Source organism: Synchiropus splendidus, chromosome 12 (assembly GCF_027744825.2).
Source record: "Synchiropus splendidus isolate RoL2022-P1 chromosome 12, RoL_Sspl_1.0, whole genome shotgun sequence".
Taxonomy (NCBI): domain Eukaryota; kingdom Metazoa; phylum Chordata; class Actinopteri; order Syngnathiformes; family Callionymidae; genus Synchiropus; species Synchiropus splendidus.
The window spans coordinates 4563573-4707751 of record NC_071345.1 but is presented as its reverse complement, the minus strand read 5'-3'; the positions used below and the strand labels follow the sequence as shown (position 1 = coordinate 4707751).

General features: G+C 41.5%; 1 protein-coding gene across 3 annotated transcripts; it reads right to left on the bottom strand.

Moving 5' to 3' along the window:
* Window positions 1-31686: 31686 nt before the first annotated feature.
* Window positions 31687-85098, bottom strand: flrt2 (fibronectin leucine rich transmembrane protein 2). 3 transcript variants are annotated; one of them, XM_053880934.1, is made up of 3 exons: window positions 43291-43414; window positions 42160-42251; window positions 31687-38615 (listed from the first exon to the last, which is right to left on the bottom strand). In XM_053880934.1, exon 3 carries the CDS (start codon window positions 38210-38212, stop codon window positions 36236-36238), a length of 1977 nt encoding a protein of 658 aa, XP_053736909.1. In that variant the 5' UTR covers window positions 38213-38615; window positions 42160-42251; window positions 43291-43414; the 3' UTR covers window positions 31687-36235. The 3 variants fall into 3 exon arrangements, with proteins under 3 accessions (XP_053736909.1, XP_053736910.1, XP_053736908.1); XM_053880935.1 differs by lacking the exons at window positions 42160-42251; window positions 43291-43414 and adding an exon at window positions 84932-85098; XM_053880933.1 differs by lacking the exons at window positions 42160-42251; window positions 43291-43414 and adding an exon at window positions 40334-40861.
* Window positions 85099-144179: the final 59081 nt, after the last annotated feature.

Sequence of the window (144179 nt, the reverse complement as noted above, 5' to 3'; positions counted from 1 at the left end):
TCGGACAAGGACCACAACTGCATGTAGCTCCTCTGGGTGAATTATCATGCGCGCTGTGACAAACACAGCCGTCACCCCTGCAGCTTGAGGTGTACTCCGTTATCTCTTCCACGAGGATAAAAAAAAAAAAAAAAAAAAAAAAAGTGTTAGTGAGTATACTAATCTCGGTGTACCAGCTCCGAGCGTCTCCCCCATTTCCGAGGTATAAATAGCATAATTAGCCACAGGAGAAAACACAAATGCCACTTATCTGGCTAACCGCTGCACAGCGCTCCACATTCCGAGCACACAACGCACTCCTTCATCCTCCTGTGCCTGCGACACACTCAATATCTGAGACTGAAGGGAAATGCTGAGATGGGAAGTCAGAGAGCTGAGAGAAGATGGGGAGAAATATCTATTTACATTGAGTTAATATTCTGTTTCATCTGCAGCGTTTGGAGGCGGGACTCCGAAGAAAGGGGCGGGGGAGAGAGGAGAAGTTATGTCAGGTGTCTGAATGTGAGTTTCCCTGCATGTGTGTCAAGAGGCATGTACCAGAGTGGTGTACTGGCTTCCTGTCAGTGCTCACGTTTACAAGCCTGAGCTAACTTTTACGCTTTGCTGACTCATCCGTTTTCCCATTAGGATGATAATAAGGCAACCATGTTGTGCACAAATAAATATATAAATAATTTTTTTTCTGGTGGCTCCCTCATGGGGCCACAGTATCTCTTGTGTAGTTGTGGAGAGACTGTGGTGTCGGTGGCTGACCTCCAGAGGACGGACCTTGCACAACTCCCAACTAAGTGCTTTAGCTGATTCAATGTGTTTTCAGAGAGGATTGGCCTCTAACAAAGTCATGACTTGTCTCTAATATTTTCAGATTTCATGAGTTCCTCTGATTTCTTTATTACCTACAGTCATGCCAGTTCTTCATTACACGTTCACCTTCACCTTCTTCTGCTGCTTATCCGGAATCGGGTCGCGGAGGCAGCATTCGTACAGGGAATCGCAAACTTCCCGATCCGCACAAACCTCCTCCAGCTGTTCCTGGGGGATCCCGAGATGTTCCCAGGCCAGACTGGAGACATCATCTCTCCAGCGGGTCCTGGGGTCTCCTCCCGGTAGGACATGCCCGGAACACCTCCCCAGGGAGGCGTCCAGGGAGGCGTCCAGGGAGGCGTCCAGGGGGCATCCGGATCAGATGCCCGAGCCACCTCAGCTGGTTCCTCTCGATGTGGAGGAACAGCGGCTCCACCCCGAGCTCCTCCCGGATGACCGAACTCCTCACCCTATCTCTAAGGGTGCGCCCAGCCACCCTGCGGAAGAAACTCATCTCAGCCGCTTGTATCTTTCGGTCATGACCCAAAGCTCGTGACCGTAGGTGAGGGTGGGAACGTAGATCGATCGGTAAATCCAGAGCTTCGTCTTGTGACTCAGCTTCCTCTTCACCACGACGGTCCGAGGGAACTGCTCTTTATTATTATCTTTAAAAGACATTTTTGGTTTTATTATTTGATTCCCCTTTGCGTCCACCACATATTAAATAGACAATAATGAATTTGCTTTAATCCTGCATAGAATCCTGCAGATCTGCGAAGAGAAGATTGACAGTTGTTCAAGTGACGTAATGTTGAAGACACGATAGTGGTGATGTGCTCGCCCTCAGTGCATTAACTTCGGGAATGTTTAAATATATTATTGATACATGTACATTCATTCATTATTGATCATCCACTGAGTGATTTTCACAGCAGGAAGGTGGAACAGGTTCAGCTGGAGAATAGGTTTAGAGCAAATCTGGATCCTTTCCGATGGATTTTCGGTTCCTCCTGGCACTGTTGTTCGGACAGTTGGCACCAAGCTCCGCCCTCAACCCCTCTAGTACTACAAATGCAATAAGAAAAATGAGTGAATGAACGGCATTAATAAGTACTGGGTAATGCAGAGGTGAATGGACTCATTGATGCATCTGTCACACACTGAAATAACAAGCCTGAATGTTGAGCATTTTGCTTGGTACACTCTTCTTTTAAAATAGCTTCATACCGATATTTCTTTTTTAGGGGAAACCCGTCTTACATTTTTTAGTGCAGTGAAGTGCGATGAAGAAAATTTCACCCGTGAACTCAGCAGTCACACGTCAGTACTGGGCTTGTGAATCGTGTCGGGAGGTGATTAAGCTTCAGTCCGCTGATGCCAGTTGATGTAACAGTCAGTGAGTCAGACGAGAGACGATGGGACCGTTCACCCACTCACCTTTGTGCTGGCAGTCTGGAGTGTTGCTTATTCAGGAGCTGCCTTTCTCCCTCACAATACAAAATCATGTGACGTAAAATCGAGAGATTTTAAGAATATAATCCATGGTTATAACTGTTTTGCATATACCAGATTATGATGTAGGAACCACACAGGGCAAAGACGTCTGAGCGAGCTTCAGAATGCTACTGCTGCTCATGATACATCGTAGTGTTGTAGTCAAAACTTGACTCGATCTGACCAAGTTATGATCGAGACTAGAGAGTGTCGAGACTTAGATAAGACCAAGACATTTGGAGGTGGAGACCAAGACATTTGGAAGTTGAGACCGAGACAAGACCAAGACAGTAGATTCGGAGTCTCAAACTGATCCACAATTGAGGCGCATTAGGTGCATGTTTTAGTTCCAATGAAACAGGTGCCTGAAACAAGCAGCAACTATCTTCAGACACCTGATAGATGTTTGGGTACAACTAAAACTGGCACCCAAAGTGGCCCTCTTTTGGATCGGTTCGAAACCCCTGATCAATTTCAAAGAAAAAAAAAACACAACAAAACTGGACAAAGAGTCAGAATCCGTCTTTCACCTATTAGTCTCCTCTGTCGGTCTGGAATGGAAATCCTGAGTCTGCCCAGCCCAAGACTGAGGACCCTGAAAAAGTGGTCTTGAGACCAAGACCAAGCTCAAGTACGACTGCTGTACTCGACTATTGATCACAGTCAAAAAAAGTATTGCAATATATTTAAAAAAGTGAATGTTTTTTGCTGTTCTAGCTTTATTTTGATCAATTAAAACCATCTTCGGTCACAAGCTGCTCACAAGTGAAAACCTTGGCGTCTTTCCCAAACTCTCTTAATAGCTTCTCCAACAGAAGGATGACGACTGCAGTTGGCCATGAATGATAAAGTTAGTTCTCTCCTGTGTAAATGTAAATGACTGTGGTAATAGTGCCCTATTTTATTCATGACATTACGATGACACTTTTTTTTTTTTAAGAATGAGTTGAATATTCAAATTGTGTCTGGTGGAAATGACTGGAGCTAATGTCGTCTTTGGGACCGGAGCATTTACTGTGTTGCATTATAGATCAGGACTGCTGCTTCCACCGGTCCCAAGGTTGCCTGGAGGATTCATGGGTTGCGATTAAAGTTTAGATCCAACATGATAGAGAACGCCTTAACCTTCACCATGAATTATCGTCAATTACCACCAGTTCCAAAGCCTCATATTTCATTCATGGTGACAGAACATTATTTGAATATGCATCAGCTGATAGAGCAAAAATGTTTGAACGTGTGAAAGGAAATAATCATCTTAAACGTCCGCCGGTGACGAATGGTGAGATGCGTGCGCGCTCTCCTTCGCTGCTTGGTGCTGAAAAAGGAGTCAGCGTAGAAATGTGCTTTCATGCCGGTAGGGAACTGAGGTAATTATGATGTGCTGGGGAGCGAAGTGGGAGCTGTCTTAAGAACTGGCCCTCTGGCCATCAGATTCTCAAGCATGCTTCATTGCATCACATGGCCAATTACATTGTGTGTCAGTGAGTGATTTATTGCGGCGAAGCTCGGTCTGTCCAGACAGGCGTCCAGAAAGCATTCTGTTGCGCGATCACGCACACACACAAACAACACGGCTTTGGGTGTGTTTTAATGTGCTAACAGCATGTAACCAGCTTACTGGCTTGTAAGTACAAACATGCTGACGTTACACCTGACAAGGAAACGCACTCGCGCCTTGGCTGCTGATGGTTTCTATGGGGTGCCGTGACCTTCTGTGTCATCGGGTTTGGAGGTGAAAACATTCGCTGGCAACACTGCTGGTGGGAGACTACAAACGCCGGCAGTGTAACACAGATATGAACCCAATTGTGCATCGGTTTTTGTTTTAACCGTTAATGATTTAACGCACTTAACGTAATTTTCAAAAGTTATTTCGAACGTTGAAAACATTCGAAGTTTTCAACATTTAAATTTTGCCTCTAATTTTGATTTTTCTCTTCAACTGCTTGACTCCACACCGTAGCTGATACAGAATCTTCATTGTGTGTCTTCCCATTTAAACATGATGTTCGGTGTCGTTGAAAAGTTGTTTAAAACCAATGATTATTTAGCAATGAGTGCCATCTAGTGGCCTTGAAAAATGGGGACATGGCTTCATGACGCATCGCCGGACCATCAGTGGTTTTGGGCGAATGACATTTACCACAATATCTTAGGAGAAAAAAAATGTTTCTGATTTTATATCATTTCCAGGTGTGGGCAAACGTAGACTGTAGTACTTTTTCCAAAGTGAATTTTATTGCCACAAAAACTACAATGGAGATTCAAAGTCAAATCAATCTACTAACCTTGTGTAAGCTAAGCCACAGAGTGATGGAGAACATTTATTTGTGTGACATCCAGTTGCTGCCCACAGAGTTCCTGGCACGAGATGATAATCTCAACAAGGAATAGAACAAAGAGAACCCTATAGGTGGTCAAGCACCTGCCTCTTTTCCCTGCATGATAAAAGTGCCCTTTTTGATGGAGCCCATTTTTTTCATCCTGATTCTTCAGAAAAAGTCTCTCTTTCCCATCATCTCCACCCAAATGGATTTTGGCATTTGAGGAAACTTCACCACAGTGGGGTCTTGTGAGCGCTACTCTTCCTTATGCTGTAATAAGCGACAAAAAAATGACTCCTCTGACCCACAGATGTAAACGTTTTTGTGTGATTATCATGTTTTTGTGTACAGCTATATGTACCGCATTGTGCAGAAAACAACGTTGCTACGGGTCTGTTGTGGGTATAATAAAAACATGCATAGACACAAAAGCTTATATGACTAAAGAACTGCGCAGACTCACTGTAAAATGCCACTCATTTTCAAAAGCTACTCACTGGATGCGAACAAGCAACCACTGCGCCACAGCACGTAAACCTTCTTCAGCAATGTTGAACGGTGGTAAACCACATATTCTGTCATTATAGGCACACATGACTCATTTTCATGTCATGCTACGCAAAGTCAAATTTACAAGTTTGTCCTTCTTTTCAAGCTGCACCTGGGCATGTGACCGAAAGTAATAGAAATGAATAGGCAAAAATAGCAGATACATCAACAACATTTTTAACAACAATATGATAATTCTTATATTAAGAAGAAAAGAAATTATAATAATTTTTTCGACCTTTTAGTTTGGCTTGAGTTCTGTCCCCTGAAAATGCCTCAAGGGCCAGCAATGAAAGTCCTGATGTGTTCTGCAACACACGGAATCTGACAGAAATCAAAGCTGGCAATATGCTATCCAGCAGACAGGTAGAAACATCCATCATAAGAGCCTTCATCTACAAACACGATATTGTCCCCACTTCTCCGTGAGAAAGGTGAAATTTAATCCGATTTAAAAGATTACACAGGCGTGGAGTTTTATCCCCATCATTCTTCCCAGAGCTGTCAGTCGCCGGGCCCTTCAACGTGCCGTCCTGGCCTTTTCATGACATCTTGCTGTTTGAAGCCAGGGGATAAGGTCACCTCAGCTGCGAGGTGTTGGCTGCCTTCATGCAGGAACCGTGCTCGTGGAAGTCTCTGAGGGCCGTGCTCGCACTGCTGCTTTACACGAAATGCTGAAGACACCAGAGGCCTCACAGCTGTCAGAAGTGTGCCACTGTAAAAACATCGCCGTCAATGTTTCTGTCAAAGAACATCTCTGGCCTTTCATGTCAGCGCAGCAAGCTGTCCTCTAATAATAACAAAAAAAAACCCTGCTCTTCAGACAAACTTCACCAGATCAGCCTTGCGATGATGACTCACGCTCCTTCCACATTCATGCGAAGCGTTTACGTTGAGTGCTGCTCTTTTTTTTTTTCTTACAGTAACGCCATTACAGAAGTTAATTAAAGGTCCAAACACAAATAATTAATATAGTGAAAGTCATTTCAAAAGTAATTTGCCGCGGGGTCCTCCTGCCGCCCTCGCGGCCCATCAGCGCGCACAAAGAGTTCATTTAGCATCATCTCAAGAGGTTGCATATATTTCATCTTTAGATAAGCCTAATAAATTATAAATGACCCAAAGATGCCGCTGGAAAATAATTAGTCGAGTAAATCTGAACACAGTGATGAATGCGCGCATACCTGAGGAGCGCAGCGCTGCTCGGCCTGCTGGGAGGGATGTTTACCTCCTGGAAGAAGAGGGCTGCTTCTTTCTTGTCATATAAACTCTAAAATCTATCTGTCTGTCTGTCTGTCTGTCTGTCTGTCTGTCTGTCTGTCTGTCTGTCTGTCTATCTATCTATCTATCTATCTATCTATCTATCAGTCTGTCTGTCTGTCTGTCTGTCTGTCTGTCTGTCTGTCTGTCTGTCTGTCTATCTATCTATCTATCTATCTATCTATCTATCTATCTATCTATCTATCTATCTATCAGTCTGTCTGTCTGTCTGTCTGTCTCTCTGTCTGTCTGTCTTTCTGTCTGTCCGTCTCTCTCTCTCTCTCTCTCTCTCTCTCTCTCTATCTATCTATCTATCTATCTATCTTTCTCTGTATCTATCTATCTATCTGTATCAGTCTGTCTGTCCGTCTATCTATCTATCTATCTATCTATCTATCTATCTGTCTGTCTGTCTGTCTCTCTGTCTGCCTGTCTTTCTGTCTGTCTGTCTGTCTGTCTCTCTCTCTCTCTCTCTCTCTCTCTCTCTCTCTCTCTCTCTATCTATCTGTATCAGTCTGTCTGTCTGTCCGTCTATCTATCTATCTATCTATCTATCTATCTATCTATCTATCTGTCTGTCTGTCTCTCTGTCTGCCTGTCTTTCTGTCTGTCTGTCTCTCTCTCTCTCTCTCTCTCTCTCTATCTATCTATCTGTCTGTCTATTTATCTATCATGGTGTTGAATGAATAAAGACTGTCCATCCATCCATCCATCCATATCTAATGTGTCAACGTTTGTATCTATAACTTTTGTCTTTATTTTACATCATTGTTCTAAAGATTGTAACAAACAAGAGCAAGTCGGCTGGGTCCAGATCATTCGATCAGGGGCAGAAATAATGTAAATTATACTTCAACATCCGCCACATGTTTGTCTGAGGTAAATAATTCAATACATAATAAAAGGAATAACAAAAGTCTTGCATGCTTATGAGCCTTTTTATTCATGATGGTTAATATGCAGAACTATTGTTAAAGCTATCCGTCAGACTTGGAGATTTTACATTTTTTTATAGGCTCAACTTTTTTTACTCTTTCTCCTAGTTAGTACACACTGTTTGGAATCATGTGACCTTCAAAAACGAAGGAAGTAGGATGAAATGGAAACAGTGCAAACCAAGACTCATGACATTAACTATTAATATCACCGTAGGAAACAGCTGTATAATTCAAACCCTCTGTTCGCTGGATGTGCTTTGTTTGAGAAGGACCTTTTGGTTTACTTGGATCAAATGTGCGCCGCATGTAATTTGCTCCGGGGCAAACCACTTTACTTCGATTTTCTTTTTTAGATGTTTACGTAACAGACATTAAGTCAGTAGATGTGAATAGAGCTCTTTCGAAAAAGTATATTCATTGAAGTTAGGGAAAGAAAAGTCACCAATTGTGTAACATTGTGTTGTGAATTTGGCATCCACTTTGCTGTCAGACCTTCGGCAAGATAGTTATGAAAGTAATAATGACAAAAAAAGTATATTTATTTCCTTTTTTATCTGTTTATAAATGAACGTCGTGGGCCAGACGTCGCACATAAATCTGAGCTCAGCTGTGAATCGCTATACACCTGGTGCTATTGTGGGGCTTTTAAACGGCGTCATAAATTGTGCAGCTGTATTCGTCATTTTAACTTGCGCTGAGACACAAATGGGATTTCTTCATTCTTCATCCTCACCTTAAACGGGATCTCTGTCACAGTGACAGGGAAAACAAACCGTGACATTTGTTTGCAATTAAAAAGCAATCCCCTCATTTGAAAAAGCTTTTAAAGGAGATTCACATTCAGTTCCAGCATCTAAGTTTCATCAGTGTGACGGTAAGATTTCTTCATGAGGTCCTTATTGATTGCAAGTGGCCATCACCCTTCGGTGCTCCACCTGAAAAACCGGACTCCCGGAGATTTATGTGCGTTTCACAGAGCTTTATCTTTTCCTTAATGCCTCTTTGTTCAGCACTGTATTGGTGTTTCTGTCACGTTGTTAAAATCTATGGCGCAATATCACTTGCTTGGAATGGGCTCATCGAAGTGTCAGGCCTGGCGGATCTATGAGCCAATATGGCAGCAAGTGGAGAAAGAGAAGGAAAGAATGAGCGGGAAAACTCGTGGACCTCTATCTTTATTTTGATTGATGGCGTCCGATGGCGCCGCTGAAAACAGGTAAAGGAGGCAACTTGAAACGGACATTGTGATTCATCGATTCCCGGCCACCACCTTCTGCAAGAAACACCATTTTTATATTTATTTCCCATTTGGTGATAGCCAGGACAATTTCCTCTGACATCGCATGTGAATGGCTGAAAGAATTGATATGTACCTGCGATATCTTTCATCCTTCCTTGACGAATCATTTTAGCCGCCACGGTTTTTCACCCTGCGCTCTTGACATTTCGGACAGAAAATCTGGAAGATTTATTGCACCGCCGTTTGGTCAGACCCTGGGAAGTTGCAGTCTTTATTTCACATTCTTCTCCCCTGACACTATTTGAGAAGGAAAATGAAGTCCACTGAATACCAGAAGAAGCATTACAGTACAAGGCAACTTTTGGATCCTGGATTGAAGCCAATGTGCTTTGTCGAAAAGTAATATTGATCACCAATACAAGAACAACAGTAAGTGCTTGTGACAGTTTTAAACATTGGACAAAGCACATATTAAAATGGAACACATCCCCCCAAAAAATAAAATAAAATAAAATAAGTATGCAAACTCATATTGTCCATGTGTGATGTTGTCCACAAACAAAAAAAAAAGACAATTAATGAAGTGCTTTAACACATTAAGACAATAACAAAATACTTTTGACATATAACAATTTTCTTTTATATTGTCTTTATTTTTATATGTGTTTTTCTGCCCTCAATTTATTAGTACTATTTTAATGTATGATTATATAAAGACTGCTCCGTTTTAATACTAATATTACTGTTATTTATTTGACATTTTATTTCTTTTTCTTCATTGAAAGGTGACCATTTTGTGGAGGTTATTTGTATTTTCCACGTATTTATTGATTTGATTCCTATCATTTTTGTAGTTGTTGTTGGTTGTAATACAACATATATTACATAATAATAATAATAATAATATAACAATAATATTAATATTAATATTAATATTAATATTAATATTAATAATAATAATAATAATAATAATAATAATAATAATAACAATAATAATAAAATGTGTTTTAGTTTATATATTTAATATTACTGAAAACAGGTTAATGAGTCAGTCATCCATTGGAGTCTGTTTTTTTACCCCCTTTGGAAATTGAAGCACACACTTGTGGGCTGAACCATCTCAAAAAGTAATTTCCAAGTATTTGCTTTGTCATTTAATCTGGCTGGCGAACTGTAAACCATGTTTTGTATTGTTGCGTAAAGTTAAAAAAAAAAAAAAAAAAAAAAAAAAAAACATGTTCCATGAACAGATGTTTGCTGACACAAACCACACCCATTCATCCAGCCAAAATCCAACTCCATTGAACATCGGAAAGTTCAACTCTCTACTCTAAACCTCGATCGTCCCTTTGCGTGCTTCATTGTTTTTTTTCCACAGTTTTTTTTGTTTTTTAAAGGAGAAAAAACTCTTAAACTCACAATTGAACCTGCCTCTTCAACCGACATGCTCTCCAGCTTTGGACCGAAATAAAATAGACCAATGGCTTTTATGAATCCGCTCGGCGTTCAATGAAATGTAACCGGCTGGATTATAAATGCACTCCAATGCCTTGGTGTGACGTGAGATGCCATGATCAATAAGAGTCGATGGCTCTGATCAATCGTCGGTGCTAATTCAGCACAAATGCCGGTGATTAGTCAAACTGACAGAGTCCGACCTCTGAACCTTTAATTCAACCAGCGCTGCCTCTGTTAAAGATATGGATCGCACTTGGAACACGAATAACACCAGCGCTTCCTGGCTGAAGAACACAGCCCTGTTTATTGAGGTGGTCATTTTGACAGTTTTGTCACGCTCAGCGCTTTAACAGGTTTTCGGTTACAGTTCCCGATCAACTTTGATTCGGAGCTTATTGGCTTTTATTTCCACCGGAACGCAGTGAAACTCTTTGTTGAGGCTTCGGTCAGCTTAAACTGATGGTGAGGATTAAAAGAAACATTCTGCTTAGACAAGTGGATACACAGACACACAGACACAGAGGAAGCGTTGGAGAGTGTCCGCCGTCATTAATCCTCTTCTGGATAACAAGAATGAATCATTGGAATATGTGCCCCCACTGATGCACCATTATCTGTATTAGAGGAGCATCAGATCAGTGAGGATCCCACTTGTTGAAAGACTTGACAGTGAAGATGCTGGAAGAGGATTTGGAGACATCAGCGACATCTGAATGAAAGTGTGTTTTGACCCCAGGGTCATATTGCTTCGCGAGCAGAGAAGATTGCAGTTGTTGCTTCCTGCAGTGTGTGGTTGTGGGCGTGGCCAGATGGAGGCTGTGGAGACATCGAAAGTACCTGTAGCTGCTGCCAGGTCTCCCTCTCTCTCTTCTCCAACCACTGCCAAGCCAGCAGCAGGTGTTGTTCTGTGCTCCTGTGATTGTTCTTTTGTGTTGCTCAGAGTTAGTATTCAGTTTCTGTTTTGTTCCTTTTTGTCATTGCATTTGATTAAATTAAATTAAATCCCTCAATATAAGTTTCACCAAGCATCCTGAGTTTAGTGTATGTAAAGAACTTTTTGTTTGCTATTTACAATGTAAGAGTCACTTCACATCCGTTAATGTTTTACTTTAAGAGTTTTGTTTCAGAACCACGCCGTTTGTGACTTGAGAGGGAAGGCGTTTGTTTCATTTGTGGACTGTGTCTTTTACTTTTGTTTCATGTTGTGTAGTGTTGTGCTTTGTGTTAGCATTGAATAAATGTCTGTTAAATGTCCCCTTCATGGCTGCTGGAATGCTTGGAGAATGGAGACAATCATGAAGTGTCCACCTTCCCCCTCGACTGGGGACATAACAAGTGGGGCTTCTGGATTTCAACTGTCCTTTTTAAACCACCAGTAGCCCTGATGAGGACATGCTTTCATACATGTTATGGGCTGTGGTCCAATGAAAGGCCCGTCACACCGACACCCTTCTGGTTCCGGAACAGGTGCTACTCTGGATTCTTAGATGCTTGATGTTTTCTGTGGAACCAGCAACAAAAAAAAAAGTAGGAACGCGAATAAAGGGTAGTGGTATTTTCCACATTTCCAAATATGTATTTTTTAATGTATGCATTTTTTGTTCTTTATTTATTTTTTCTTTTGAAAATTACACAGTTACACTAGACCAGACCTGGGCAAAGTGTGGCCCGGGGGCCAAATGTGGCCCTTTGACTGTATTTATGTGGCCCTCCCGGAGTCCATTTAAAACTAACATTGTCTCTGACATTTTTGTCTTGTGCATTGTTTTATTGTTCATTGTGATGCAACTGAAACATAACTTTGATTCCTTTTTTGTTCGTCTTTTCCGTTGGCTGTTTTAGGAGTATTTCTTGTCCCTTAAAATCCATCAGAATTGAAAGCCTTTTTTCAAAGGTATGAGACACATCGAGAATCTTTAAGACAAACTCAACAAACCAACTTTTTCTGTGCATTTTTAAAGTGTAATTTCATAATCGCACATGATGTCATCACTTTATTGTCAATCGCTTTCTTTGGGTTGGACGGCACCTCTCAACGGTCACAAATATAACCTGACCCCTTATGAAATATCATTGCCCACCTCTGTACTAGACTGTAATTTATCATAGCTGATTGTTGCACATACTAGTTCTTTATGCAGTAACATTTTTTTTTTCTCACACTCAGTTTTGATGCTGTTTTTTTATTTTTAATTATTTGATTTATTATATACTTTTGTTTGATATTATATTTTAGTCATAGTCAAGTCATGGTTGATGTGTGTGATTTTAGATGTGAAAATGAGATTCGAAGTCGACATTCACATAGCTGAGGTTGGGCCACAAAAAATGATCCCAAACTGAGCTCTAGCTTCAGAAAACATGACAAATCCAACGAATATCTGCAGATTTTGTTGCCATTAGGGAGAATTTAAAAAAAAAAAATATATATATATATATATATATATATATATATATCACTAGCTGCTGAATGTAGCTTGCAATGTATTTTAGTTACTTTTAAAAGAAGTAATATGAACTAAACGTGATATTTTCATCAGGAATTAACGTAAAAAAAATATTTATTTTCCTCAAATTTCACACCTTTTTCGCTCTGCATTAACTGTCCCAAACAGAATCTCTTAAACCCTGAAAGTTATTTCGTAATCATGTGCTGACAGAAGCAAAAATAACGCAGCCATTCTACCTTCTCCGGTTGTATAATAAAGCTTTATTGAGTGTGTGTCGAGGCTCCACACTGCGCTCCGCGCAAAACCTCAGAGGAACAAAGCAATGTCTTTCTCCGTTTCCCAGGATATTTCACCACTGAAACCTATCGATCCATCCGTTATAAATAATCTGCTGGCGTGGGCATAACTATGGGACGGCCTTAATTCACTTGTTGTTTGGCTGAAACAACTTCCAGGAGCCGACACATCCAAACGCCAACCCCCTCAGTCGGTCTTCACCACAGAAGGAGAAAAAAAAAAACGAGGACACATCCGATACTGATCCGATGAATTACTTTAAGTGGGTTCTTGCATCCTATTTATCAGCCGGCGCAGTGTGACGCTGCGCCGCGCACATGGAGCCGGCGGGACGGGAGCCGGCGTGGTGAGCGTCCATTTCACGCCTGCCCAGTTCAGGGGCCAATGAGTCCAGCTGGAAGCTCACAAGTGCACTCGCACTGCGATCGAACGTCATTAATTTCAGCGCGACTCATTTTGCAACCAAATCACTGATCAAAGTCCATTTGAGCTGCTTCTATTAGCTCTGATGGAAAGAAATTGATTCATTGATGATGAGATTCGGCGTCTCGGTGGCGGCTGATGGGAATTTCATGTGTCTGAATCTTTGATGAAACACAATCAGTGAGTGTGAGACGGAATCATTAAATTAAACATCTGCTGTTACTTCCCGATGGACGAAGAAATGGGCTGGAGATGCTCTCACCCAGCTCTGTCTGAACGCCTCCACTCTTGACTCAACATGGATCTTTACTTACCCCTAAAACTTGAGTTTCCGAAGCTTCATGTTATGTCCCTGTACGACTCTGCTGATAATTATTATTATTGCAAAGAAATAATAAACTACCTGTTACGTGTCAAGACATGGAGTCGGACCCAAGTGTAGTGGTGAAAGTCACAGGAGGCAGGAGCGAGTCAAAATCATTAACAACAAGAAAACCACAACAGAAAGCGCCACCGAACCGGGAGAAACAAAGCAAAGTCCGAATGTCCAAAATTAGGACGTCAAACCAGGAGAGTCCACAAGCACGAGTAAGAGTCCAAACAGAAAGCAGAAAAACAGAAAACAGAGAGACAAACACACAATGAACAGAAATAGTAAAATCGCAGAACAAACCAGGAAACACGCGGAAACAGAGGGAGGAACTAAACTCTAACTCAGGCACCAGGGTTTCAGAGAGAGTAGTAGTGATGGGTCCCGCAACATCGATGTCCCAGCACGCGTGCCGCGTGGGACCATTTTGATCGCCTATCGGAGAATAATGTATTTATTTCAACCTGTACCCAGTTTGTGTCAGATTGTCGACTTGTCTTGTTCCATTCTAATTCAAATTCATTTCAAGGCACAGTGTGTCATTGTGTCGAAACGCCTTATGATGCCTCATTTACCCATCACTAGAGAGTAGTCAAAAATGAACAAACTAGAGCACAGAGAGAGAACAAACAAGGAGAACCAATTTACCACAGGAACAAAGGAGACAATCTGGCACATGTTGCTGGAGTCCAGGTGTCTTTATACACAGGTGATCAGGGGTGGATTGGCTCCAGCTGTGTGCCACAGGAACAGGAAGAGCGGAGGGGGCAACAAAACAGAACTCACGGGACCAAAATAAAAGCAGAATCATGACACTACCCTTCAACATATTGACTTGTCGAAGGCAAAGCTCACTGACTAGCAGCGCTCAACTTTACAACTAAACAAGGTAGAAAATGCGTCGGGTTCTTCAGCTTATCTTCCGTTCGCAGTCAGAGTTAGCAGTCAGCCTTTCTCCTTCACGAATGCCTTTTGATGATGACAACCTTGAGGACAGACTGAGTCAAGACGGACGGGAAAAATGGATTTATCTGCGAGTTAATGACTCTTAATGATGAGCTGATGATATGTAGGTGAGTTCACAGTTGCCAGCTGACAGTGTGACATGCCAAGCTAGCCTCGAAAATAGACTGGAAGAATTATACGATCAGCACACTGTACACCGATTGTACTCCTGCAGACGAGAGCACAGAAAAACACATTCAACTTATGAAGCTATTAAGTTGCAGACTGGTTTTGTACTTTGCCGTACTCTGTGATAATATTCAGTCAAGGAACTTTTTTTTCCATTTATGAGAAATAGATCTGCTTCTTGGACAGGTGAGGGAAAACAAATTTCCCAAGAGACCAAATGATTTGAGCAGTGATGGGTAGATGAGGTTTCATGAAACAGGGTCCTGATTTTCAGAGGCCACCAGAGGGTACTGTCTGCTGTTAAATGTTTGGACTGGATCAACTAATTGAATAAAACTTCCCATCGTTTCTAAACCAAGAGCGCCATCTGGTGGCCTCTGAAGAATAGGACACTGTTTCATCAACACTGCAATACTGTTTCATGATGCCTCATTGACCCATCACTACTGTTGAGAGAAATAGAAAAGAGCTTTGGCTGATAGGAAAACAAATGGAGGGCCCAAAATGACAGACATATTTATAAGTGTCCAAATTATGTTGACACAGGTCAATATATTGTATGTTTTATTCCTGTTGTATTAAACATGTTTCCTAGTCTGAGTGACATTTTTTGTTCTGGAATACGATATTCTAAATTAGAGGACTGGAGAGAAGGTCAGAGGGAACCTTGTGTTTGTGGAGTTCCCGCAGAGGAACGGTTGCACATGTATGTTATGAGGGCAGTGAGAGTGGTGAAGTGTGGTGGAGGGGTGAGAATAGGATTACACCAGAGCTCACTTCTCACCCCCCTCTTGTTTGCTATTGTGGTAGATGAGATTAGGGTGGAGTCTCCATGGACAGTGAGGTTTGCAGACGATAGACCAAGAACTGAATACAGAATACTGAAGCATAAGTCTACAAGTCATGAAGATGCACATTTCTTTGTTACTGCAAAAGAAACAGCTGTCTTTTTTTCCAAACTGCTGTCACTGGAACAAACCACTAGTGTATTCTGAGTTGAGTTTGGTTTGAGTCTTGGGCTTCATCTCGCCCTCCTCATTGGTTTTGGTCACTATATGCTCTGGTCTGTCGTGACTACAACTAGTGATGGGTAGATGAGGTTTCATGACACAGTATTGTAAGATTGATGAGGTTTCATGAAACAGTGTCCTGATTTTCAGAGGCCACCAGAGGGCACTGTCTACTGTAAAGTGTTCAATGAAACCTCACATCATTTCTAAACCAAGAGCGCCGTGTAGTGGACTCTGAAAATTACGACACTGTTTCATCAACCCTGCAATACTGTTTCATGATACCTCACTAACCCATTACTAACTGCAACACTTGCTGATGATATAGTGATCTGTTGTAAGAGTAGAAATGAGTTGCATGAGAGGATGGAGAGAAAAGGTATGGAGCTCAGTAGAAGACAGACAAGTTCTTCTTATCTTAAACTCAGTTACCTTGTGAGGTAGAACTTTTTTAACCTAGTTTCTTTTCGCATTTTAATTCACGTCACATAAGCAAATTACTCCTTTTTCCGGGCCCCAATATAGTGATGAACATTCACCATGAACAAGACTCCATGTCATAATTTAACATTCCTCATGTTTGAGTACAATGGATGCTGTGTTCGTCCAAAAAAAGCACCCTTTGAAAAGCATGTTATGTACATAGGTCCGACCCAAGATGACAGAGATGGCAGGGCGCCCGAACGCCCTGCGCTGCATTCCAATGACCAGCCATTTGATGACCTGCCCGTGATCTGGCTCCTGACTGATGACATAGTTAAGGGCCACGCCGTTTGATGGAGATGCAAACTCCTGTCTGTTGACCTCCCTGGAGGTTCGGCCTCGCCTGCGGAGGATTGTTCCTTCATGTGTACGTGTTTATGTGTGGACAGAGTTCTCGCAACCTGCTCCCCCTAACAATGAGCTTCAAGCTCAGGGAAGCTTATTAAATTAAAGTGCCTCTTAGGCAATCATGCCAAGGTCAAAGAGACGCTGTGCAAACTGCATTTGGCACCAACTTTCCTCGGTGTGTGGAGACGCTGATCAGCAGATGCGTGCGGTTTATGTTTGGGACTGGCTGAGTATTGTGGAACATGGAAAATTGAATTGTCACTGTCGATTTGGTTTCCTGTACATCAGAGCCAAAATGAGCTTTCAACAGTGGCGCGGTATGAGGTCGGGGTCCGGGCTTGTACGAGAAAGACCCCGAAAATGTAGCAAAGGATTTGCTTGGTTGTCACGGCAGTCACCTGAACCAGCAATACTTTTTCAAAACACTTTTTGAGCTGACACTGCTATTATCATTACAGTCAGATGGACTGGCCAACCTGTCCACGGCGTCTCCACATTTTAATTTTTAGGATCGTTGTGAGAACCCGTGCAACTTGTGGTCACAACTTTTAGGGGTGTGAATTGTTTCCTTTATATATTGCGTTTAACCGTCAGTGTATCACAGGTTATTACAGGGCTGCCCACTCTCACGCGAATGATGCTTCTAATGCCACATGACGCTCGGTACAGTGGCAAACCTCCGCTCCAATTCAAATCCACAATGGTGCTATTGTTTTATGGATCTCCACACATCACCGCTTCCTGTTCAGACAGGAAATCATCATGCGAAATGGGACGTGGATCCGGAAGACATTTCATAATAAAACACAATGTGTAGCAGGATGTATGTCAGGCTGCGTCATGGTCGTCCACAGCTATGTTTGCGCAGTTCTACTTGCATGACATGACTGGGAGATCGCTGTCTCACGTGGTCTTGGATACGGTCACCAGCAATACCTTGTCAGCAGCGCAGTGAGGCCAGGTGGAACAGCTTCCTCACACTGACAGATTTGTGTCTAGGAGGTAGCTCATCCCTACGGCCTTTACTGAGGTTATAAACCAATAGTGAAGTCCATCAGAGGGCGGAGTCTGTACAAAACAGGTATAATAGTTACCTAGAGGTAACTCCAGTTCAGAGTACAGGCAACGGCCTCTGTTTGCCCAGTAAAACAGTTGTCCTTCCCCCAGTTGGACGGAGAGCACATAAAAGGGCAAAGGCGATGCCTTATCAGGGTAAATCTTATCCTCATTTTACTGTGAAAGAGCAACCGGAATATGCTGATATGGACTGCAGAGAGTCTAGTTTCAGGGGAACATTATGGTGCTGCTATTTTGCCGATTTCAACTATCAAGCAATAAATGAGGGAACACTGCAACGAAAAAGTGAACTCACAAAATGATACAATATACAATGCAAGAACCACAATACGAAATATTCATGAAATGAAACATAGTAACGATAATAATGATAATAGTACTTCATGTTCAGGGTGTCCACCGCTGAAATAGGCTCCGCCCCCACAACCTTCCACCATCCCCACTACCGTCCTCATGTCGAAGAAGCAATAGAAGATAAAACTTGATAATATCTGATATTTGGATAAACATTCATGGAAACATTGCAATATACGTGAAACCTTTCCACTTAATTTGAAAACTAATTCTAAAAAAAATCGTAAAAAAAAAACTGTGCGTGTGCATTGGAATATTTTATGTCACGGGTGACGAGTCGAGGGAACGAGGAGCGAAAGCCACGTGTGCAAGACGTGGAGTGGGACCCAATCGCAAATGGTGAAAGTTACAATGAAGCAGGAGCAAGTAACAAATAATATTTAACAAACATCAAAAACACGACAGAAAGTGTCACCGAACCGGGAGAAACAGAGCAAACGCAGAATGAAAAAACAGAGTAACCAAACTAACAGAAGTGCACAAACATGAGTAAAAAGTCCAAACCGAAAGCGTCACCGAACCGGGAGAAAACGAACTTAAATCACAAATGAAAGCGAGAATAGGGAGCACACGGAAGCACAAAGAAACAAACACTAAACTCAGCACCACAGTTCAACACAGAAAAATCCAAAATAAGCTAGCTGACAGAATGAGAGACTGAAACAAGGAGAACCAGGAGTTGGATGAGCTAGCTAGCACACAGAACGAGAAACCGAACAAAGGAGAGCCACGAGAATCGGGAGTTACCACCGGGAAAACGAGGAGTCCAAAAAACTCTGGAAACGGGAGACAAATAGGCAAACTCATGGGAACCAGCAAGAGACTCACAGCAACTAGAAGCACTGACAGGAAACAATGTGGTAAAGGTGACGATCTCGCAAACAAGAAGCAACGATCTGACACACGTTGCTGGAGCCCAGGTGTTTAAGTAATCAAGTTCATCAGGGGTTAATCGGCTCCAGCCGTGTGCCACAGGAACAGAGGGAAAAAAGCAAAACCAGGACTCATAGCCAGGAAGCGGAGCCATGACACCATCCTTTTTAAATGTTTGATCAGGGGCACCGAAGTTGTTGCATCGCTCTTTGGACCAAAGCAATGAAAGTGCTGGGCAGGTTGCTTTATATATTTAAAGGCCTGGGGCAACGAACGTGATGCAATCAGAGGAAAAAAAAAAAACTTTATTGGAATTTTATGAATCCACCAGGAGTTGCATTTATATTTAGCTCCATTCACCACAGTCTAGCACTCTGAGTTGTGCATCAGCATGAAGCCGATTAAATACAGCCTGTGGATGTTTTCCACATGCAGGGCACCGCGGTACTTTACCCCTTATGATCCGTCTCCGTAATACAGGCTCACTCTGTTATTTATAACACGCATGTAGAGGGAGCAGTCGAATAAGAAAAGACCAACCAAATAGACAGGTCACAAACAAAAAGGGAAATCATACAGTGAGGCGGTAAAGCGCGTGAGAGGAGGCCATCGCCACAAATGAAGTGTGTGTGACAGGCGCATTAATAAGACGCCTGCCGTTATGTATGTGTGATCCAGCGCTGTGCATGAATTCCTTATTAGGTGAAACACGTTGTGCATGATCAATCGCCAGTGCCGCTACAGGCAGAGCAGGAAGCTATGGATTATTTCAGCAATAATGTTTCGGTGTCTTTGGTCAGGTCCAACCTGTGTGATATATCATGTTGGAATTATGCAGCAAGTGTGCCCCAGTGAGGACCCTGCAGCGGAGAGCGATCGCAAGGAATGTCAAGAAAAAACTGGAGAAATGAGGAGCGGCCAGTGTTCTGTCTGAGCTTAGTGGGAACATGAGGCCAAATTCATACAGGGATGGCTTCCAGAGCTTAATATCATTCTGGGGGAAAAAAGAGAGAGAGGACCTTGGAAACTACCTGTCATGTCGTTCATGCAACTTGACAGACGCTTGAGGAGTTTGGCAGAGATAAATGGCTAAAGTATGCAAAGTAGAACAGCCAGGCACGTTACGTAAGAGCTGTTTAATACCGACTTGAATGTGATCAAGTCAATTATACACGGAGAGCAGATGAATATGACTCATTTTTTAGTTTGGTTTCGTCTTTAAACTTGCTTCCAAAAAAAATGAACTCAAATCGTTCTGAGCGTGAAAATCCAATGGACAATCTGTTTGTTTTGTTTTTCTGGAATTCCAAACTTTTTTGGGAGCCGTGCCATTCATGGTTCAAAAGGTCATTGGATACGAATTTAAAAGTTTTAAATCTTAAACATTGTAGTCGCACATGGTTCAGGCTCATCATCCAGTGAGTCAAATCCCAGTTAACTGGAGGTCCACAAAAAAAAAGAAACATCGGACAAACTGCCAGCGAGTGAGGGGCTGATGAGGTATCATGAAACAGTGGAGTTAATGAAACAGTTTCCTAATTTTCAGAAGCCACTAGATGGCGCTCTTGGTTTAGAAACGATGTGAGGTTTCATTGAACTAGTTGTACAAGTCTGAACATTTTATAGATGACAGTGCCCTCTGCTGGCCTCTGAAAATCAGGACGCTGTTTCATGAAACCTCATCCATCCACCACTACTGACAGTGAATATATTTTGGGATTGTCAGGCTTTTACCGACTCATTGAGCTACAGATGGTTATGGTATAGGAAGTGTGACCCACTCAGAGGAGAAGGCAGGATCTGGTTCTAGAACTGTAGAACCAGCCTGCATTCACGCAAATATAAGTGGAACTAAAATGCACAGTCACTAACAAGTGTCAGTCATCACACCAGCAAAACGAGGAGTCGCACAAACATTCTGTAAGTGCTTGTTACTTCACTGAGAGTATTTGTTTTCATCCAACTATCAAGCGTGCAGCTGCTTTTGGTGAGAAGGAGGCAAGACAAATATTGGCCGATGTGTTTTGTGGATGTGCAAATATGCATAATGAGGTCATGCTTCAGGGGATCGAACCAACTATTTAGTCTCCGAGGTGTGAACCAACTCGTCTTTTTTCCCATCTGACCAGTCTGTTTCATCAAAAGTACCGCCGGGAAACGGCACGTGCCGATGTGAAAGGCCTCGGAGACACTTCCATAGCGGCGGCCGGCATAACTTTTGGGCAATGACTGTGGGTGCAGGAGCCTCGGACCTCCCACTCAGGCCTCAGCGTGTTGAGTAATGATCGTAATGTTGCATCAAAATATGACGGATCAACATCTGACATGACAAGCTGTGACTAGATAATCTAAACTCATTTGGATTTAATCCATCCGTTTCTCAGAATGGCACCGGCACATTCCCATGGTGACTGTTTACTTCAAACAGGTGCGTTTGGAATGAATTGTATTTCCGAGTGAGTCAAAAAGTAGGGCATTCCAACTTCCTGAAAGTTTCCCATCACGCGCGGCGGCAAAATTGTCCGTTCTCCGCGGCTCGCCAGAACTGTGGCGCAGAAGTGCCATTTGTTTGCTTGTGCGCGGATAAACAACATCATCATCAAGTGTTGAGCCGAACAGAGTGAGAAGCAGAACGGCAGGCGTGATCAAATGACAAAAGTGCTGGCGGAGATAGACGCGCAATGAGTGCTTTCCAGCGGGCTGCTGCATGTATTCCGCGGTGGTTTTCGGGGACGTCTGAAGCTAATGACTCGCCATTGGAGTGCCTCCACGTCCCACGGTGAGATTCAGATCTGCAGGCCAAGCTCCAGCGCAGTCAGATGGTCGTGTCAGTACACCAGTGGCGTCTGCAGCATATGCCTAATTGGCACAGTGAACCTCTGCTTCCCTGCCTGTGTTCCAAGTCATTAACATGCAATGTGCACCCCGGACCCGGGACTCGTAAGAGCCATTTCTGGCCGCCATAACATTTAAACGGCGATGAGCCACTTTTCCGCGCTGAAAGAACAAAAAAAAGACCTTGTCTCTGGTGGACTCCAGCGTTCTTTTTTTAGCTGAACTGTCACCACCTTTCCGAAAGTGTCTTTGCCGTACTCACTAGGGGGTTCAGGCTAGTGCTGATGTGTAGAAGTGAGGGAAGGAGAACGGGGTCGTGTGACTTGTTAACAGCTTGTTCAACATGCCGGGTTGATTCAGCCACATTTTCACCTACTCATCTCAAACATGAATGTCTAAACTGACTGCACCCTGAAGTTTAAGTGTCCGAAGATTTTGTCCTGTTAACCCCTTTCCCTTCTTGGTGTCTATGACTGGTGCGAGGTCTCAGGTGTTCCAAGGCGGCCACTGTCATGCTGATGATGAAGGTGATGGACAGGCCAAGCACATCTCCAGACCTGAACCATATTGAGCATCTGTGGGTCACTGTCACATCGAAGGTCTCTAACATACACCTCCTTTGTCTTTAAGGAGTAAAAGAAGATGCCAGTGGTGACCTGCAAGCTCCAGTGAAGATCAATTTCAAGAGATTTAGGAATGAAACGTGGAAGAAAATATTGGGCGCAATTTGGATATTTTAAGGGGTTTGCTTTTTCATAGCACTTGCATATCATTTGTTCACCGTCCGTGATGTTGAGTTGTGTGCGGTTGCCTTATGATAGGTCCATGAGGTATCATGAAACAGTGTCCCAATTTTCAGGGCGCACTAGTTGGCGCTCTTGGTTTAGAAATGATGTGAGGTTTCATTAAATTAGTCCAAACATTTTACAGCAGACAGAGTGCCCTCTGGTGGCCTCTGGAAATCAGGACACTGCCCCACGAAACCTCATCAACCCTTCAATACTGTGTGGTGAAACCTCATCTACCCATCACTTCAGCTCTATCGTGTCCTGGATCTTCCCCTCAGTGACTAGATGTTTCCTCAGTAGGAAAACATATTAGACTGCCTCTGATTCTAACCCAAAAAAACCAAGCTCCTCGCCGCATTTTCAAATATAGAAAAGTCAAAACATAATGTTCTTTCCTCTCCCCTGTTTGGTCCCCCTTATAAAGCCATCTACAGTAATGTGTCTCTGAGTGGGTGGTGCTGTGGAATTTGGTGGTGGGTTCAGGCCTGTAGACCTTTTGGTCTTGCTTTGCACTGGTCTGCCTTTCTGCTCCTGATGTGTCGGGCCCCATGCTAGCGCTTCCTCACTTCCTGTTTACGACTATTTTTCTGAAGAGCAGTTTTAAATACCATACTGAGACATATAAACATTGGAATATTATTAGCTCTTCCACTCCAAGTTGCAACTTTAACTAAGCATCGCTCGCTAAAAAGTGCTGGCATTGGTCATGAATTCACAGCATGGTAGTTCTTCACTTAAAACACATAGCTGAACAAAAAGCACCGCACTCTCATCAATTAAAACGCCACCTGGCGCAGAAACTTTCAAGCATAAACCATAGGATTAAAGTTTAACTCCCTCTCCTGGACCTCGTGGTGCATGGTCATGCCTCCATATGTCGGGCCAGTAGGTCAGTGGAGTCACAACTCCAGGTGGGATGCGGCAGCTGCGACCTTGAGCAGGTCTGGTAGGTTCCAGTAATGAATGAAGACGATGATGAATAGTGAAGGCTAAAGGTTCACAGCTTTCTGGAGGTGACCAAGAGAAGACTGACACTATTTTTTGTTTTCTTTTGCTCAGGTTGTTGGCTTGTGGTTGACCATGAAATGAAAAGTGTTGTTTATATATATATATATATATATATATATATATATATATATATATATATATAGAGAGAGAGAGAGAGAGAGAGAGAGAGAGAGAGAGAGAAATATTTTAATCACATGTAATCGTTTTAATTTCATTTCATTTCACAGTTTGCTCTCCAGACAACAGGGAACCTTTGTAAGTGCAGGAGTTCCTGTTCCACTGATCCCACTGATGCACAAGACACGTGGCAGCTAGGATGAGAACAACAACAACAACCATGGAGGAATCCCTGAACAAAAGCAAACAGATGCTTTCCTTTGCTTTTGCTCAGGGATGTTTTTCACTACACAATGTTCAGGGTTTCCACTACTCTGAATGGACTTGAAATTCTTATAACATTGAAATTCTTATAGAAATACTTCCATGCATTTATTGTGTTGGTAATGTTGTTCACCAATATATCCACCAGGGGGAGCAGCCCACAGTCAAACGTTTACCACGACGACAAACTCCAAAAAAAAAAAAAAAAAAAAAAAAAAAAAAAAATATATATATATATATATATATATATATATATATATATATATATATATATATATATATAATTTTCACATCTTTTTTCACTGGATGGGCAATATAATAAAAAACAAAACATCAATTTTGATGTGAAAATTGACAGAGATTGTTCCAGATGATATCTATCTTTAATATTATGGCACATACTGATCACTCAAAACCTTCAATCTGGGATGCAGGTATGTCACATCTTTTCTTTCCAATGACATTCTCTGTAAAGATGCTTGCTGAGGAATTGTGTATTGTGTGATAGCAGCCTCACTACGCAGCTTGCTACACAAGCATGTCCTCGCTGGTGAAATCGCCAATTAGCATACAAATAAGCCCCAGTTTCATTCCACCTAGGTTTGTGTAGAAACAACTCAAAGGGAAATCTACACTACAGGAAACGTGTTAGGAGACAGTGAAGACGCGCGCAACGTTGGAGGAGTCGATTGTTTACTTCATCAGTCTTTAGTGAATGCGGGAGCTGGTTGTTAATGAATGCAGGTTCTGTGCGTCGTAACTACATAAACAATGATCGTCTTTGATCACATTGTTGCGTCCCTCGACCTTCCTGTGGGTCTAAATCTGTTCAGGTGTACTTCCGACTTGTCGTACTTATTCAGCAGATCATGCTGTTGCACTTTTTACTGACAAAGCCTGTTATATAGGGATCAAAGGTGTCACTGGATTACCACAAATTTGACAGCGTATACAATGTATTATGTAACTTATTGAGCAAAGCAACAATATTTTTAACACACGGCTGCATTCCATTGTGCTGTATGCATTGAAATTAATAGGAGTAAACAGAATAGGAATTGAAAACACTGCAGATGATGATTCTAAAATGTTTTTAAATGTTTGTGTTTTAAAGGTCCTCAGGTGTGTGTTTTTGGGCTGCGGAGAACGTCCTCAGAGAACAGGAGATATACATACCAGGGGTGTCAAACTCACCAGGACCTTGGTCCAAAACAGTTGGAAATAACTGGAAATATGAGTCTGAGACAGAGCGTACCGCAAGTGTCGACCACAAGGGCCGAAAGAGAAGCAGATGGTTACAGCAGCAAACAGAGCTACTTGTTTTGTGACTATAGTCGGTGCATAGAACTGTGTGGCTAAAGCTACTGCGCACAAATGACTTGGTATCAGGTGAACGGATTGATTCAAGGTTCATAGCTAGCGGATACTGACGTTTCCACAAAGCTTACAGATGCAGACCAAACGGAACTCTAGCGCCAGAAAACATGGGGATAGTATTGCTGTTACTACCCGATACGTAGCTCTAATGAGACTAAAAAGACATAACAATGGCGGAAATTCTCCGTCCACCAATTGCGATATACAGTATTTAACGTCCTCACCGACCTCCACCTGCTAGAACGCTGCCTCCGTTTCTTCTTTTGTGTAAGAGGTGTACATTATCCGTATCTCTTCCACAGTCATATTGGTTTTAGAGTTTGTCTTCGTGATAAACTTTAGACTGTGGGCTGCTCCCCCTGGTGGATATATTGGTGAACAGCATTGTCAACACAATAAATGCATGGAAGTATGTGATCAGTGATGGTAACAAGGTTTGAAATGGAGGGGTGCAACTTTGTACGTAAAGGGAGCATATACAGGCCTTGAAGCGGCAATGGACGTATGGCACTTGGTGACCAGATTGATGGAGGTCCATACTGTAGCTTGAGATGCTGACTATATCAGATCAGACTAGACTAGTAGTAGCATGCAGTGTGTTTGAGGATAGGTGGCGACAAAAAACATACAACATTTAACCGCATTCATGGGCTGCATGAAATGACTTGCCTGGGTTTGGCCCACCAACCTTGGGTTTGACACCAGGCTTTGAGGCCCAATTTACAGAACATTTATGGGAGTTCATGGGTGAATACGTTCTCATCTTTCGTTTCCAAAATATCCACGGTGGCTGAGCTCCAAACTTGGTCTCACAGCACAGCACATACGACGCATACTGCCTCTACCAGTACACAGCGTATTCCTTAAATCCGACATTGTGCAGGTGGGTGAGGAACGCTATCTTTTTAAAGGTGTATTACATCCGTACTCAAGTAAACGAAACAGACTGGTTCTTATCTCCCGGCTCAGTCTGTCGTTGCAGCCAGGGAGAGTGGAGAGCGTGACGGTAACGCAAAGAGCGCGGCATCACACACACACAATGATAGCTCTATGTTCGCACTCAGACTCATAAATCACCACGACAATGCCGTTTGTCAAGTCAAAGCAGTTAAAGCTCCGGAAATGTGCAACCTGATCCAATAGGTGGTCGCCTCAGGTGCATATTCCCTCACAATGCGTCGCATTAAAGCGGCTTTTTATTTATCATTAGATCAGCCATGAGAACAGCTGGGCGCTCAAATTAAATAGCATTCGTGATCTCAGGTTGTGTGTGGCTTATGGTTGTGTTTACATAGTGCTTTACATACCCTCCGACTTGTGTACAATGCCATATATATTTCTTCAAATTGAGCTACATTTGTGTGTGTGTGTTTATGTGAGAGAAAGACCAATTATTGACCAAATACTATCCTTGTGAGGACCGCATGACTTTGTGGGGAGTTTTGCTGGAGCCCACAAAGTTAAGTCTCAATTTCAGGGTAAAAGGATAAAAACTTCAAAATAACCAGGTCATTATAATTGGGGGTAACTTTGGTTCAGAGTCCTGGTTCAGGTTAGCCATGTGTTGTGGATGGTTAAGTTAAGAGTGAGAAGCTGGGGAAAAGCATAATGTCAATAAGAGATCCTCACAAAAATAGCAAAACAAATGCATGTGTTTCTGTGTCTATATATATTATATTTATTTAACTCTCTTTAACTTTTTACTCTATTATTATTATTGCTGTTATTGTTGTTGTTGTTATTAATAATAATAACAATGTTATTATTATTATCATTTTTAACCTTATGTCTTTTGCGAGCAAACATCATATGCTGTATTATCATCAAACCTCTTGCTGAGAGGCAGCAGCGCCAACCATTACGATGCCGTTTTGCACTATGATTTTTGCTGTTATTCTTGATCAGTATTTCATTACAGTAATGATAATAATTTCCAAACTTTTATTGTGAATCTGCTTGTCATGAGACATATATCATGAGTCTGTTTGAAGGGTTCTTTGTTGTTGTTAACGTCAGGCTACTCCATTGTTCTAAACAGTTCAAAAGTGTTTACAATATCCAAGACAGAACAGAGTAAAAGAAAACCATTTATCTCGGCTGCGGGCTGGGAACGTTTCGCAGGCAAGTATCGCTTTCCATTTTTCTCACAGAGGCCAATCTTTGACTCTATTTCAAAGACATTGGACACACAAATTGAATTTGCATCTCAAAAACAGATCTTCCTATTGATGAGCGCTTAAAATATCCCCGGGGAGTCACGTTGAGAGCGCTGCCAGATGAATTTGTATGGAGCGTAAAGGCTGGGTTGGTCGCTTTCAACTGACATCAAATTTTAATGTCTAGTATCAAACAGAGTCTTCACCTTCAGGATACATGTTTGCTTTTTAAGCACATATAAAAGCAACATCTGTTTACCATCAAGCACACAAGTCATGCTACAAAGTGTCTCCCCTTTTTCGAATCTTTAAAACATGGCGATTGCTGCGTTTTTGTTGTCATGAAGAGATCACAACCACATACGTACCAAGTGTGGAATTTTGAGTGAAGATTTTTAGGCAAACTTCACACTGCATAACCTTAGTTGATGATCAGATTTGAGTCTATCAGATGTGGCTTCAACACTCTTCTCACCGTGTGCATAACTATGAGGTTCTTTCCCTCAGGCGGAATGGGCCATCAAAATCCATTTGACTGACAGTGTGAAGTCAAAAAATATGTTTCTGATGCAGATACTGGGTCGACACTCAAAACCATCGAGCAAATCATTGGACAGTCAGTTTACAAAACCAGGCTTGAGTCCATTAGGAAGTTGTGGGGTGCCAGAAATACCAAGTGCTCACAGACATGGCCAACTATGGAAGGCTGACCCTCAGGCAACAAATACCAGAAGACTGATTTTTCAAAGGTTTTAGGGACTTTGTACTGCAAGCACCGCATCCATTCATTCGCTATCAATGTAGGTGTGAAGTTCTTCTGTGACATCCCAAGCTAGTTGGACCTATTTCCACTTGGTTTATAAAGATCTATTGATCCAGACCATGTGTTTAATGCAGGACAGTCACGCATCACATCACAAGCATCAAAGTACAACAAAGAGTTTGACACTCCTTCGCCCCGAACTTTGCCTAACTTAAACTTTAGCACTTCTTTGATGGGAGATTCTCCACGGCCAAACATGCTGAGAATTGCTAAGTGGTCTTTGTCTTGACGTTCAAAAGGAATTCCTGGGATGAGATTTCTCAGGGGTAACAATCTGTGCAGCAGTGATGGGTAGGTGAGGTTTCATGACACAGTATTGGAGGGACACTGTCCTGATTTTCAGAGGCCACCACAAGGCACAGTCTGCTGTAAACTATTTGGACATGAACAACTAATTCTAAACACATCATGTCTAAACCAAGAGCGCCATCTAGTGGCCTCCGAAAATTAGGACACTGTTTCATCAACCCTGCAATGCTGTATCACGATACCTCATTGACCAGTGACTACTGTTCAGTACAGAGTAGTATGCGACTTATGTGACTATTCCAAGTGACAAAGAGCATAACCATACGTAGCGCCATCCCATAGGCTTTGGACAGTGTCCATGGTCCATTAGAGGTTCAAATATGTTGCCCCTTAAAGGCTCATTTATGCTCAGCGTTACGTAGGGATTCCGACACGGACGGAGCCTCTTTTCTGTGCCCAGCGATCATTTTGTCTGTATTTCTGCACGTTTTCACAAAGCTTATAGAAATGGGTAGTACCACTGGAAACCATGGGGAGCAGTGTTGCTGTTACTACCCGATACGTAGCTCCAAAGAGACCTGAAGAAGACAAAACAGTGGCGGAAATTCCCCCTCCTCCTCTACATTTAACAGCCTCACCGATTACCGCCTCGTACAACGCTGCCTCCGTTTCATCTTTAGTACGAGATTTACATTATCAATATTCCAATGTTTGCTTTGGAGTTTGTCCTGATAAACCCCCCCCCTGGTGGATATATTGGTGAACAGCAACATGGAGGAAAAGTACGAATGTCAGAGATGGTATCATCATTTGAAATGGACAGGTACAATTTTGTACATTAAGAGAGCATAAATGGGTGTTAAGGACGGAGCGTGTGTTCCCATCACAGCCCACTGAAGAGTGTCCTTGACTCTGCGCTGTAGATCTGAAGGGTGGTTAGTCCTTTGACTGGGACGGTCCACGTCTGGGTGGTTCCTCTGGCATCTCAGCTTCCTGCCATCGGTGTGTGAGTGTTTATAAATATGTGCTTCACTGAAGATCCCTTTCCACTGAGAGATCATGGGGCAGTGCGATACAAATCAGAGCCACTTCAGGTCTTGTATTTAATAGAACAGTGGCCACTGTAATTTGAGTTATTTGAATATTTTCCATAGACATTTGTCACATCAAAGCTTTCTCTTTGATCACCTAAAATCCATTCTGACCCACAAGAACAAACTTAAGAAGATCCTTGTTTCCAATGTTTAACAACTTAAACAGCAGTTATTTTTATAGTCTGTCAGAGCTGAAACCTTAGAATAAATTGAATTAAATGAGACTCCATTTGCACGTACTTACACACTTTTCTGCATCATTTTTCTATTGAAGAAACACACGCAACATGCTCAATTAAATGAAATCCCGCCAGGGCAGATGAAAGACTTGACCAACAACCGCTCGGTGTTTTCGTCTACCTGATGTTTCTGAAATCCGATTACTTTCAAGCGTCTCCTTTAATGGGGCTTCCTCCATATTGTGGCTGATTACTAGACACTTCAACCAGGATCACAAAGCAAAGCTGTTAGGCAGAAGCAAAAAGAGGAATTTAATCTGAGGATTAGAAAAAAAAAAACACATCTGCTTTGAGAAAACACCTGCTTGCTAAGAATTCAAAAGCAAAATATGCGTATTAATTGCGCCTCGCCATATGGTCAGTTGCTTTTTAAAGGGAATGAATACAAGTGTGTGAATCTCACAAGCCGGCGGCTTTAAATATTGATGGAGGAATGCACATGGCAATATTGTTGCATGTGTGGATGAGAGCAGAAGCGGTCATCTTTAGTGCTGTGGCTGTTCTGTATTGATGCTGCAATTTAGCTTTTTATATTTAGAGATGGAGGAGTTGAACTGGACAGGAAAACGTGAATCTTGTCGTGTCCTTCCCAGCTGTGATAGTGAGCAATGATCATTAATAACTACCGATCAATACAACCTCGACTGGCGACATCCAATTGAGTCTCATCCAACAGCGGACCTTCACACACTTGCACACGCAGAAGACTAACTTTAATTCTAAGGTTTTACTTCTGTCTGAAGCTGGAACAATATGTGAAACCAAGAAAAGATGTGAAGTAGAATCTAAAACAAGAATCAAACTCTGAACTTGAATCACCTTTCTGAGCTCCGAAACTTTATGATTTCATATCACAGTTATATAAGATGCCAGGAAGAATACCTGAAGCAGATTAAAAATGGAGACAACAAATCTGTTTCGAGGTCACTGTTGCAATGGAAATATATATATATATATATATATATATATATATATATATATATATATATATATATATATTAGTTATGATTTTAATAATTACCTGTGTTAACATTTCAAACCATTACTATTCATTTTTTTTATATTTTGTAGAAATTACTCTATTTTTCCCATGTTATATTTGGGAAAATACAAAAATAAATAATAATACTTTATGAATTTTAAAATCGTTTCTTTTATTTAATTTTTCGGTTGTCTCAGTATCTTATAAAATAAGATATATAAATAATATAAAACTAACTCATTATGGAAGATTGAAGGCTGTTTGAAACCTGATAAATGAAAAAAAAACAAAAAATAAACAGTCTGTCTCTGTACGTCCTAAATCAGTGACGGGCTGGTGAGGTTTCATGAAACAGGCCACGGGATGGTGCTCTCTTCTGTAGAATATCTGGCTTAGAACAAGTACTTCAGATGACCTTAACATTATATTTTTGTAATTGCGAGTGCCACCTACTGAGCTGAGGCAATAACACCATTCAAAAATACATGAATTGAAGATACTTGTATGCATTGAAATAGTAGGTCAAAGTATAAACTATTCCATCTTTCAGACACCTAAACCACCTTAGCTTTGCTGTGTTTTGTTTACCCATCAATTGAGATGGGCTGATGAGGTTTCATGAAACAGTGTCTCAATTTTCACAGCTCAGTAGGTGGCGCTATTATTTCAAAAACTGTCTGGTTTAAGAAAATTGTTTTTCATCGCCAGGGATTGTAGAGCAGCCAGCGCCATCTAGTGGCTCCTGAAAAGAAGACACTGTTTCATGAAACCCAGCAATGAAGAGAATGATCATATTTGAAGCTTGATTTTCTAACTAAATCAGATGAAATCCAAAACAATCTTTATTGACTCTCCTGCAAAAAATGAGGACAAGGACAGCAAATTGACATGCTGTAGGAAATTGGCTCTTTTTTTCTGAAGTGACACATCTTCTTTGAACAGAATCTGAGTTTTATAATAGATTGCATTCATAGCTGAAAACATCTCTGTGTACATTTCATATTTTATTCATCAAAATAATAATGTGGTGCTTAATCCCTGCATAAAAACTCTCTCTTCACTCTCAGCGTGGACACTCTTGTAAAAAGGATGCTGATATCATACAGTCATGATATGAAAAAGCTGAACTAGTGGTAAACTGTCAGACAGAATTAAAAGCTTCAGAAGAGGTGGGGGGAAAGCAAAATGTATTATGGATTTCCCCGGCAGTAAAATGAAACCGTTGTCTATAAAAGTTCAAAAGGAAAACCGCGCATAAGCGCCACAAAAATCCTGGTGTGTCTGCACATCCACCATTATGACCAGTAATAAAAAAAAAAAAGAGTCATCGCTCAAATTCAATGGCTCTTTTATTTTCAAAAAAGCTTCACTGAAGTATTTACAGTTTGTGCAAAAACATTTAAAGGTTTCAAGGACTTTACATTGTAAGTTAAACCTCAAGGCACATACATGGGACAACATCAACATTTCATCATGAGAAAAGAAAGAAAAGTTTAACTTTGGTTCCTAAGAAAGTGTGGATGGCAACGTTTGTGAGGGAGGATGGCGATGTGTGGCAAAAATACAGCCTTTTTTTTTTTTTTTTTTTTTCAACATGCATGTGACTTTCTGTCCGTCCTCACCTTCACTCGCTCGACCAACAGTTGCCTTTGTTGGTAACATAAAGTAAAATAAACGTCACCTTGTAAGTGATGATGATAAAAAATACATGCAAATGAAATCTTGAGATTTGCACCTTCAACTGGAAAATAAAAGAATTTTCCATCTCAACCGCTCGTCTCACCGCTGAATCGATCTCGGAACTTTATTATTTTAACTCAAATCAATAAGCTTTGAGGGAGATTACGTCGGTGCACCCTGATACAAGTATAATAAACCAGCGCTGGCACTCAGGTCTGTAACATGTTACGCATAACTCCATTGGTCACGGCATTCTTTCATCAAGAAAAGAGAATATTAGGAGTAATGTAAACCGCAGAATAACCACCAAAGCTCCTTTCGAGACTGGATGAATCATTAGCTACGCCACGCACGGCTGAAGGTCTGGCACTGGAGATGAACAGGCTCGTGTTCGCGAATGTATTTCATGCTCTGTGTTGTGTTTTCGTTCCCATTAGCACTGTTTTTGACTGGAGCAACACGGCCCCCATTCAGCTCGCCGTCTCCCTCAGTCGCTCTTTCTTTACTTACACTTGGTTCCCTCTAAACACAGTCCCACATTAAACATAAGGCCAATACACGTGTCGGTTCGACATTCACCAAAAGTGGAGATAAAGCAGAAATGGCTGCGTACAAGGGCTGCACAATATATAGTTTGCGTCATGTTTCAATGTTAAAAGTAGCTGTCTATTTTTCATTGCCTCCTAAAACCTTAAAACTTTGTGTAGCATGTATGTAAATCACCGGCGCAAACTGATAAATTTGACATTTTATATTGAGAAAAACAACTTAATCCAACCAATAATCTATGTATTTCAGTGGAATCCTGAAACATAGACTCCGGTTTTAAGCCCTGCAGCTCACCGTGGTGGGAGGACGGTGCTTCACAACCACACATGATGGACTGTCGCTAAGCCTCCTGACTACTGAGGGCAGATCAAAGCCGAGGTCAGCCAGTGCAATCTGGTGCATCTCAGTGGACAATGTGTGGTGGGTGTGCTGATAGGCAGGTATTAGTAGAAAATCATAACATGGAGATGCTTTGACAACCACAGAAGATCTCAGCGTCGACAAACTCAACATGATGGTCGGAAAATAAACAAATCAAAAGGCATGTAAATGAACGGAAACAAGAATAGTTTCTGTTCTGGGGGAGTGAGTTCGCCCCGAGCATTAAGTTTTCATGTGGCACAAAAATAATTCATTCTGAAGGGATGTTCTTTTCACTTCAAGGGATAGTTTTTGGGGATGTTTATTTGCACCCTCATCGAGAAACGCATGTTAATCTCATTGGATAAATATTAATGTGCAGCCAGGACGGGTAGCTTAGCATAAAGCCATTAAATCAGCATTTGAAGTGTTGAAATAAAACCTTCATTCAGTCCAAATGAACCTTAGAAAGTGAACGTTTAGATATTACTCTTAGCTGCGCAAATGCAATACCAGCCATATTTGCATTCTCCGATGGGATTCTTGAAATATTTATACATTTATGGGACTGTTTGTAATCAAGCATTTCATGTAACAAAAGTATTGCGTAAAACAAGAAATATTTTATTTTTAGTTTAAATTAAAAAAAAGGCTCCATTCCACTTGAAATCCAATCCAGAATTTAAAGCACACCGCACCATGAATAATTGAAATGGAATGGGGTCAAATTTCAAACCCAGATATGAAGCCGAAAAATCGTCATACACTCATACATTTGTGTTTATTTCACCGGATATTCAGCTGCTAAAACCTCACACTAAAACAAATGCTGAGATCCGGTACGAAATCTGATGACATGTAAAGCAGATGGTTCATACATTCATTGTGTTTGTCGCGGCTAAGACCGACACTTGGGGATGTTTGTGCAGAGCATTACATGAAACTAGTGGTGAGCTATTGCTGGAATTACACTAAGTGCCGCTACTTTTGACCGCTGAGCTAAATCCTCCAGGAGATCATCTCGACACTCAGGGAAGTAGGAGCCCTTAAAAACGGAACTACTTTCCTCGCTGGGCCTTTAACTTTCTACACTTCAAGCAGTGGAGCACCTAACAAAGAGTTAACACACACTACCAGCGTGAGCCACATGCAGCCAAGTGAAAATAAAGTCGACATATTTTTCTCCCTTTTTTGGTCCAGGATTAAGAGCGGAGAGGGCGGAGGAGCTGAGGGCTTGATGGTGAGAACCCTTTAAGGTTGGCCCCTCAAAATAAAATCGTGTCAAATCAAATAAAGTCTTTCTAAGAAGTGTATAATGATGACCTCTCGCTGGCACCTCACAGCCGAGGAGCTGAAGGGCAGGAAAACCACTTTAATTGAGCCCATGCCGGGATCAGAGGAGAGGGGACGGACAGGAGGGGAGGAAACTGGTGATATAGGTGAATAAGTAGCTTAATCTGCAGCTTAAGGAACCGCACCAGCTTCAGGAAGTTTAGAATGAGTACTAGTTAGACGCAACCTTGCAGATATCACTTGTACCCTCCTCATTTCAGGCATTTCAAAGGTGGTTCTCCCGAGTCTTTTGTGTCGATACACATGTTAAATTGTTGCATGTAGCTGCTGATGAATCAAACACAGGTGTCTGCGGACTGAAAATCCATTTCATTTATCCAGCAAACACAATAAAACACTGTTAGTTTTACATGATTCCACATCATTAAGTGGCTCGATGGGCAGTAATACTCTAAACAACGCTGTCGGAGGATGAGTAATGTCATCGGGGTAATGGACTCCCGGGTTAGAGCAGTGGTGAGGTGATCTACGCGGCTTCACTCTTCCTTTTCTGTCTGTCTCCGGCCCGCAGTCCTGCACGCAGAGCTGAGGGAAACTGCCCCCTTGTGGCCTCACACGCCAAAACCCAGCAAAACAAAGAGCAAATGAAGGGGATTCTTCAAACACCGCGTCTCAGCACATTCATACACCACATTAAGGGCAATAATCCTTTGTTGCTTTTTTGTTATTAGCAGCTCTGGCACATGTTGCTCCACATTAAAAGCAATTATGACAGAAATACATCCTGCCTCAGGTTAAAAGCAGCCCCCTCCTTTGTTTAACAACAAAGACGTGTAAATGTAGGCAACATTTTCAGGGTGCCCGCGACGAGGTTTTTGTCAAGCCATCAGTAAATATTCCATAATCCCTCCCATCTGAGAACCACCTCTGCTCATTTCCTGCCTTGTGTTCCATTAATAAGAAAGTGCACTTCAGTTCTGTTTTTTTTCCTTCCACCTGCCGCCAATGAACCGGTGCTATATTTCCACACGTCGCTTGATGAGCAGCAGTTGCTTTTCCCCTGTGCTATGTTGTTTTTACTGACGTACAAGGGGGTAGGTGGGGGGCGGGCGGGGGCTGCGAATTTGTGTTTCACTGCGCAAAAGGCCATATTTTGCTTCTGTGGTTAGCAAAGAATCCCAGCCCTAAAAGTGCCCAACAACTTTTGTCAGAAGCTACACCCAGGGTGCTGTGATTGTACAAACCCATGTTCATGTACAGTACTGACCATCGAAAGAAAGAAGTCTTTTAAAACCCTGCTGGTTATAAAAAAAAAAACAAAACCAAAATGCTTCTAAGATAAAAAAAGGTCTCAGAGAATCCCACATTATTATCCACAGTATAAATTACATAGCAGACAGAACTTGGAAATATATATAATACAGATATATTTTACTAGAATTTAAATGTTTTCGTTGTCTACACAAACAAATAATGTGTCATTAATGGGTGTATTGTTTTGCGTGAGTGCTGTCATACTGTTTGGTGCTGCATCACGTGTGGCAGAACTCTGTACTGGGCACATTGCTGCTCTTGCAGTAGGCTATGCTGTTGTTACTGAGGTGACAGTCTCTAAATCCGATCCCCCCATTGGGAGTGTAGATGGGCTGAATGCGGAAATCTCCCTTCAGCAGCTGCTCATTGTTCAGTGCCACTATCTGGAAACTGGTTTCAGTCATCTCCAGGATGGAGTTATCCTTCTTGGTTCCAGCCTCGCAGTAGTCGTCTTTCCTTCTGCCGCGGTTGTATTTCCATTTGGTGGAAGATGAACGGCTCTTCCTGTGCATGTGCCAGCAGAAAAGGCTTAGTAGTGTTATTAGGATGATCAGCACTGCCCCGCCGATGATGCCGGCCATAAGCAGCGTGGAGTTGATGTTCTCCTGTGGAGCCTGTGCTGAGCCAGGGGACTTGGTCGGCGAGGCTGGTTTGGTCCTCGCCTCAGAGCAGATAGTATCCTCCCCGGGCCTGTAGGAGTTCCGAGTATCCAGCACATGGACACAGATCCTGTAGACAGAACGGGGCTCCAGGTTGGTCAGCGTGATCTGCCGCTGACTTCCCGCCACAGTCCGTTCCCGCATTCCTTCGTTTATTTGGCTTTGGCCCCTTTTGACCCAAGTGACCTTATAGGCTGTTACGGTGAAGTAGGACGCCCATCTGACCTCGATGCAGGATGAGTTGACCACATGAAAGGATATCTGAAGTGGGTCCTCGTAAGGAGGCAATGGACCGGGAGGGTTGGGATGGATGGGAGGTAAAGGAGGCGACTGTGACTCAAAGTAGTAAGGGATTTGTGTCGCGATTCGGGGTGAAATTGTGGTCGGGGGAGTCGTCGGAGGGGGTGGAGGCGTTGAGCGTAAGGTGGGCCAGAAGGGCAGGTCGGCATCGACTGGGCATTCGATATTATCAAGTGTCAGCTCTCTGATTGCCATGCCACGCACCTTCTCCGGACTCTGGCATACAAATCCCCGAGCATTGATAGAAGAAGGCAGTGACTTGAGCCAGACCACCACCCATTTCACAGCACAGTCACAGCGCCACGGGTTATTTCGCACCATAAGATGCCTTAAGCTTGACAGGCTGTCAAACACACCCTGCGTGAGAGTCTGAAGCTGATTGCTGGATATGTCTAGTCTTTCGAGCCTGTTTAGTCCAGCGAAAGCTGCCACAGGGATCTGGTCTATCTGGTTCTCCTGCAGGCTGAGTTTGACCAGTGACTGACTGGGCAGCAGAGGAGGGGGGAAGGTGAGGGAGTTGCGGGCCAGCGCCAGCTCACGCAGGGTGGCCAGGTCCTGGAAGGTCCCTGGCGCAATCCCCTCATCTGTTAACAGGTTTCCATCCAGCAAAAGGCGCGTCAGGCGTGTCACATTCTGAAAGGCCTCCTCCGCTATAATGGCGATGCGATTCTCATCCAATCGCAGCTCTTTCAGGTCCTCTGGAAGGCCAATGGGAACGCTGCTTAGGTGATTCTTAGTGAGGAAGAGGAGTTTGAGGCTCACCGCCTCCCTAAAGGCGCCCTCTTCCACTCCCACTGTGGAGATGGAGTTATCGTCGAGGTGCAGCTCCTCTAACCGACTTAACTGGGCGAGAGCAGCCCTGGAGATGGTTTGTATATTGTTCTCCTGCAGGTGCAGTACCCTGGTATTCTTGGGCAGATTAATAGGAAACTCATCCAGCTGGTTGCCGTAGAGGTACACCGTCTCCACGGAAGCCAGGTTATGAAGTTCAACAGGGAAGCCAGCATTGTTGATCTGGTTGTTGTGTAGGTAGAGGACCTTAAAGCCGTCCTGTATTCCCAGAGGCACTGACGTCAGGCTGCGTTCGTTGCAGTACACAAACTCTTTGTCGCAACGACACTCAGTTGGGCACGAGGCTCCCGGTCGGAACTGCAACTGTAGGCTGAGAATAACGGTCAACCATAGTTGGCAAAAGGAAGTCCAATCCTTATTCCAGGGTCCAGCCAGACACTCCATAGTGGAAAAATAAATCAGGAAACTGGCCACCAAAAGTGAAAAATAAATGCAACGGAAAATGGAAATTTAAAAAGCAATGTCATATATCCGCATAAAACCAAAACCAATTGCAGTCCACCGGTTTGGTAATGATGTAGGTCAGGCGTAATCCTGTAAATGTCAGTCCTCAGCAGCAAAGTGATGGTCTCATTAATGGTGACCAGTCCACTGACTGACTTCATCCATGCTGAGATATAAGACCGGTGCAGGGCTCTTTACTCGTCGCTCCATGCAGAGCTCAGCCAGTGCCAATTTGAAGCCACACGGTAGAGAGCCACTGCGGGCACTGCTTGTCTGTCTGTTACACACTGGTGGTCCTCAACCACGGCATCATCCAGGGAGGGTGACATTTGGAGCCACAGACCTGTGAAGGTGAAGAACAAAAGACAAAAACAGAAATTTAGATTCGGGTTTTCAGGCACGAAAACACGGGGCCTCATTAACCTTCTTTTTCAACACACACGCAGAGCATCGTTCCTCTCTCTCCAGTCACAAACAAGTGCAACAAACTGTTCCCTACCAAAGTCAAATAACGCACTGTTTAGTAGCGGGGAATCATCTGATAAATATTCAGACCAGCTCTTACACATCCGGTCCAGACATAAAGAAGGTCTTTATCCTTTTTTTTTTGCTCTGTCAGGAAGGGAATAGAAAACCGCAAGGACACTCTCATGGAAAGATTTGAAGTTTGTCAATGCCGAAAGACTGTTCTGAAATGTTATAATTGAAAATATCTCCCACCAGAAATACTAATATCACTGGACCAGAAAGGTTTCTCTATCTTTTTTTTTTTCTGACTTGCACACACATTGTGGGTTGAGCTACATGAGTAAACACACAAGCGCTTACAGTAAACAGAGGAGGTGTTTAGCCAGCGGCCTGAGCAGACGCTTGTTATTACACAAAATGCACCGCCATCCAAATCAAGAACAAAACCTTGACCAAAGAAAGCACTGAGAGCTGCTCTGGAATAGCCGTCGTATCACCCATGTAGACGTCTAGCTGTCAGATGGTGGAAATAATTTCCAGCTGCGATGGATGATCGATACAGGCGACTTCGAACGAAGCACAAGGCCGTTGGATTGTTGTACACCACAGATCCATTATTCTAAGTTTTATGACCCATCAAACATCCCTCCCAGCCTGCTGTACTGGTCACCGCTGCAAAGTTGAAGCTCCACCCTGTGTGGATGCTCCGTGACACTAAATACCGACTGGTAAAATTCAAATTCAAACACTAGATTTAATGTGCAAAAAAAAAAAAAATGAATAGTGATGTGTGTATATGTGGATGCTAGAATACAGTTGGTGACAAGATGGACACCACACAAATTCTGTGACAATCCTTTGACATGCAACGGTGATCTACTTTTCTAAATTGAAAGTGCTAAATTTAATCAAATAACCTTCGGGGGAAAGGGGGGTGAGGAGGGGTATATGCAAGCACACGAGGCGATAAAATGTGCTGGCAGAGCAGCAGAGTCAACAGCAGAAGGCAGCAGCATCAAGATTATTATAGCTACATAAATAACATGTCAACAGGAATCCAAATAATGACCTTTAGCAAGCAGCTGAACAAAGAAACTTGATGTGGACAGGCTGGATCATGAGAGGCGAGGATAGTCGGAATTAAAACTAGAAATGTACTTTTTTCTCTCTTTTCTCACACAGCTTCTCAGCCCAAGATGAAGACTGCGATATGTGTCCAGGACAATCCGATTGGAACTGGATGAGCCATGAGAAATTGAATTAAAAGTTTAAAATGGATCGTGTATTTGACAGTAGTTTGCTTCAAAGCTTCCCCACAGAGAGGTGTTTATTTGAATGGTTTCAAAAGGAAGCCAGGAGCAAACCCTCCTCCAAAAAAAAGGCAGGTTTTCTCGAGGGTGAAAATGTGGATCGCTCTGCTTTGTAGCCAGTAATCTTCAAATAACTCATTAACAGGAGTGGTTCGATTGCTGGGGAATAAATGATGTGAAATGTCGTTGGGGATTGGGCACGATTGCTTTGGATGTTGTATCTCCGCAACTTCGATTGAAATAATAGAGTGGTTTCTTGAGGAAAGGTGAGCATCGACTGTACCTTAACCGAGCCTTTCTTCATGGCAACCCCCCTCCACCATGTTCAACTTTTGCGCCTGGTTCCAGCGTCTGTCCTTCATGCGGTCCTACTGTGTGATCATGCGTAAAGGTCCGTTTGGCACCGCGTCGGCTCCGATCGCCACCTCGAGCCTCAGCATTATAATTCCCTCAAGTCAAAAAAAAAAAAAAAAAAAAAAAAAGAATAAAGAAAGTCCAGACGGCTCTCTCTGCGTGTGCGACTTCTTCTGCCTTCGGGTGGAAACGGGAGCTGCGCTTCACCAACTCCGCACCGGGAGAGGAGCGAGGAAAGCGGGCTGTTGGTAGCGTCCACCTCTCCACCTCCGCGGTGTCAGAACCGTCAGGACGCTGGGGTGTCCGGATCCATGGCGGGCCATGACGGCCAGCTGCCTGCGTCCGGGTCCTTATTCCAGCAGCAGCGACCAAGTTACCTTCAGTGTCTATGCAGCTCAGACTGACTTCCCCGGAGTTGTTTTCTTAGATGGATCCAGTTGATAGTGCGACGTGTGCGCTCTCTCTCTCTCCCTCGCTCTCTCCCTCCCTCTCTCTCTCCCCCTCTCCCTCTCTCTCCCTCCAGTCCCTCCTCCTCAGAATAAAGAATGCATCTCCTCCAGAAGCTCCATGATGGCTTAGAGCCACAGATCCTCCCTGCTGCCCTCACACTGCAGAAAATAGTTGGTCTCCCTTTTTCCTGAACGACCTCACCCCTGCTCGGCTCTCATTTGCATCCTAATCCAAGAATCTGCATCGAACTCACACCTTCATCAGGAGTAGAAATCACACTCTTCCGATCCACATATGGAGAGATAGAACAACCCCAGTTGGCTTAGAAAGAAGAACCGGTGTCTGGAGCTGGGGCTTTTGACAGATAAAGACATCGATTTGAATCCATGACTGTGGGAAGAATGTGATCTAATCTCATCGGTTCGCAGTTCATGTTGCCTTTCTGGACCATTGCACTTTGTTCTTTAGAATGTCACTCTACTAGTCACATTTAGAGACACGGTCTGCACCTACTTGTAGTGATACAACAATGTCCCAGTCATTTCAATGAGAAACAAAAGCAGGAAAGAAATGTGAGCACATACAGGCAAAGAAGACTTGTGCATAGACAATATTTAGGTGTTGAGAATACACAGAATAAGTACAGTAATGTGTCCTGCTTTATATGAAATTTAAAGTTATAGTAACATTATTATTATTCATTTGTTAATGTTAATAATAAGGTCATTTTGTTTTCTTCCAAAAATGATCAGTTTTTAGCCCTTCTAGGTTTTTCTCAACCCAAATTGCAAAGAGCAATACTCAACACTGGTTGTATCACTACAAGTGAAGAGGTTTAAAATAAACACATTTTGGGGCATGAAGGGAAGAAAGTGGGACGAAGGTAACCGAAGAGATGTTTGCAAAGCTTTACCTGACTCAGTTCAACATGAAGGTTATTTATTTTATTTAAAAAAAAAACGTGGTTTGCAGCAATTCAGAAGACAGTATTATCATTTCGACAGTTCATTTCTGAACATTAAAAAGAGTACAATGAAAAACTGCCATTGTTATGTTGTCCATATAACAGTTTGGTGGATTTATATGGTTATTTTATTTGTTTTAATCCCCCTCCTCTAAGACCACACTCATTTATTGTCTATTGGGCAGATACCAGATATTATTATAAACTAGTAGTTAGTAGCATTAGAGTCAAATTTAATAATATAGCTGCAAAGTCATTGACTGGACTGACAGTATTCTGTCACGCTAAACTGAAGTCACTCATCATATTGTTTGCGCCAGTGGTGGTGTTTCGTATCCTACCTGCACACGGAACTGGTGTCTCATCTCTAAGCAACAAAGGTCACCACAGTGCGAGTGGCGAGAACAGCTTTCTGGAGAAGTTCCTGCTTCCTCTTTCGATGTCCCACAGTCGGGAAATTCAACGTGTCACAGCAGCCAACAATGACAAAAATGACACATACCAAATACTTAAAAGATACACAATGGATGTCAAAGACGTCCACAAAGCATCAGCATACATAAAAAAAAGTAAAGACAAATACCCATAATATATAGTCAAACATCATGTAATATATATAAAATATATTGTTATGAGTAAATAGATAATAGACAATACATAGATAATAATAAATGTCAGGTATAATAAGTGTCAAACTGCAGGCCCAGGGGCCAAAGCAGGCTTGACATTCCACTTTTCTTGGCCAGTAAGATGCGATCATTGCACAGAAATGTCCAAAAACCTGACAGTGACGATAGATGAGAAGCAGATGCTTCAAGGAAAGTGTCTTTCATGTTGGAATTTGTGTTAAGTATTTTGACACCAAACACTCTGTTACGACGTCATTCGCCTAAAGCAGATACTGATGTTGCGTTCTATTCCAAAATCAGAATGACGTTGGTGCTAGAGCCGGGACTGGAAAGGCTGTTTTATTGCCCTCTTTCCTGGTCCAGTCGGTTCTGTGACCATTCATTTTTCAACATGAAGGACGACTCTGGTGTTGATCACAATCTTCAGTGTCTAACTGCGGTGCACAACTAGTCAGCTGTTCCCATGTTTATGTGCACAAGAGGTGCAGTGTTTAGTCAGTCGTGAATCACGGGAATAGATAAGCAACTTGAACCTTTGAGTTCCAAAAGAAAACCTCAAGAATTCATAGAAAAGCAACGGATTTCCATTGAACAAAAGCGGTATTGGGTTGAGCAAGATTTTACACGGGTGCAAGCATCATTTCAAGGCCATTGTCACTGGTTATGTAACTCAAATGGAGGTATCAACTGTTTAAAAAAAGGGAAATTCTAAACAAATCCCCCTAAATACTGTCACTTTCTTTGTTGCATCACTGAGCTAAACCATCCCTTGTCTTGTCCGATCTTATCTAATCTCATCTTAATTACAGTTAGATAATTGTCCTGCAGGAAAAGGCTCCATACCGTCTTTGCTTCCCGTCCTTTCTTCCTCAAGCATTTCCACGCAATGACAGCCACTGTAATTCCATCTGACTGTTGTTGCTCCGGTGCACCGACACACACCGAGCACTGCTGCTCAGCCCACACGTTTCACACACCTTAAATTTAGATGGCCTTTATTAGTCCCGCAGTGGGGAAATTCAACATGTCACAGCAGACGCTGACACACATCAAAGACACTAAAGATGCGCAACAAACATCAAAGACGTCCACAGAGCATCAGCATAAGAGAAAGAAGATGAAGTAGCAAGCTATCACCAAATAGTAATATAATAAATACCCATAATATATAAAGATATATCACGACAAAATAAAGAAAATATAAGTAAATATATAAGACTTGTATAATGATAAATTATATAAATAATAAATTGTATAAATAGATGGCGCCATTCATCTGGTTAGTTTGACTGAAGCGACTTTGTTTTCAGAGTCGCTCTCTGCACGCAGGAGAGCTTTTGCTTTTCAAGCAAGGATGAGTGGAAATTGAAAGAAAAAAAAACATCGTAAACCCGTCATTTCACGGCCATGATAACCTCATAAATATTTTCTTTCATCTTTCATCCGTGGCAATGGTGTATGTCACTGGCATTGTGACTTGCAAAGGTTCCCACTCTGCGGTCAGTGTGTGTGCAGCAATGTCAAGAAGAACAGTTTGTATGACATCACTTTCATCAGCACTGGGTTAAAGGGGTAAAAATACATAAAGAAAAATGGGGGATTTGTAAAACCATTCTGCCCCATTCATGTATCAATTCAACGATCTGATCTGAAACTGAGGATTTGCTGACTGAATTCTGGATCTGCAACATGACCGGAGCTGGACACAAAACTGTAGCTGCTTGTGATGGTAGATAGTAGATGAGGTTTCATGAAACAGTGTCCTGATTTTCAGAGGCCACCAGGGGGCACTGTGTGCTGTTAAATGTTTGGACTTGAACATCTAATTCAATGAACCCTTACACCATTTGAAACCAAGAGCGCTATCTAGTTTCATCAACCCTCCAATACTGTTTCATGATGCCATCACTAGGAGATTCTGTTTTATAGGCCTCTGCTGAGGATCGGGTTCCACTATCACTTTAATCGCACTATAGATCACTAAAAAATAAATAAAAATATATTCCTGGATATCAAATAGACAGAAACTAGAACACTTGAGGTGCTGGTCTCATCGTGTTTGAGTCTTCAAGGCTCTGGGAATCTTTTCTACGGCATATTCAAGCACCACAGCCACATCGAGGTAATTTCACTTTCATGCTTTCAGTCATGTTTTCCATTGTTTTTACTGGTTATGAGCAGAGTCGGCCGCATGAGCTACAGTGATAGAAGCTGTCCAAGTCAGTGACCGATACCTCGTAACCTTCCTGTGTCCAGATGGAGGTTCACAACATGGCTAAAATTGAATCACCCATTCATTGCAACATTGTGGACACAGGCTAAAAATGTAACTGTGACTTTCTATCTTTTTCACTGACAGGGAAGGGAATCATTTCCCCTCATTTCTTTATTATTTTGTTGTCAAGCGGTCCAAAATGTCTTTGCATTCAGGCGAAACAAGCCTTTAAAATGCTGTCAATATTGTGTCAAAGCAGTTCCACTGGTGAATAGCCATTAAAATGAGACACACTTATATACAGATATATATGGCATTCAATCTACCTGGATAATGTTTGTGGCCTGCACGTAGCGACTGATCCCATCTCCAGCATGTAGAGTGGGGACCAGACTCCAAAACATATTCGGGACAAAGGTTTATTATCAAAGCAAATTAAAGTAAAGAACACATCAGTTCCACCAATAGACATATTTCCATGAGAACTTCCGATATCAAAACAAATGGCCTCCTCAAGACCCCAAAGTTTCAGGCAACTCAGTGAATTTGGCCCACCACAAGTGTTGGATCTGATCTGGGATCCACTGGCTGCCATGCAACACTGATGAAAACAGCAAATGTGTAGGATGTGACTGGTATGCGTCGGCTTGAGGAATATTCATGTTTTCCCAACAGTTCCTTGATAAAAACACGATTTAAAAAGATGATTCATGCGTCTGGTTTTCCTCATATTCATGGCAGCTGACCAGGAAGATAATAGCTGAAGAGATTAATTCTAACATTTCAGTTAGGTTTACAGATGGTCCGCATCTGCGCGAGACAATAAGAGCAATGTACTGAAACTACAAATGTAAACACAAAGGGGAAATATTCTCTTGTTGATTAATAGCATCAAAACACATTTATTACAAACAAGTGTTTCAAGCGCTCCTTCAGGGAAAGTGTGTATTTAGCTTCATCCTAGAAATTCAATGATACAAAAGGTGTTTAGAAACGCAAACACCGTTCACATCTGATGAGTCATTTGATCCGCAAGAAGCCGAACTTTTAACCAACGGTAGTTTTGCCTGGCGACCTCCAGTAGCATGCATAACCCATGGAGGCAATTCCAAACACATCAGTGCATTGATCTCTAGAATCACCTTTGTCATTTTGCCGGCTCAGGGCCGAGCAGGGTCTTCTAATGTGTCAACATGGCAGCGGATGATTGGTTCGTGAGTGCTCACCTCTCATGTTTAATTGTGGCTGTCATGCCTGCGACATGGGCGTCCGCGCGAGCTCCAGTCCGCGGCGCTTAATTCCGTCATAAATCAGGCTTCTGCGCATGGCATGAATTATTGATTCCGGGAATTTAGAGGAAACAGTCTATTTTTATTTTCTCCTTGTTAGACATGTTTTCGCAGTGCTGAGCGCTTGTTTTTTGGCCGCCACCGACTGGTTTTAGAACGTCCTTTCTGGCATGCAGATGAGGATGAATTGAGAAAGGGATGTTTTTTTTTTTTTACTGGACCAACGTTTGGGATGAATGGAATATCTGGTTAGGAAGCAGGGGCTTGGTCAAGTCTGACGTCGAAATTGAGAGAATGTGACTTTGACTGAAGGGTGAATGCATGTCTTTGCTTGTTTGTCTGAGTGCCAAACTGCATTCTTTTAAAAGTGTGTCCTTAAAAATCAATTTCTTATACGAAGCGCCTGGACAGGAAATGGAATAGGCTCGCAGTCTCTACCATAAATTCTGGACTATAGAGCGCACTGGAACATAAGCCACACCCACTAAATTTAAGAAGGAAATAGATTTTGGTCATACATAAGTGGCAGCGGTCTATAAGCCAGTGGTAGAAAGGTCAGTTCTGCTTAAAAATGCATGAGGGTCACTTCGAAACTAGTTTTGAAAACGGGCTCCAGCATGGAGACTGACTCCTGATACAACACGGACAATGTTCTGAACTTGAATCATCAACTTCTCACATCTTTTACTGACATAAAAGCGCTCAAAAGCGATGCGATGAGGCTCAATATTTTGGCACTGTGATGCTCCAGCTGTAAAAATCCATATATTCGCCTTGGGGTTAAAATGAAAAAGCAGCTCATTGTCCAGAATTTACGATAAACGAAAGATGAAATTTTACATTTAGCAGCGGGGTTTACAACAAACCTTCCCATGACAATTGAGCAACTGTTAATTTAATTCACACACACTGCGTAAAGTGTTGAACCGCTATATTTTGGATACAATTAACTCCATTCAGTATCTACCTCTGTTGACCTAAAACACGTTCATCTGGTTTAGGTGTCAACCGTAAACTGTGACTACTATCAACAGAAAAAGGTCAAACGGTTAATAACGGTTTGTTTGGGTTTTTGGAAGAAGAAGTTCATGTGTTTATTTTGGTGTCCTTTGTGAGACTGTTATTAGATGCACGCTCTCTGCGTCTTAAAGTTGTAGCCAACTATAAGCCAAGTAAACATGTCGCCGGACCTTTGAAAAAATAAGGTGTGAAAAGACTGCCGAACATATTGTGATATCAAATAAGAATAATAAAACACCACGTACGTTGCTATAAAAGCAAGGGGAAACAGTTTTCTGAGAAACAACCTGAGCCATTTCAAGTGTGGAAATCCCCCTTCCCTGCGTGACCCTCAGACCTTCCCAGAGATTTGGTGTGGCACATTTACTCTGCATGCTTCTCTACATTGATAACAGTTCATATACACATGACCCCCCCGAGCACTTCAAAGCCTGTTCTGTCCATCTGCTCCCGCTCGGGCCCCTAAACTCTCCTACAGGAGTTCAGCTGAGGGCAAAAGAAAGTGCACACAGATATGCAGATATGTTTATCCCTTGGTTACACTCACTCAGGTCCCAGGAGAGATCATTAGCTTATCGCATTTCTCCCTGCAAGAATTTAGATTTGGACACTGAGAGGCACTTCAAAGGTGCCACTTCCATTTGAGTTGGAGAAATCCTCCCCTCAACTATCAGCGGCATCTCTGAGGGCGCTAACAGCAACATTTGATATCGGACCAAAGCCCCGGTGTAATCGGACGCGCCACCGGAGGTTTCGTGCGGCTTGAAGACAAATATGGTGATTATGTTTAGAGCGGGCGATCGATGCGTTCATTAATATCTGAGGTGATGTAATTATGTTTACGACGCAGAGATGATCAATCTACATGTGTCTATGGTCAACGCTCCCCGAAGACAACGCCGCGCTTCTCATGTGGACTCCTCCACCCGGGAAAACTTCGGCTTATTGAAAATACAAATCAATTTCACGATAAACACTCTTTATTTATTCGGCTCTCCCTGGTTCAACGCTAACAGGAACTGGGGTGCAACTATTTCACATATTTACAAGAGCACTGATGTTGCTCTTTAGTTCAAGATTTTAAGTCATTTTCCAGTGAAACCTGAAAATGTTAGCAGGCAAATCATCTACCAAAACATAAGCTATATGGACGCAGATGAGTTTCCTCTGAACTCTTTCTGGACTCCCCATTAGAGGTCTAGTAAGGACCTTGACCAAGGCTCAGTCCAGGTGACCAGGGATCTATGCCACAGCACAGATCCCTCCCAGATCACATGGTGTGCCATGTGCCCAGGGTCAGATCCACAACAGCCTTGTTACTTGTGTGAAGGATCTCACGGCAGGAGGGAGAAGTCTGGGCATCTTTGCTACGACCGCTGCCTCCTTGACCCCCCTACAATATACATATATATACATATACATATATATATATATATATATATATATATATATATATATATATATATATATATATATATATATATAGAGAGAGAGAGAGAGAGAGAGAGAGGGATAGATAGATAGATAGATAGATAGATAGATAGATAGATAGATAGATAGATAGATAGATTGTTATTTTCTGTTATTTTTAATTGAAGAATTTCAAATCCTCTCTGTGCTGTGGTGTCTAATACTGTTTGTCTTAACCTGTTTACTGGTTGTTTTTGTGTGTCACTGACTTGTTTTCTTTTTTTTTTTTTTGATTCAGTGTTGCAGTTTTTTGTGTGCACAAACACACTGGCGAAACTGACACACATAGCTGACGGTAAACACACAACATTAAAATAAACTTGAAAAAGCAAAATCCCCATAGTGTAATACATGGTTATTTTCCCCAAGTTATTCATTTGAGAAGTTTAAGTTAATAAAAAAACAGGTTTTTTTGGGGGAGAGTAATTGATGTTTTCATGAGTGTGTCCCCAAGTAAACATTTATTTTCCCCCAGTCCTATTGGGGCTGTATTTTATTGTTTCCTTCTGTTTTTTGGCTCGACAACAGACGCAGTCTATAATGTGGTCCCATTGGAAACGTAATCGCCCACCTCAGATCGAGAGGATTTGGAGAACACGTGCTGGTGTGATAAGTGGTTTTCAAAAAGCTGTGATAAACGTTACACGCATGAGATGCAGTTAAGCCCAACAACACACTCAATTGGTCAAAATGATCTGCTGAAGTGTTGAATCATGACATAAAATTGTGGTGTGGACTTGTGTCTTACTTGTGTCTATCTAAGGAAATGGTCTGTGAGATTTCAAGTTCCCCACTACTATCAGTTATTCAAGGCAATATCCAACTCATATTTAAAAAAAAAAGCCTCTGTCAAAACCAGGACACTCTTCATGCTCCGGTCAGGGAGTAACACGGTGAAAATGCGTTTGACCGTTGACAAGAAAAAAAGAGAAGTCTGAGTCTTTAACATTATCACATCGTTCTCTTGTCGACTCTCTTCCACGAGGAGACAGAAAACGGTCTGTGGAGCCTGTCAGAATGCCGGAGATGCTCAATCAGACTCATTTCACGAGCGATGACTGTGAGAATTAAAGCAGTGGGAGAGTGAGCGGCGGGTTTCTGCCTGAATGCTGCCCTGTGCTGAAGCCAGGCTGTAAAAACACTTAGTTGACAACAAGCAAGTCCCTGTAGTTCTGCTGAGGGAGGGGCGGCGAGAGAAGCCCGGTGGTATCAGTGGTCGCCCTGGAAAGACTCGCTGGCAGAAACACGGAGCTCTTCTAAGTTGCCGGAGGAGGGAGGGCCAGATTGTTAGCTGCAATTTTTGGTGACACGAGGATGTCATGTCGTCGCCGTCTTTATGGATTTTAAGCGGCAGGCGAGGTCTTTTACAAGGTATAATTGTAAGGATGAGTGCTGGCAATTTCAAGATGACACATGCTTCTTTCCACGAATAATAAACTGGGAAAGATCAATCCCGGCGTGCAGCCTGTTAAGTGGAGTGCATTCTTGACAGTATATTACATGTTGTGCATGTCATGCATTGAATCTGCGTGACACAACCGTCTATCAAGTTTGTGAGACGATAAACATTTATTGGCCTTAAAGGGCAGGAAAACATGTGGCCTCCATGTTTATGAAGGCTGTGTACATAAATTCTCTTAGTGGACCGTCATTACGTTGCAACAGGACAATGTGATCTACATGTAAATAGATATTTTCATGTCAGTAAATGCAATTTTAAGCTTAAAAATGTTGAGCTGTTTTTGTTTTTCGCTTCCAAATTTTGCCTCTAAAGAAGACAAAGACTAGGAACATGGTGATTCTCTAGTGCGGAAAGTCAGTTGTCATGAGATCTAATGCAGAATGACGATACAGAGTTAGTTATGGCTCTATTCAGATGGGTTAGAGAGAGAAGCTGGGAAAGTCACGTGCAGATTCCAGTGAAATGGTTAGCAAATGTTGGGCATGAGGAAGGGAAGATTCAATGATGATGGCGTTCTGGATCCAGGAAGTCTGCACTCTCTGAGTGATTTTGTAGTTCACACATGGTCATTTCAGGTGTGTCAAACAGTGACTAGAGTGACAACTGAAAATGTGGACACTGCAACACTGTTTCATGATACCTCATCGACCCATTTCTAACAATGGGTTAGGGCTCGATAGGAGGGGGACATTTGACTCCTTTGACACATCAGTGGCAACGTGGAAGGTTTACGTTGGCATCATTATTGGACGCAAATATCCACTTGAGAATTATTGCTACTCAAAAATCTAGATTGTTCTTCCTTCATTTTTGTCATTTCACCAACTGTTTTTCAGTCATCCTGCTGAATTTATCATAGTATTTAATTTGTTAATTTTAATGCTGTAGTCACATAAAGAGACCAAGTCCAAGACTTCAAGAGCCACAGACCAAGTTGAGACCAAGACCAGTGAAGGGTGAGGCTGAGACAAAACTGAGCCCAGATCATATTTAAAGTTTGTTCCAATGAACTTCTTGATTTATTTTGCAAATATTACGACAGTTTCTGTTGCGCTAAGAAATAAAAGTGTGCTGCTGTGTTCTGTATTGAGTTTGGTCTCTGTCTTGGTTTTTCCCCCCTCATTGGTCTCGGTTTTGGGGCGTCAAAGTCTTGGTCTCTGTATGCTCTGGTCTCCATCTTGATCCGATCTTGAGTTAGATAGTCTCAACTATAGCACCACCATCGAGGAAAGTACAAAAGAAAGAGAGTTGCATGGACAGAATTTTTTACTTTTTAAAGATAGATTGTCTACGGCAGGGGACAGAGAGACATACCACCTGTCTGCCATGTAAGGACAATTTAGTGTCATAAATGTACCTTTTTGGAGCAAACGGGAGTAAACTTGAGTACCCAGAGGACAAACAAACGCCACAAAGAGAGGAACCAGGTTCACCCACAAAAGATTTTAACAAGCACAATAGTGAAATCCCTGGTTGTCCATCAAAAAATAAATGATTTACAATAAATAAAAATAAGAAAAATTGAAATGATGATGATGGATGTTGAACATAGAGGAGCCATATCCGCAGAATAGCCACCCAGACATATCATTTGCTGTTCTCGGTATTATCTCACCTCAGGATGAGGAACGCAACGTAAAGCGAATGAATAAAAAAGCCTTGCGTTCGACCTTGTAATGTGACAAATTAAATACTTTGTAACGCGCAGCCAATCGAGGTTTGAGCAGTTAAAAGCACACAGCAGAAACTCATTAGAAGCCTTCTTGTTTTGCAAGAAAATTAAAAGCACCCGAGAGACAGCAACTTACAAGTGATCATCAGAGAAGGAGCAGAGGGGAAGGAAAATAGACAGATGCCAGGAAGCAGCGGGTCGCGGGGTCACGCGAAAGATGGGACTGATCCCACCTTCAATCCCTGCAGCTTTCGCTGTGTTTGAAGCCACATCTGGCCTAGATTTCCCCTCCTGACTTGAGCAAAGAGGAAGTCTTCTATGTGGGTGGAAAGAGGCTCATGGCGGCTCTGGCCTCCCAGGATATACTGCGCAAATACTGTAGATCTACGAGTCGCTTAATTCGGTTAGAGAACAGACTCGCGCTCCTCGGCCTGACTCTCCATGTGTCATGGTGTGAGCGGGGCGAGCGTTGGAGCGGCGCAGGTGGTGGATCAGTCACTCAAGTGAGAGTAAAGGTTATTGGAATTTATTGAGGGGTGTTGGCGGGGTGTGACCGGCTATAAAATCATGGATCAAAATGTCGCGCTGGCTGTTTTATACTGTAAACACTTTGAATCCACAGTTAATTAACGGCATCAGAGACGTCCTGCCTACAGCATCTCAGACCCTGCAGGAGATCAGTGCAGGCAGATGCAGGCTGTGGAGAACGGCTGTTCTCTTTTCATACCTTCTCAAAGCAAAAGTTATTTTATCTTTTTATCTGTAATATTATTTATTGAGACATGAATGTTTGAATGGCAAAATTGACTATTTATTTTAGTTATTTTTTTCTTTTTTTTTTTCTTTTTAAGGACTTACATTGATAAAATATTTAATATCATTTTTGGATTTAATGTTTGAATTTATATTGCACAAAAACGTTTTTTTCTTTTTTTCTATATGTCCCAAATGGCGGTTTCTTCTTCTTCTTCTTCTTTTAAAGAGTCAATAACTACATTTTCAGTAATTAAAATTGAAATATTGAACACTAAAATCAGACATGTCAATGTGTTGATCAACCTGTTTCAGTCAAACAGTTTGTGACTAGTGGACTATCGAAAAACGGTAAACATGAGTAGCAGCCCTTATTCATTCATTGAAATAAAGACATTAAATACATCATTTTTCAATGATGTATTTGAAATTTATTGAAATAGTGATAAACATCACAAAAAAAATGACATTAGAAAAGAATGTAACATTTCCTAGTGGTCATTTCGCTGTTGTGCGTTGGCCTCATGGAAGCAGATACCTCCAGGAAAAGGGCCACATCTCACATGCAGCTTCCCCCCAACTAAAAAATGGTCAGATAAGAACGAAAGAACTCTCATCCATGACGTCTCTCGCAGCTATTGCCATTTATTCCAGCATGCAAACTCCAGCAAGTCTTCACAACATCAGCTCCTGCTGCCAGCTAATTCAAACAAACAACCTGGACTGAAATAAACATGACAGCGACAACAGTTTTGTTTGAAGAACTTATAAAAGGGGCTCCTATTGTTCGACTAAACAGGACTCACAATTAAACAAAACAATGTTCCGGCTCTTGTTCTGGTGGTGCTATATACACATATATATATGTATACTTTTTGGTACCAGAGCTGCAATAAGGATGACAGCAAACCTGAAAGAAAATACCTGCGTACTTTCCACCGCCTTTCACTGGGACTAATAAAGCATTAACTTCCTGTCCGGTCCTATTAGAGTGGATTGGATCTCACACGTGGTACCAAAACAAGCAGGTCCTGACCTCACATGCTTCTCTCAGACCAGCACCTTGATTTGATCAGGATGGCACAGCTGCAGATGGCTGCGCCTGCGGTCCGGCGACAATCTGTGTTTATCTTCAGCTTTCCTCTCCAACTAATGACGCCAACCGTGAGCCGGCGAACGCCGCGCTCCCCTGAACCCTTCTCTCGCCGACAGCTTCTCCTCGCCGCTGATTTATTACTGCATGATTTCAAATTAGTGCCGCCTGGTGCACGGCTCACAACAATTTACGCCCACGTGACCGGAGACGCGAATTAATTACTGCGTTTAATTACAAGGTAATTACTATATTACAATAATGATTGGCACATAGTCAGTTAAATGCCCCATCGTTGTTGGTGACATTATTTCATTTAGTTGGAAAAAATGAATATAGCTGTAGACAATTCATGTATAGTTCATAAGGTTCACAAACGCCAGTCCAGTTTGAAAGTTTTACGCCGCACACAACTTCTGAAAGTTGCTGCTCAGCCAGATCCAGATATAAGAGGCAGTGATGGTCCGTCTTCCAAGGCAGAGCAGAAAACCACATTTCACAGAGACGCTGTCGATCATCTTACGTGATTCTCGGAAAGATATGGTCCAAATTTGGCGCTTGTTTTCACTTCACATGACGTCAAAAAGATTATCTGGTATCTAGTTTTTTTTTTTTAGGCCGCGTTCTTAGGAGGAAACCAGAGTGCCCAGGGGAAACCCACGCAAGCACAGAGAGAATTTACAACCTCAACAACGCAATTCACTCCAAGACTTGCCTCAAGTTGGAATTGAACCGATGACCTTCTTGCTGTGAGGCTGCAGCCTGAACCACTGCTCTTTCAGTAGCTAATGTCGTCCTCATTTCCATCTGATTTTATTGAGTTTCAAAGGGCAACTATTGGGATGTTTATACTCTCACAAGCCATTCATTTGGTTTTCATCAGGTTTCAACCGCAACCATCACATCAGCAACTTTCCAAACTTGTCTTTTCCAATCCAGTAGAACATGACTTCGGGAGATGCTCCAGGCTGGTGGTGCTATTTATGGCATGATCATCTCAAAACAGGTTGGAAACATTGTACACTCCACTCTGGGCCCCTGTCAGGGGAATGGGCTGCTTAACCATGAGCAAAAACGCTTGGCTATTTTTTCCTGCAGCACCAATGCAAAATTACATTTGAAAATTGCGGCTAAAGTAAAATAGAATGTAAATGTTATCCAGAATAAGATTCATATAATAATGCTGTGTAGTGTATTGCTGGGATTATAGCCAAATTCATGTTTCAAAATGACAGATTTTCGCAAAATACAGAGATTAAAATAAATAGATATATAAAAATCAAATTCATTTTGCAGCCAACACACTTGGGGATTGCAATTTTTTGGCATTTCAACTTATCATTATCATTGTTTTATCATTTTATTTCTGTCAATAAATGACTTCTTATCGCCAATTCATCACAAATAACCTGAAATTGGAAAACATATCTATTACGTTTTCACAGTTGCCATTGGTTTGTTTGTTGGTTTGGTTTTATGATTGAAAAATAAATAAATAAATACAATTCAGCATGAATAAATGGGAGTTTTCAATAGAGCCCTGTCATATTTTCGTTCCACCTCCTCAGTGAAATATCCCCTGATGCATGAGACAGGAAGTTGGACGTGTCCAGATGACATCACGAGCCAAGTGAGTCAAAATGTAATTATTTAGTCAGAAGTTGCTAAGCTACGCCGTCTAATCCGTTGCCACACAGATGACACAGCTTGTCGTCGCGTATCATGTGTCGAAATTCAATATTCTTATCCTGTTTTCATATATACTTCCCTCCCTCCTGGTGAATTCATCATCATTAACTGACTCTTCGTGTTATTTATCCAAGCAACAATCAGCCCGGCGGTATTAGCCTTGGCAAGTCGCTCCGTAACATCATACTTTATGGTATAAAAACCTGGCCAGTGGTCCTCGTCTGCTATTTCGGAATATTGCTCACTGGTTGAAATGAAAGTCAAACGCCCGGGAGGGACACAGATGCAGATGAATGTGGATCTTTCCCATCAGATGTTTGTGCTTCATCTTTGTTTTGCAGCATCAGCTGATGCTGCTCCCTATAAGACGTTTTTCCTAGCGCTGTTTTTTTTTTTCTGTTTCTCTTGTTAAAGAACAAATCTGCAGTCCAGTCTGGTCACTGTGGTTTTCACCCCTTGTTACCGCTCCCTTCCCTCTTTTACTTTCACTCACCACTGCGCCAAACCGCCCTAGTTTAGAAATAGTCTGACAAAACATCCTAGGGGTGTCTCTCTGTGGGCTCCAACATGAAAATTACCGCTCCTTTCAGGGGGCCACAGGGGAGGCTATTTGAATCAGAGCGCCGTGTTCAGCCTTTATTGGCCTTGTCTTTACATCCCGGGAAGGGAGAACAAAGGGGCTCAGAGGACCAGAGCCTCGGAGAGGACGGGACAGCGATGAGCTTGGTGTGAGCAGTGATGTAAGGCCCATCGATTCGCGGGGATATGCTTTCACTGCTGGTTCCTCTGAGAGCGGGAGATCATTCTCCCCCCTTCGCTCAGGTGGCATGAGGCCCAAGCCTGGCGCCTGCCACCCTGCCCAGATTAATTGAAGCATGCTGTTGTAAATGAATAACATATGGCTAATATCGCCGCTTCCCCAGCACATGCAAGCATCACCTATCCTCCTTCATATTGTGTTTCAGGAAACACCAATGTCTGCCGGCGTTCAGCAGAAACCTGGCATGCACAGTGTGTGAAGGAATCTGGACTGGTGTGTGAAAATACTGGCATGTCATGACATGTCACCTGTTCCACATATATGTTATGATGATAATGATCGCACTTTCCACCTTTCATGCTGTAAAATGTGCGACACCCATCTACTATAGAAGTCCCTTATTTTGCAGTAAAATAAGCCAGGTGCCTTCTCAAGTGCCTGCTCAAGAGGCCCCTTGCCACACATTGGAAAGACCCCATGGCTTGCAAGCCTTAATCATATTTAAAAAAAAACATACAAACAACAAGTGTTTTCCTTATAAGAATATTTAAGTCCATCCAGTCCCTCAATCCCACCTAAACCAACCCATCCTCACTCCTATGCTGTGAGATACTGACCTTGGGAAATGCTCTGTTTCATCCAATACTGATGCCAAAGGCGTGTCAACGGATTCCTATCCTGTTTAGCGTTCCTGGCAGGGGGTGTAGATCGGGTATTGCATGTGGAGCATGAGGAGACGTGTGACAAAAATGCACTGCCGTTTGACAGAGAAGTGACATGTAGCTACACATAGAATGAATGTCATCCCATAGTCTACCTAACCCCAACCTTTGTCTGTTTTTACGCTTTGCGCTGCCGAGGCCTAAAGTGTCAACACACTACGCTGAAGGCTGCCTTTCTTGTCAGGTGTTGCCTGAACCTCACATTTATATTAGCTCAGTCAACAAAAGTTGTTGATCATTGTGTTAAAAAATAATATGATATTTAAGGGTGATATCCAGATATTTCATGAAAAAAGAATGTGTTTAAAATATAAAGGTGAGCAATGACTATTTACAGTCAACAGATTAAAATTCTTATGTGCAACTTAAAGGACGCTATTATCAACATGAGTTTTATTTGCGATTAATCGTGAGTTAACTGTGCTTTAGCGCAATTAAACAAGATTAAAAAGAAGAAAATCTTTTGACCTCCCTACCATTTGCAGTATTGATTCCTAAGTATGGATTGCGTATCACCTTGTATCATGATAGCGTGAAGTTGTGTAACGTGAAATGGCTGCAAATAAAAATCAACGTTGAAACACTGTTTTGTTGGTAAGAAATGTCATATTAAACAAGCGATTGGCCGCAAATAATATACAGTAAACAAACTACAACCTGACAATATAGAGATTGTGGTTTGTCTTTTGACCTCACTGTGCAACTTGTCGGTGTTGCTGCGTGCACTCTTGGAATATTTGCAACATAAATCCACAACTCTCTTCAGTTTCCAGTTTTGATTCTTTCGAACGATTGAACCACAGGCCCAGGATGACCATTCTTCACTTCCAAAGAGGAACATGAAGTTGTCACCTCACTGGTATGCACACAGGCAATACAAAAACTAATTCTGTCCTGTGGTGGTTCAATACGAGGCGCTACTTTTATGTGTCACATCTGGTACGATTCCATATTTCAGGGCGAGTTGGTGACCTTACAAAAGCCTGTTATTACATTAGAGACCCAGAATGAAGAATGGCAGCCATGTTTACAGTTCTGATCGTAATACATGGTGGGAATGTCCTGACAAGGTGCAGGGGCCAAACCTGGCCGGCCAAGTCATTTTCCGGCCCGATAGAGCTTTAGCTTCTAAATTTAATTTTGCTACACAGCAGGATATTGAGTCTGCCACCTCTACCACAAATAAAGAAATAATAGCAAAAAAAGGAAAATAATAATAACAAAATACAAATAAAGGAAGGGGATTTTGGAAGATAAGAAAGTAAGAAAACGTGTGCCTTGTGTCATGGACTGGAGGTGAAGGAGAATAATTGGTGTGTTGGTGCCACAGAGAACTAAAACACATCTGCTTGGTCTTGTTTATAGCTCTGAGTTCTAATCCAAAATCATATCCCGGCTATGTGTTGTGGGTTTTTGTAGTTGAGTCCGAACCTCGATTGATATTTTAACTGTATTGATAACTACTGTATAACGTGTTCTCGAGGCCTACATTGCTCAACCCCCCACAAGAAAGACCTAAAGTCCACGATAGTGTGAAGGTAGCCAGGGTCTGCTGCTCACGGCTTTACTGTAAAATTCATGACTTTCCCCTCTGCGTTTTTTTTTTTTTTTTTTCATTTTTCTTTTTCCACGGTCCACTCTTTTTGCTCTTAACATGGCACAAAGCAGATTAATTGTGCTGTCTTACAAAAGGTAGGAATAAGCCAGCACACCTGTCCCTGATGCCATGTAGCATTAAGATGAATGCGTCACAGGTTTGGTCTTTATTAGTTATTTATAAGACCCGCTGCCCAGAATAACAGCACTAAAAGGAGGGGAAAGAGTGAAAAGACGCTAACTGCATTTATTCTCTGAAGCCTGTAGGGGTGTCGTATAAAAAAAGGGATAAATCCTGACCAAAGTGACTTTCATAACAAATCATGGCAGGCAGCTGTTTGGGTTGTCATGTCAACACAGCGTGGTGGTTAAGATGCACCGCAGAGACTTGAATTTCTGTACAAATAATATGATTCAAGATGAGAACAAACCCCAAGACTAGCGTTTTCTTTGTCCCTACATTTTTCTTTTCATCATAAAGACACGTTTGCTTTTGTCTGCAAACCTTTTCTGTTGAAGACTTATTCAAAGAAATGTGAGCATAGGTTGCTTCAGTGCAAAATGTTCTTCGTTACTGCAAACAAACAAACAAAATAATACACAACCAATGATATGAGTTCTGGTTTGTCAAGAAATAGCTATTTACGTAAAAGGTACTCAATTGTATTTTTCCAAACCATTCTCACTCCAAAGGCATCAACTGGCATCGATCTTCAAGTCCCAGCGTTGCATGCTGACGCCACTCATATCCTCATAATCTGATGCTGTCTGGCCGCACTTTAACCTGTGGTTTTTCTATTGTTTGTATTTTTCTGCGCGTCCCTTCCTCGTGCTTTTATTCTGTTACTCCCTCTCATTTCCTTTTCCACTCCTCCTATCCAACTTCACAAGCAAACGCAGCTGGCTCTCATTGTTTCATCAGTCCCTCCTCGGATATATTCCTCCCGATGCCAGCTACGTTTGCCAGATGGTAGATTTTGAGGTATCTCTTCCCAAGAGTTCCGTGTTCTCGCTTTAGCCCTCAACCCTTTCTTAATGCATAACGCGCTGAATTCATTTTCTGTAGCAACCCTTTGTTTTCACGTCCTTCCTCGCTATTTCTTCATTAGCCTCCCAACCTTCCATTCATTCCGCGTGTGAGCAGTTATTGGTCTCACTTTTTAGTTAAGATAGATCCGCTTTGTTTACCCCTCATGTTCATTTTAGTTCATTGCCAACTTGTCGAGCTGAACCCAGAGTGTGTTTTCTGTTCTCCCACTTTTAAGGCTTGTGATTGGAATCCGCCTCTCTTGAGTTCCGGATTCTTCCCCGTTCCCTGTGCGTTCTTCCCGGTCCGCGTTTTGGTTCCCGGCGCCTTTAGTTCAAAGTTATTTGTCTGTATATTCATTTATTTGTATCCATCAATCTTGTTGTCCCGTGTCATCTGTCGACCAGTACCCACTGCACTTGGGTCCATCCTTCCACTAATCATGACCGACGCAGTAGGTAGTGGGTACACATAAATACCCTAAGTGACATCTGAACTGAAGTAGTATAGAGACCTCCTGAACATTTCCCCGACTAGTTCGTCCCCAGTCACATGGGAAGGGAACATTTTTACTCCGCTGAAACACATATGCGTCCACATACACCCCAGAAAGTTGATGTCAACATAGAACACAAAAGACAGTCTCTATTTGGTGCCTTGGAAGTGAGAATGTGTTGCATCTCCACAGAATTACATCAGTAAATTGTTCAAAGGGGGGAAGTAGCCTTTTGAGGGTTGAGAAAGTCAATCAACCACACCCACTGGTGAATGACCTTTAGGGATTCAAACAGAGCTTCTCAGGGTGATTCAAGCAGGGAATGGTCCTGTAGCTGTCTGTCAGAGACTGTGTGGAATGCTTATAGCGTCCCACCTATGAGCTATCATGTGGTCTGTACTGCGTAAAGCCTCTTCCTCTGCAGTGAAAACTTCTCTACCTCCCTGCTGTTTGTAGGTCTGGTAAAGAGCCGCAGGGCCATGGTGATTAATGGTGTTGTGGACTTCCATCTGGATTAAAAAAATAAATAAAAATACTAAAGTACAACAACTTTTTTTCTGCCCTATTTTTTTTTATATCAGTTTTATTTTCAAATTGGTCCAGTGCCCGTGTTTGTTAACTTTGTAGCTTCAATTTAGCTGCCAAAACAAACTTTGACAAAGTGAAAAGTCCCATTCAAATCTCTCCAGGTTTTTGCTTTTTAATTGCCAAGTATATTTTAAAGGGTTAAGATTGAAATCCGCTTGTGTTCTCAGGCTATATTGACAACGTTTTGGTAAAAAACAAACAAAAAAAAAAGTACTGAAAAAGCAATAGAAGTGTTGGCAAAGGCAGTTGTTAACCCTACTAGAGTGACTCATTCTTTTGCAATTCTATGTTGTCATATTGATCAGGAAACCACCTTTCTGTGAACCGCTGACTCAGCTCTCCTTCGTCTTGGTGAGACACACATTCTCAGACAACATTGCAAAAGACTGGACCTCAGGATTGTGACTCACCAGTTTTAAAAGAACGATTTAGCTCTCTCAGACACAAATATGAGCTAATAATCCGACTCACACCGTCGCATTAGCAACGGCTCTATGCCCAGTTTGAGCCTGTCTTATCATCTGCTCGATCTTTCCTACGTTCTCCAACCTGGCAGCCCCTTGATTGCACAGTTCGGAACAGAAGTATTAGGTTTGATTGAATACTATTTGTGGTATACCCAACGGGACAATTCCATTTGTATGATTGGACTTCTATTTTGTCCAAAGCTCTTTGGGTGATTGTCACGATCCATGCACTGCAGGAGATACTGCTTTTAAATGGTCATAATGGAGAGCACACTTTGGCGGCGACCGTTCTATATCGGAGCCATCTGGAGAATAAAAGTCCCTGCTTTCTTTAGAAAGACATTTATGTTATTCATTTCCTGTCTCCTGGATTTCCCCCCTCATGTCATTTATTGAAAGGAGGTAAGTCGGTAGATCGGTCCAGGAAATTGCTTCAAGCAAATATAATCATTGTCTTCAGTCAAAAGAAGAATTTGGTTTGTGTGGGTGTGTGAAGGGACAGTGGCTGGTAGAGGTAAAAGTATTTTAGGACATGTCATTTTGATCATGAATAATCCAACACTGACATGGCGTGAGACGTTGACGTGGCGAAGTAAACTTTTGCATCCTTGAAGTCAGCGTTGCATCGTGACACAAAAATGTCCCCAAATGTAAGATGTCCCCTTAAATATCTGTCCTCATTACTGACTGTGTCGTGGTCACTGAACAACTCTAACATTTTAAGGGGTGGGGCTTTCTATTCCAATTGACTTGTTCTTGTACGTAGAACGGAAGGAGTGCCACCGCAACCTCCATCTTTCTTTCACGTGGTGCACGACCCACGGCATCGGGATATGCCTAATGTCTAATAGCAACTATTTTTAAGTGGACTTTTGCAACCACTGGTGTCACAGAAGTCAACTATCCGCATTGCATGCCGACACATAGGTAAACTCACCCTATGGCTTAAACCACGATCACCCCAAGCGAAACATGCCTCAGTTGAATGCCTCAAGGCCCAATTACGCTCAATGTTACGCACAGATCTGGATATGGATGGAGCCTTCTGTCGGTGCTCTGCGTTCATTTCGTCCGTATCTCTGCACGTCTCCACAAAGCTTACAGATGCGGGCCAAACGGAGCACTACCACTGGAAACTGTGGGGGGCAGTGTTACTGTTATTACCTGATGCGTAGCAGAATCAGGATCAAATTTATTGCCATGGTCAGTGGGGATCGCATCAACTAGGAAAGTGCTGACAAAAAATAAATAATGAAATAAAATACAATAAACAACCAACAGTCTGACAGCCGAGGGGAAGAACAGTCCATGACCAGGGTGAGAAGGGTCTAATGAGACATGAAGGTTTTGGAGTTTGCCGTCATAAACTTGACTCTGGGCTCTTCCCCCGAATACGAATATGTTAGTGAACAGAAATACCAACGTAAAGAACCAATGAACGCATGTGATCAGTGACAATAACATGACCGGTACAATTTCGAATGTGGCCTTTCTGCATTGCAGATGGCTGACTTCAGCGTCACCCTTAGATGCAAACGTCCTCCTTCTTTGAATCCTAAGGAGAGAGAGTGTGTTGCATCGAAGGCTGAAGTGTTATATGATTTTACAGATGGCTGAGACACTGTTGTCTCCTTGAGCAATTTGTTCCAAAGTCAAGGCTCCATCCAGGTTTCAAAGCTGCTCGTTCGACAAAGAAAAAAAAAATGGCATCTGATTTGGGGATCGATAACCAGTGGATGAAGTCTAAAATGACTTCACTTTATTCCCCAATGGGGTCACTGGGGGGGTGAAGCCTGTGCCAGCTACTGACAGAAAATTTACCTAACCTGTTTTAGGACTGTGGGAGGAAAGTGGAGTACAAGCTACATCGCAGTTGTTTAACCTAAAATCCTCAGATGCAGTACTAGCGTGGGGAGTCCCTCCAACGGACTGCTCGGAAGACTTGTCTTGAACATCACGGTTGCTCCAGGATCCTGTGACACTTGTTTGGCTGTCTGCTGCGGCCCAGTGTGGCTATGCACAGATTTACTGTGACAGAGTGTCCTGTCAAAGAAAGAGAGTGCTCATCTGCCCCGCAGCAAAAACCCAACATCCACAGGTTTGTGTGACGCTCAAGCAAATAGACAAGCGGCAGAGCCGGCACACGCCGGACCAGTGGGTTTGTAGGTCGGCCACTGAGAGGTGCTTATTCGGCACTGTGCCTCTTTGTTCTCCGTCCGACCTTCATTGGACGTTTTTATTTGACAATGAGGCGCGCCCCGCAACAGCCCACTGGAGCTGATGTTCCCAGGGTCGGCCATTATGGGTGTCATAAAACAGCCTCGGCTCTATCTCCCTAGCATATCCCAGTAAGAAAACAATACTCGCCGCATGCATTAGATAGCGCAATGGCGGCTATGAGACAGCAGGTATTTCTCATGACTATCTGCTTTCTCTTGGGTATCTGGTGTCTTCGGGGAGAGTCTCGGAATGCCTCAGGAAGCTGGCCGGAATGCAGACGCGGCACATGGAAGCGTTTAAAAAAGGGACGGTCGCAGGAGGGATGTGAGGTGAAACATTTCTCAAAGTCCACTTCAATGCATCCATAGAGGAGAGTGCTAACACATGTGAGTCGCCAGCCCACTCCCCGACACCGTGTGCGCATGTACATGTGCATGACTGCAGGAACTGTGACTGCTGTGTCATAGCGGGGGGTTGAGAGCTAATACGCCCCGGAGACTTGGAGGTCGGCCCACGTCCAGCTCTGCTGATAGGTTAACAAGTAGAACTTGTTCTTATCAATGGGGAGTTTTATTCTTGCTGTACGCGCTCACACGTCCCACACACACACACACACACACACACACACAAGGCAACGACAGTGATCGGCAAACATCAAAGACTCTGATAAAGTCACACGCCTGCACACAATTGACTTACTGACAAACATGGAGAGTTATGCAAACAGACGGATCTGCCTGACACACACACACACCCTCTCTCTCACACTCTCACCGGCGTATTTACCCTACGGGTGCTAGCACTGTGCTGACATCAGGAGCACCCCTGCAGAGCCACGCTGCAGCCAGCACATGCCCTCACAAGCACACACACACACCTTCTTATTATTCCTGCGGAAAATGGAAACAGAATACCAACCAGAGCAATTTCATTTATTTATTTATTTAATGCCAGGAGGGATACGGTCGCGAAAGCAATACATTTATGTAAGTGTGATGCAGTTGTTATGTCAGTGACTTTTAGATGAAATCTGACGATGGACGCTCACATGTTTCAAAGGATGTAGCTGAGTGACTGGTACATTCAACTCACAATCCGGTTCATCTAGGTTTTACAATGAATAAATTCAAATTTAAACAGATTCTTTAAGTTTATTTATGTTTACAATATTCATTTTATAAGTTTGAGTGAAGGGAGTGAAAAAACAACAACACAAAACCATATTCCATATTCATATATTAGAGTTAATTAATTTTGGAAATATTTATTGTGTGGCAATAAATAACATAGTAGTGTATTATTATCACATAGATTTGGACAAATACAAATACAAGTTCTTGTTTTTAGTCACATTAAATGATTCATGTTGCTTGACTTCTGTGCATATGAAAATTATCGTTTTTTATTTAATGTAATAATTTAATGAATTAATTAAATTATTAATTTAATTTAATAACGTGTTTATTTTAATTTTATTATTTTGTCATATAATTGTTAATTTAACTTTTATTTAACTATCATGAAAATCTATTTTAAGGCACTATTTATAATTTATAACTTCGGGGGCTTCTGTCAGCCATTTCTCAACCTTAATATGTAGCTGAGCCATTGTATCGTGGTGGGACATTCAGGACAGTTGAAATAGCTTCAGGAGCTGTAATGTGCTGTACAGTGTTTCTGATAAGCTTCAAGAGGGATTTGGATCAAATCCCCCATATTTGGTTGGATTGCTCTAAAGTGGCTCCTTGAATTCAGCGCTATAGTGACGGACGAGCACCGGAGAGATATGGAGTGAGTAATGGAGCTGTGGAGGACTGCTGGTGTCAACCCACACCTCCCGTATATATCCACTAATACATCAGGAAGAGGGCACGGCAGCGATGAATAAATCATTGTGCAGCCTTTTCTCTTTCCGTAATGTAAACATTTTAGCCAAATGTCACTATGACAAATGTCTTCTATGATTTTCCTCGACTTTCTACTGAGACGGGAGAAAACTTGAAGTTGAGAAGGTCAACTTTCCTCCAATGATCAGGATTTAATCAGCACACTTGCAGTCGTTGAGCTTCCCCATGGAATAGTTTGAATGCGTGATGCATTTGATTTGATTTTCTGGAAGACAAGAATGACTTTATTTGGTTTGTTAACATTTTTGGTTTTGTGGTGCCAAGATTTGAGGAAAAATCATGCAATAGCAATGTCTATTGAAGAAAAAAAAAGTATTTATATATGTGAAATTGTGATCCAAATTGATGTTAAAATATTTGTTTGATCCAAATGTTCAATATTTGTTCTTATATAATAAGAACAAATATTATTATATAAGAATATAATATAATAATAATAATAATAATATAATATGATAATATAACATTATAATTATATAATTATTATAATAACAATAACAGTTATTATTATAATAATAATTAATAATAATAGTATTATTATTATTAATAATTATTATTTTGTTATTATTATTACAGTGAACTTGTGGTCAAAACGTGTGATAAAATCTATTTCAGTTTTCTCCAAATACAAGTTCAATAGTTGTTCTAATAATAATAATACTATTATTTTATTTTATTTTATTTTTGCTATGAAGTGAAGAAAAATCCTGCAACAACATTGTCTGTACATGTACTTTCCTTGAGAATAAAAAGAAAGAGCCATACTTCAAATATTATTATTATTATTATTCCCCAACTTAGATACAGAAAGGCATCACAGATAAACAACTGATCCATTTTGCCTTAATTTTTCCAATGACTATTTTCGTGCAATAACATTTTTCGTGCTCTTCTCGGAATCATTGTTTGAGGCAACATGAAAATAAATCACAAGCTGCGCAACAGTTGCTGAACACTAGAGAAGACAGGAGGCTTTAAACTGCGCAATACTGAAAAATAACTCCAGATTGAAAAACATACTTGACTTAATGAATTGATGTACGACTACCTCGGGACCTAATAGTTCGAGACTTAATCCTCACTCCTCCATTGGGGAGTTGTCTGTCAACAGGTGAGCGATGTCCATAATTTGAAAATCTTTCAAACCCCGTGTCATGTTTTTGCTCCTTTAATAGTTGCAGAACGGCGCAAGACAGGGAATAAATGCTGTGATTTAGAGGCGTTTTCCATGTGAGTTCTCTTCTCCATGGTGTTTTAAGTCTTTTATGAAGGAAACTTGTCACTCCTAATGTCCACAGTGCTTGTGGGAAAAACTCCCCAAACTCCGCTCTCCCTTGAAACAGTTTAGCGATCTCTTCAGGCGAGTCAATAAATAGGAGAACATCATTCCAGCGGCTCTCCTGCTTCGTGCATGATCCAATTTCAGTTCGGCAGCAGCGATCTTTCCTCTGGGCCGGTTCAGGTGGAGGCCGGCGGCACGTTTACGCAGCAGAGGAAGAATGAGGGATTTCTAATGACTGGACTCTCTGATAGTCTTCCAGTGAGGCTCAAGGCCTCCCACCAGCAACCCTCCGCTACACATCAACTAGTCACTCAGGTCTCGAGCGAAGACTTCGGGATCCAAGAAGGAAAAATTGTCTCATGTGCACAGACTTATTTCTGTCTTGAATCACCGTATCTCTGGAGAAAGACTCTTTTTCTTAGCATATTAGCATTGCTATCGCTAATGTGCTATATTTGAAAAAAAAAATCTGTCTTCTATCTGTCTTCAAATTTTAGTCATGACCTTTCCTTAGTCTCTGGTGACGTTAGTTATTCGTATAAGGAACACATCCTCACTCCCATGGTGTAATAGATTAACATTAGGTAAGTTGACTTATGCGTCATATATTGACGACAAAGGCAGCCTTCAGCGCTGCATGTTGACGCTTAAGGTTTTCAATTGAAGACAATATTCCACCTCCCGCGACAGCTTGACACATAAAAAATAAAAAGAAAATGTTTTAATGAAGCCAAAGGGAGGCACTCCATCCATTCTACGTGTCATGAATGAATTGCAGCACTGTCACTCCGGATGAGACCGACACTATTCAGGAAGTAAATGTGGACTACATTGCATGTTGATGCATAGGTTTCTATGGAGGAAAATCTTCCTCTCCTGCCCGACATTCTTAAAATAAAGGCACTGTGATTCAAGCACAAAATCATTTGAGGTCCAGTATACGCTGAACAAACTTATAAACAAAATGTGCACATTTTTTTTTATTTTATTATGTATATATTATTACTATATATTTTTTTCTTTACTGTTTACAATTATCATTCATGAATTTATAATTTATAGCAGCAAAAATTCATCAAATTCTGACAAAAAAAAAATGCAAATATCACATGCAAACGGCCAATTGTGCAAGGGGTCAAATATTCACAAATATTCTCGCAATTTAACATTTGGTCATTTCTGACTGTCTACGTGGCTTTGTTTTGTCAAGAGTCAAGAGAACAGAGACAAAACAAAACTTTCGAAAAGTCTGACCATTTAAATAAATAACAATCTTATAATGTGAAGTGCGAAGCAACAGAAGAGCAATGTACGCACCACCCCTGACACAAGTATCTGTCAAAACATCTACTTCAATTGAACGTGTCAAGATGCACCAGGGAAGGTTGTCTTCTGCATCGTCGGTCACTATAACCGCTTTGGGAGCGAGAAGGGTAAAATCAATCCACTGTTCTCCAAGCAGGTAAATGTCAGTGACTCTGTCATGGAGCTGACCTTGGTGGACCACTTTCAACAGTCAGTGCTAACTCCTTATTCCTAAGCTGAGACAAGCTCACCAGCTTCAGGGTTTGCAGCCTCTTCTGTCGTCCGGATGTCAGACCAACCAACTACTGTCAGTAAAATAGCCAGAACTATTTCATGGAACAAATATTTAGTCAGCAAAGGCAGTGGGAATATAGTGAAGACACAGCACTGAAGTGCCATTTTAATCCTTCATTTTAATTGCTTGAATTTCATATACTCACATCTAAACTGCACATGATTGTATAATAACAGGAAATGATTCGAGTGGCTGTGTTGCACACCAGTGTAGTTAGGGTTGGCTTCAGCCTTCTGGACCCTTGAGAACCGGGAGAAAGCCGTAACCGAGACGGATCGATGCTGACTTTTTAAACATCCGATTATCGTATAAATTATTGGTATAAGAAATGTAATCCTGGCAGAAAATAAAATCAATACAATGCATGATTTATACCACCAGCGAGCACAAGTGCTATTATTGTATCAGGCCTTAATTTAATATACAACATTTCCTGAGAGAAAATTGGCACAAATCCTCTGGAAGTCTGCTGCGGCTTTGCTTATTAATGCAAATGCAATCTATGAATCATGAGTGCTGTGTCAAAAATGTTAATTGCATGTGAAGCTGTCCTGCGGTAACAAGTAACCTCAACCTGTTTCTTTCAAATCCCCAAATCTCGAGGGGCATCTCTCACTCTGATTCGACTGGAGCCTGGCAGGTATCGTGATTACACAGTCAGAAACCTTCTCCTGTTAATTGTGCGGGTCCCAAACTCCTCACAGAAAGACAGCATTATGCGTTATTGTATCCGTGGTATCAATTATCCGTCTGTCAAACGCACGGTATTTTCAATGAGTACAGCGTGTTCTTTTTCGTCTGATTTATTTTATTTGAAACTGACTGGACTGGTTCTGTTCTATTTGAATTGTCCTGTACGGACAAATGCAGAAATCACCTCTTAAGACAATAAAACAGCATGTTCTCATTCCCAAGGAGTCAAATGGTGACTATCTTTAACTGACTTCGGAGTCCTATCTTGAAGCCGAAGTCAGCCTTTGAGGCACTTTATATACCAAGTGACACATACACGTATACAAAGGGAAAGCAGCACGAAACTCTAACCCCAACCTCTGTCCTCCTTTTACGTGACGCTGGAGGCTTTAGTTGAAAGCCTGTCAACATGGTGAAGACTCACCACAGCGTCAACATAGGATGCCGAAATTTGCTAGTGCACGTCATGATTTCAACACACTGTTGCTGTGTAAAATGGGACTGAACATGAATGATGTTGTGAATTCCAGCGTGTCAAAAACTCGCTTCCTGATACTAAACTTAAATACATCTGCAAATGAGGAAATCTGCAAAAAGCACAGGCAAATCTAAACACATATACTGCCATTCATCCATCCGTTTTCACCGATTATCTGAGTGGTTTTCAGGTTACCGAGTCTTGTGTCTGTCCTGGGCCTTCCACCTAGTTGGAAATGCACGTAGTACCTCGTAAAGTAGGTGACCAGAAGACGTCCAAAGTAGATTCCAAAGTCACCTCAACTGGCTTTTATCTACTTCAACTCCCCCCAGGTGACTGAGCTCCTCCACCTATGTCTAAGGGTAAACGGTAGTGATGCCATCGACCAATGAGGTGTCATGAAACAGTATTGCGGGACTGATGAAACGGTTGAGATGGTGCCGCCTACTGACTGTGTGTGTGAATGGGTGGTCTCACCCCAGTCTCATTTCTCCCTCTTCAATCTTCCACTTGGTCTTAAGTGCAGTTAGGTCTCCTCAGCGAGGGGAAATCTTGGAAACAAATGTTCTCACACGCGTCACACACTTATGTAGTCTACCAGCAAACGATTATTTTCATAGAGAAAAAATTGTTCTTTTCGTTAACCTTCCGTCTCAGGACCCATCACTAGTTGGCACTAGTGATAGTTCGATGAGGCGTCATGAAACAGTATTGCGGGGTTGATGAAACAGTGTCCTCATTTTCAGGGGCTAGAAGATGGTGTTTTTGGTTTAGAAATGCGAGATTTCGTTGAATTAGTTGTTCAAGTTACGTTTTACAGCATCAGCGGCCTCTGAAAATGATGACACTGTTTCATGAAACCTCATCAACCCTTCACTAGTAAATGGCTTACACGCCATATTTCCCTGAACAAGTCCCTAAGATACCTGAGTAAAGATGCGACCTCCAACTAGGACAAGACTTGAGGAACGTTTGAATAGTCCAACTCATCTTTTAGTAATGATTAATGCATGTAAATAGAATATAATATATGCAGCATTAACTATGTGCTGTCATTAAAACTGGTGCACGTGAATTATGATTAATGGTGTACCATATAAATGGGTACCTAGTTAATATTCGGAAGTTATTAAAGGACTTGTCACATGAAGCAAATTTACCCAGTTTCCATCAAAAAGAGCCAGTCATACAGTGATAAATCATGACTTCAGTGGCATAAAAAAACGGTGCTCTCATTACGGTATTCCACACATGCAAAGTATGTTACCCTGTAATATGAAAGAAACGTATTTGTATCTAAACAAGGAAAGATGCTGTGCCACAAATGCCACAGCATATCTGTTTGGCATTCATTAAATGCGCTAAGGATCAGAAGAAGCTGCTTTGTCACCACATCTAATGGTTTCTGTGGATCAGAAGCGGCAGGAAAATGAAAGATTACCACAAAGGTCAATTCGTCCATTTGTTTCCTTTAGCCAGCGTCACTTCTGAAAGGGCCCTATCTGGGTGATTACTGGTGCCGCAGGAGAGAAATTTAGGCGTCTCTGCGAGGCCACCAAATCTCATCTACGTGTTTCAGATGAAGCTTTGGATATTAGGACAAAAGGGTAAAAGGACGGCACTTGATCACAGAGGTGTGTGGGTTCTATTCCCTTGCCGTTTCCTGCACCTGAGCTAAACGCTGCTTCCGACCGCATCACTTTTAGAATGGCAAACAGCATGCTGAAACACAGCCAGACAGAATGCCATTACCCTGCGGGTTCATCACCTCTATAAACTATGCTGCGGCGCATCAGAGAGGAAGTGAACACACGGGCTCGCTCCTAGGAAACCACGTATCGGTTTGTCATCAGGGCATACTAAAATGTCTTCCCCAGTCTTCCCCTGACACCGCAACTACTTCTGACATTTAAGAGAAAGCAAAACAATTCCACTCTTGACTGCATTTTTGACAAGAAAAAAAAAAAACAGAAAAATGCACCAAGCGATTTCCGGAGTAAGAAGGGTAAAAAGTCCCCCGGTAATATACACACAACGGATAGGAAAGGGAAAACATCCTGACTGGCGGTCTGGCGATGTTTGTCCCATAAATGAGGCCATTTTGTCGCAAATAATGATGCAGCTTTACACGCTTTACTGGCCAATTTAAAAGGGGACCATGCTGAAGCATAACCCGGGAGAAACGGAGTGGTTTTATTTCTCTTCCGATTTCTGGTTTAAAAGAATGGCCTCGCTAAACCTCTTTTATACGTCTGGGCCCATTTATGTGAGCGGTCCCCGTTGTGTAGTTTTGCTTTCACCAACTTTCCCCATCGCCTCCAACACTTCTCCCTCTCCGCCTATTTGTCCACTGCCTTCCTGGAATAGGGAGGGGGGGGGTGTTCACCAAGCAAGTTTTGGAGTGGAAAATAGATTATTAATAGAATAAAACGGTGTCCAAATGTAGTAATAACAGAGGGGGATGCAATTTGCTTAGCCACCGCTTTTACGGTTACGAGTGGATTCTGTCAGCTCCACTGAGGCTTCACTAGATGCTAATTTGGTGTTATAAGCCTTTAAAGTGTCATTACCATTTGTGAAACCAACAGGGACGAAGCAGGAGCCTCATGAGGGTGTTGTGAAACTTTGAAATTGATCGTCAAAATATTTTGTGTATTTTTAGTTCCTCTTTTATTTTATGAAAAGATTGCGCTGTTCTTTTGAACAAGTTTTTTAGTTGTGAAAGAGTTGTCATGTTAAAAAGTGGTATTTATTTATTGTTTTTGACATCATAATCTACATCTTTTTCTTACATATTTGTTCCCCTCATAAATATTATTTTTTATTTATAAAAATGTTAGTCACTACAATGGCATAAATTATTATTAATATTATTTTTATTTGTATTTTTTTTTAGTGTCTTCAGTTTTCTTTCACTTTCACTGTTTTCATTTCGCATTTGTTACTTTATTCAATTTTAACTTATTTATTAACTTTTTTATTTCTTTTGTTTTCTAAAAAATAAAGGTGTGCTAGTTTTTCTTATTATTTCTTCTATTTTCTTAATGCGTACAATTCACTCCCTTCAGCAGTTTTTAGTTTGCCCTCTTTGTCCAGTGTGATACATGTGTTCATGAGCAGAAGTGTTCGTCGCCAGTCTGCACAGTCGGAGCCAATACAACCCTCCTCACACCTTGAAAATCTCTCAATTTACTTTTAATAGGCTGCAGTAGGAAGCAATTGCATCGCTGATGTGCTGAAAGGGTTGAAATTGAAACCTGGTACAAGGACGACGGCTCCCTCTCAAAAAGGACAGCGCCACACTAGATGCTTTTTTGGACTTTTCTGTCGTTGTATCGTCTTCCTTCATGACAAAAACTGGGATATTGTTTTTAGAAATGCCATCGAGGCTGCGTATCAGTGAGTCTTACTCTTAGAAAAAAGAAGGAAGCCAAAATAGTCTTCATGAGAGGTAAGGACTGTCTTTGTGTAGGAACAAAAAAAAAGAATTTAAATGTTTAATGCAGACATCTCGCGCAGTCAACCTCGTGTTAGTTGACCTGGATCAACCATGGTAGTCATGTCGGTCTAATGTCGGATTATTTTCACTCCTCTCTTCTCCGCCTTCAGTGCCCTGCTGAGTGGTGGTCGGTTTTGTTTGCTCAAGCTGCAGGTGGCACGGTGACATGCATTAGTCTTTCAGTGCCCCCATAAGAGAGGAGCAAATGTGAGCTCCCCGGAGCGTCGGGTCCGGGCGTAACTGGATAAAGGCTGTCAGAGGCCCACGACTCAGCCACAAGTGGAAACCCAGACAGAATCTAATAAGAGTTTCAGCCTGCTGCAGTGTATAAAACAGGAGCTTATTCACATGGGCAGTTTGAGCAGTACTATCTTAGAGTTACAGGGGTGCAAAACGGCGTCCCTGCATCAGCTTATTGCACAGTAAATATCACTTATGTAGCACTGACTTTACATATTATTATTATTTTCATTTTGTATCTTCAAAATTATACTCATTGTAGTAAAAATGACATGATATTATTGGTTGATTTCTCATTAAAATTTCTAAGAATAGATATTTTTTTATTCAAACCGCCTGTCTCTACTATGTCAATGAGATGTTTCTAGGTATGTAAGCCTCACAGCGGGAGCTGAGCGAAGCCCCGTTCTGAAGTCAAACACAGACTGACTTCCTGCTTTTAAGTTTATCCAGTGAGCTTTCATGTGTTTCATCCACGCAAATGCCGCGTGGCACTGCTGTGGCATCAAACCTAAGAAGCTGGATTCCCATTTCATATCATTTCCACATTGTTTTCACTGTCTGAGTCATCTTCCTAAAGTTTAAGACGCGGCAGCAACACTGCAGCACTTTAAACTATTTTATTTCCTGGTCATGAGCTCTGAAATGTGTATTTAAAGAAGTGTACTTGGTAGTATTGATTGATATTCTATGAAATGTCACCAGTTCCTCCACTGAATCCAGGCATCCTTCCGTTTACTTCCATTGAAAATAGCGGAAAATGAATGTTGACCTCAGAAGCCACATCAGGTTAAGAGAAGTGATTCGCCACTCATGATGTTATTGGTTGCACACTTCAGCTTCACATTAGACTTGTGGGTGGGAGAAAATGAGCACTGTGTCTTGGAAAAGAAGATCCCTTACAAGGATCTCTGCTCCAAAAAGCCAATATAAAGACGTCATTGTCGATATTTATGTCGGTTTTCAAGTGTTACCAGAGCCCGATCTTGCTTGTGAACCAACACAGATTAAGTAATTTCTTGAAAGCAACCTCTCAACTCCTGACTATCACTCCAAAAGGTTTGAAGAGAGAGATTCTGCACTGAGGAGTTTGTCAAATCTGAAGGCCAGTTATCAGTATAGGAACTTAAAAGCATGTTTTTGTTGATCCTGGAGAGCAAGGAGCATGTTTATATTCTGGTGTTGCTTCGCATTACCATACACCACCATCTTATTCTCACTTACACCTAACTGACTTTCTTGCTCTAGAAGGTATCTAATTGTCGAGGTAAAATAAACAAGAGGGAAAAATGAATGAGCTTCTTGTTGACATAACGGATTTCATTATTGAAAAGGAACGGTAAGTGCTTTATTTATCTAATTCTTTTGGTAGCTAGACAGTGTGTGAGTCTACCCCCAAATGTCCCCGGTCTGTCCTGAGTCATGTTTCACCACACTCAGGTTGGACTCTAATCTCCTCCACATGCTCTTGTGGGGAAGCTCTCTTTCTCCACCACAATAGAAAATATTGCTCACAAGTGAATTAATATGTGGGTTTCGCTTTGTTGTGCCCATTGTTTGGAGTCTCTGCTGCTGTCCCCTCTCTCACACCTTGTTCTAAATGAGTCCCATTCTTCACTGATTTTCTTTTGGAGGGAAAAGAACAGGGGAAATAAATGCATAACCCTCTATGCTTTGTGTTGTTCGATGGTGGTTTCTCCAACAGAGGTTCCATTTCATCAACATAATTGGGGAATTTATGAACCAGCGTTGATGTTTTCCTGACTCCCTTAATGTCAGTGCAACTCACACATCCTCTGTTTGTAGTGGAAGTGGCTTCGTACATATCAAGTCTATGGGCCTTTAGTTTCATGTTGATGATGCTCCGTCACACTACAGTTGCTCAACAGACATCTTAAGAAGCAGAAGAGGAGTCTGTTTTTAAAACTCCGATGGGAATTCTGACTCTACAGCCAGAGGAAGTGAACATACTGATTCAGTATGGAGGATTATTATTTCATTCATAGTTCTCTCAATTGTTACCTGTAGTGACTGAAACCTATTCAGAGTATTTGTTCAGGAGAGAGAGGAGATCTCAGGCCCAGTGCACGCAAAGACAAACTGTGTTTTTGTCCACATGAAGCCGACGTTTTTAGCCGCAAGAGACACAGCATTTTGAAAACGTCATCGCCCTCTGTGTGAGTCTTTCAGCCCAAAAAACACAACAACAGCGAACAACAATCCAGACGTCATTCAGCGAGTCGGCAAGAAATCTTTGGCTAATATTTAAGGACAACGTAGAAGATGCTGATTTCCATTTATTTGCCGAACCAGAGTCAACAATATAATATAATAACATTGAATATACCAACACAATCTCACTCCCATGACATCAAATAGCCACACAAACATGATAAATGCCTGGCAGGGTAAAGGGTCTGATCACTGTCTGGTTGGACAACATCGTTCAAAAACAACTTCTCAAACTCCTAGAACACTGAGGACTTGCGTGCACGAGTTCCTGGTCCACTGATCCCACTGATGCACAAAACACGTGGCAGCTAGGATGAGAACAACAACAACAAACATGGAGGAATCCCTGAACAAAAGCAAACAGATGCTTTTTTTTATGTTTTTCACTACACAATGACCAGGGTTTCCACTGTTTCCACTGCACTGAATGTACTTGAAATTCTTATGAAATTGAAATTCTTATACGGATATTTTCAAGACATTAAAAGAGCTTTAGTTTAAATAAGGTGATATGAAAACTTGAAGATAGCCACCATTGTGATTCATTGTCAAACTGATGGAAAATGAATTTTTATAGTTGTTTAAATGTACGTATGGGTCCATTATTTGATAGAGTAATAATAAATGCATTCAAATTGAAAAATGTGGCGTCTCGTGGCAAATATTTTTATACCATTAAACTGCGATTAATTGAGATTTATTATCACGAATTCTCAAATTAATTAGATTCATTTTTTTAATCGAATCCCACCCCCCAAAAGAGGGGCGATGAGAACTCGCTTGCCTCTGAAGGGTCTCAACTTTGGTAAAAACTGAAGCACATTCCTTCAGTATCATTGTGAATCTGGGTGACCACATGCATATCTGATGTCAGTGTGGTCACTCAACTGCTGTGTTAATAGATGCGGTCAGATTTCAAAATCATACTGTAAAGTCGCCCACGAGGTTATGGCTCTTTTTTACCGACAAAAATGTGCAGGCAGACTCAAGTGGCGAAACTATACATTTAGGCGTTTTTTTTTTTTTTTCTTCTCCTGCTCTCATTCCTTATATAGTTTCACCCACAGAGCAACCACACAACCTCCGCACCAAACATTCGTAACTCACATCATTTGACTTTAGATGTGTTTGTCCTTGTAAAGCTAAGCTGCTCACATAAAACAAAATTTACGGGGCAGCAGGATCCCGGCAGGACTTGGGTCCAACACATAAACAGCAATGAGACGGTTGTAAAAAAAAAAAACAAAACACACAGATAGGTACACCTTGAATTATGTAGCCCAGTCAAACGCTAGGCGCGGTCGGGGATGGACAGTGTGGCTTTCGCTCGGGGCCAGGTCTGTTCGAAGGTCATGAGAAAGAGGAATGTTGCTGAGCTGGATTCTTGCCAGCGGCTGTGCTCTGACAAGAAAGTTTATTTTTCCTTCCAACAAAGAGAAAACTGTACGCCACGCGGGAGGGGACGTCCTCCTCGTGTCATTTCAGTTGAAGGGATTTGAATAATTGGCTTTAGAAGTATGGGACGCTATCTTGCCAAAAAGGCATGGGAAGCAGGTGTTTTTGTTTTGCCTTTTTCTTTCACCTGGAGTCATCGGCTATAATTAAAGAGGGGTTTTTGCCGGCGTTATTGCTGGACCAACAATTACCCAGCAATTACTGGGAAGCTTTAGCGATAGAAGGGGATGCATCACTCTGCGGGCGAATGACAGCGTGAGCTAACTCAGCAAGTGACATGCAAACTGGATGAATAATAGCGCCAAACTGAGCGTATGCAGAGTAAAGCAGAGGGTGGTTGCAAAGACCATATTTAGAAAGGCAGCCATAAAAGTTGGTGGGGAATAATGCTGGGAATCTGACTGCCAACCTGTCAGATGTTGAGAGGATTTCTTCATTTGATAAATACGTGTTGTTCCCCGCAGGAAGAAGCCACTTTAATCTGCAGATAAAGGAGGCCAAAATACAGGTTGGCGATTTCAGGAACTGGTCTGTGTGTGTGAGAGAGAGCGCGTCACAGCTGTGCTTGTTGACTAAACCTCTGTCTGATCCACCGTGTCACTGTCACAAGGTCGGTTATTGCAACAACGAAACTGAGTGATGATGTGACTAAGCCTTCTTGGGAAAATGAGCACAGGCTGACAGAAGAGGTGAAGAAAAAAAAAAGAAAAAACTTTTGACGAAGTGAACGGCATTTGTTATCTTCAGTCTGGCGTGTCTGATTTTTGGCTCGTCCAGATGGGAATCAGATCACGGCTCAGCGTAGATGGCAGGAGAGAGGCTGGTATCATGGCGGAGGTGGTGTGAAATCTGATTCAGATCAGATTTCTTCAGACGGGACTGAGCCTACACACTTCAATTTGATTTCTGACTGTCCTTCACGGCGATTCTAACACAGAACACATGATGGTGACTTCACGGCTGCAGTTGCCACTTATCGTCGCACATTTTTTTGCTTTCACCTACAGATCAGGTGACCTCTGACCTTTAGGATGTCGGAAAGTCAACACACATATCACACTTGATGACAGGAAGGTGCTCCAGAAAAAAGTATTTGGAAGTTAGTCAGGTGAATGGAGTTAAACTGCTGAAATGATGCTAAGGCCCACGTACGGTGACCTCTGACCTTGAACATGGTTTCACACCTTAAAGTAAACTTTGCGGCAGTACATTTTAAGGACTTCTGACATGCATCCAGTGCTATTTATAGAGCATTTAAATCGTATGTATCAGCGGAAAATTACAAGATAATAACATAATTTCTGTGTAAACATTAGCAGTTATGGGAATATTCACATTTATTTTGATCAATTTATGACAAAAAGTAATGAGTTGTTGAGGCAATAGCCAAGCCATGCCACATGCTGCCTTCGTCGTCAGCATTGGAACGCAGAAGTCAACTTGTCAATATGTCAACAATTATCATTGCACCAATTCCAGGTACACCACATGACACAGTGTGATGTTATAAACTGTCATAACATCCATGATGAAGGAGCATGAAGGACATTGCACTGACTGATAGAAGTTTCAAGTTTACATAACATTCTTTTCTAGAGCATTTCTTTATTTTTTTTCTATTTTCATATATATATAAAGTGATACCTCGGTTTAAGAACGTCCCGGAATTCGAACAAATCGGAGTTCAAACAAACATTTTGAGATTTTTTTGTATTGGATTTCGAACGAAAACCCAGAACTCGAACGCCCCCGAAAAAAGCAAACAAATCTAACGTGCGAGGACCGATCAGCTGACCCTCGACACGCTTTGTTATTGTGTATAACGCAGCCTCTGTATGCAGACGTGCGGCGTTAGCTCCATTTACTGACTGTTTTTTCTTCATATTGAGGTGTAAAACCTTTCTTGTCTCCACACTGGACCGTGGTAGAGTGTCACAGGGGAGGTGCTGGCTCTCCACACCTCCACTCCAGGGTTTGATGTCCTGTTGTGGGCTGGAGCTGGGACATATATATATATATATACATTGTAAATTCAGCAATAACTTTCTTGTATTTTGGAGCGAGTCTCTGTATTTAACAACCGCCTGATTTCTCAGAAAACACAGAGAAAACATCATCAGTTCTCCTCAAAAGTCAAGTGTCACTCGGCATATGAAGCCTCACTGGTGCTTCTATTCCTTACTGCATTGTGCATTCAAGATTTTAAAGCTAAAAGTTGAGTGCCCCATGGACTTCTTTGCTTTGATGACATCATATTCGATCACAGCTCATGAGTCCACAGAGCTCTATTTTACTCCACAGACTTAACCCAACAATGCCTGACTGAAGAGGAGTTTACAGCACCAAGAACCTTGAATGCTGCAACAGTTTATGTCCGAAACTGTGCGTACAATATGTATTTGAAGGTTCTCAGGTGGGGGCAGGCATGGAAACCAAAATGGATCAGCGGTATGAAGCCTCCTGAGAAAGAGTTCAGTGTGGTTGGAGCAGAAGATCAAGGACCGAGGCTGTGTGTTGTGCGCTCCACGCCTGCTGGCAGCCGCTCTGGCTGGCATCCACTGATGCTTTTTTGGCCGCGCTCAGAAGACTCCAAAGCAAACAAAAATGGTCCGCTTTCAGGCCGTAAAACTAGTGTGTCAGCCTACTCACAGCATTGAATTTCACAGAATAGAGCAGAAGTATTTGTGTTATATTTATATAAAATGGAAACAATTACGTATAAAAGCAGTTACTGGATACACTTTGGTTTTAATTTTAATTGTTGGCTCTGAAGTTGTATATATGATCGGAGTGTTCATATTTCTCAAAGTCCATGTTGGAAAGGAAAGCGTTCAAAACACTGACTCCCATTAAGATAAGTGTTGATTTTCTCTCATAAGGAACGTGTCCTTCACTCACATGCTCTGATTATTTTGACCTATTTTCTCATTAATGACTCATTTATGAAGAAAAAATGCTCATTATTGAAGGTAAGGTGACACAATAAGTCGCACATCACTGAACAAAATCATCATATATGCACATAATTGGGCTTTTCGCCAGGAATAACTCGGCTTCTAAAACTTTTATATCAGAATAATTAGGTTGAAGTTCAAGTTCCAAGTTTGTATTCATCAGATTTTAGTATAATGTCATACATTCCTGGTGTTTAAGGGCATGACTCTTAGGAGAGGTAACACAAATGTATTTATTTTGGGGAATTTCAGATTCAATTCAGTTAAATGTGATATAGTTTCACCATATTTTTCTCGTTTAGATTGAGTTTTATAGTGTATATTGATCTATTCTTGAGAATCAGAATCTGCTTTATTGCGAAAGGGCGTTGGTACGTTGTGCAATAAAATAAAATAAACGACAAACAAGAATAACTGCAATACTCTACAAATATATAAAAGAAGGAGACACTTAAAGGCTTCGTATGGATTCATGACTTCGTCCCATATTCACTGTCAATGAAACCATGTTATTAAGTTGCCCTCCATTTGACGTCCAGTTTTCTTGTGCGATAAAATAAAGTTGCTAAAAAACTGGCTTTTTTTTAGATTAAATCTCCAGTTTAGTCGGAATTAAAATTGACCCTAAGTTTAATGGACACAGGTCGCGTTGAAATTGTGTTGTCATTAATTGCAGCGGCTGTAAAACGATGAGCAAAAATGAGAGGCAGCAACTCAGACTTTAGCCTTCGGTGTAAAAACCAAAAAGCGTGTGTAAAATAAAAAAGGCAGTTGGGTCATTTACTGGCTGGTGTGATAATGGGATTTGTTATTTACAATGTGGCCCTGCCTGCCCCGCACGCCGAGACAGGCATGTCAGGCGGATTTTAAAGGCGGAATAAAATGTTTATAGGGCTTCCTGGTGCATAAGCGATTTCAGCTCTTCCCTCCGACGCTGCTTTGACAGTCCACGTCGAGTCGAAGCGCTGAGTGATTTATTGTAGATTCGCTGGTAATGTCAGAGCCAAAACTCCAGCGCCAACCTCCGTCTCTCTAGTCAAGGCTCTTTCTTTCACCTCAGTTGGACAATGAAAACTGATGTAATACTTGCATTAAACATGCATGAGGATCACTTCTAAACTAGTTTTAAAAACAGGCTCCAGCATGGAGACTGACTCATGATACAAACTCTGCAATGTTCTGGACTTGAATCATGAACTCCTCACATCTTTTATTTAAGCGCTCAAAATGCGCTGTTTTCGCCCGAGTGTCTGAAGTTCTGACACCACAGCCGGTCTCAGCTGCTGCTTCTCGTCTCGGGGATATAAGCAGGTTCAGTGGTGCTGTCTGCGCCGTAGAAAGGCCAAAAATGCATGAGGATCACTTCTAAACTAGTTTTAAAAACCGGCTCCAGCATGGAGACTGACTCATGAAACACACTGGGCAATGTTCCGGAGTGGAACCATGAACTCCTCACATCTTTAATTGACATTAAAGTGCCTAAAATGTGCTGTTTTCGCCCGAGTGTCTGAAGTTCTGACACCACAGCCGGTCTCAACTGCTGCTTCTTCCCGTCTCAGGGATATAAGCTGGTTCAGTGGTGCTGTCTGCGCCGTAGAAAGGCCAAAATTGCATGAGGATCACTTCTAAACTAGTTTTGAAAACAGGCTCCAGCATGGAGACTGACTCATGAAACTAACTCTGCAATGTTCTGGATTGAATCATGAACTCCTCACATCTTTTATTTAAGCGCTCAAAATGTGCTGTTTTTGCCCGAGTGTCTGAAGTTCTGACACCACAGCTGGTCTCGACTGCTGCTTCTCGTCTCCAGTCCTCCAGGTGATCGGCACTGTGGGCGGAGCTGCGTATTGACCGCTATAAGGTCAATAAAACGCCCTCTCTAGTCAAGGCTCTTTCTTTCTCCTCAGTTGGACAATGAAAACCGATGTAATATTTGGTGCCGTTCTCCATGCCACCAGGGATCTCCAGCTCCCTCTTCATGTTATTTCAGTGACGCATCGGACCTCTTGGCCATAATCGAATCATTTGAAACTTAACGTTAATACCCAAAATGTGATGGAATGTCTTTCGCAAATATACACTTGATACACTCTCCCCTCAGATATGTGTTTATTTTGAGAGCTGCAGTAACATTTTAAGCCCTGATGGCAAACGTGCACTGACCTGTGAGTATATATAGGACATTCTAAAAGACTCTTAACTCTAATTAACCTTCATTCTCCTTTCGGCCTATAATCACATTAGCCCTTGGTATTTGAGTGTGTTTTCTCATCCGAGGGAGGCCAAGCTACGAGCCCAGATGAACAAGGTTCTCCTTGTCCTGTGGCTCCCAATTGGCCAGAAAAGGAGCCTCTCTCTCCCCCTCACTGTCTCACCCTCCTCACACGCTGTGTCGACTCTGAGAGCTCCCCCACTTCATGTCGGAGCCCTGCCCTCAGGCTATGTCCAGAGACAGACAACGTCTGATTCATGCTCTCAGACGGCCGCGATGTTCAGCTGACTCAACACCAAAGGACTGAGCTTGTTCTCCAAGAGACTCTTTATCAACACTGCTGTACCTGTAAATAGCCAGTCTTCCTGTTGTTGTCAGTGAAAGCTGAGAGTAGAGCCACAGAACAAATATGTTACATCGAACGTGGAGACAGTCCCTTAGTATGGGAGGTTGATCTACTTTGAAAAATACTGCCAATATGAATATGTATGTGTTTTCTATGTATTGTAATATATGTATGTATTTTCAGTGCAGTAGGTTGCGCTCTTGCTTTATATATATATAAACCAAGAGCGCAACCTACTGCACTAACCATGAGGACAGTGTTTCACAAAGTCCTAAAAAATATATATTATTTATTTCATTATGTTACATTTTTTTGTTTTTTAGTGATACATATTATATATAAATATAAATATATATATATAAATATATATATATATATATATATATATATATATATATATATATATATATATATATATATATATATATATATATATATTTATATTTATATTTATATTTATATATATATATATATATATATATATATATATATATATATATATATATATATATATATATATATATATATATATATATATATATATATATATATATATATATTTATATTTATATATATGTGTGTGTGTATCTTTAAGTGTGTGTGAACTTTCTGAGCAATATTTCCGCATAAAAAAATAAGCTTTTCATCAGGAAAAAAGGAACTTTCTGTATCACTATAAACAAAAAATGAAACATCATGAAATGAACATAAATACATTTTTAGGACTTTGTGAAACACTGTCCTCATTTGCAGTGCAGTAGGTGGCACTCTTGCTTTATTAATGATGTGAGGTTTCTGTGAAATGGCTGTTTCAATCACAATATTTGACATGCACATGATGCCTCATGAACCCGTCACTAATATAGATGACGGCACAGGGAACGGATGACGACCGTAATTCCGGACTATAGAGCGCACCGGAATAATAGCCGCACACACGGCATTTAAGATGGAAAATAGATCTTGTTCATTCAGAAGTCCGGGTTCAGTGGTGCTGTCTGCGCCGTAGAAAAGTCAAAAAAGCATGAGGAACACTTCTAAACTAGTTTTGAAAACCGGCTCCAGCATGGAGACTGACTCATGAAACAAACTCAGCAATGTTCCGGACTTGAATCATGGACTCCTCACATCTCTCTCAAAATGTGTTGTTTTCGCCTGAGTGTCTGAAGTTCTGACACCACAGCCGGTCTCAGCTGCTGCTTCTCGTCTCCCGTCATCAAGGAGTTCGGCTCTGAGGGCGGAGCTGCACTATTGACCGCTATAAGGTCAATAAAACGCCGCCAATCTCATGGGTATGATGTGACGAGGCTCAATATTTTGGCAGCATGATGCCCTTTAGCCTGGAAAAATCCATATATTAGCCGCGAGTTCAAGGAAAAAAGAAAAGAAAAAAGTAGCGTATACAGCTTATAGTTACACATTTCAATTCCTTAATCTTATAGCTACCAACGATATTTCAAAAGTTTGGAAATGTATATAAAATAAATGTAAATGTAATGAAAATGTAAAAAAAAAACAAATATATACACACACACATGCTGTGTGTGTGTTTTAAGTGTGTGTAAACTGAGGACTTTCAGAGCAAGATTTCCGCATAAAAAACAGGTTTTCGTCAGAAAAAAAAAGTAATTATGTCCAGTTAAATTCTGTTTACCTGTGAAAAATGTCGGTGTTGCACTTACCATTTAAATAATGAGAGTACACGCTCAAAAAAGCCCAAGATAATTACAACTTTGTCACCTCTAACATTTCCAACCTATTGCTGAAAATGCTCATAATTATTTGAAATTGTTTTCTTTTTTTTTCTTACAGGAGAGAAATTGCTAGCAGCATGTTTCAGCACTGTTTTGGACTGTCAACGTGAGCGATGAAAGAGGATGCGAAATGCTGCAGCAGTATCTCAGACCTATTAAAACCATCACAGCTTTTTCAAAAGTTTCCTTCAGTGAGACTTGTCACCTGAGAGGTTGACAAGACGAGTGCGGCGGGTCAAATGGAGACCCGGAGGACGGGCGGTGAACTAGAAAGAAACACGGCCAGCATGAATAATTCATGGTTGAAAGGTTTAGCTAATGACTCTCTTAAAAGTTTATGCAAAATGAAGGAGAAAACTTGGTTGAAGTGTTTATCTTTATACTTGTTAGAGGTTTGGGAGTCTTGTCCTGAGAAGCCGGTTGGTCAGGCGCATGGCAAACATGACCCGCACACCTCAAGTGACTCAGCAAACTCAAGGTGATGACTCGGGAAAACAGAAGTTATTGTCAGGACACCTGTCGATGTGTCACCCAATTTATACAATAAGACACATCATGGCATCATTGTTGCCAAATTGTTAGGAATTAAGTGATGACTAGGTTTTTTAAGAAAGAAAATAATGCTATTAACTTGCATTTTCTCCTAGAATTCAATTTTAAATATTGATAAATTAAAGTGAGAATTCACTATACACCCGGAAGCAACCAAGTCGTGTTTATTGGAGTATTTTCTTATTTCTATTGTTAAGTTTAATATGCATCCATCTGTCATCAATATGTTGTTTTCTTTGTATTTTTTAAATTTTTGTATTTGTCACTTTTGACGTCACTTCCTTGTGTGTCTTTGCGATTACATATGTGTTTTATGTAACTCTTGAGACTTAAATGTATACATCAAATCAAAAACAATTCCAATTTTCAAGTTAAATAAGATGTCTTTAGTGAGTAGTATTTTATTTATTTATTTTTAATGTGACCCATGTGCCATATTTCATTTATATATACACATTTTCACTCACACTTAACAAAAACTTTAAAAACTTTATTATATATTATATATTTATTTTAGTGTTTTCATGTATGGAAAGACAGTGTCCAAGTGTCTTTTAAAATTGAAAAGTGAACGACTGACGGACACGTGGACGGATCGTTGTCAGCTGTGTTGTCATCGCTACGATCACAAACGTTGACATGATAGAGGGAGAAGACAGGAAGATATGAGTGCGGCATCTGACTTTGGACAGAAATGTTGTCTAATTTTCAGGAAAAGAAAAGGGAAAAAAAGGCACTTACCATCTGAGGGCTTTGGTGATCATTTAAGGGTCGCGACACAGAGAGCTTGGAGCGCCACTCTTACATCCCAGCACAGCCTCCAGGCACGAGGACGAGACCGACGGGACTTGTTAACTTGAAAGTGCGGATGGGAGGACGGCGGGATTGCCAGAGTGTGTCAGGAGGAAACTGCAGGCAGCAGTCAGTCGGGCCGCAGACACATCAGACCGACACGAGATGCGTGAATTCAAAGACGCCAGCAGTTCCTTCTTCCTCTTCCCTTTCTCGAATGTAACTTAACCCCTTGAGAGGCTTCGCTGTGCAGACAAACAGAACCAGTTCCAGACCTGTCCAACACTACGGGCTGCTTCTCCCCCTTCTCTCCCCTGACTTCTCTGCTCTCTGTTTTTTTTTTTTTTTTTGGTATCATTTAACTCTTCTTTCTGGAGCCAGCGATGAGCTCACCGCTGGTTCGGGTTTCAACGCCTAGCTGGAATGTGAGGGGCAGCCGCGCAGAGAGGCAGAGGTGCCACGGAGGTCAAAGGCTACTGAGCTGCAGTGGAGGAACACAGATGATCACACAGCGATCTAAGCCAGTAGGGAGGGGGGTTCTACAGAGTGACATCTGAGGGGCCTGGAGAGCTGAGAACAAAACAGGAGTGGGAGGGGTCAAAGGTGACGGAAGTCGCGGGGTCTGGCTACATTTGACAGGCCTCAAGGCGGCGGACTTGAAGTCTCCGAGTACATTTACACGCTCAAACGGACACACACACACTTAAAGAGCAAGTCTTTTAAGTGGCAATTTTATTGCTCACTTAGTGTTTTGTGGCGATTTCCTGTCGAGGAGGAAGTGTGTGTTTTGTCCAGCCATGCACTCCATAAACTATATGAGCGTCCATTTACCATGTGACCTGCGGATCTCATTCTAAGTACCTCATCAAGACGGAAAATATTTGCTTATGATTTTGCAGCCCAACAAGCTCCAGCAGAGAAATACTGGCAAGTTACTCTCGTGATGTTTTAGTGTTATGACGCTCCACCTTTCGCCGTCCACTCTCAGTTGCTCATTTGAGTTCAATTGTGTGTGTCTAACAATGGACGGACGCAGCTCTCGCCCGACATCTGGGACTGGCTCCAGTGACCCGCGACTGTGACTCGCTGGAACGAAATGGCAGACAAAAACGTTTGGAGCTGCACCCAAAAAATGTTAAACGCCACCTGTTTTGTTGCGGATTGGAGTCCATAGGATGTCAGTAAAAGCTGCTGCAGGTGCGCTCTTAAAAACGAATTGTATGAATCCGCTGCCACCCGCGGCTCGGCAGCAGGGGCGAGAGGAGTGTTAATTCCCGCCGCTGGATAATTTTATAACAAGCCAATTGCCAATAAAAAAAGCGACTTTCATTTAAAGTCGTGGTGCCATGACAGATGTGACTTGTTTGACTTGTCTTCCATCCTGGCTTTGGCACCGATCAGGTCTCTATTAGCCCAATGAAGTGGAACCATTTCTACTTCCCCCTCAAAATAGTGAAGCTCACGGATGCATCGATTGTGAGGCGCCGTATGAGGCCCTTGTGTGAGTCGGTGTGTGTGCTACGGTAAATTCAGCTTGCGTACTGTTTGTGCAGATGAGTGTCAGGGCGGGCACACCCCGCGCGAGCATGTTCCCATGGGAACTGCCGCGATAGCGAACAGCTTGTTTCTGTGTATTTTGGCAATGTTGCCACTGCTGGAATGGTGACAGACACTGGGGAGGTCTGATATGCAAAACTGCTGCCAGGTAGGACTTATGTGGGGAAGAATATTTTCCTTTCGACTTTCCTCTGTGTGTTTTCACATCCATGCTGAGTTGGATGGTCACAAGGCCTTAGTGGGATTTAGTTGAGCGAGCGGTAGACGCCGTTGATTGAATAGAGTTTATGTTTGAGGGTCTTGCTCAACGCCACGAGCTGACAGGCTGAACTTGTTCTTGAGGGTCAGCAATCCTCAGGTGGATCATGGGATCTGATTCAGTCGAACGACTGCAGGTTACTGTTACACGTCTCCGCACGCTTGGCCGCCACGCTAGCTGGCTACGCTTCTGACCTCTTGGTGTCTTGCGGGGAATTTAACACTACATAAACAGGAAAATTGTTTCTTTCCAATCTCGGTTTTGAATTAACCACTGAACGATAACATCGCGCGGCGGGTTAAGTGACATCATTAGCATATTTGTAATTGTAACTCTTTTCCGATGGATGGAGGAGATTTAGTTGGAAACGGATGTTCAGCTGCTAGCAAGGTTGTAAATGAGCGAAAACAGACAATTTAGTTTGGACCCAAAAGTGGAATGCTAGCAGAGCTAAAGCAGGCAGCAAGCTAAAATAAATTAACTTAAGCTTAAAAACTCATGAAAATTGATAAAAATAAAACAAAATAAAATGACTTTTCCAAACCGGAGAGGAGTGTCTGACCTGTGAGCGCCTCCTAGCTGTGCGACCACATTAATAATGCTACAATAGGTCAGCGAGATTATAGTCAAATCAAAAAAGAACTTCAGTGGCAAAAAATGTATAAACACTCTCCCAACTGTGGATCGAACCCTGGCTGCTTTAGTGGAAGCACTGCTCTCTTTCAGTATATATATATATATATATATATATATATATATATATATATATATATATATATATATATATATATATATATATATATATATATATTGTTCAGCAGAGACACAAGTGACTGACAATTCCGTCAAAAGGAACAACAGAATACAACCAAAAATGGATCTTCTGTTTGCTAACAAAGCAATCCATTGTTACAACCAAGGCATCAAACAGCAACTCTTGTCATTTGTGTCGTATGTTGACGTCGAACCCAGCGTTCCATGTTACGTGTTGACTAGTGACTGGCTCGTGACGCTTCATGAAACAGTGTCCTCATTTTCAGCGCCCACTAGATGGCATTCTCTGCTGCAAAAACCCTTTGACTTTCGACAAATACTTTAATGAAACGCGTCAACATGCAATGCAGGAGGGCCACTTCGGTATCAACATAGGACGCGAAAGTCACTAGTCGCTGTTTGACACCTTGGCTGAGAGAATGTGTTGCAACCAACCGAAAAATAAAGGCAGAGAATCACGGAGCCTCTTTGACGGAGATGGAGCACCACTCTGATATATTGTTTTTCTGCATTCATCCCTCAGTATTTTCTCACCAACTGCCGCAGCCCTCGGATCATAATGCAAACTAATAAAAACCATTTTGTTGAAGCAAATAGCCATCTGCGGTCTTAGACAAATATCAAATGCCCTCCTCCAAGTGACTTGAAGAACACAATATATATTTCATTTGGCAAGTATCACGCAGCAAGCGGGAGCTCCAATATTAAATCAACGCACATGTATGCAGTGAAACCTTGATGTTTTTGTTCGCGAACCCCAGGAAAGCCTTCTTGCTGAGAGAGCGGACTTGCCAGTTTTGCGAGCGCCGTTCTCGTCCTGCCTGCCCTCTCGCCTGGGACAGCAGGGTAATTACATCATTTGGAGAAGGAATGAAAACACTTTACAAGCAAAAGTAAGTGAAATGCTTTATTGCACTTGGAATTGCCAATTAAAAAGCAACACCTGGAACACCGAGGCTCGGCTACAACAGCTCTCTCTTGCCTTGTGACACGGATAAACCAGTCGGTTTCCAGCCTTCGAGAGGCCCCCAGAGAATAGTTTCCTTTCCCCCCTTTCCCCGTCTTTATTTGTAAAAAGCTGCCGACAGTGCACCTTCACTTGGGCGTACATAGCCCATAAGTCACCGAGGCCTGACGTGTTTTGAAGTGTATTAATAAAGGCCATTTCACAGGTTGAGCGTATGGAAAGGTTACAGTGTAAACTGGCTCAGTACAGGCCACTGACTAGGAAAACAGAGGTGATTCTCCCCAGCACCCCATCAACACAAGGGCTGCCCCCTGTCCAACACACACATGAACCTGGCCCAGAACTGAGGGCTGCTTCCCAAAAGGAAGGAAAATAATAAGTTGTGGGAAACTAATTTGAATCAAATCAGTTTTGGTGCTTTATTCCTTCCATGCTTTTCACATTATTCTCTGTCTACAAACAGGCTTTTACATTTAATAAAGGACGAGGACTGATGTTGGTGGTTCATGGTTAATTTCTCTGCGACCCTGAGGTGCATTTTTTTTCATTTGATTTCTTTTTTTTTGTACACCAAACCATTTCAAATGCAGTGAAGTCATACAGCGTGTGGCATTACCAAGCCACGGCCTTAATCCATGCCATCATTGTCATCCAAGTCTACAGAGATTCCAAGTTTGTTCATACTGTTCAGAAACAATAGACCATTTAAATACCAAACCAAACCTAAACCTGTTTCCCTAAAAACAAAACTAAATGCAAAGATTGTTCTGTGGTCATTTTGGCACCAACGTTTACCTCTTGTAGACGCCATGTATGGCACCGATATCAGGACATACCATAGTACACACTCGTGATGGGTAGATGCGGTATCATGAAACAGTACTGCAGGGTTTCCCTCATTTTCAGAGCACACTAGATGGCGCTCTTGGTTTAGAAATGACGTGCAGTTTCATTGAATTAGTATATCAAGTACTCTGAAAATCAGGACACTGTTTCATGAAACCTCATCAACCCTTCAACACTGTGTCATGAAACCTCATCTACCCCTCACTACTAAAAACCAATCCAACCATAATCTATACCACAAAACCTAAAAAACAGAACCTCCTTTCCCCAGTATCATTTTGCGCACGGCTATCTTCACTAAAAGTTTATATTTTACTGTTGCTGTTACACTGGTGCAACGATCCCACAAACCTCTTTTTAACAGTACCTCGAGACAAATGTACATGAACGTTGGTTTAACTTTTTTCAGTTTTCATGAAATATTCACATGGTGTCCTTCATAACTGCACAGCTGCAGTGTTCATAGTTGTTAGTATAAAAACCAACGTATTCATGGTTGGAATAAAGTCAGTTTTGAGTGCCTCCTTTTTTTTCCCCCTTTATGTCCCGGACCTTCTCCTGCACAGTAGCTGAGTGACACCCTAACCACGCCCCTGCATCTGGAGTTCCCAGTCCTTCTTGCTGCTGTCACAACCGCAAAAAAAGATTAGCATCAGCCTGCACTGCCATGACGACACTGGTGACAGCAGCACTAGCATGGCGACCGCACGCTTGCGGTGTCAGAAAGAAAGTCTTATTTACTTCCAGAATGTCTTTGCCAGACGTGCCAGCTTATTACTTTTGAGTTCGACTGACTCAGTCATATGGAAAATAAATTGGAGCCGGAGTACTTCTCATCTGGTTTGGGCCCGAAGCTGAGAGTGCTGAGAAGAAAAGTATAGTCAATGATGATATTTGTTGTTATGAATGAGATGAGCTATAGCCGGAATTGGGTTCGTCGGCCCTTTTGTAGCTGCAAATTTTGAGCCGGCAGCGGAGGATAATGCGCCTCTCACATCCCGAATAGTCTGGTCCTTCGAAGATCCAAGCTCCACAGTTTACTGAATCCTATCACTTATTAAGCCTGCGCTGCTTTCATGGGTTTATATAAAAACACAGTGTCATGTTTCCTCCGGAGCATTCTCTTTCATTAAACACTGCTCCAGGAATGAGAGGGCTCTTTCATGCATGGTTTACGTCAACGTATTTGCAAAGTGAGTGGTTAAGGGCAATTCCTGTGCTCGGATTCCAAAGTGCGGGGGGGAAAAAAGGGCTCGCTGAAATATAAGAATTGCATAAAAGGATTGTCTCGATGAGCCGTGTGTGGAGTGTGTTGCCTTAAAGCTTGAGCAGGAAGAGCCTGACTTTGGTCACCTGTAGTCAGGATTAAAAAAGTCTGTCAGGCGTGCTCTTTGTGATTTGCTTACTTTGTACCAAGAAAAAAAAGTATCCGAAAATGAGTTCAGCCAATAAACCTGGGTTTGAATAGCTGTACAACGCTGAAGCTGTCACAACTTAAAGATTAACCAGGAGTCAAAACAACAACGTCCACCTCTGTTTCATTCTTCGGATGCTAACTCATTTTCAAATCTTTCGTAGAGTTCTTTTTCGCGCCAATTTTTCTGAATTATAAGACAGTGCCTTGCCAACTTGGAGCACTGCCATCTTTGAATGAAAAGGCAACAATTTTTGGATCTAATGGGCCACAAAACATGACTTCCACATAACGATAATCTCGCTGTTTTTGTCATGAATTCACTCCTGACCATTGATGGACCGTAAACGCCTGACTGTCTTGACTCTTGTGCGTTTATCCGATAAGAAAATCCTTATGTCTGAGGTGTGTTTGTCCTTAAAATCAGCTTCAAGAACAGTCAGGGGAGACAAACGTGTTAAACCTATTCAAACAAACAGAGAAGTAACTCGGCGACTTTTGACATTTTTTAAACCTATGTTAACAAAAAAATGTAGCCATCCTTGCCGTACCATAACTAACAGTCCTTCAGTTGCCTGGGCGGCAACTTTTGTTCCACTGGTTGTAATGTTTCTGTCTTCATTCTTCTGTTTAATTATTACACATAAAACCACCAGCCTGAGCACTTGCATGTTGCTAGTTGTTTAGATTTGATGTTGTTTCCACGTTTTTCGCCTTTTAACGCAAGATTTCGGCCATTTTCTTTTTTTTATCGTGGGGCCGTGAGACCCATTAAAGGAGCTCCTTGTCTAAGAATGTAAAATGACAACAATAACAGAGGCTTTAATAATCAAATATGAATATTCTTAGATGCAGTTTTACTTCAATTATTGCCGTGTACATGTTTCACGCTTTCAAGTCTGGTCCAAACAAGTCAATGTGAGACTGTTTTTGTTCCCTTTAATGCATCATTTGATGAGCAGAAGTTCATATCTGAGCTCTACAGGCTGAATCATTAAATCTCCGTATATATATCTCCACAATGTGTGCTCTTCTATTTCAAGCTACTTTTCCACAGCAAATGAAACCTTTTTAATATCCAATATTGCCAGAGCGAACGAGACTTATTGTGAAGGGATTTTAGTGCAACTTGATTTTACATACTGACTTCTCCTTTTAGCCTTCCGGACGCTACATTAGGGATGCAACTCTTTTTTTTTTCTACTTTGTTATTAAAGAAATGTGGCTCAGTTATTCTGCTTTGTTGAGTCTCATGACGTTTGTTTTCATAACACGTAATCCGAGATATGCAGGAGCTGCAAGTGTGTTTTCTTTTGATGTTTTTCTTGGCGTCATAGAGGCTACTGTTTTGAAGAAGTAGAAACTGGATTCGCTTGAGTGACAGTCTCAGTAAATGGAGCTCATAAATCTTGTGTTCGGATAATTGTTTCTGAATTAGATACATTAGTTTAATTATTCATAGAGAGGTTATCCTTGAAAGTTTAGCTGATCTTGAGACATGGTTCAATGCTGCTTGGATTGCTGTATTTTTCAAGACCCGGGTGTCGAGCATCCATTGGTACGGGGGGCAATACTGCACTTTGAATTGTGTAATAATCGGAAACCTTGAATAATGTGAAAAATATAAAAAAAGTTCTTCTTCTTCATCTGAAATCTGCTGTTGCAGTTTGTCCTTGTGTGAAATTTCAGTTCATTTTATCCAAATATTGACAAAGCAATGTTTTTTGGAGAGACCAGATATGATTGCAGGTTAAAAATAATAATAATAATAATAAATAAAAAAAGATAAGTGCTTCAAAAAGTGATTGATAAAGGTGTTATACAGCTTCATTCAATTTACTTTATGTTTTACGATCCACAACTGGACGTGATCAGACGTTCTTATTCACAGAAGTAACATCCACGATTAAGCTGGAAGACGGACGTTTGCTAAAGTTTTGCATTCATAAACATGGCAATGTCAAAGAAAATCTATCGAGCCTGCCTTCATCACCACATTGGCAGCGGCCGCCTGGTTCGGCAATATAATATTGTAATAAAAGAAGGCGAAAAGGACACAAAAAAGTTCTTCTTCTCTACCACAAAGTCTGTCTTTATATATTATGTAGACTTAGTCTTTCTTTATTGTCATTGCACAAAAACATATCACTGTATTATGGCAACGAAATTTCAGTCTGAGGCTTCTGGTTTCCCAAAAAAAAAACTATGTCCAAAATAAATAAATATCAGATAAATACTAACAAAAATGATAATTTTATATATATATATATATATATATATATATATATATATATATATATATATATATATATATATATATATATATATATATATATATATATATATATATATATATATATATATATATATAGATGTGTGTGTGAAATAAAAGTTGATGACCAACATATTTCCTTGGCAAAGTAACTGGCATGAAAACAAACTCAGTCCTTTATCAGGAGGCAGAAGACAAAAGTCTGAAGGTTGTGATGGTCTGTGAGTGAGACCTTTCGAGATCACATGGTCCTCTTTGTCACATTTAGCTAGATGCTATGGCAGGCCTTCACACACCTCATTTCAACTTCAGAAAACCCCATGGAGGTTTAGACGTAACACACCTGCTGGAGCACATCTATGAACCCACTGGTCTCTAAACATGAAGCATATGGTGAAGTGTTCTCATGTGCCTTCATGCCACTCATGATCTCCCAGTGGTATAAATAATGGGATTTAGGTCACCTCTGTCCGGGGAGGAGCCTCACACGGAAATGCCTGTGTTTAGCGCAGACGTGGTGTGGTCGTTTGGCCGTGCAGCTTTCAGACATGCTCCGTGTTCCATGTTTCCCGCAACCAGATTGACGGGCGACCTCATGCTTCCTTCATCTGCTCTTTGGATCGCGCCTGGTTTGGCCTGGCACCGCCAGCTGTGGGATATGTTAGGCCCCAAAATGGCTCCTCAGCTGCCGCTATGCGCCATGTGGAACCAGCGTGACCGACCTAGCAGCTGCTCTGGTGGAACAAGGTCACAACACAAGACTTCAATTTAAATTAAATCTGGAGCTACATCAGGTTTATTATTACTATTTGTGTATACTAGTTTTAAATAATATAAGATTACAAAGAAAAAAAGCTATTCATTTATATAAATTCCCCACTAAAGATGTTGCATCACCCCAAGCTCTGTTGCGTAAATCTATCATATTAATGCATCCCAAAGACCATTTGACTCAATGATCACTTTTGTAATGGGATGGCATGACATCAGATGGGATGTAATTATGTTGTACAGAATTTGTCACTCTTCCATTGTGTTCGCGGCGACGCAGAGATAAAGGCGAGCGGTGATTTACTGTCAGCGTTCTTGCTGAGCAAATGTTTCCCGGTGGCTCAATAGCAATACCACGCTGGTGTTTTGGTCTTAAAGGATGGCTGTGCTTAACAAAGCGATCACTGGTGTTAACTTCCCGGAACATGTGGTGCGCAGGCGTTGGCTGCTCACTGATCCTCTCAAGGGTTAAAACACCCGACATGACGGGGCTGTCAGATGCTGGGTCTGACTTTTAACTGGCAGCTATTACGCAAGAGAAAATATTGCTGGAGCCGTTGCGTGTCAGCGGCTTTATTTCAGCGGGGGCAAAGGTGGCCAGTCAAGATCAATATTTATTGTGAAGAAGTATTTTTTCTTTAAAAAAAAAAAGAAAATATATATTTTTGGAATACATTTTATAAAATATAAAATGTGTATATATATATATATATATATATATATATATATATATATATATATATATATATATATATATATATATATATATATATATATATATATATAATTTTTTAAATAATTATTTAAATAAATATTGTAAAAATTGTAGTATATATAAAATGTCATTCATAAAATTCCATTTTACAAAAAGATTATTTATATATATTATTTTTAAATACAAAATTACATAAAATGTCATTATATATATATATATATATATATATATATATATATATATATATATATATATATATATATATATTACTTTTAAATATATTTTAATATAAATATATATATAAATATATAGTAACAAATTTTATTTCACATCTAATCATATTTAGACGGATCAAGAAGATTCTTCTAAACTATAAATTTATATTTTCAATTCAATTCAATTCATTGAAAACTTGCTTATGGGCCTGCTTATTTGACTACTTAATCCTAGACAAGTTTACTTGTACTTGCTTTTGAGTGGCATTTTGAGCTGCAACAATCAGTCTACACTGATTTTATTTGTCATGTTTCACCACGACTTGACTAACTTTCAACTAAAAGTAATGATTACAAAATAATAAAATACCATCACAGTAATTACACAGTTATCCTGAAACACCACAAGGAGGAATGGAACAGTGGCAAATGTATCTATACAGCTCTGAGTGCGTGTTAGGCAGCAGCATCAGTGCAGGGTCTGACCGTCTGACCCAGTTATTAATGAACACTAAGTGCTCTATTTTCCTCCTCAGGAATGGCCGAACCTTTGCGCGACGTTTTGATTGACTCCACCAACCCCCTCCCACCCAGCCGCTCCGTCCCACTGGTGCTAAAAGGGTGTTTCCTGACAAGGCAGGTCGTTTTACAATTATGTGCGAAGGTTTTAAGGCCAAGGCTTAGCTTGAGAATTTATTGGCTATTGTATAATGTTTCATGCGGGAGACTGGCTGACTTTGACTTGTGTTTTGCCGCCGGCCCCGGCACTCAGGAAGAGCCCATGTATTTTGATAGCAGTGAGAGTTGAAGCTGTCAAAGCCTCTGCCTGAGGGAAGCTCACCTTTTACATTTCTGACTGATGGCGTAAACTCCTGTCAAACAACAAAAACAGCTCGCTGAGGTCCCCGCCACTGTAATCAACCGCGACTCTCCCACTGCCATTATTTTTTTATCGACTCCACCGTTGCAATTGGAGTGAAATTAACCCCTTACGCTGCACATGAATGAGATCTCTGCTTATGATTTACGGCTTCAGAGCACGTGTTTGCACATGTTTGTCATTACCTGGGCTGGAAGAGAGCCGAGAAGAAAACAGGTGACACAGGTAATGTTTTTTTTCTTCTAACTTTCTAACCTCCAAGTTGGGGCCACATATGGAGCTTTTCATAACCAGTGCGTGGTTACTCACACAACAAGTGACTTTTATTTTTGAGGGTGAAACCAGTGATGTTCTGGTGAGGCTTCATGAAACAGTGTCCACATTTTTAGAGCCTCTCTCTGCTGCAAAAATATTTGGCTTCCAACAACTACTTCAGCGAAACATCGTTTTTAAACTGGGAGCGCCCCCTTCTGAGCATTGAAAATGAGGACACTGTTTCACGAAGCCTCATCAACCCATCACGAGTGACACTATTACGAAAGCAATGGTCAATAAATACCTACCTGGGCAGACAGTCATATGGCAGATTAAAAAAATAAAATAAATAATAATCACCTTCCCACCTTCACCTTCTCAATAATATGAATAATAATAATAATAAATTACATCCAAAAAAAACTCATGAGTGAAATTCAAATCCCAGGCACCCAATATGGCCAGCTGAGTCACTTCACAACAGCTTAAAAACATCCAAATTTGACTCAATATTAATCTAAAGCACAACAAAGTCAACACCTCTAATGCATGTTAACATGATAACAGTTTTTCTTTTCTTATTTTAACACTAACACTGAAACAATTTAAGTGAAAGGAAGTTGATTTACGGCTTCTCAACACGTTTGCACATGTTATAACCTGTGCTGTCAGACAGCTGAGGTCAAAACAGTTCACATAAGTAATGCTTTTTAAAAGGTGTTTCGCAGGAACAGTCACATTCTATCATCCAAGTCGGGATCAAGATATTCTGAGGGCGACCACATCACTAAAAATTACAATATAATGAGCAAAATAAAAAGAATAACATAAATGAAAACAAAAATACAAGTAATAATGACTATTGTTATAGTGAATCTATCGTTTTTGTTTTGACATTGTGCTCTGAGGGGCCAGAATGGGCCCATGTGCTGCTCATTTCCCAAGTCTTCTCTAATGGAATAGTGTCTGTTGATTCGTGTGATGAGGTCATGATAGGATTTCTGAACTGTCATTCCAAGTAGGGAGCGACTGCCTCCCCCCCATGGGGAGGTCAGCGACTGGGTGTGCGTCACAGCGGCATTTTAATTATGCCACGTATGGACTGTGGCAGGACTGCGGGGTTTCAGTGGGTGAAGGTTATGCTCTGTACAGCCAGGTCAAGGAGATGTGAGGAAGAGAGATCTCCAGCGTTCAACAAAGAATGTGGCGGCTCATTGAAGGTTTTCAGTGAGGGTTCGGGTTGCTACCGACTCTGTAAAAGGTTTGTACTTTCAAATTCCGTTTTGAGGGCGAGAACTGTTGTGCAGTCAAGCAGTCGTGAAGACAGTTTTATTTGCAGGGGTGGCTGGTTTTTTAATGAGATGTTCCAGAGTATTTGCGTAGAGATTTCACTGTAGCAACATGGCAAAGGTCAAGAGTCTTTCAGCAGCAACAATCGCAGGGATTCCTAAAACTAGATGTGATTAGGATTATGTCACTGGGAGCTGAGAAGAAAGGTTGAAGGACGGCTGATGAATCTGTCACTGTCACAGCGTGACATGGTTAAACCAGGGTTTCTTCAGTTTAGCCTTCGACTTACAGAATCTGTCCTCAAAATCGCTTGGACTCATATTTGCGAGGCACATGCGACACATTCCTGTTCCTTGGCGCGTTTCCTTTCTCGCCCTTTAACTTCCACCCCTGGATGACTTTTCCTCCTCTCCGTAATCTTCCTCTCGGCAGGACTCATCACGGGACGGCACGAAGGCTCCCTGCAGCTCTTCCTGTCTTCCACTTCTTACGGAGAAACTCGCATGTCGCATTTCGAAAATGCGGATAAGAGTACACATCCGCTGCGGCATCACAAACTGACAGGCACTCCGGCTCCTCAACCTTCACACAAGTGTGACAGTCATGTATGAGTCATGCGGTGCGCTTTATGTGTCACCGCACAGATGTCAAGCCTGGGAAAGTGAAATACGTATTTACATTCTTGCATAACTGACTGGATATTTTTAAGCCGCACCAATAGGAAGTGAGTTACAGAAATGAAACCAGGATGGTCTTTAATTTTGTTTACTGCCGAGCCCCATTAGGCTCTCCACGAGCCACTGATCCGAGCTTTCGCTTCACTTCCAGCCCTCTTTTTTTTGATCTGTTCTCTTCTTTTCTTGCTGACTTTCTTGCATTACTATCACGCTTCACTGCCTCTCTGTATCGTCCCGTGTTGTGCTGCACATTTGCTCATTTGTGCTTGTATAAACAATTTACAATCCGCGGAAATGCCGCGCATGCACAGAGTGTGGTTGTGCTTGGGAAGATCCCAATATTGACTCACCTTAAACAGACTTTATTGCGTGCCACGACAGCCCTTCTAGATGCCAGTGGGAGCAGGGGAAGCCAAAACAATTTACGCCAATATTCAAAGACAAATCATCCAATGCTAATAATTATAAACATTTAAACACTCAGGTTCCTTCCCACTTATTTTGCTTTATATATATATATATATATATATATATATATATATATATATATATATATATATATTGACTGCCAATACATAAAATAAATAAATAAAATGTGAAAAAATAAAAATAAATAGAATAAAATACATTTTGCAATTTACATATATTTAATATTCGATTAAAATTTTTCATATACATTTTCTCATTCAAACTAGAGCCTAAAAATATTTGCTTAAATTTGTCATGGCTGGGTTTCATGAAACTATGCTCCTTTTAATAGCTCGGCGATGGTGCTGTTGGTTTAAAAATAATCTGACGCTTCATTGAAGTAGTTGTTCAACACTAGTGATGGGCTAGTGAGGCTTCATGAAACTGTGTCTTCATTGTCAGAGCCCACTAGATGGCACTCCCTGAGTATTTGGCTTCCAACAATTACTTCAATGAAACATCACTGACAAATCATTTTTTAAACTGAGAGCGCCCCCTTCTGAGCACTGAAAATGACACTGTTTCATGAAGCCCCATCAGCCCATTATATGTTATACCATACTTTGTACACAGATAAATATTATAGTGTGGACACTGTTTCAGCACATGTATTTAAACCCCAAGAAGAAAAAAAAAGAAAAATGACAAAGTCGCATGTTGTTTTCTGCAACCCTTTAATCATTTGTGTAGTTGTAACACAGTGGGTGGTCACAAATCAAAGTGCTTATTAGCATCATGTAAAACATGGCTGTGTTTACTTCATTTTCGCTAATTCAAGAGCCTGCTATTATTTGGGGACACCCTGGACAGAACACCATTCATATTGGTGCGAAATGTCATTCATCTATTTTGCCCAATGGGATGCAACTTGAGTTCCCTGAGCAAACCTAAGCACCAGCTTCAAACCAACAACTTCCAAGAGCTGGAATCACCCAAGACTGTTCGGCGGTAGCACCGACCGCCGCTACGTTATGCCACAGCGCGGCAAGTACTTATTTATTGAACAATAGCTTACTTCAAATGGTGAAAACAAAGGAACACGTTATTATTCATGTGTTTATGTGGTGTGAGGCACGGTGGCGTATTTCCTGGCGGGCGCAATTTTCACACGGACGCCATCGGAAAACATCAGAGCACGCAATGCAAACCGTGTTTACGGATTACCAGGCCGAGAGCGTGTTTTGCTGAATCGTGCAAACTGATCCTTCTTCTTCCACGACAACCCGTGGGCATCATGAAAAAGAAATGCGATTCATGATAAATACATAAATATTGCAACTAAAAAGCTCATGTTGAAAGGGAAACGTTTCTTTTCTACGTATACATGTGTTTGGTGAATAATTCAGTCAAACAGATGTTTATCTGCAGCTGCCTGTAATCTATCATTTAGTCTTCTGTGGTGCGTCGTTCTTTCTTTTGACTTTGACGAATTATTTGATTGTTAAAAAATAGAAAGCTTTTCCCCTCTACTTTGTGCAGGTACGTTGTTGGTCAGTGGGTGGAAAAGAAGAAAAAGAGGGGGAATCTGAATTGCACTGACACTAACACGACTGTAGATACGGATTCAAATTGGTTTCTTTATATTTAAGAAGGAAAATAGATCTTGTTATAGCTACACTGGTCTATAAGCCGCGGGTGCAGTGGTGCTGTCTGCACTGTAGAAAGGTCAGTGGAGCTTAAAAATGCGTGAGGATCACTTCTAAACTAGTTTTAAAAACGGGCTCCAGCATGGAGACTGACTCATGAAACAAACTGGGCAGTGTTCTGAACCTGAATCATGAAGTCAATCAAGTTCCGATACCACAGCTGGTCTCAGCCGCTGCTTCTCGTCTCCTGTCCTCCAGGAGATCAGCTCTGTGGGCGGAGCTGCGGACACACTCGCTTTAAGGTCAATAAAACGCCTGTGATTTCATCGGTTTGATACGCCGAGGCTCAATATTTTATCACCTTTAGCCCGTGAAAATCCATATACGAGAAAAAAGTAAAGGCTCATAGACTGGAAATTACGGTAATGGTATTGTTTGCTTCCTTTACAGTTGTTTAAATGGTGTCATCTTGAAAATGTATTTTTTTTGTAGGATCAATATATATATATATATATATATATATATATATATATATATATATATATATATATATATATATATATAGAGAGAGAGAGAGAGAGAGAGAGAGAGAGAGAGAGAGATGCTAATTGAATCCTTCGACTCAGTCTTTGCTCATTTTATTTGGAAAATGCTTGAAACTTTTCTTTGTCATCTCAAGAGATTAGTGGAGGGAGGCTGCAGCGAGTCTTAGTAGAGCCAAATCAATTCAAGCAGTGAACAGACTGTGCAGCTTTCCACTCACCAAAATAAGAAAAAAAAAGTCCAGGGATTTTTTTTTTCCCATGGAAACTCAGCTGTGCACATATCACAGCACATATCCATTATTGACAAATTCAGCTGAGGAACTCATCCTGCTTCAGAGAAGTTCTGGTGAAACTAAATAATGTGATGATCACGCTGCATATATTTGGTCAGCGGTGAAATATTCCACTCTGGTATTGAATCTAAGGGATGGACGGGTCTGAACGTGAAGAGACTGTTCATTAACCAGTAGCACGGAAACCATCTGTAGCTGAGCTTGTCGACATTTGCTTCGGCTTGTGATTGATGTGAGAATTCAACCAGCGACTTTTCAGATACTTTTTTTTTTCCTTTGGAAAATAGGTTTGTCATCAGGCATTGTGAGACACAGACATTCGATGTTGACCTCTTATTGACAGTACTGTTGCACCATAATCTGCTTTTCAAATGACTGAAATTCTTCAGTGCTTGATCCTTGTTAGAAATTTCAGCACTCGAAAAGAGACTCACAAAGAGCCGCTGCACACCAAGTCTGATCAATGCAATGACTCCTGAATGATTTTATGAAAAAAAAAAAAAAATCAGCAACGCAAATTTCCTCATCCATCTTTCTACAGACAGAACAAATGAATGAATGTATGAATTTTTTTTTTTTTTTTCAAATAGCACCTCTCACATAGAGCGTACTTTACACAATAAAATTCACGTCAGAAACATGGCAAAAATAAAAGAGATTAAAATTTTTATCTCAATTAATCACTCTTAAGATGAGTTAACTCGCGATTAATGGCAAATTCATAGCACATTTTGCATCTGTTCTAAATGTGACTTAAAGGAAGACGTTATTGACACAAGAGGCCAAACATTTGTTTGTCCAACATAAGCGATATTGTCAGTGACATGTGGAGGAAACCGGAGAACTCCAGAGAAAGAACATGCACCCGGGCATAATGTCATGGCCCTGTCAACATTCTTTATAAAAACCTCCGAAGCAACATGCTACAAGCACAACATTGTCAGCATTATTGGCCACTCTTGTGTTGACTAACCCTTCCTTCAAGTTACATTTAGAACAATAAAAAATGTGTGATATATTGGCCATTAATCGTGAGGTAACTCACCTCCTGTGAAATTACTTTTTTATTTATTGACAGCCCTTATAAAAACAAAACAATCCAGCGATTTTAAGAACTCAGACAAAAGTCAGCCACACAACTGTGTACTTTTGCACATTCACATGTATAATAAATATGCAAGGACACAGGTTAGCACGATCGAGGAAGCCGCCCTCGACTGGAGACATCGTGGTACAGGCGGAAAACAAAAGGGGGCAAACTTGCTTTCTTCACCTGAGAAGTCACAATTGCATCATGAAGGCATCGTAAACTTGAGTAAATACAGTCAACATTTAACTATGTTTATGTGAATGCATGACTAACAAGGTTGGTCTTCAGTTTCTCTGCAGCCCTCAGGTCCTCAGGTGGTCCAGGTTTGGGTTGCAGTAACTCAAACAGACTTTTCTGTATGTTTTGCTTCTCACCGTAGGAGCATTCTAGAGACCTGAGTACCTGGAGGACTCCTAGGATAAAAGTACGTCCGACCATTAAGAGATTTATGAACCAATAGATTGACCTTGAAATCGATTCCGAGCCAGACAGGCAGCCAATGCAGATTGTAAAGTCAGTGTGATATGCTCTCTCCTCCTGGTCCTCATTAAGAATTGTGCAGCTTTGTTCTGCAGCAGCTGAATGTGGTCACTGTTGTTCTTTGTGACACCAGAAAAATAAAGACAGTAGTCTGTTCTGGAAGTGATAAAATCATGGCTAAGCATCTCTTCTGCATTGGCTTTAGAGAGAAATGTCACAACTTTAGAAATGCTCTGGAACTGTTGGTCAGGAACAAGGTTGGGGTTGGGACACAAAAGCAGCAAGTGTTCGAGATTCAGACAACTTCTGGGACACATTTGTTTCAGAACTCAGTGAATCACAATAATATTATTTTTGCTACAAAACATTATAGGACACAAATAAAAAAAAAAGGTACTTCTCGTACTTACAGTGAGTCAGCTGCGAAAACTGTGGACCAGATGAGCTCATATTTGAAGAAAAAAATCAACATTCATTATCGTGTTATTTTAAAATAATGAGTGTTTGGTTCAGCAAAGTTTGCAATGTAGGAGGAGGCGTTGGCAAAAACATGACAGGCTTTTTTAATGCTCAAACTGAACTCCCCTGCCTGGGCAGTGAAATCAAAGCACTTCTGGATGAGATTACCATGGTTTTCATCATCTGCCTTTTCATCTGTAGGTGTGGATTATAATCTTTAGTTTCTGCTTTTGCATGTTTTTCAGCTGTTTCAAGTCCAAGGAATACAGAGACCAAGTTCCAGACCAAGACTTTGAGGTCCACAAACCAAGACCATGGGGGGGCGAGACGAAGACCAAGACAGTTATACTTATATATATATACTAATAGTTTGAACTGTGACACAATTTCAGTTCTCAGTTCATAATAAAATAAATGAATACAGTACAAAATAAATAAAGCTACTGTTTCTTTTACGCTAAACTAACTGTGCGTTTCCATATTACTAATAAATGTGTTCTGTATTGTATTTGGTCTAAGTCACAACTCAGTCCTGGACCCTCATAGTTTGGTCTTGGATCTGCTCTCTGTCTGCGCTGGTCTCATTATTGACTTGACTCTCAGTCTTGACTCGGTCGCGACTATTAGAGCGTTGCAGCCCTTCAAATAAAAACAAATGGCAAACTTTGATGCGTTGTAGAGTCACCATTGAACCAAAATGTTTGATCAACAAGTTGGTCTTTCTGTTTCCACTTGGTCGTATTGGCAGTTAGTGAGTTGGTTAAAGAAACACTGGCATGGAATACTACTCAAAATAATATTACATTTGCAATCAAACCCAGTATTATTTCTGTAAAAAAAGTTACCGACTGAAAACCCAAGCAAAGAGAAAGGAGATTTCAAAGCGCTACATTCCAGAATTCCTGTGGATAACTGGATAACACAGTGATCGGCTACAGCTGAATATATAAAATAAGATCAATAGGCTGAACAGAAACTGGCAAGGATCCTTAAAACCATAATAAAATAGTTTCAGTCCACCCTCTTCTCCTGTGCTGCATCCTTTCCTTCGCTTGCCAACTCAAGAGTTATCCATCAGGTCGCCAAGCCTCCCACAGATGCCGCAGAAACGCTGAGACAGGTCGTAGCAGCTGGGGGTCTCAAGCTGCACATGGAGCCATACTGAAAGCAGGTTCATTATAGTTGGTCACCCACCGTTTAGCCGACGGGCCCAGCAGTCGGCACCAAGACTCCGGCTTGTGAGGCTGGAACAATAAATCCACGGCAACGGAGCTGCATGGTTTTGTCTTCAATTGGCGCGCTGCGTTGAAGGGAATCCCCACTGACTAGCATGTGGCTAAAGCATGCTGTTTTTACCTCCGCCAAGGAGGCTTTTCTGTGAGCAAAACACCCCCAAAAGAGACGGAATTTTTCTGGTAAATAACACGAAGAAAGACGTCCAATCCAAGATCGCATGATCTCGTAGGGTAAAAATAATAACAATGTAGTTGGAAAAGAAGAGATTCTCAGTGGAGTTTCTGGTTGTAGTGGCTGTTTACAACAGTATAGTGAGTTTTTTTTTTAACCCATGTCCTGAAGTTGTCTGCAACTGTGGCCCCAAATCAATTGAGCTGCTTGGTGGAGGTCTGCATTCTGACTGTGTCTTGTTGTATCCAACTGGATTTCAGGTAAAAAAAGGAAATCAGCAGAGGCACAAAGTGAGGAGCCTTGCTCACAAGGCATGTCTGACTTTATACATTTGACCATAGAAAAATTTTTTAGCAAGCATGTATGGACATGTATGTTCATAATTTGTTACCAACCTTCATGATTTATTTTATTTTATTTTACATTTTTCCAGGTATTTATGAATTCTATTTTTAAAACTTTTTTTTTCATACATATACAGTACACTGTATAGCTTTCATATCACATGACAAACTCCTAGCGAATGTAGCGAATGTCAGAGGGAGGGACGGATTCCAGGTGTATTTTGTGCTGAGGCATGAGATCTGAACAAGATCTTAAACATGGAGTCCATTCCCCATTCGGAACCCAGCGTCTGACAAAAGATCTGTGCCAATAGATAGATTGGATTAAAACATAATGACGCTCTGAATGAATTACCTCCTAATTGACGCGATAATGTGATCAAATTCAGTGTATTTGGCGTCAATTGAAGCGGCAGACGCATTTCCTGTGCAGACTCGCCAGCTTTCTGTTCCCTACACATGTACATCTGGCGGGAGTGTTTTGCCACGATTGAGCTGTTTTGAATTAACTTTCCTGTTGCTTTAAATACCTCGCTGTGATTTCCCACTTCAGGATTTCACTCAGAATTAGAGCGTTAGAAACGCAGTGGAGACTGTGTTTACACGTGCAAACAAAACAGGTTTTGATCTGGTTGAATCTGTCAAGGAATAATCTGATTTAGATTATTTAACGTCAGACCTGAGTTCTCTGGGCTGCTTCTATTTGAAAAAAACAAAAATGAAAACTCTTGGACAATACTTGATCTTGTAAGTCGCCAATAGTACGTAATGTTCATGAAACAAGCTTCATGAAGCCGTCCCCTCATCTTCAGAGCTCAGAAGGTGGCGCTGTCCGTTTTACATTCATGCAAAGTTTGTTTAAATTTGTTGTCCAAAGCGAATGATTTGAGTGCAGGGAGTGCCATCTAGTGGGCTTGGAAAATGTGATGGGTTGATGCAGTTTCATGAAACAATGCCCTGATTTTCAGAGGCCACCAGTGGGCGCTGTCTGCTGTGAAATGTTCTTGAACAAGTAATTCAATGAAACCACACATAATTTCTATTAATAGCGCCATCTAGTGGCCCCTGAAAGGTAGGACGCTGTTTCATGAAACCTCGGCGACACATCACTAGTAGATACTGTCTCACCGTCCCTCAGTTGACCTGGGAACACCTCTGTATTTTCAAACTCAAAAAAAGCACAGCAACCTTACCTCAGTTTGACCTCATAGATAGTTTCATTTCTGAACTTCACAAGTGACAATCTGTTACTCAGTTATTTTATTGTCTCATCAGGGAAATTTCAGTGCTTATTTTGACTTTATTTTAAGACAGACATAAATTGGAGATGGTTTTCCTCCGTCATTGTGTTGTTTTAAAGCTGTGCAGACATCTGTTTGGTCATGAAACTGTCTTCAGGAAGTGCTAAATACAAAAGCCTGGAATCTTATTTCCTCATTAAAAGAAACATTCGCTAGGTAAGAACTGTTAAGAAAAAAAAATAAAGAAACAAATTACAAATATATTAAAGTAGAAATTAATTCAGGAATCAGAAATGTGTTAAATTATACGTTAAAATGAAAAATAGATAAGAAAAAAATAGAAATATATAAAATTAGAAAAAATGCATTTAGAAATCAGAAATGTATTAAATTATACGTTAAAATGAAAAATAGAAAAGAAAAAAATAGAAATATATGAAACTAGAAAAAATGCATTTAGAAATCAGAAATGTATTAAATTAGAATTAAAATAATATATTAAGTAAGAAAAAATATAAACTATAATTGTATAAATAAATTAAAATTTTAAATTTACATTGAAAAAGAACGAAACAAAACCTTTTTTTTAAACATGGAAACATACAAACAAAAAACACAGTTTCCTCCCACAGTGGTCTTAAGCTTCCAGTGACCTGATCGAGCGAAGAAGTTCAACATATGAAATGTGTTGATTTTAACTTCATTGTTTGGCTGGGTGAAAACTTCTCTTTACCAACTTGAGCAAGGATCCTTTCATGGAGTACAGCACGCCTGTACCTCGCTGTACTCTCATTGTGGATGACAATGAATGTTTAATACTTTTAAGAAATGAAAGAAGTTGAGACTAATGAGTGAGCCGTAGTTCTCAAGACTTTCCCAGCTGCTTTGAACAGACCTTCATGTGAACATTATCATTAATTCATCTGGCTGCCAGGCTTGGTTTTAGCTTCAATAAATCGCGAGACTGCACCATCTTCCCTGGCAAGGTCTGGGAGTGAGTGATTAATGATTGAGCAGAGGTGAGTGCTTCACTGTGGTCTACCAAGTCGGTCCTTTCAGAGCGCGGTTTCAAAGTGACCTTCTGTTGGAAAGAGTCATTGACACGGAGACGTGTCTCGGTGCTCAGCGTTGTCACAGAAGGTGAAGGCCACTTCTCAGATACTGAGAAAGCATGCGATGCAAAGCTCACAGCTGAGCCTCTCAAACACTCTGACAGCCATATAGAGGTCGCAAAAAAAAACAAGTCTGTTCTGGAAAAACTCTTTTGTATTCCAACACCAAGTAACACACAGTAAATAGATATCTGTTGTTTGTAAACATGACAACAGAGGTGGGAAATGAGGCCCTGGATACAAAGGCCATACGATGTTATGGAGTATTCGAAGTCCTTCTTCCACAAAGATGACTAACTTGAAGCCATATTGGTGGAAGCTGACTCAAAATTTCCCTGGCTTTTAGTCTCCGAGCAACCGAGACTCCAGCGAGCGTTGCCACAGACGAAACATCCTTTCTTTGTGATGAGTCCCTGGCAAAGCAAGCGGTCCTCTTATGTACAGTGGCGTCAACTAACTGTACTTCTTTTGAGCTCATCCACAGACAAGGTCAAAGTGTTTGCTAACACGTTTCAAACGTTTATTATTAGTTTTAAAATCATAACATAACTTATTGTGAATTAAAAAAATTAAAAGATAGAGAGAAAGAAACCTTGGAAGTCTCTGAAAATGCTTCAGCTTTTCTTCCGCCATCAACATTCATAAATTCATTTTTCACTTTTCAAGTTATTTTATTCACATTCAAACACAGACAAAAACACAGCGCAGGTGACAAGTTCAAACGATGCAAAACTGTTGATATCCTCTCTTCCTGTTTCTTTCCCGTTGCATCACAAGATGAATCCTTTCAGAGATTATTTGTGAGATTTTTTCACAACAGATTGAAGGAAAATGGAAAAATTGCTAGCTTGAATCAGATCTATCATCATCTTGCTCATGAGAATGACACAGTTTGGCAGCAGAGTTTTGACACAAATTTTCTGCCAAACTGTCCAGTCTGTGCTTCGAATGGGTATCGTTGGTGTAAAAACCATCGAAATGTTTAATGGGTGACATTTGAAGTATTTTTCCATTGTTTTTATTTATTTTTATTTTTCCCTGGGTTTGACTTTGAATGAATCTTTCTTGCCTTAAAATGTGTTCTTACTTGTCTAGAAATATGGGTGGATGGATGGATGGATGAAATGATGGAGGGGTGGAAGGAAAGAAGGATGGACGGATGGAAGGATGGACGGATGGATGGATGGATGGATGGATGGACAGAAGGATGGACGGATGGATGGATGGATGGACGGACGGACGGAATGATGGATGGATGGACGGACGGACGGAAGGATGGATGGATGGATGGATGGACGGATAGACGGATGGATGGATGGACGGACGACGGAAGGATGGATGGATGGACGGATGGATGGATGGATGGACGGACTGACGGAAGGATGGATGGATGGACGGATGGATGGATGGATGGATGGATGGATGGATGGATGGATGGACGGATGGACAGACGGACGGATGGATGGATGGATGGACGGACGGACGGAAGGATGGATGGATGGACGGATGGATGGATGGATGGATGGATGGATGGATGGATGGACGGATGGACGGACGGACGGATGGATGGATGGATGGACGGACGGACGGAAGGATGGACGGACGGAAGGATGGATGGATGGACGGATGGATGGATGATGGATGGATGGATGGATGGACGGACGGACGGACGGACGGAAGGATGGATGGATGGATGAATGGAAGTAGTCATTCGTGATAGAAGTTCAGAGGGAGGAAAAAATGTGCCTGTCACTGCAGCATTCCATGGTTGTGAGACTGCGGGATTAAAAAAAAATACAGAATAAACAAATACATGCTGACAGTTAAATAAATAAATAAATGAATGAATAGATAACTCCATGAATAATACCGTATTTTTTAGATTTGTACATGCATTTTTATAATTTACACATTAAGTATATATGTATTCATTCATATCTGCATTGTTTTCAATATTTCACTTTTTGGTTATTGCATTTCCACATTTATTTGCTTTTTTCTATATTGCCACATTAATATTGTGTTATATTTCTTCACTTTTGGCTGCAGTCAGTCATTCCTGTGCAACTATACAGATCAATACAATATTGATAATTTTGAGTCACCATAAACTCAAGAAGGACAGCAGGTGAGACGTTGCCATTGGAGCAAATCTCAATAATAGAAAGGCCAAATGATTCATTTTCAGCTAAAAAGCATAGCTAGCGTTGAGATCCTACGGGGAGCCGTTGCGGTTTCGGCGCTTGTGCTTCCTCCCGCAGATGAAACACAGAGCTGTACCTGTAGTCATCACACATTTGCGCCCAAACAGACACTTGGCTGACAGAAGATAAAGCGCAGTGTTTGAAGGTCATAGCAGGTGTTATCTGAGCGGTAAATATGTGGTGGTCTTGTTTTAGAAGGTGTGTGATGGTTGGTCTTTTATCTCAGGAGATGTGATCCCTCCATCCTGCTCAGCCCCCATGATACCATCTCCTCACCTGCACTCTGATGTGTGTCACTGAAAGATGTCGACACAATACACATTAGCTGAGGGGCACTTTTGCTAAATACTGCTCCTCTTTTTTTGTTTTTTTTAAATCATCTGAGAGCATTTCTCTCGCACACTTGTCGCCAGGCTCTTGTTTAATGTCAAGGCTGACGGCAACAAGCAGAAACCCGCTCCCTTGGTCTGATTTCCAGTTGAAAGTCATTGTTTTGAAGTTCCGAGCTGCCAGCAGGATAATGTTTCAGTAATGTGCACGTCCAGACGGAAGACAAACGGCCTGTGTGACAGGAGATGTTACAGTTTAGCCGCACACAGACTCACAGATCCGTTGAAACTTGACGGTGCCCGTCAAAATTCGGTTAAACTCTTAACCTCAGCAGCTTTAGCTTAACATCGCTTGACTGTTCTCACCTCCCTGACCTTGGGTTTTGAAGGTTCCGCTGTTCTCAGGGACTCAGCTGTTGGAGGACTGTCAAGTTGTCATGTTAGATTTAGAATTCCCGATATTTGCTGTTCTCTGGGGCAGTTTCTGTATGAGATAATTGCAGTGATAACTTTGGTTTCCATCGAGAGGGAGTGGTATTATCTGCTTATTATTTAGTAATTACATAAAAACATAAAACACAAGCAAAATAATGTACATAAAAACAAGGTGTCCTTACTGTTTATTTGCTATTTATTTACATCACTCATTTTATTGTATTTTATTTTATTTTTTGTCAACATTACATTATTTTTACGTTGTATTTTTTTTTTTCATACTTTCATACAAATATTGATCCAGCAACCTCCACCGAGAGCCATATTTTCGGATGATATATGGCAATTTTACTTGCTAGCTGCAACCCAGATTTAAAGCAGCTCTTTTATGTAAAGCACGGTGACACATGACTAGCGCATTGAACCAGCCTAGGTCTTTAAGTGATCCGTCAGGGAAAGAAAGATGACGTTTTCTCGCCTCTTTTCAAGGGCAAACCATCATCTCCCAGTCTGATTAGTAAATTACGACCACATGGCTGTCACTAATTATACGAGCGGAGGAGTTAAAATGCTGGCGGAAAAAAATAAGCGCTCAAGATGGACAGGCCTGTCAGAAAGGCAACAGTTAATGAAAATACCAAGAATCCCCGTGGCTCTACTGAGAAATGTCCCTGGGAGCTATCAGGTTCTGAGCAGGCCGACCACTGCAAATGCTCACGACTGGACTCCAGCAGCCAGTTTAGGGTTGGAAACCGTAGACTGTGTTCAATTTAGTTATCAACGGAAAACTCAGAAAAACAGGTTTAAGGACGTAGTGTTTAAAGAGATGAGTATTATATTGATGAAATGAGGGGCATGATTTAAAATAAATTTATTGAGATTGTTTTGCTTCTAACAAAATATGTATTTTAGATTGATAACTTTTTAGCAAAAATTCATTAAAGAAAAAAGTTCTGTAAATTCCGGACTTTGGAGCGCACTGGAATATTAGCCACACGCACTAAGTTTGAGAAGGAAAATAGATATTCTTCATCCGTTCTATAAGCCGCGAGTGGAGTGGTGCTGTGTGCGCCATAGAAAGGTCAGTGGTGCTTAAAAATGCACAGGGATCACTTCGAAACTAGTTTTGAAAATGGGGTCCAGCATGGAGACTGACTCAGCAAACAAACTGGCCAATGTTTGGAACTTGAATCGTGAACGCATCACATGTTTTACTGACATTAAAGCACTCAAAATGCACTATTTTCGCCCGGTTAAACACCACAGTTAAACACCACTGCCGGTCTCAGCTGCTGCTTCTCGTCTTGGGTCCTCCAGGAGATCAGCTCGGTGCGCGGAGCTGCGGATACACGGGTGAAAACAGCACTTTTTGAGCCCTTTATGGTCAATTAAACGCCTGTGATTTCATCAGTTTGATGTGACCAGACTCAATATTTTGGCAGCACTTTTTAGCCTGTAAAAATTCATATATTAACTGCTGCTGTATAAGCTGCAGCGTTCAGACCGCAAGAAAAAAGTAGTGGTTAATAGTCTGGACATTACCATACAATTATGTCCTTAAAAATATTGGAATGATTTTGAGCTGCTTATTTTCACTTCAAGGCAGAAAAGAAAAAAAAAGAAAAGAAATTCTTTATCTCTTCCACATGCCAGTCACCGAGCCTGGAGCAGCTGTGGATGACGTGAGGCAATAAATATGGCGGCGGCGCACTGTTGTTAGCCTTGAAAAGTGATGAGCTCATCTGATGCATAAACGCTCATTTGACCTCATCATGTCACCAAAAATAAATCAATAAATAAATAATGCAAATGGTTTTGGATACCGCTGTGGCTAAGAGATTATACTTTTAACAGTGTAAATTCAGAATTAGCAGTAAGATTTTGTATTGACAGCATGAGGTTAAAAACTAGGAAGTTGGAGAGACACCACTCTGCCACCAAGCCGTAGTATCGTAGGTTTGATCCAGCACATTTATGTTTTCTGCACCCCGTTTTAGTCCCGACGTTGTCAGCCAGATGAGACCAAGAAAGTCACTTCACTAGTCCAGTGATTAAAGAGCAAATCCACGGCCTTAATAAGCAAATAATCCTGTTGACCTTTTACTCTGTCAGTCGGAACAGATGAGGCAAACCGCAGGAAGATATATCTCCCAATTTTTTGCTGGATCAACTCTCAACATTCGCAAGTTGAAAGCAGGGATTCTGTGTTATTTCTAGAGCAGCAGGGAAGCTAATTTACATACTTGCCGGTGCACACGTGTTTGGCTAAGTCTGAGGGGGGGGGTGTTAGCTGGGTATACTCCAGGTGTTTGGAGTACATTGCTTAGTTTTCCTGACAAAACACTTTTTTTCTGAATTGAATATACACCACAAAGTTGTGCTCCAACATTTTCATTTATTTATTTTGCTACTTGGGTTCAACCTATTAACTGTCCATTATTTTGCAGAAAATGTCAATGTCCAGCAAAAGATTATAATTATTATTATTATTATTATTAGTATTATTATTATTATTATTATTATACAACTAATAATAATATTTATTTTAATATATTAATATGTATTAATTTTTTTTTTTAAATGTATCTAACATCTTCTTACATCTGGTAAGAAGAGCATCATAAAAGAAGAATATCACCTTAACAATATATTTTTTTAATTGTTTCTTCTATATTTGAACATTTATTTATTTATTTTATTTAGTGTCTCTCTTTGTTGATACTAGAGTGGCAGTGCGAGCTTTGTTTAGTAGCGATGGGCTGGTGAGGCTTCATGAAACAGTGTCCTAGCCCACTAGATGGTGCTGCCAAAAATGATGGCTTCCAACAACTCCCACAATGAAACCTCACATCATTTCCAAACTGAGCGCGCCCCCGACTCAGCTGTACATGTACATCAGAAACGTGTACATCACCCCATCACTATTGTTTAGTAGAGAACTAAACTACTGTTTAGTAGTGAAACAGGGTCCTGATTTTCAGATGCCACTAGATGGCGCTCTTGGTTTAGAAATGATGTGAGGTTTGATTCATTACTAGTTCAAGTCCAAACATTTAACATCAGACAGCGCCCTCTGGTGGCCACTAAAAATCAGGACACTGTTTCATGAAACTTCATCTACCCATCACTACTGTTTAGTGTCCCCTTATTTTCCTGTATGTGTCGAGTTCCTGATCCGATTTATTGTTGTGATATTTATTAAAGATCAATAGACAAATAAATGCTAAAAAAAAAAAAAAAACACTATAATGAAACAGAACACGTACATGCAGGCTGATAATGTGTGCAAATACTATCATTAAAACAACTGTAAAATGTGTCTTTTGTTAGTTGTCTTCTTTGTTCATGGTAATGTTTTTAGCATGATGAGGATTAATATAAGAGCAGGATATGATAAGGATCGATTACAATACAGTAGTTTAAAGCAGGGATTCTGAGAAACTTTACACCAAATGTTGAGTCCAAACGTGTTTGAGGACGGTGTTGCTGAGAATTCCTCAGCTTCTGAAGGGAACAGATCTGGTAACAGACATAACAAGTTGACAGACAATGACAATTGCAAGACAGGCAACTCCAGTCGCCCCCAATTGTCACGCAGATAAAGTTTCATTTCTTTTGTTTCATTTCACCGTTTGACCTCTCAGCCCTCTAAACTTGTCTCTTAAATTAGCCGCGGAGATGCGAATCACATTCCCGGCTGTTTACATTATCCCCCACGCCAGACGCTGCCACCAGGCTTTCACACCTGTCCCATCACGTCCTGGGACCATGTGATACGTTTCCAGACCCGAACAGAGAGGCTGTTGTGTGTGCGTGGGTGACAGCGTGTGTGGCGGCGGTGTGCATGTGTGTGCGCACGAAATATGGTGACGGCATGCACAGACTGGGAGATGGCCCACACAAATTCACACAATGAGAGGCATATCTGCAGCCGCTCTCATCGAGGCATCAGAGGGGTGAGTTATGGAACCGGAGGATGTGTCTCAACATGGAGGGGGAAAATTCCAGCCCAGCACTGAGTGATAAATGAGGGACAAATGAGCGCTAGACGCTCCATACCTCAGAAGAGGTGCCACCGGGACGCAGTGAAGACACCAGATATGTTCTCTCTCTCTCTCACACACACACACACGAGTGCTCCCTACATGTAGTGGACTGACCTCATTGTCATTGCCGCAATTGAGATCAGCTAAAAACAAGATCTGGATTTAATCTGCGTCACCAGTCAATGCAGCTCAACCATCAACTCAGGCCTCCAGAGTTACATCTGATATTACCAGCATCAATGAGTTTATATTAGGACTGATGGCAGGTGATCTGAAGTGTTTTCATTGACTGTGCCAAAGTAGGTCGATCCACCAACTCCTCTCATATGGAGCCTGTCAGGGGTCAACAAGCCGACCTATGACAAGTTATCATGAAATGAAAAGAAAAAATTGTACACTTGTAACAATTCTCTTGGCATTTGAATATCTGATGTTTTTTACAAATAAAAATCATTTTGAAATTTATAATAATAACATAATAATAATTCTTATTACTATGTTATTATGAGTGCAAAACGCTTTAGAAAAAAAAATTCTTAAAAACAATCACAGATTATGTTATTCATTTATTTATTTAATATTTATTATCAATCCAATTATTCACTTTGCTATACATTTGTCAACTTATTCCTATCTTCTTTTCAAGTTTTTTTTTAACCCGCTTCAGTTCTTCTTGAGCTTAATTTTTGGTTTGATAAGTGCCAAACAATTTTAATGAATCCAAAATATTGCTATACAATGGTGTGTCAGAAGGGTTAACAATATCAACAGATCAAATGAAGGAGAACATTTACCTCTCACATCAGCAGCAAGTACATTGAACTCCTATCAAGGTCCCTGAGACGTAATTCAGGTTGGTTATTTTGAAGCGCAACCTCTTTGAACACTGTTTACACCAGCGTCTTCTTTCAGTCCCTCTGCCCCGGAGCAAGCGCTGTAAGGTCGAGTGTCTATGCTGCTTTTTCAATTCACAACCTACAGAACATGTATAAACACAGTAATTGTTGACATCTTATTTTCCAGTGAAGCAGCACAAGTTTTTTTTGTTGTATTGTGTGGTGATAAAACCAAGGGTTTCTTGAGGGACCATCAGATTCAGTGACAGCTTCCTGAAAATCTCATTGAAATCAGTTGATATTTCTTTGCAAACCAACAAATACTTTGCAAAAAATAAGCTATTTGGTTAGCGGTAAATAATATGGACATTATTGTTATTGTCATTTTTAAAATGAATGTAATAAATAAATACATTAAAATAAGTAGTAGCAGAACAAATGAAATATACAGTAAATAGATACATTCATTGTGATAAATCATGAAGATTAAAACATATTTCCCAAACAAATAACTTATATGGAGAAAATGTTATGGAAATAAATGTCTGAACACAAAACCATGGAACACTTGAGGTTCAATAAGTTTGTTTGGTCCCGAAGCCTCACTTCCAGTGTTCTGTTTTGGCTACAAGCAGGTTCTGTCAATCCACACTGGGAGACACACAATGTGCAATCAAACCTGCGACCCAGTGGCCATCATGTCGCCGTGCTTCAGACTTGGCCCTCGGAAAACTCCCACTCACTTCTGCTGGAGACTAATGCAGCATCGTGCTGCCTTTATTCCTGGCACGATGATCATCAGAACGTCAAGATAAACAGAAACATGTTTTGTGTTTACCTGCAGGAAAACACTCTTAAATCCAAGACGGAGAAGTAGCCATTCATTAAAGCACGAATCCCCACTTCAGACCCATTACCTCCTTCACAACACTAACACCCAGCTCTGAAAGGAGCCCGAGTCATGAAATGGTTTCTGAGAAAGGTGGACGAAACACTGAGAAAACCACGCGTGACCTATTGAGTGGCAACGATGGAGTCTATTTTACTTTGGCTGCATCCCACCATTTTGTTGTCATCGGACCTGGCGGTGAGTTTCAGCGCCATATCTCAAGGGTAGCTTTGTAAAAGCCGTCTTTTGTTTCACCTCCAACTTGTCGCATGAGATAAAAGCTGGTGAGGGGAACTTTGTCCTGTCAGTTGTTCACAAAAGAAAACACTTGTCAAGGAGAACTTGAGTTTCCCAAAAATGCCCCTCTCCCTGGAGCCGGAGTGATTTAAGTGTGCTTTCCCAGCAAGCTGTTATTACTGCGCTGACACTGAAATATGGCCTTTAAGATGGAAACAGATTCTCCACCTGACTTTTAGTCTCTGAAGTTGGAGGGAGTTGAAAGATTTGTGTCCACTTCACTTTGTCTTCTAAATAACCAGACTCTCATCAGAAGTTCACAATGACTTCTGTTTCCCGGCCAAACAGTGTTTATTATCTGTTGTAAGATCCTAAATTATGCTCAAAAATGACCGAAAAATATCAATATTTTTATCGGTGGTCCACTTAGCGGCATTGCGGTAGCTAGAGAGTATTGTGTATGGGTCCATTTTAGGGAGGAATTTCCAAACCTAAAGCTGCCAGAAGAGTTGCTCTCACCTTGATCTGTCATTCGAATGTGATCTGGATTTAAGTTGTAATCCAATATCATCATCAAATAGTCAAAGACATAATGATGGGATGCGTCAGAAACGGAAGCAGCACGGAGGCGTCCATGAGCCATTCTCACCAGGTCTCAGCCACCGCAACTGATCAAGCTCCAGCTACCCTGCAGAGACATTGTGTTCCTCACGTCCCAGGGTTTCTGAGCAGTGGCAACAGAAGTTAAACAGAGAAACAAAGTGAGCATTTTGGCTCGACAACTGAGCTGTATCACATTCTTTGCTGTTGCTTTACTAAATAATTTATGGATACTATTATGGCTATTCAGTGTTTTTATCCCACTATATTACTCCAACTTTCATCGCATACATTGTCATATCAAATGTTTGCATCTAGCTGTAGAAATAAAAGCACACACAGTTCTTCCCTGAATATAAAAGTTCAAGTGCAACTTTTTCATTCACCCGTGTCGACCCTAACATCGAGCATCTCAAAGTACTCCATCCTCCTCTGCTCAGCTCTCTTCACCAGGACAGACTGATACAGCAACGCTCCAAGATCCCAAGACGCTTCCACTAGTACAGCTCTGATGGCTCTCATGTCTAACCTGAACAGGACATTCCACCCTTTTCAGAAGGGAGAGGTTCAAATCCCTGCTTCAGACTGGCCGTGAACTCTTCCCTTGACAGTAGCAGTCGAGCGCTTTCTGAAGCCAAATGGACCATCGTGTGTAGAAAGCAGAAGCAAAAAACGAACCAGAAACCTTAACACTGTGGCCCCCTCTGGAACGATGACTGTTTTTTAATAATAACTTTAAATAATCTATTTTAATATGAATCCACCATTAATAGTTACTTAGCCAGTCTGTGGAGAAGTACGCTAAGCTCATGAGGAGACTTTTATTTAAAACATTTATGCAAGTAACTGAATGAAACACAAGTGTTTTCTTAGAAATCTCATGAATTCGACTTATCCACTTACAGGGGCACCTCGGTTCTCCACCACAATCCGTTCCAGACGGCAGTTCGAGAAGCAATTTGTTTGGAATCTGAATCAATTTTTCCCATTACAATGAATGGAAAAAGAAACAATGCGTTCCAAGCCTTAAAATAGTCTTTTGTAGGAGTGAATGTAGAGTGTCTGCTGCAGGTAGCTGTTCCTCTATGTGTGTGGCCGCTGCATGTGGGAGGGGTTGCCGAGTGAGTGACGTCTCTCCAGAAGGGAAGAGGTGCCCGGTGCGTGTCCAGCTCTGAATGTGCGCTTCTGTGCAGTTTGGCTGTGACAAAGTCATAAACCAAGTCACGCTCTGTCCCAGACTGGCCTCATCCCTGTCCCAGCTCCAGCCCACAACAGGACATCAAACCCTGGGGCGTCCTCATGAGATGCCCGAAGCACCTCAACTGGCTCCTCTCATCATGCAGAAGCAGCGGCTCCACACCGAGTCTCTCCAGAGTGACAGAGCTCCTCACCCTATCTCTGAGGGACACGGAGAAAACTCATTTCAGCCGCTTGTATTAGGGATCTCATTCGACCCACAGCTCATGACCATAGGTGAGGGTCGGGACAAAGAGAGATCGGTAAATAGAGAGCTTTGCCTTTCGGCTCAGCTTACACACTACAGTGTGGGAGAGCGACTGCAATCCTGCCTCTGCTGTGCCTATGCACTGACCAATCTCCAACTCCCTCACCCGAGAGCAAGACCCCAAAAAAACATTTCCACTTGAGGCAGGAAAAAAAAAAAAATAATAATAATAATGTCTTCTGCAGGTGTTACGCTATCCATAGTAAAAGCATGGCCAGAATCACTGGTGTCCCCGCTTAATTTTGTTTTTCTTTCAATAAACAATGCATTTGAAAAAACATATTTGACTAACGTCTTCCCTGATGTCTGAGCGACTCAAGACTCAATCAGCCCGCAAACGTTTGACACCAGTCCCAGCGCCCTCCTCAAATAGACCAACGAATAATGCGGGCTGAATCGAATTCAGCCACTTTCAACTGTTCACTTCTGTCATCTCCGTTACAATTTGAATGTAAATTGTGTCTCCTCTCAAGTGCTCGTCGCAATCCATTAAATCCCATGTCGCTAAATCCCGACAAACGCACGCAAGCATCCGCTCACAGCTGCTTCTGATCTTCCTCGACGGCGGCAGCAGCGAAGAAGTTAAACGCCTTAAATCTCACAACTGACACGCAAACAAACGGCGTTTTCACGACTAAATTATTCATACAAGACTGAGCTGAGTGCTACAAGGGCCAAACAGACTTATCTTTATTCCCCTCCACATCGTCCACCACACACGCTTCCAGATAAGGTTTCGCCTTCATCAACAAATGTTAGATCCTTTTAATTAACCAGGCCTCGCTCATTTGATTTCTATCACCTTCCACTTTATGTGTCTATTTACCATGCTGCCGCGGCAACCGACAAATCAGCATTCTGCAATTATACATGAAGGTCCGAGGGGTGGAAGCAATTCATTCACAATATCTAATTAAATTGTGTTTTGTGCAGCTCTAATAACTCAATGGGAAATCTACTTGTTCTCAGGCTTTGCTTTTGTCTTTGTTGGGCCTGTGGTTTTTGTGACTGAGCAATGCTGTTTGCTTTGGATGGTTGGATGTAAATGGATCTTGTAGACTTGTTTTACTACCTATACAAACACTTTTCCTTCTGTCAACAGGCCAAAAACAATAACAAAATCCACATGCTTATTTCTGTCTTTCTGAACTCTGGTTGTTGATGTGTTGCTTTGTTGGCGAAGAAAATAATATTGATTTAAAAATAATAATACTTGCATTTTAAGAAAAGTGATGGAAAAATGTGATAATACGAAATAAGTATTTTTAAGTTTAACTTTTTTTAAAATTTATTTATTTATTTTCTGGGGAATTTGTTTTCCGCAAAATATGCCACACCTTTTGGTCCTCATGCACCAGCTAAATCACATATATATTTGCTTTGGAAGCTTGGATGTAAATGGATCTTGTAGACTTGTTTTACGACCTACACAAACACTTCCTTCAGCTTTATGAAAGGAAAAAACAAAATCCACATGCTTATATCTGTCCTTCTGAACTCTGTTGTTGTTGATGTGTTGCTTTGTTGGTGTAGAAAATAATATTCATTTAAAAATAATAATAATTGCATTTTACAAAATGTAAAGTATATATATATATATATATATATATATATATATATATATATATATATATATATATATATATATATATATATATATATATATATATATATATATATATATATATATATATATATATATATATATAAAACCACTCAATGTCATGTCATATAGTAAAATAAAATATAATGGGAAAAAAACAAAAAAAAAAACACAGTTTCTCTCTGACAACCTTGGCATCTGATCTGCTCTCCTTCCCGATAAGGTGTTCAGGGAACATCCAGCCAGGAGGTGGAGCCGGCCCATGACCTGCTGGAGTCTCAGTTACCCAAGCCAGGGACCACCTTCCCGGAAAAGAGCAGCCTGCTGAAGGACCCGATTGTGCTGCCTACAAGAAAAACACATACATTCGATGCGGTTCCACACTTTAGTCCCAATTTGTTCCATTCATTTGCATTGACACGCATATTAACCAGATATACCATCGTTTCATTTGCTCCAGGTGCGTGGAGACACTTGCATAATAGACCGAAAGGTTAACTAGTGGAGCAGCGAGAGGCATGTTCCACTTGAGTCTCCCCTATAAATTGCTGGTATTCATCAACGTAGGTGATGAGTCTGCATGATGAACGATCCCTCATTAATATCATTACGCCATTAGGCTGCAAATCTGTCTTTCTGTTTGGGCGAGAATGTTTTCACACCTAATCTTGCGTGCAATATCAGCTTTTTTTCTCACTTTTTTCTGCTGTATTTCCCTCATCTGTTGTCATCTTGGGCCTTTCTAAAGCCCAGGCCTCGTCCCATGAAAGCACTCGTAACACTGGTCCATCACAGGAGATGAATCTGTATATATATATATATATATATATATATATATATATATATATATATATATATATATATATATATATATACACTACAAGCAACATACTCAAAACAAAACAAAGGATTCCTTTTTTTTTTTCAGGTACACATTAGTATATCTCTTCAGATTTTACCTAAACACGACACACAAGAAAGACTGAAGCCATAACCAATTTATTTAAGATAGAAAATGTAAATAAACATCTTTAAAATAGTAAAAACAAAACAATCACACTGTCTAAAATTATTCATAGCGTTCTTCACAAGCTTCTTTCAAGTATCGGCAGGAATCGTGGACCATTCTCCTTTCCGAATATTTCCAGAACTTTGAGGTTGGAGGGTTTCTGTGTCACCCATTTCCTGAGCTCCATCCAAAGCTCAACGTCCATGGATGCCACTTTGGTGCAGTGTGTGCCTTCATAGAGTCACACCGCTCATACTCAGTTCCGTCAGAAGTAGTAGACCTTGAATTGTTTTCAACATTCTGCTTGATCTGTCTGGCAAGCTGAGGTGACATTGACTTCCATCCACGTCCTTAGAGGTTTTTGACGGTGAAATTTTTGGTACTTTTGGATGATATTTTGCACCGTTGCTACTAGCACCTGAAATATTTTTTCACCCTTTTTCTTCCTTTTTAGCATTTGCAACGCGCGTCCTCAAGTCCTCAGTGAGCTCTTTGGTCTTTGCCATGGCAAGTCTGACTCGAAAATGACTGAAATATCAGAAGCAAGTCAACTTTCATAGTCCAAAAACTGGTGAAAAAACCAAATGCAAACTCAGACCCTGACTTTGTTTGAATACCCTGTGGCTATGGGTCTTAGTATCACTGGGGTATGAATCAGTTTGGACACGGAGGCTTTGTTGTCGAAGGCTATTATAACACCTTGCACAGTGTTACCTCACATAACATGACTGGTCATGGTTCCAGACCTGCCCTCATATATTATTTATGTCAAAGGTGAAACACTAATGTATAACTGAAAAAAGGAATAACTTGTTTTCAGGGGCATGAATAACTTCGGGTACAGATCACTTCAGCCCATCACTTAAGATCATATACTAAACCTCCTGAAGCAACGCTGCCAGCAGATGTCTTGAAACCTTGTGGAACATGGCCGTGAGGACGCCATAAAATTATGGCTATAAACAGATTGGGCTCATTGTTTTACCTGCCACGTGTGATGAATGGCACCGAGGTGCTGCTGCTTGAACTGACGGTGTCATAATAAAGTTGGCGGCGCAGGGTCAACTGTGGGCGTGGAGTTTTTAATGTGGGCCACCATCCTGACAGCCGGGCGAGTCCATCTGGACAGTCGTGCTGCTCCTAGACGTCTGACGCTGGCGAGTCGGGTGTCAGCGGAGGACCAGGAGGGCCGCGAAGGTTAAGTGCAGTGGAGCTGCATTCATTTGTCAGGAATAAGGAGGCTTTAGTTAAAGGTTAGTGAGATCACCGAGAGGTGCGTTTCGATGGTGGGAGTGGCGTCTGGATCCGTTTTTTCCACCTGAAAAATTAAAGTAATGTAGTCAGAGTTGCCTGAGAAAATTTAAAAGAATGAACGTTTCAATCCTCTGATACATTGTGGACATTACAAACATATTACCTGAGATGTTATATGACTGTTATGTAACTGTTATACAATATAATAATTCATTGGTGACACAATGGTAGAACAATGAACTAATGATGTTTCACTTTTGTGACTTATTTTTTTCCTTAATAAACATATTCCAGTCATTTTGTATGTATGTTTCATGTAATTTTGAATTTTTTAAACATGAGTTAATTCATAGCTACAAAATGTGTGGCCATAAATCGATGAGATGGATTTTTTCTTTTATGCTTTGTGGACATCTTCGATGTTTGTTGTTCATCTTTAATGTCTTTGGTGTCAATGTCACACAGTGAATTGTTGAATTTCCCCACAAAAAAAAAAAAAAAAAAAAAAAAAAAAATATATATATATATATATATATATATATATTATTATTAATTTTATTTATTTTTTTCTCGTGATTTTATCTTAATATTTCCTCCATTATTTACATAAAAGTAGGAAGTAGGAACTTCCAAACTGTCATTTCTTGAATTCCGATGCTATTTCGGCATTTCCTGTGAGGAGTTCCCACCGCGCCTCCTCCACCTGAACTCACCTTGATCGTCCTCCCGTATCTTCATGTCACTTTCTTTGTTCATTTTCTTCCTCTTCCTCTGCTCTGCTTGGTGCTCAATAACACTCCAAAAACACCCACATGAAAAATAAACAGCAAAGAAAGCAGATATCTCATGAGAATATTTAAAGGTATTTCCACCCTCTGTCTAGACAGGAGGATGGATGAAAAATATTACAGCCTAATTACCCCATTTTTCCTGATCACCCTTTATTAGAAAGATGGAGTGACTCAAGCTGGTGTCCTTAGATGGCGTCGTTCTCACGCCGGCATTAAACATTCAAATCTCGAACCTCATCGAATGGCCTCACGACTCGCTTGTGCTTAAGAAGATAAAGAATCATTCATCATACGCTCATTCCCTTTTTGTATTTTACTTTTTTCAGAAAGAAAAAAAATATCTTTAAAGATGAAAATGAAGTTTATTCATTTTTTTTAATGAAATGAATATAATGATAATAATACCTTAACCTCCATCACTTTCTTCTGCCCCTTATCTGGGGTCGCGGAGGCAGCATTCGGAGCAAGGAAGCCCAAACTTCCTGATCCGCACAAACCTCCTCCAGCTCTTCCCGGGGGATCCCGAGGCGTTCCCAGGCCAGACCGGAGACATCATCTCTCCAGCGAGTCCTGGGTCTTCCCCGGGGTCTCCTCCCGGTAGGACATGCCCGGAACACCTCCCCAGGGAGGTGTCCAGGGGGCATCCGGATCAGATGCCCGAGCCGCCTCAGCTGGTTCCTCTGGATGTGGAGGAGCAGCGGCTCCACCCCGAGCTCCTCCCGGATGACCGAACTCCTCACCCTATCTCTAAGGGTGCGCCCAGCCACCCTGCGGAGGAAACTCATCTCAGCCGCTTGTATCCGTGATCTCATCCTTTCGGTCATGACCCAAAGCTCGTGACCATAGGTGAAAGTGAGAACGGAAATCGATCGGTAAATCCAGAGCTTCGTCTTGTGACTCAGCTCCCTCTTCACCACGACGGTCCGATATAGCGACCGCATCACTGCTGCCGCTGCACCAACCCGTCTATCAATCTCATGCTCCCCTTTTCCCTCACTCGAGAACAAGACCCCGAGATACTTAAACTCCACCACTTGCGGCAAGAACTCTCCACCGACTCGGAGAGAGCAAACCACCTTATTCCGGTCGAGAACCATGGCCTCAGACTTGGAGGTGCTGATCCTCATCTCGTCCGCTTCACACCCGGCTGCAAACCGCCCCAGTGCATGCTGAAGGTCCCGGTCCGATGAGGCCAGCAGAACAACATCGTCCGCAAATAGCAGAGATGAAATTCTGTGGTTCCCGAACTGGATCCCCTCCGACCCCTGGCTGCGCCTAGAAATTCTGTCCATCAAGGTAATGAACAGATCCGGTGACAAACGGCAGCCCTGGCGGAGGCCAACATGCACCGGGAACAAGTCTGACTTACTGCCGGCCATGCGGACCATGCTTCTGCTCCGGTCATACAGGGAGCGGACAGCCCCTAACAGAGGGCCCCGTACCCCATATTCCCTGAGCAATAATAATAATAATAATAATAATGATAATAGGTCAAAGATAAGGGATACAAGTTTCATTTTAACTTATAACACTCGAACGATTGTGATGTAATTGAAATAATGATTTTATAAACTACTGCGGTTCCGAGCGGCAGAATTTGTGACCACACTAAACGCAGAGAAAAGTCCTTGTCGACTGATAATCGCCCAATTGATTTGCCGCTTTCCTCTGGAAGGCAGAAGTGGAAGTGGCTGATGATATCTCCGCAGCGCTTTTAACATTTCTCACACAGTAATCTGCGGCACACAACCCTAAAAACATCCCGCACCAGCATTGTCTGGTCTTTATTAACCGTCAGACGGAGGACAGGCTCCATGCCGCACCGATGCTTTCCTGCTCATCTCATATTCGGGCGGAGGTTGTACGACATTCCTCTGGGCATGTGCCTGACATTTAGAAGTGGACTCCAATAGATGGAGTAATAATGTCACAAAGACGCTGGGTGTATTTTGGTCCGGGAAACGGGCAGAGTTTGTAATGCAACAATGATTTGATCAGCAGAGACAGACAGTGGGGAAAAAAAAAAAGAAAGGAGGCTTGTGAGTCATCTGATCTTCATTTTCACTGTACTGTCTCTGTGTACACATCCAAATATAATTACGTGAAAAATACTTTTATTGGTTTCACGTGCACGTCGTTGAGCGCCTGTAAAAGAAAGATGTGAAAATGATCTCGGTTTTGTTCAAGTACAGTAGATAAGTTGAGTCAGTGGCCTCAAGAAGGCGCAAAGGAGAGAAAATGCATTTGAAAAAAATTTAAATTCCAAGTGTAAATTAGAGGAAAGTACTTAAATTATCAATTAAATATCAATATATTTGTGCGGAACAAAGGTATAAGACACAATAACACACACATACACATTTTTTTTCGCTATTTTTGTGGGGACCTCTCAATGCCATAATGCTTTCCCCAGCCTCCCTTTTTTTAAATAGAGTTTTTATTACTATTCTTTTAGATAAAAAAAAAAAAAACTAAAACAAAAAACTAAAACTAACACTAAAACTAAACCGAAACTAGAAACTTTCCACTAGGCAACAAAAACTAGGTAAAACTAAGTGAATTTTATCGACAAAAATTCCAAACTAAATGATAAAAAATCCAAAACTATTATCACCCTGGGAACACGTGCCTCAATTGAAAGCCTTATGCGTCAACATGCAGCATGGAAGACTGACTTCATTCCAAGTGTAGATTGCACCAAACTACTTAAACTTTCAATTAAATATCAATAAATGTGTGCAGAACAAAACTACGCACACGTTTATTTCGCTATTTTGGTGGGGAACTCTCACTGCAATAATGCTTTCTCCAGCCTCTCACCATAAACCATCCAAAACACATGACCTTTACCTATAGTATAATACATTAATTTTACGTTTTAACCTTCTAAACCATGTGAGAACTGTGTCCTCACAAGAAGGTGCCTTGTCAAGACCTTGCCGAAGCACCCACCACACACACAGACATCTTTATATTTCTGTCTTTGTGGGAAGCGCTTATTGACACTGGCTCTGACGCCAAGCCGAACCATAACCATCCAAAACAAGTGTCTAATCTTGACCAGGACTCGGGACCAAAGTTCAACCCTATTATAATAAGGGGGTTATTTTGACGTCTTCATCCTCAAATCGAGGTTTGGAATTGTGGGGTCCTGCCAAATGGTCCCCAGGAAGAGGTGTTTTGTCAAGAAGTGACAGTAAAGATAAAACAGGTGTACACACCAACAGTGATATAACAGTGACTCAAATGCCATGTAACGCGGTTGCAATGTATCAGAGGATTGAAATAAAGAACAATCCAATCTACGTTTTATATTTAAAACCCTTCACATAACAGAAACCAAATAGCAACTCACTGTTCGCCAACATTCAGAATATAAATAATTAAATACATAAATGAAAAAATAAGTAAACAGATGGCTGTTTGGCAGTTTCCCGCATTACTGTAATAAATATGTTTACAGCAAACATCTGTTTATTCGCCTCAGTGGCTCCAGAAAAATGACTGCATGATGCTGAATCCAAATATAAGTGATGTGGCGAATCGGACAATGCAAGGGAATGTAAGGGGGATGTGAACTGACAGGTCACTATGGCTGGGATCGTGATGGTGAAGACTCGTATTTCAAAATCAGAAACATCTTTATGGCTAAGTTTATGTATATAAGGAATTTGACTGTGGCTGAGAGGAGGTGGGTCGGGTCTGCAGTGATGTCTCTGCGCAGCTCCAATGCAGGGATGGAAGAGATCAAGGGCAGTGAGGAAGGTGTGGGACTACAGAGAAGCGTGATGTGTTTTAGGAGTGAGGGTGAGAGGAAGGCTTGATAGTACAGTAACAGAGAGCAGCCGTGATGGCTAACAGGCCCTGACCTGAAGACAGGAAGCAGATGGTTTGGACGTAAGAAGGTACAGATGAAGATACCAATAATAATAATAACAATAACAAGAATAAATCCATGAGTTATGTGGCCGGTGATTGACTGGTAAAATGGTGCATGATATTAAGAGTCACAATGCATGTGGAGGCATGTGTAGTTTAAAAAAAAAAAAAAACGTGAGATCTGGCATGATAAATGTGAAACAGGGAACCCAAGTAAAACTCAATACCTTCATGCTCGGCTGGGTAAGATTTATTTCTCTGCTGTATTTCCCCACCTCCGAAACAGAAGCGGAGTTGCTCAGTTCAGCAGGAGAGTGCAGGGGAGGTGAGAGTCGGAGCGTGTGCATCTGGCTGTGCCACGCGGTGTGTGGGTGTTCTTATGAATACACTACTCAGATACTGTCAATGGGTGAGCAGTGAATGGACGGACAAGTGTGTCCTTGTGCGGCGCGTATAGGTGGATGTCGGTTATACATACAATGTGAAAAAGGGTAGAAAATGTGCTGTCAGAAGAGGTTGATGGATGAGGGGAACATTGTTTATTGACACGACACCTTCATGTTTCACGAGGACATCAGTCATACAAACGTCCAGCTGCTACTTGAGACATGACCAGCCATTTACACGTGCTTGAACACACATCCTCGGTGCAGCCGAACGTTCTCGGTCCTCCCAGTCGGCGTGACCTTCACCTGCTGGCCCATTTACTCTGGGAGAGATACCTGCGAGGGCTTTTGACAACCGACAACCGTTGGGTTAAGAATCTGTCTTTTTAAAAGGACACTTTCGCCATCACAGTCGCCGGATATTTTAAAATGTCAAGAAAGGATGTAGACAAAAGGAACCTTTTTTTTTTTTTTTTGGAATTCTGAATAAGGTCATCCATCCCCTGGAGGAATACCCGTACAACTTAATGTGAATGTAAAATACTGAGCCAGCTGGAAATCTGTTTTAAACTGCTGTGCACTTAACGTCGAAGCTGTTCCTGATGGAACTGCCACAATAACAAATCACACAAAGTCTTGTTAAAAATCCCGAATCTCTCAGGATGGTTTGTTTATTTTGCACTTTAACAAGGTTGTTAAAGCTTTGTCCAGCGACAAGATGGTCATCTCTTCACTGGAACTGCTTCACTACTTGGCGATTAGCAATTCCACTTCGATTTATGGAGCGCTCTTGTCTACTGCAGCAGGTTCCTCAATAGGAGCCATTCCATCAGGGACAGGGAAGCTGAGATGAAAGACGCACACCGAAGCCAACCAGTAGGTCGGAACAAGTTTGTCTGTCTGTCCATTGGATTGTAAGTGGCTTTATTTTGGTTGGCTTTGCAAAGTTCATTTGGATGTAAGAATAGTTTTTTTTGTTCAAAATTGTGCCTTTGTGTAACTCAGTATTTTGCTACAGAAGTTATAGTAAGTACATGACTTCCACTTAGCTTGTGTATATTCAGCAGCATATGATCTTTTGCGCATCAGCTTTTAAAGTGCTATACGTACCAAGTGACACGCTTATTAATGCACTTATACCATTTATACGTAAAAGGCTCGCCACCTTGTGGCCTATAACCTTTACTCCAGTGGATGGCGGACGCAATGTTATTATAGTTAACAGCAACTAACAACAAAACTAAAACAAGAATTGTAATTCACTTTGGTTTACTGAAATAACGTTTTGGATGAATCGATAAGTAACTGAAACTGCATTGTCTGTTTACAAAACGAATCAAACAAACTTCATTTTTGTCTTAATTTGTTTCATACAGAAACATTTTGAGATGATTTAAAAATCTCTTCTCTTTCAGCTTGTTTTACGACAGCTGTCGGCCAAGTGCGGCATGTCGAGTCCATCATGTGTATGGATGACCCGACCTGAAAACACTGACTAGCACGATGCTGATACGAAGTGTCATCTTTCCAAACTTAATGAATATATACGTTTTTATTACTGGCTATTTTTCCGACCTATTTCAATCTTGTTCCAATACCCTACGTTTAAGGAAAAAAAAACAACTAAAACTAAAAAAGTAAAACTAACATTAAAACGAATAAAAACAAAACCGAAAACTAATCATTTTTCAAACTAGGCAACAGATTCTAAAAACTAGGTAAAACCAGGTGAATTTGTAAGACAAAAATTCAAAATTAAATGAAATCGAAAACTAATAAAATATCCAAAACTATTATAAGCTTGGGAACACGTGCCTCAATTGAAAGCCTAATGTGTCAACATGCATTGTGGAAGACTGACGTCACTCATTCCACGTTTCATTATAGTCGCCATTTGACTCCTTAAGGACTGACTCGGCATTGACTGACGGTCACGGCCTAACCACAGCCGTACCGCGGGGTCTTGTTCACGAGTGAGGGAAAGATGTAGCGTGAGATTGACGATGGATTGGTGCAGCATCTACAGTAACACAGTATCGGACCATTGTGACGAAAAAGCAGCCGAGTTTACCACTCAATCCATATTCCTGCCGTACTCTCACTGTTGGCCATGAGCACTGGGTAATGACTGAAAGGACAAGACCACGAATACAAGCCAAATGAGTGTCCTCCGCAGGGCAGCTGGGCAATTCCTTAGAGATAGGATGAGGAGCTGAGTTACCCGATGGCAGCTCAGATGGAGCTGCTGCTCCTCCACGTCGAAAAGCTCAGGCATCTGTTCTGGATGCCTCCTGGACGCCTCCATGGAGAGGTGTTCCGGGCACTTCCCACTGGTAGGAGAAGACCTAGGACACCCTGGTGGGACTACATCTTTGGGCACACCTCTGGATCCCCAGAGAACAGCTGGATGAAGTGTGCGTGGTTAGGGAAGTTTGGGCATCTCCGCTCCGAATGCCGCCCCCGCGTCCCGACCCCGGATGAAGTGGTAGAAAATGGATGCACTGTGCCAGTGTCTTCCTGGTTTGATGTTTTTCCTCCTTTGATGGGTCTCCTCCCAGTGGGACGTCTGAGCCGATTTACTTCAACAATGAAAAGGTGACTTTTTTCAGCCTCTGAATATAAGAAAATAATCATCTTCTCATATTCACCCGACTGATGTCAGTGACAGCTTCCCTGCTCCCGGAGAGAAGAGGAGAAAGCAAAGGAGCAGCTACTGTATGGAGAAGTCTGTTGTGTTTCCACAGCAAGTGTCGCTTTCTTACCCGTCTCACCGTGGTGTCCCCATTATGTTTAATATGTGGGTGCTGGCAGGGACCTGCATGCCACCTGGGGATCTATGGGGAGTAATGAAGGAGACCAGTGGCCACGGGCCCCATGGGGGAAGCTTGTTGGTGGTGATTCCCTGCTACTTATGTAGAGGCCATCGAGGTCAACTTCAAGCATTCTCACATACACACACACACACTCAGACAGCTGCAGCCTACTTGATTCCCGGTTTGCCCTTGGGAAAGAAATTGTAGGAGAGAAGCAAACAGCAGGGAGTGTTTGGTCAGGCGTACACCACACCCCATCCATCTCTGCGCTGCCTCCCCCTCCGTCTTGCATCCTTCCTTATGCCACAAAGACACAATCATTTCTCCGTCTTGCTTCCGTCCTCACCTCCATCCCCTCGAGTGTATTGGTCCAGTCTCGGTTCAGCACAGATATAATCCTTTAACGCCTTTAAATGATCCAGAGGTTGAGCACTGCTCCTGGATACCAATGGGACCTGCTGGGCTCGCACCTGCTGGAGCAGGTTAAGATAAATGCCAGCGGCCACTCTGGCATCTGGCCCCGCATGAATATTTAATACCCTCACTCTCATCTCCCCTCTGCTGAAGGTGCCATACCCCGAAGACGTATGGAGGGTCTATATGGATTTGTGCAAAGCAGCAAATGGAAAACTGGTGAAAGCAGACTGAAGTTTGCGGCCGCCAGGTCCCATACTAAGATGAACCGATGACGTGAATTCGTAGCATATGGTCCAACTGATGGCGCATTTTATCAGCAAATGCTGTGAGGACATCCGCCGGGAATGCATTTTGTTTACCTTCAAATTTTCACAGTTTCCTTTTCAAAATTGTTCTGGGATCCAGACGCTTAAAATCCAGCTCCGTTGCAGTTAAATGAATTGACATCAGATTTAGATCACAGCAGTGGCAGTAAATGAAGCAGCATTCTGTCCTGCAGTGTTGGAAACAGGCAAAGTCTCGGGAGAAAGTCTGTAAAAGAAAAATGTAGAGAGCGTTAAGAATCCAAAGTGACAGGCTAAACTTGCTTCAGGTCAGCTTGTCTGTCCAAATCAACATGCTGCTGGATCTACCTAATTGGCAGTGGAGTGCAGTCGGAATGTGACCCCTTTCTTAAAGGGTTAAAAAGTTCACATATTTCCTTCAGAAGAGCTCAGGTGGTGGTGACCTGAAATGCTAATCCCTGGGCTGGGACGTTGTTCCAGCGCGAGTGCTGAGTGACCACAGGAAATGAGCAGTTAGTGCCGTTTTGAGTGAGAACTATTCAGCCTGTCAATTCTGGTCACGTAGCGGAACACGAACGCAGCGTTTACATATTGAAATGACGCTGACTAAAAGCTAATGTTATCTTTGTGGCGGCAGTTTATATTTTTGCTCAGAATTCCCACATTTAACTCATCAAAAATCAATCATTTGGGCAAAAGAAAGGAGGAAATATATTGCCATTATATGATTTAAATAAGAAATTAAATGAAAAAAATATTGTTATGGAAATATATCAGTAATGGAAAAAAACACAGAATTACTCATTACTATTTTATTTTATTGTTATTTTTTTATATTCATTTCCTCCCATTTTGTATTTATTCTCTTACCCTGGCTATTAATAGTTGAATTCTTAAATTAAATAAGATTATTTTTTATGTTTAATACTCATCTTAGCATTATTTGTAGTCCCTCAAAATGAATAAATGAATTAGGTAATTAATAAAAGGTATTGAAAAAAATACCTATAGTTATGTGTCCAATAAAAATCTTGTATTTATGATTCATAGTTGGAATGTTATTTTAAATGTGTAGGAAATGAAACAAAATATTATCAAGTTAAATTAGCGTTAGCCAAATTAGCCAAACATTAGCGTCATGTGCAGTGTTGCCACAGTTATTTTGAAAAAGTAATCTCAGTACATTTAAAAAGTAACTCCTCATTGCCTCAACAAAATTTTGTTTGAAATTATCTGAGAATAAAAAAACTGTTCATCCTTATTTTCAGCATAATCTCATCCATGCAAATCTATGATTTCATATTCTATTTTGACATATTGTATTAACACATACACATAACACATATAAGAATGAAAAAAAAATCTTCCTGTGAAAGCCAGGAATATGAATTGTCATGAATTACAATTCAAATACAAGTTTTCTGAAATGTGCACAAAGTCCCTGTCAACTGCAAGACGCAGGTGTACAAAGCCTCAGTGTGGCACGTCACCAGTCGGCCACCTAGAGACACTAGCTGAGCTGAGAAGAATTTATGTTCGACTTTCGAGAGAAGAACAGATCGATCCAGGTGAACTAGTTTATATTGTTGAGTCCACACTTTCAACATTTTTTTTCATCTCTTTTAGTAGGTAATTTCTGCACAACCCTGTAGGTTTAATACTTCCATCTGCAGCAGAGACCCATTCAAAGTAGAGGCTGTATTTCCAGCTAGAAACATGCATATCTCTCCTCACCCCACAGTTGTTTACGTCTGGTCGCTGGCAGCTCGACACGTGAGCTGTCCACATGCGACTGACGTGTCCCACACATAATATGACGCCGCAAAACGTAGCAGAAGAGAGCAAATACAAATATTTAGCTTCCAGAAAATAACAAAAACAGAAACGCAGAGTGACGTGGAGAAGTAGTGGTTTTTGTAAACAGTATTTAGTAGTTATTACGGTGTAATTACACTTTGCCTGTTTTTTTTATATTTTAGCCACAAAATTTAAGATAAATTCAAGACTATTTTTCTTTAGTATTTGGTCCGCCCTTATTTTGAGGGGAAAAAATAGAAATGGGTTTGAATGCAAGTTTAATCAGATGAATATGAAGAAAGTCAAACAGAGGAGAGACTAAAAAGTATATTTACTCCTCTGTGCGACTCCTTTTTTAATATCCTCATTCGCGACGGTTTGCAAAGCATGTGATTGTCACTTGATGAAAGTAGCTGGGCTGCCATCACCCAGACATCTCCGACTGCTCCTGTGCCAGCAGGGTGAGATCCGATGCGTCAGGTGACAGAGTGTGCGAGGTTAGACATCATCCCACCTCACCGCAGGGATCGCCGGCACATCAGGTCAACCTCAGCTCTTCGCCCCGCACCAGTTATTTTCTTACAAAAATGTGCAAGTGAGAATAATCCAAACCCTGCTATCCGATCACCGCCAACGCCGCGGCTGTTGCATCGGTCTTCATTATGCACATCTAAATGAACCCCCGAAGGAGAATGCGACGAGTGTTTGTGTTCCTCCACTCAGACAGAGGTGATATCAGACACCTCAGGGATGCCTTTAAGCATCGCATCAGTCCTCTGCCGTTTCCCTGTCGGAGGCTTTTAATACAACAGCAGTATCAGCTCATCCCGGGGTAATGGCCAACAGTCACAGAGGCTGCTGAGATTGAGATCACTTTGAATTATTAATATGATCCGCAAAGGGGCAGGCAAAGGACTCCCACTCGTCAACACAGCTGAGTGTTCAGACTGTCACTGAGCCAGTGTCAACAGCCGAAGTCAAGCTGCGTCCTCCTACGCACACACAAATTAGACACATGCGCCGGTGACCTTCCGTACCTAAATAGCCATTGTCACAATTAGAAGTGCGAAAAGACGGCTGCAGCCAAACAAACCTGCGTGTAATCCGTTTTATTTTGGGACTGAGACTCCACTTTTTCTTTATATACTAAGCCAAATCCCTTGAGCTGCTAGCTATTAAGAAAGGCTCACTGAAGTTCTATGTGTTCCTCCATTTAGCTTTTTACAAATTCTATAATGGCAGCGTGGAGTATAAAACGCTTGCTTGATACAGGGCAACATCATTTCTGAAGGAGGGGCCAAAAAACTGAAGAAAATAGCCTTGGATTTAACATAGATTTTGCGACAAAAATATTACAAAACAAGGGGTGAAAAGTGTAATTACACAATGGCACTCTATGTTTGATCTACATAATTTCGCTATATTTTGTTACCTTTTACTCACATTTTAGTTAAAGTATGTCACTATAAATCATGAAAAATGAAAGATCTTTTTAAGTGTTTATTACAGCACTTTCATTTATTTATTTTGAGTGGCAAAAATAATGTTTAAATAAGTGCTACACATTAAAATAATCACATTTAATTAGAGATAAATAAGGGGAGAACTGAATGTAAATAACTTGCAATAAAATACAAATGAATTCAAATAGTAATAAAAAAAAAAAAGTCATGAGGTCCACAAAAATTAATTTAAGAGGCCACGTGTGGCCCTGGGGCCGCACTTTGCCCGTATATTTTCCAGTGTAGAATTCTGGTAGACCATACTTTATTATGCATTGTATTCAACACAAATTTGAATCAAAGTGATTTTTTTTTTTATCTGAAGAAAAAGAGATGAATAAACTAAATACAATAGTTATTCAAATATGATTTTTTTTTCGTGGTAAATAGATGCAAAGTACTACTGCAAAGTAGGATTTTCATTCCCAGGCATGGAGGGATTCGCATATATATATTATACGTTTAAATTTTTATTTAATTTTATACAATTGTATTTATTTTATTTTACATGTCGGAATAATTTTTGATCAACAACGATAAGACACAACACGCTACCAACCGTCAAGTCAGTCTGTCTCGACCGCTTGACATTAAAAAAGCATGGCAGTCAATCACCCATCCTGGCGATAACAATCGTCACAAAACGAACAATTGGCGCTGCCAAACGGAGCTGCCGCTGCTCGACCCGCGCAACGCCGCCTCCACATCGGCAGCAGCCACATGACTGACATCCAGGACAACCAGCCTCGCATCCCACTTTTAATTCAATCACAGCAGTGGTTACATTTTGTTGGCCTGTAGTTTCATCTGGACTTATGAAAGCTTCTGTTTGCATGCGCTTCCAGTCTATGCTGTAGGAGCGACTTAGCTGAGGAAGGGCAACTTTCCCCAGCCGCATGGGTCAAAATAACATTGTTCACCCACTACCAAACAAAGACTGACAAAATCCATAGTCAATATTAAACATATATTTTCACCATGTCTAATGGTGACAGCCAAGAATAATGTCATTCGAGTCTTCCATTCTGAAAACCACACTTCGTACAGGTACCTTTTTATCCAGAAATGGCATGAAATAATAAATCACCGCTGTAAATATTTGATGACTCTGGCACAATAGCGGCAGATTTAGGGATGTGTTTCTACTTTACAAGCACCGCAGCTCCAGTTACACAGTTTATTCAGTTTATCCTGAAATGCTGAAGTCACAAGCGCTAAGATGATGTTTAGATGACAAGTGTTTTTCTCCCTTCCTGCCATGTCGCTATCATTATTTATATCTGTGGTAACCTTAGTTTTCATCACCTCCAAGGCTTCCAAGGCAATTCTGCTTCCCATCTCCTCCCGCGCTGGATATATGATCTTTCCCAGGTACATAACTAATAGTAAGTGCCGCGCCGTGACACCAAACCCCAAAGCATGAATATATTGTTTTAAATGGCACTTCAGCATCAAGCGAACTACAAATGTAAATGTTTAAGATTCATGTCGCATTCAAGACTCTTTGGGGAAATTTGACCCATACGGCGACTGTCACTTTCAAGTGTTATGAGTTTAATTAAACTGTGAGAGGTGTATTCTCAGGACACGTCGGAAACTAGCAGCCACCACGGGCTGTGTTTACGTACACGGCCTCGCCTGGTAGTGGTACATCAAGCGATGAAGTCAGTCAAGCTGTTTCATTAAACACGGTGTTTTGAGGCCGAAAAAGCTCCGCCTTCAACCCGCAGACACCGGGTCAAGATGTGTCCCTGAGGATGAGGTCACCTGCTTGTCCTGCTTTTCAGCCCAACAGACGAACAGTGATATCCCAGTGACAACAGGAAAGTCGGTTTATTCTAGCGGGAAATGACATCAACAAGCTACAGGAAACCCTTTGTCTCCGAGGAGATGCGTACAATAGGTGTGCTGTCAGCCAAAGGAATTTAAGTGATTCCAGGTCCATCCCTTTAGAGCAGAGGAAACACTATTGACCCGGTCCATGAATGCAGGCTACTGTTCAGAATGTTTGTTGTGTCTTTTATTTATTCATTTTTTAAATTGCTTTTCACTGTTTGCAAGTCAAGCTTTATGTTTCTATTAAATGCACATATATTATTCACCAAAACTTTTCTGGTGAACAGGCGATACGGTCATGTCCTGTGCTCAAAAGAAAATTGGTTGGATGCCAGAGACCTGATGAAAAAGTGTGCTGGTCCTAGGATCCTTGTATTCAGGGTAAACGGCAGAGTTCACTAAAGCCTTATCAAACATGTTTTTCCTGATCCCGATCCTTTCAACACTGGCCCCTATAGTCCCCCATACTCCGGCGGTACTGCACCATTTGGTCTGTGGAAACGTGAAGAAATATGGACGAAATGAACGCAGAAAGCGCTGTATCTGAATCTGTGCGTAATGTTGACCATGCTGTATATGGGCCATGATTTGTTGATGTTTCCAATGTGTCACTGTTTATCATATAATTCCTCAGCACATGCAGCTTAAGTCTCAAAACATCATGATTTTAGTTTGGGCCAACCGGTGGCTGTGCTACAAAATACATGCGTGTAAGCCCTACGACAACATGGACTCAATAAAGAACATCTCCTTTTTCAATTGGAACAAATGATATTTTGCATGTATTTGCACATAGATGCTTCAAGTGGATCAAGTGGGAAGGATGTTACCCGAGCGCAAGCATTAGCGTCGTGTGTAAGGAGTCATGCAATAGACAAGCATCCGTGGCATGTTTTCGCTGTTATTAATGCCCATATCAAATATCAGATTTAGCACTTCTTCTTTCCTGACAGGAACCTTGGGCCAGGATTAAGTGCGCAGCGAGCAGAACTAAAGCTTGCGTGCGCTCTGTATCAAGCATTGTTGAATGTGAAACATGCCCTCTCTTCCAGCGAAGGCCAAATGATTAAAGAATAATTTAGTCTCTGAGCTGATTTAAGGTTTCGACTTTCTGGCAAGCTTGGTAGTTGAACCTGGAGTCATGCCGATGCATAACTCACGGTCCTCCCCGCTTGCTATTGTCTCAGAAACATCACGCGGCGTTTGCATCATGTATGACAGCATGTTCTTCCCCGTGCAGCTCTGTTGTCAGCATGTATAGAGGACGACAAGGAGTCGACTTCGGAAATGATGCATGCTCAACTGGAGCGTCCCGAGGATGTCGGCAGCGGCTCAGCGTGCCTGCGATGCTGACTCTCCCGGGACAGCTTTAATGTATCAGCTGCCAGGCAGCAATATGCCACAGACTAAGAAGTCACTCCATCATTCGCCCTGGCGTGGCAGATGTCGCACCTATGTTTAGGCACTGGCGACGAATGGCGTCATGGGAAGGATGAGCCATGGACACAACCCATTTCAATGCTGTTTGAAGGTGACCCTTCAAATGAGTTTTCAATTCATGATGAGGGCAAAATAGAATTCCAAATGCTGTTTGATAAAAGTATGATTTTATGTTGCGAAATCATTGCCTCCTGATCTCCTGCAATTAAAAATAATGAAACATTTCTGCCTGACAGTTCCATTGTTTCACGGTACATTGTCCTCAGTTGAGTTTTTTTCCAGCCAACATATTTTTTAGAAAGCTCACTGTAACAGATGCCCATTGTTGTCCAGTGGGTGGCAAAGAATTTAAACACCACGTTCTCCTCCAGGTTAATTGTGCTGAGTTTTGAATGACAGTCTGTTTTGGCAACTGACTTTGTGTCAGCAAAAATGTTCATGCAATTTCTGTCGTTGCACAGCATTGTGGGTAACAAATGTTTATTTTGATTATTTATGATTATTTTGATGTAGTGGAAACTAAAGAAACGGAAAACGGAACCAAAATATATGACAAACAGATCAAAAATACTTACAAAATTCTGTGGAGTCACTGCAACACAAGTGGGACGCCATCCAAAATGCATTTCCAGTGGAGATGACTGGCACATAAAAGTGACATCAATGTCCAAAGACTCATGAAGAGGCAGTAAATACAAGAAATCAAACATGAGGGACAACAAGGCTGTAGCGCACTGAGGTGTAGGTGTGATACCAGGAGATTAAACAACTATCAACAATTGTATCGAAAGAAACTTACGTTCCAGAAAGACGACAGCAACTTGAGGGGATTGACATTCTGGTGCCTGCTCCTTGTTCCAGAAGTCGATGAAGATAGTTGTTGTCGAGGCCAGACTCATCAATACAAATTCAAGATTTTGGTCTTGTCTCAGAATCAGACTCATCCTCGACTGTGCTGGACACTAGATGGCAGTGAATTTTCAATCTGGAAAGCGTATTTGCCAAGGTAGCTGGCGAAACGATTGCCAGGCCATCGACTAAATCACCGCCTACCTGCAATTAAAAATAATGAAACATTTCTGCCTAACAGCATTATTTTTTAGAAAGCTCACTGTAACAGATGCCCATTGTTGTCCATTGGGTGGTGAGAATTTAAACCCCACGTTCTCCTCCAGGTTAATTGTGCTGAGTTTTGAATGAGCCGCGAGTCTGTTTTGGCAGCGCTCGCCAGCAAACCATCGCTTTTTATGACAACTATATTTTCCAGAAGATTAATTTTCTGGTTTTCTGTACCTTATTTTTTTTCCAGCTGAAAGTAAAAGCGGGGAGATTGCAGTGTACAGCTCTGTGTGAAAGTCATTTGCTAATGAGAGCTCGTAAATAACCTGAACGGAAAGGGCCAGTGCGATTTTGGCTGAGATTACATTTACATAGGTCTGTGGCTGGAAATTTCCCCCTCGCAAATTCACGGAGGGCCAATGATGTCGACTGCTGCCCGAGTGCTAACAATATTGGCCCACAGATGTAACGTTTCGCCCTCTAGTTGGAGCTGACGCAGAGCAAACTATAAAGGATTTATCGCTGGAGGAAAAAAAACATGTCTGCCACGGTGGGGTTATGAAGTTATTGAGACTGCACAACAGGACAGTTGGGGTGTGCACAAGTACGGATGTGTCATGATAATAAACATAATAGATTCGCGATCCAGATTATGAGGAGGCGCAACGTGTTTGTGCAGGCTCAACAGGTGAGTCATCCAAACATCAAACAATGGCTTGGCCTTTCAAAGTGCAAAAGTAATGTCCCAGTTTCCCAACAATGAACATGGAATTTGGGATGTTTACAGACTCAGTTCAGGGAGGAGAAAACTCTAAATATAATCACCACCTGCAGTGATGTATTAAAACCTCCGGTGTTGACATTCCAATGTGCTGTTTTGTTTATTAACTACTCAGTTGATTTAGTTAAATGTTCGTTGTATAGAGTGCTGAACTTAGGGTGCAGAATAAAGCACTTGAAAAAGTCCAACTTTTTGGAAGGGCTACTCCCGGCAGCTCAAGTTCCCATGCAACATAGCTTGGCTTCACCTCCTCAGATATGGTGTTGACTAGTGATGGATATATGATGAGGTATCATGAAACAGTATAGCAGGCCACTAGATGGCGCTCTTGGTTTGGAAATGATGTGAGGTTTCATTGTATTAGTACAAACATTTAACAGCAGATAGCACCATGTGGCGGCCTCTGAAAATCAGGACACTGTTTCATGAAACATCATCAATCTTTCAATACAGTTTCATGAAACAGCACGTGGTACTACTACTACTACTGCTCACCAGCGAGTGCCAGAGCTTCAGCTGGAGAGCTCCCTGCGAGTCAGTCGATATTGGGTGCAGAGCCTACACTGGACTTCAGTTAAGGTAAGTGGCGTAACACATTCTTAAGGCTGCAGAAAAGTTCTCGCAAGGCTGTTGATCTTGTCGTGGGATCTGTGGTACACAACTTGGACACCACCTTGGGATTGATCGCCCCCTGCTGGGGTGCTCATATGATTTAAGACCACAAAAAAAATCACATACCAGGTGTCCAACTATCATTTAAAAAAAAAGAAAATCTCACATTCTGAAAAAAATTGGACAGCACAGAAATGAGGGATGTTTTTCCTGAATTCTTCCATGTCGTATTACACTAGCTCCGAGTCTGGAGTAAACGTTAAAAAGGAGCATGCAGCAGTGGAAGGCTTCTTGTTTAATTTCTATTATTTTTACGACTGAAACACTTTTCAACGATACTCATTTGGTTCTGTCCTTGGAGCTGTGGCTCCATGCCCTTGTGTCTCACCAAACTCAGCCTGCTGCTATCGTACAGTCTCTGACTTCAAAACTGACTCTTCGCAAACGGGTCCAGTAAACTGTATGTGCTATTTAGTAAAGACAATCTTCGGAGTTCTACCCCAAATGGCGCCTCGCACACATGTACAGTGCACACGTGCCGTACACTGTGCTTGGCTGGGTGACACCACCGCTGACTTTCTGTGGGTCTGGAATATGATCCAGGGCTGTTTACCGCATTCACCTCACACTACACAAAAGAAGTGATCATCCACGCTGGGGAAGAGTGGCGAACATTAGATTGTGTGTATAAATTGGATCATTTGGCAGTCATGGTCGAGTTTCCTTTCACAGTACCTGCACACACTTGGCCCAGCTCAACACTTCCACTGGAACAGCGGGCCACACCTGCGTAGATCATCTTGTGCTCGGCATCAGCAAAGGTTTTCAGTAGCATGACGACCATGATCTCCCTTTGAAAGTACATTTTTATTCACATACTCTTATTTGCCGAGAAACAACCACGATGCATCTGGGATGTATAGGCGCTAAAAATGGCTTGTTGTGCACAATAACTCTCAGCTCACATTTTCTGGGCATTTTATGTTGACTGATTCTCAGGCGTCTTTTCTGTTGACATCAAATAGCCGACTCCTGCAACATATACACTTAATCCTTTTCTATTTCTCTGCCTCCAAGGCTACTGACACAGAATGTCACTACTGGTTATATTGGATGTCTGGAATATATTTTTCTCCTTCAAATGGATGTAAGATTTTCAGTGGCAGGGAAAATCAATATCACAACACAAAGACAGTTCTGCTTCTGGTCACAAAAGTATAAGATCAAGAAACCAATCCATTGCAGAGTTGGAATTCAACTGACTCTGTGACAGCAACAATGTTCACGCAAATTCTGTTATCGCACAGCATTGTGGGTAACAAATGTTTATTTAGATTATTTATGATTATTTTGATGTAGTGGAAACAAAAGAAACAGAAAATGGATCCGAAATATATTACAAATTATGGCTTACTACGCAATTACAATACATCAAAAATAGCGACAAAATTCTAAGGAGTCACCGCGACACAAGTGGGACACGGTCCAAAATGTATTTCCAGTGGAGATGACTGTCACATAAAAGTGACACCAGTGTCCAAAGACTCATGAAGAGGCAGTAAATACAAGAAATCAAACATGAGGCACAACAAGGCTGTAGCACACTGAGGTGTAGGTGTGGTACCAAGACATTAAAAAACCATTAACAATTGTATCGAAAGAAATTTACAAGTTCCAGAAAGACGACAGCAACTTGCACCCAGGCCAGAGGGGATTGACATTCTGGTGCCTGCTCCTTGTTCCAGAAGTCGATGAAGACAGTTGTTGTCGAGGCCAGACTCATGAATACAAATTCAAGATTTTGCTCTTGTCTCTGAATCAGACTCATCCTCGACTGTGCTGGACATGAGGCAGTGATTTTTCAATTTCGAATGTGCAAAATTCCGACCCTATTAAATATATATATATATATATATTGTGCCCAATATGAACCTTATTTATGTCAGGGAAAAATAAACCTCTGGTGTACTGCTATTGCTAAATAAAATAAATGTGATGGAGGTTATTTATTAATATGTAGCTTCCTTTTATGTACCTCTAAAACATCGGCCATATGTCAATATATCACTTTCTGGATTGACTGGCAAGCTGAGAAGGTGGCGTTTGGTAGGTTTGTTTGAATAGAAAGTACAATGGCTAGCATGTTCCCTATTCCATATTGACTCTTGTCAACGTGGAATTGTCGTGGTTGACTCCGGAACTGACTCAACTTGGTCCAGCTCCCTTGAAGTCTTGGTCTTGACTCGGTCTTGGCTTGGGAGGTTGACCCTCCAACATTAGAATTGAGCTCTAACCGTACATCTGCCAAGCATCAGTTAAGAGTTCTGGAGAGAGAACAAAACAGGAAGTGCCCCTGAAAAATAATACAGGTAAGAAACAGAAACATCACATGTCCTCCTAAGTCGATTTGAGCTCTTGCTAATGTTGATGTTCAATGATATTAGTCTAGATATTTTGATATATTTTTCATTGTGAATATATATATATATATATATATATATATATATATATATATATATATATATATATATATATATATATATATATATATATATATATATATATATATATATCCGTATGTATATATATATATACATCAGTGTATTTATAAATCATGTGGAGAGCAATGACATATCAGTGTAAAGGACTATGGAATTTAATTTCTTGCTCACTGTTAATGCACATATCACCACTGTCATTTCTTTTCAGCTCTTCAGGATGATGACTCACTCATTCACCTTGTCACTCACTTTGACATGCAGGGTCCGACTCCTATGGCTCTTTCTCCACAACGGTTAAGAAGCCGTCACGTGGCCCGTTGATATGTAAACTCTCCGACCTTCATGGGAAAGTGATCGACCAAACACGCATGCAGATCCTGACACGCCGTGTTTATCCCTTTATCCGCCAAGGCCTTGACTTACAGACAAACCGGAGAACATAATGCATCAAGGTGTGACTGTCATACAGTTTATGTGAGGTGTAAAACGATAACCTTGCAGAGGCGGAGCTGGCGCAGTCTCAGGCTCATTCATGGACCTCACATGCATGAACATGAACTATCATCGCCTCCGTCGTCTATGACACTGACGGAGTTCTCTCATGGGAGGCATTTTTGAAAAAGTCAAAGTCATAAATTTCCAAATTAATAAGACACACCTGGGTGAGTCACATCAGCTCCTGACAGGCTTATCATTCCTTAAAGAGACAGAGATGGAGTTCCTGCAGGGATCCGCACGCGGACACGCGACGAAAAAAAACACAGAGAAATCCGTTGCTTCTTCAAGCCCACACTCACCACGGCCCATTAAGCAGTGAACGACTTGAGCGCACGCTTCTTACCACGTCTGATTCTACAAGGTCAAGACAAGAATTTAGCTTGCTTCATTAGGGCACAATTAGAACAAGTCTCGGGCTGAGCTCAGTGTGATCTGTCATTCCGACGACAACTTCCACTCGGCCTGTTATCAAGTCGGAAAATGTAAATACGGTCCTTGAGTTGAGTCGGCGAATACATCATGAAGAAAACAGTCAATTACAGCTGTCAATAGTTTGAGAAACGTCAGCAGCCCTGCAAGTGAAGTGTAAGAAAGCAGGGCTCAAGGCAAGAAAACGGACAGTTTACAGTTTATATTTCTGCTAAACTTTGCAGAATCTTAAGGGACAGAGTTTTTACACAGGTATTGATTCTGTGCTCCAGGGCTTGTGCAACCCAGTGCAAATCCCCACTGTGTTTGTCGACCTGCATTCAGGTTGTTCAAACCTGCCTTTTCAAAACAGGATATACTGAACCCATGACGTGACAACAGGGTCAGGCGCGACTTCATATTGTCAACTACGAATGACCTGCTAATAAAGAAGCTGCGCTGCAGCAGTTGTGGCTCCTCAGACTGTAACGTTTTGAGGCAAGTGTTTAAATCGAACAAATGTTGTTTCAGATAATAAATCAGTTCTGTTTGATCAAGACTGTATTTTGTGTTAACTCCACTTCTAGTGTTGTGTAAATAATAATAAAATAATAATAATATTATTGAAAATAGAAAAAAACATAATTAAATAATAAGAATAAAATGATCCAAAGTAAAGCAAAGGCACCAGAAAAAAATCACTTGAAGGAAAAATAATAATAATAATAATAATAATCAATGGGGAAACAAAGAAGGAAAAAAAATGTAGTCAATGTTGAGGGAACGGACAGAATTGTTATACTAAATGGTACACTCACACCAAATGGGACTTGACGATACAGAGAGGACACTGGTTCCAAAGGACAAAAGGGACGTACACCACCACTCCAGTCAAGGTCAATGCACTGGAAGGTGAGTCTAAGTTGGTGTAAAGTCAAGGTGAATTGTCCCCTTTATCTACCGTACAAGTTTATTAAAAGCAAAGAATGATTTATATGTTGTCACTTCTAGGTCCATTCTGATCTTTTGGTATCAACTTGGTAAGTCATCAATGCCAACCAGATCAGCATCTTGTCGTGCCATGACTTGTCACAAGTTCAGATTTTTCCACTTCAGTTTTATGCGCCTGATGTTGCCTGAAATGCTTTGCATGTCCTTGCCACCGTATTGTTGTGTGAAACTTGCCAAAACAAACAAAAGAATGGTCTCTGAATCCACAAAGGAAAGGAAAACAATGACCCATTCTGGTCACATACTGTAACATAAGGTGTAGGAGCGTCATGCTGAATGACCCGAGCGGGACCAAATTAAATTCCACCTATCCCCAGAT

Excerpts from the sequence above, each read along its gene's own strand:
- flrt2 (XM_053880935.1), bottom strand. The coding sequence starts at position 38,212 with ATGGAGTGTCTGGCTGGACCCTGGAATAAGGATTGGACTTCCTTTTGC.